At 36.7% G+C, this 124,541-nt stretch overlaps 5 protein-coding genes across 5 annotated transcripts; 1 reads left to right on the top strand and 4 right to left on the bottom strand.

Annotated features, from left to right (window-relative positions):
- Positions 1–1,842: 1,842 nt before the first annotated feature.
- Positions 1,843–4,983, bottom strand: LOC129245169 (WD and tetratricopeptide repeats protein 1). The gene is made up of 2 exons (XM_054883191.1): positions 3,737–4,983; positions 1,843–3,676 (listed from the first exon to the last, which is right to left on the bottom strand). Exons 1-2 carry the CDS (start codon positions 4,500–4,502, stop codon positions 2,394–2,396), a joined length of 2,049 nt encoding a protein of 682 aa, XP_054739166.1. The 5' UTR covers positions 4,503–4,983; the 3' UTR covers positions 1,843–2,393.
- A 10,953-nt stretch (positions 4,984–15,936) lies between these two features.
- LOC129246468 (sterol O-acyltransferase 1) lies at positions 15,937–36,405 on the bottom strand. Its single transcript, XM_054885322.1, has 4 exons — positions 36,158–36,405; positions 22,123–22,603; positions 21,914–22,062; positions 15,937–17,169 (listed from the first exon to the last, which is right to left on the bottom strand). The coding sequence occupies exons 1-4, from the start codon at positions 36,228–36,230 to the stop codon at positions 16,115–16,117; spliced, it is 1,758 nt and encodes a 585-aa protein (XP_054741297.1). The 5' UTR covers positions 36,231–36,405; the 3' UTR covers positions 15,937–16,114.
- Positions 36,406–42,372: 5,967 nt separating this feature from the next.
- LOC129244240 (E3 SUMO-protein ligase ZBED1-like) lies at positions 42,373–55,688 on the bottom strand. Its single transcript, XM_054881855.1, has 3 exons — positions 55,654–55,688; positions 54,344–55,583; positions 42,373–42,390 (listed from the first exon to the last, which is right to left on the bottom strand). Exons 1-3 carry the CDS (start codon positions 55,686–55,688, stop codon positions 42,373–42,375), a joined length of 1,293 nt encoding a protein of 430 aa, XP_054737830.1.
- Positions 55,689–64,791: 9,103 nt separating this feature from the next.
- On the top strand, positions 64,792–98,077 carry LOC129246467 (ATP-dependent translocase ABCB1). Its single transcript, XM_054885321.1, has 16 exons — positions 64,792–64,915; positions 64,977–65,201; positions 77,903–78,131; positions 81,866–82,134; positions 87,772–87,943; positions 88,012–88,332; positions 88,398–88,952; positions 89,014–89,184; positions 90,909–91,442; positions 91,511–91,672; positions 96,106–96,309; positions 96,370–96,471; positions 96,556–96,695; positions 96,789–97,350; positions 97,410–97,556; positions 97,617–98,077. The coding sequence occupies exons 2-16, from the start codon at positions 65,095–65,097 to the stop codon at positions 97,812–97,814; spliced, it is 3,873 nt and encodes a 1,290-aa protein (XP_054741296.1). The 5' UTR covers positions 64,792–64,915; positions 64,977–65,094; the 3' UTR covers positions 97,815–98,077.
- A 12,338-nt stretch (positions 98,078–110,415) lies between these two features.
- LOC129245151 (sterol O-acyltransferase 1-like) lies at positions 110,416–117,910 on the bottom strand. The gene is made up of 3 exons (XM_054883168.1): positions 117,534–117,910; positions 111,645–111,790; positions 110,416–111,575 (listed from the first exon to the last, which is right to left on the bottom strand). Exons 1-3 carry the CDS (start codon positions 117,803–117,805, stop codon positions 110,566–110,568), a joined length of 1,428 nt encoding a protein of 475 aa, XP_054739143.1. The 5' UTR covers positions 117,806–117,910; the 3' UTR covers positions 110,416–110,565.
- Between the last annotated feature and the right edge of the window lie 6,631 nt (positions 117,911–124,541).

The raw sequence follows: 124,541 nt of genomic DNA, 5'->3' as shown, positions 1-124,541 counted from the left end.
AATATGAATTGTCGTTGTTGTTGTAGCAGCATAAACATTCCCCATATATATATGGGGAATGCTGTTGAAATGACAGTCCTTGGCCGGATATAAATCCGAGTCGTTCCGATATCGTAGAACCGACTGTCGTGGGAACGATACGAATTGTCGTTTTCGGGTTCGAGGAAACATAATCAATAAAAGTGATTGCCATCCTGTCATTGTGCTCCGTCGGGTTCGACAGAGACCTTTCTGTGGGTCAGAGTCTGCTCACACCAGAGGTGAAGTTGTAGGTCTTTAGGTGCTCTACCCATTTATTCCGCTTGTGTTGGATTACCAGTTGTACGAGAAATTCAGATTCTTTATCCGAGCATCCCCTGCATCGGCCCAGCATAGGTGATCACGCTCGTTTGTTGCTTCAGCTATGAAATTAGGACAGATTTCTTTGGGAAGTAGGACTGAAGCGAGCCGCAACAGCAATCATCTTGCTGAATGCGCGTTCGCCTATACGCGCTCCAGTGGTAATGGGAAGAGCGGTGAGGGTGTCTTCGATCTGCTTTATTAAAGTAATATAGGAGCGGTGATTCGGGGAATTAAAATAAGTGAGTTTTTCGATCGAGACGATAATGGGCAAGTGGTCTGATGGAAGAGGTAGCATAAGTGGGTTTTGTTGTTATAGCAGCATAAACATGCTCCGGGCGGGGTTGTTCCGGTAACGTAGATCCAACTGTCGTGGGAGTGATAAAGTCGGTTATCTCTGAAATCCCTTCAAGTTAAACTGTCAAACTGGATTTCGTGTAACCGTTTCCAGTAACATTTTAGCAATGATATAGGGTGTCTCATTAAGAGTGCTTATTTTGGAATATTTTTCTTAAGTTCTGAAACGATTATTGGGATAAAAGAGTGTAGGCGTGGTAGTTCTGCTTGAACCAATTAGTAATTGGTTAATTATAGTATCAGTGGCATTGATCCTTTTGATAAAATTTTCGCCGATTCTAAGGCAGTCTGTTTTACAACCCGGATTAATAAGGGCTGCCGCTCCAGCAGCATTCCTCAAACATATATGTATATGGAAGGTGGTTACAACAAGAAAACCAATTACATTCCCAATGAGATTTCGTGTCAAAACACGTCATCCTTCTGGCAAATTTTTAACTGTTACTCCCAACTCTCAGCATACCCGTGACGTGTGATAATAGATCACTACGTGCGCCTGAGACGTCAAATTTTGAAATGAAGTAAAACTTCCAGTTTTTGGTCTGCCAGTACTTTTTCTAACCTTGACATGACCAGTTTCTTGGAATTTTTTCATCAATCTCTGAATTGTCGATTGATTCGGATAATTATTCCCACCAAAAAATTACATATTTTGCGATCATTTTCATTATAAGTTTCAATAATTTTCGCGCCTCGTTCTATCAAGTAAAATTGTACTTATATGTACAAGTACATCTGTCTCCTTGACAAATATTAAAGATGACATAAAATCCAGACAGCGTCTAGAAATTAATCGCCACTGACATCTAGGCATCACTTTCGAAAGACCCTTTATTTATATACAAAATCTACTTGCTAAAAAAAAATTACCTGCAGCACTTTGAAATCAAATCGGTCAATCACATTGTAGAGCAAAGTTCCAAGCAAATTTTTTTTTTTAATATAATTTCGGACGAAATGCTTCTTTTGACTTTAAATGAATAGTCATTGTGGAGCTCCCATCTCAGACTCTAAACAACGCAGGCCAATACTGTTGTATCAATTTACATCTAAAATTGTTTCAGAGCTTTTGCATAGTTAATCACGCCAAGTGGAAACATAGGTAGTAAGTAACCTCAATTTTTTAATAGATTTTTTTGGTTGGTGAGTTGTTTTTATTTTTATTTTGATTTTTATTTTACTAATTGATTAGCGAAATTTTGTGGTACGCTTACCCTACTGCTAAGAGTTTAAATATATTATAGTATATGTTTATGTATAAATTACAGCAACATTATATCTTCTGTAGACGACTAAGGCGTCGACAGTAGGAGCAAATTCATTAAACAGCTGTCAACCGAAAACATGTAATACATTATTTTAATTATAATAAAAATTTAAGAACTAGATATTCTTCAGTTTAAGTAAAAACTTCATGAGTCTAGAAAAATAAAATAAAATCTTTACAAAAAGTTCATCAAATTTTTTTTTTCAATTGATAAATAAAATATTCTGAAAATCCAAGTCTTTGAAGTAGTACAGCATCTTTAAATTGGACATTGCAATAGTGTAATGCGTACAATTAAATCTGGTCCCTGTCTGCTGCTAATGCATATTATTTTATAATTTTGTGTTGCTTTTTATTTTAGTTCTAATTGTGGCTGAGCTGTCTCTGTTGAGTCTCCAATCATCATTACAATATCAATTACTATCACATATTATCCATTAAGGCAAAAAGCATTCATGCCCGCGTTCATGTTGAATGGATCCATTTTCATTTTTTGCTGATTGTCTTCAACAGTCTTGTCGACGTATTCTACTAAATTAGGCCGTTCGTCCGGTGATGGAGCGATTGGTGACCATATTTTAATGTCATGATCGATGCCGCTGGTCGCGAGCAAACAAATCTCTGGATGCGGCTGTACGCAATTAACAATCGAACGGTCTGCCTTGTAGATTGCACGTATCTTTTCAGTGCTACGCTCCCAAATAAAAAAGCTTTCATTATCTGAACCAGCTACTATATATTCTCCGTCGTTGCCGAAATAGTTTGATTCTTTGATGTCCGTTGTCGTATTGCAATGACCCACAAACCGTTTGCTATAGTCTTTTGCTTTGCTCCGCCATTGATATTCAGCGTCGGATCGTTCTAAACAGTTAAAGTGTTGTTGTTCACTGCCATGCTGTTGCTGCTGCTGTTGTTGCAGTTGCTGAGATTGGGTCATTTGACGATTTTCTTTGATGTCTTTGTGAAGCATCATGATGCCATGATTATTCGCATAGCTGGGGAAGCGAGCGATCAGCTCTTTAAGGCACTCGTCCGCCTCCTGCGGTCTGCCGAGCACGAGAAGCGCACGTGCCAAGCGAAAGTGTGCCTTAATATAGGCTGGATCAAGACGCAATGCCTGATGACAATCACGCAATGCAGCATATACATCACCAAACCAAAGGCGACGCATGTATGCAGTAGCACGATTCAGATAGAGCACCGAACAGTTCGGAGCCATTTCGATTGCTTCCGAGTATTTTTCTACAGCGCGCAAATATTTTTCGTTTTCAAGAAAGTCATTCCCCATTTTCTTATAACGTTCAATATATTCTGGCAACTTGCGTCGATTACTAGACTGCGGGGTATCGCCAGGACTAATCGCACTTTGTAAGACACCCGCATTTTCTTCGGCACCTTGATTTTCAATACTACTACTAGGACTTGGGTTGTAATGTGGATGCATGCCAGCCATTTCTATGTCTGTCTCAGAAGTAGTCGGCGGCGGTTTGTATTCAGGCAAACTGAGGAACACCGGCTGCTCTGCATTCAGCAAGTCATATAGATATATATGCTCACCACCCATGTTTACTAACAACTCGGTGCCGGTCGAATTGAAGGTTAGGTACGTGATGGCACGAGAGTCATGCTCAATTAGTTTAGAATTATCTTTACTGATGTGGCCGGGGCAATAATATGTGACACAATCCTTAGGTACTGTGCCATCAATCGAATCTGTGAGGATTTTATGGTTTAAAATTGCATTAAATAAATGTATTTAAAAGCGAAACTTACCTCCTCCATTGACCAGTAATCCACTGCCTCCACTTATATGCGACGAAACTGGATGAAGCATGCGCCGATCATAGATGCGAGCATATGGATCATTCGCACCAACTGCCAACAATTCTGTACGACGTGGATTTACGGCCAGGCATTTGGCCTCCGCATTAGTATCTACATAAGTTGTAAGGTTTATCAAGCGTACCCGATTTTCTTCAGCGCCGCAACGATGCTGTTCACGGGTGTCTAACTGCAAGATGGCACCGTCCTCACCTGCTGACCAAAACACGAAAGGCGAGTCTGGCGCCGTTGCTAATCTTTTCACACGTGCGGCATGACAACTACAGCTCAGTATTGCTTCATTATGACGATTAACATCGAAAACATAAATGAATCTGTCTCCAGCTCCTGTCGCTATCAGTGCATCATTGTGTCGTGGTAAAAACTTAACAGAAAATATGTTTCCACAGTGTTTAGTTGGTATACTACGTATGCAACGCTTGCGAAAAGGATCCCAAAGCATTACGCAAAAATCATCAGAACCAGATGCTAATATTCGCCCATTGCTGCTCCATTCAATGCAATTAACGCAACCTTGGTGCCCGCGTAGTATAGTTTCCTGTTCGAGGCGATCAATGTACGCAGATGATACGTGTAGTCGCCGCTGCACATAGCGATCAATATTTCCATATTGACGATCTAGAATTAACTCAGTAGCGTTGGTGTGGCGTAAGTCGTCCAAGTCGTATTGGTAACGCGACCAGCGCGACCCAAACATTATCTTGTTTCTTCAATTGATTTCTTCCTTCTATTAGTTGCTTTGTTGAGTTTTTGTTTTGAAATTCAAAGTGTAATGTTAAGCAGCTGTTGTCTGGTATATCAGTGAGTTTTGTTTATTTAACTGTGATATTTAGCAGTGGAGTATATTAAATAATTTTTATTGCCACTTATTATCTCCAACAGTTGGTTATCACTTTTGGGTTTCGTTTACCTTATTATTTGCTTTTCTTACTTCTTTCCTTTTGTCCGAAAGGTTACTAATCAATGCAATTTATTCTCAAATTTATAATGCGATCGCTCGAGTTATTCTATCAAATCTAGAACTATAAACATTTGGGTTGTTTTTCCACAATTATGTAAATCATTTTTATTTCGGATTTTTTGACATTCCACGAGAAAATTGTAATTTAATTTGCCTAAACCCAAAATATTTCTTCCACTGCGACGTTCTTTTTGATTTATTTTGGTTTTATAACTGTAGTTGCCGGCTTGTTTTTAAATCTATATCCACAGGAGGTACCAGATGAATTTAATATTTTTCCTTTTCCTATGTTTACATCATATGTATGTGGCGTAGTTTATTAAAATTACAAATAAAGTTAAATTGAAGTCATTTCTTTGCAATGGAAATAACGGCGTTTGCCGAAATTACATTTTTTTTTAACATACATTTTAAACAGCTGGACTTAAGATTAATTAAATTAGAAGTCAAATTGATGTAAATATTTTTGCTGGGATAATAATGTTAGCTGGTTCATAATAAATTTGGATAAATATAAATAATGTGGAAGAAAAATTCCGAAAAAATTGACAAATTTATTTTATGGCACAATTGACAGTAGTGAGTAATTGGCGGAAATCAGAGAAAGGCAACTACTAAGGTTGCCAAGGATTAACGTAGCAATTCGTATACCAAATTAAAAACAAAAGATAAACTCGATTGCATTTCCTCAATAAGCCGTTAAATATTTATCTAACTCTAGAAAGCAGGTGGCAGCTCTAAATAAGGATGCAAAAGAAATGGTTTAAATCAGGTGTTTAGGTGAGCAAATTGTAAATATTGTAGTTTTCTAGAAAGGACAGAATATTTGATTCATTTTCGAGAAACAGATTTTAAGCACATCATTAAGATTAAGTTTTTAAGCACACCATTATTATCTTATGAACACGCCATGAGAGAAAAAACTTAGCTGCAGAAGAAGAGGTGAAGGATATAAACAGGCGATTGTGAATAGAAATTTGGAGGCACGAATTTTACTTTATAGAATGTTATTCGATTTCAACATCAGGCAAGAACAACTTTCTTAACGCTAAACGCTTTAAAATGTTCATGATGTGCGGAATGCAGAGGCAATTCACCGGCTCTCAGCGATTTTGAAGAAAAGAGCTGTTTGATTGACGTAGCGGTCTTGACAGCGGCTTGTTTACGAAAAAACTTAGATTGTGTTGATGATGCCCAAGTATTGGTACTAAATACTCGTATTAACCCAAGGCGAATTTATTAATCTACACTATGGAGCAAAAGTGAGCACAAAAAAGATATTTAAGAAGGTTCAGCAGAAATTTTAATACCGCATTTAAGTTTTTAGGATTATTTATTTTTTATATTACTATACTTAGGTGTAGGAACTTGATTACATTATACTTATAAACTTAACATTATATTCTATATTATTAATTAATAAAAAACAAAAAAGAACACGTGTTCAGTTTTGCACCCGCTTCGAAATTCAAATTTAAATATACATAGTTAAAATTTTAATAACTCGTTATTCCTCCTTTTGCCTTTATTGTTGCACTCACATGTTTCGGCATGCTTACTATTAAGTTTTGACACGTTTCTACCGGTATTTCTTCCCAACTTATCTGAACTCTTTCCCACAGTTCATGAATGCTATTTGGGGCCTCATCAAAGTTACCTAACCGTCGTTTCACTATAGACCACAAGTTTTCTATAGGATTGAGGTCAGGGCTTTGAGATGGCCACTCAATGGTCTCGTGATTCTGGGTTTTTAGAAAATTTCGCACGAGCTTTGAGGAATGCTTGGGGTCATTGTCCTGTTGGAAAAATACTTCATTTTTTGGAAATTCCATTTGACCCAAAGCTACCGGCATATTTTCGTACAGAATTTGATGATACACCTCTTTCGTCATGATTCCTCTAATAAGCTCTAACGGTCCTACTCCGAAATAGGAAAAACATCCCCAGACCATCAGTGATCCGCCACCATGTTTAACCGTTTCTATTACCTGATGACTCTGGGTGGCTCTTCCTGTGTCAGACCAAAAATATCGTATGCCATCTGAGTTAATCCGATTAATTTTGCATTCATCAGACCATATCACTCGTTTCCAGTCTTCTATAGTCCAATGCTGATGAGCTAAGGCAAATGACATTCGAGCCTTTCTGTTTTTGACAGAAACTTTTGGCTTTTTGTGGGCTTTTTGGCGGCAAAACATACAACTTTTTTTAGTGCCCGACGCGCGGTCCAAGCAGTAGCCTTATTTCCTATGCTTTCAGCAGCTTTTTTTGGTGTTTTGGTTTTTCCAGCCATTAAACTTCTGGCCATGTGCCTTGCATCTTGGTCAGATAGGATACGAGGGCGGCCATTTTTTGCACTTGGCCCTTTCAAATTTTTATTTTCTTTAATTTTCATCACCATAGCTTGAGATATCCGTAGCTCAGAAGCAATTTGTCTCGTTGATTTGCCTTCTACAATAAAATTAATTCTCCAGCTTTTACCACTTTTTCATTATTAATTTTTCGCATTTTTTACAAAATATAAATTTTACTTACAAAATGAACCTTAACGAATGAAAACCACAACGCAACAGAAAAATAAAGGAAGTAACGAATACAAATCTATCGAAATAAATAAACTTGTTATTGTTATTAACGGTTAACTTCCAAATCATAAGGGGAAATAGAGTGAGGGCAAATGTTATTACAATGTTGCTCTTAAATGCTCGCTGCTTGCAAATTCTTCTGTTATACTATAATTGTTGTTTTTGTTTCCTAGTATTTTGTAACACACTAATTCCAAAAAGGTGGTACCAGTTTTAATAAAAAACCATGCATAGCGCTGAAATTGATTATAATACAGCTGAATTGTAATTTTGTGATCACTTTTGCTCCATAGTGTATATATTATATTAATATGGAGAGCAAAATTTTGTCGTACCTTTTTTTAGTATTTATAGTCAGAGAAAAAAGTTGAAACATATAGCCATGGATAGCATATGTGGAGACGGTTTGCACAATGTATTATATTAAAATAGATACATAGTGAATAGGTGCAGGTAAAATTAATTACACCATTTTACCTGTATTATAATATATCATGCTATAATATGTATCATGATAATATATATTTGTATCATGATATAAACGTTTATGAAACAACTGGAGACTTATATATTGTGAATCAATACAGTAGGTTCTGTTTTTATGCGGTTTTGAAATAGTGCGGTTTTTTTTTAAATTACAAAATGCATGTCGACCTATCGGGAATTGTACATATAAACAAGATTCTAAACCAGCTAAGCAAAAACTCATCACAGATTCATGCGGTCTGTGGAACGTATCTATAGTTATAATATGGGACTAGTGCCCTTTTTTATGCGATTTTATTACATTATTTCAGATTTATGCGGTTTTAGCATTTGAAACGTATCTATAGTTTTACTATAGAACTAGTAGCTTTTTTTATGCTGTTTTTTTTTATGCTGTTTCTTGCGGAACGTATCTACCGCATAAAAACAGAACCTACTGTACTATTATAAATTTGATTCAGAAATTATGATGGTCATGGATTAATTAGTGATTGTTTTTTATTATGCTTTTTCAAACAAAATTAATTTTTTTTTCGTAATACCTGAAATTAAATGTTTCCAATTCATGAATAAAAAAAATTATGATATTTGAAATACACAAATATAGGATCGCTTAATGTAGGTGAAATGGGATATTTTTCACATTTAATTTTACTACATCTATTTACATACATATATCATGTAAAAAGTTTCAACATAAGCTATCCATTTATATATGTTTCAACTTTTTTCTATGACTATAAATACTAAAAACAGGTATGACTAAATTTTGCTCTCCGTATTTATATAACGTTGGATAACGTCGAAATTTCGACGTATGGGCGATCCTAGTAATAATAAATTATCATATAATAGATTCTCCTTGGATTCATCTACTCTAAAGCCATAGAAAAAAGTTGATGATTTCCTATAAAAACCTCAATGCTACTTATTCTAAAACATTTTTGTATTTGTGTAATAATTACTTATATATTAGAGTCATTAAAATGAAAGATTTGAAATCAAAAATAAAATATTTTTAATATGTTAAAATTTGCTTTAATTTCTTTGGTTGTTGCCCGTCGTGCTAGTTCGTAACTTTTTTGAAAGCTTGATGTAGTTATTTCCCAATAATGTATATTTTGGTTCTCCTGTCTTGGACCGTTCGAGAGTACCGTTACTTAAAAGAAAATCACAAGACAAAATAATTAAAAAGAGAGAAATGTTGAGAAATACAAAATTGTTCATAATTGTTTGCAAAATTTTGTACACAGTTTAAGGGAAATAATGTGTACTCGTATATTGCAAACCAAAATAATTTTTTGCGCATATTCGCACCGTTGCTTTTTATGATGATTTTTGTAGTGGCTACTCATTTCGAATTGGTTCAATTTTCGAAGCGTGATATGCAGCCGGAACCACAAATAAGCATTGGGTGGTGGGCATAGCAGTAAGGCAATATATACATATACCTATGTATGTATGTCATCTTTCATTTAGGTATTTTTTTAGATAAAGCCAATGTGGATAACATTTAACACCCACACCAACAAAAGGTGAAGGCGTGGTAGTATGTCGATCTTTACCGCATTTTAGATTTTTTTTTTTTTTTTTGTGAAATATGGCACAAGGTTGGCAATACAACCAGTAAACTCGTAAGAAATGTAGTGTTATTATGAACATAATTGCATTATAGTAGCAAAAATTTATTTTAAAAAGTTGACAAATGGTAAAGGGGCCCGAGAATTGGTTAATCTGGCCCTGGGTATATGGTGCCACATCTGAATCACTCAATCGGCGATAGTATTACCTAAGATAAGTGCACACGAGCGTATTTTAACGCTGCGCTACCGCTGCATCGCTGGTCAAGAGATCAAATGTTGCTAATGCACACTTATCAACTGTGATACTGCCTCAACGCGCGTCATATTTGCGTTCAATTTGTGTCGCTTGTTTACATATTAATTTAAAAAAAAAGTGAGATAATTCAATATGGTTTAATTCAAAAAATGTCCACTGACCTAAAAAATGCGAAAATTTATTTTTTAGAAGGGATTGCAGAAGGGACAGAATAAAAAAAAAATCTAGGGTCTGTCAGACTCACGCACGGTAGAAGTGAAACTTCTAAGTTGGTTGTTCCATGCATGGGAGCCCCGGTTTAGATCTCTCCCCCCTCTCTCGTGTTAAATTCAGGTTTTCATATTTCAGAAAAGCGTAAATATTACTCATAAATTTTTTATTATACATTGATAAAATATAGTTATAATTACAATGGAATCATAGGCACCTTTTCAACACATTTCTAGTATATACATACATCGATTGTATTCACAAATTATTCACATGACATCGCAAAATTTGCAGGATCACTCTCACAATGGTTATTTCCTAATATACTAATAATCGGCTTATGATAGCTAAAGTGGGAGATATATACATTTGCGCTCAAATTGTTGATGAATCGTGCGAAAACTGCGTCTATTGTTGTTCCCTGTCTAGTTGTACTAACATTTATATCGTTGACAATATCTAGATCAAAGACTTCTTTGAAAAATTTCAAAAGTTCCAACGATTCTTTGCTCGCGAAATTGACATTAAAATCTCCGGTAACGATCATTGGCAACTCATGGTAATTTTCATTTAACAGTCTTGAACCACCTTCCGTGTATGCCAAGAGTACATGGTGAATGAACCTTTTGATTTCCGTGATAGATTTTCCGGGAGAAATATAAATTGATACCATCAGAACTTTTTTGCCATTTCTCAGGGAACATTCTACTGCGCACAAATCACCCACGGATGACACATTAGTAGAAACAAACTCGGCATTGCGTGTATAAATATTACTATTTTTCGTTACAGCGTTGTGCAGTTTATCATTATTCTTATATATTCCTACTCCACCTGCTCTAATACCTGGTCTTTTGTATTGTACAATGCAATCAAAATTATCAATGTGAACTTGTTTTCCATTTTCAAGCCAAGTTTCAGACAGCATCAATATATTCGAACTCCTGAAAATATTACCACGCAAATCTCTCGCGTGTTTTTTAATACTCTGACAATTAAATGAGAATACAGTCATTTCTCCTTCCCGCATTTTTTTTTCACCAACACACACTGAATTTCCTCTAAATAGTTACGCAATAAAGAAAAATCAATAGCCGTAATACGTATATTCCTTCGATTTAGCGATATTGTAAAAAACTATTAAGAATATCGCTTCGTTCAGTGCGAATCACAGGTCAACGCAATATCCTAACCTCGCTTCACACTTACTGAACGGCTGATGCACGGCGTGGGTAGTTTGCTATAGAGAAAACGGGAGAGAAAGAAAGGCATTCGAGAGAGAAGGGGAGAGACGGCGTGTCTCGGTGGCTCCCTCACATCGTTCAGCGCTTGCGATGCGAGAGAGCGACAGAGAGAGCGAATAGGCGAGAGTGGGAAGGAGCAGCTGCTCCTTGGCCCCGCCCATTTGACGGATTTCGGTAACGCTCCGAACTTACCGTTTCACTCGCCTATTTTCAATCTGCCTTGGGGCCCCCGACGCGCCTAAAGAAGTTTCACTTCAAAAAGTATATATGTATATATATTTTATATTGATAAAAACATTTATTCTTGAAAGGTATTTTTATAACATTTCAAATATACATTTTATAAAAACAGAACACAATATTGTGATATCTTTTGATAATACTGCATCAACGAATGCATATAGGATAGGATTTTATTTGAAAATAAATATTATAACTTCTATATAAAGTGTACTTTCTAAAAGATTACACCACGTGACAACACTCAGAATTTTTGTTATTGTTTACGTAAAATTTCTCACTGCACATATGTATGTATGTGAAGAGCTTAGACTTCGTACGAGTTCGTATCAATTCATTTCAGGTAATTTAGTTCACTATACTAATCAAGTTTGCTGCTTAAGTCTTTGTCGCAAGTGCACGGGTTGATGCTTTTGTATGTATAAGTAAATACATACGAGTATATGCCAGTGCATAGAAAAGAATAATAATTAAAAGCACAGTTTGACTATAGAATAATGCATATAGAATAGTGTACATGCAGCTGTGATAATAATTTAACAATAACAATAATATTGATCATGGCTTGGCGTTAGCAGAGAAAGTGAGTATACAGTTTTTCTTATTTTGATCTATGAATAGTCTGCGTATGCAAAGTGTTTTTGTAAGGTTACAAAAAAATTATATAGTTATTATTTTCGAATTTTACTAATTGTTAATGCTAAACAATATTTTATAATATGTTGTATCAATTTATTTTGGTTAATCTTGCAAATATACCGAAAAAATATTTCAGTAAAATGTAACTTAAAATTATTTCAGTATTGCGGATGCATTTCTTTGGAGGTTGAAAATCAGTTCCAAAAGCTGCTCGAAAAGAGAAATTATTTCGTTATTTGACTAAAAAAGTAATTTTGGCCGAGCTTAGCAAAGACTGAAAAGTTACCCATATTAAAAGGAAGTCGACATTTGTGAAATATTTTCAGAAATTATATGGCAGATTAATTTTGTATTTTAATCAAAAAGGCTGATTGAAAGTTCTTCTGTAAAGTAAATTGCAAATGTTTGGACACGCTCTTCTTTCCAAAACGTATTCGTAGATCTAATACATGGGCTAAAAAGTCTCGGGCCTAACAAAGAAAACATTGTTTTTAGCTTTATTCACCAACGTAATTTCCATCACGAGCAGCGTAATCTTTCCAGCGCCGCTCCAATATTTCAATACCACTTTTGTGGAATGATTTATCTTTTGCCTCAAAACAGGTCTCAGTTTCGCGATAACTTCTCCATTCGAGCGATTTCGGTGGATGTGCCTTACGATGTCAGCTAACTCACGCAACTTCACTTTTCTATTATTCAAAACGATTTTGTGGATTTTTTTTATATTTCCTGGTGCTACTGCCTCATTTGGACGTCCATTGCGTTGTGAATCATCGGTGTCTCTACCATCATGTTTGAAGTCAGCAAACCATTGTTTTATTGTTGTTTCTGGTGGGGCGTAGTGCCCATAACACTTTTCAAGCCATTGCTTCGCTTGGACTCCCACCAAGAAGCAGTGTAAAATTAAAACACTAAATTATTTTTGATCCATTTTTTGAAAATAACAAAAGTAGCGTCACTCTTATTACAATGAACTATACATATATGTATATATATATATATATATATATATATATAATTGGCGCGTACACTCTTTTTGGGTGTTTGGCCGAGCTCCTCCTCCAATTTGTGGTGTGCGTCTTGATGTTGTTCCACAAATGGAGGGACCTACAGTTTCAAGCCGACTCCGAACGGGAGATATTTTTTTATGAGCAGCTTTTTCATGGCAGAAATACACTCGGAGGTTTGCCATTGCCTGCCGAGGTGCGACCGCTATTAGAAAAATGTTTTTCTTAATTTTGGTCTTTCACCGAGATTCGAACCTAAGTTCTCTCTCTGAATTCCAAATGGTAGTCACGCACCAACCCATTCGGCTACGGCGGCCGCTTCACAATAGACTACTGAATAGAGTAAGAGCTACCTTTTTAAGGTAAGACCCGGGACTTTTCAGCCCATGTGCTATATGCCATTAGTAGTTGAGAAAATACACTGGATTAAATGGATAAACAGCACAAATACCATTTTTAACCCCTAGTACAAATGCGGGGCACAAGAGGAGCCTGTCCCACGAACAAATTTTTATTAATTAGTTTAAACACTTAAAATAATTTTGTATGGCTAATTGGTATGGTTTTTTTGCTGTTACTTTTTTTACCAAGGTCTAACGCCATTGTCGTTCATTCAATCCAATATAAAGAAATTTTTCGCTATTTATATTATATAAAAGGTAATTTTTTAAATTGCTTATAGAAGCAAATTTAGAATGGAACCAAAGGAGGTTTGCAGCTGGAGATTTTTGGTGCCTATACACATATGTGCATACATATGTACTTACATTTGGTATAAAAAAACTCGTAATTTGATTTGCATTTATCTTTTAATTAGATTACGAACATGAATTTTGAGTTCATCGTGACGTTAAAATCCAAGTTGTGGCCCAAAGGAACTCGATGGTTTTAACGCATTTTGTTTGTATGATAATTTTAACAACTTTTGTTTAGTTGAAGTTATGTGACAATAACTGAAGACATTTTTAAAATTTAAGAAAAATTGGCGCATCCAACATTAATTAGATCCATCCCTCAAAATATTTTCGATTCAAGATATTTTATTTTCCAGCGTTTTTTAAATTGTTTATTAATTATTCTCCTTATTAAAAGTTTTTAAAGTATTTATTATTATTATTTTATTATTTCGACAGACATTTAAATTATGTAGCCTTAATTAATTGTTCAATAGAATTAGTTCTTAATTTACTACAGTTAAATAATCTAGCAATACACAGTTTTTAAAATGTAAAAAGGCACAGGTCGTTAAGGGGGGAGCCTGGTTTATAAGGTCAAAAAAATCATTTTTTTTTTTTCATTTTAAGCGATTCCTAATATATTTCAGAATATTCACGCAAAGTTACAGAGCCTAATTCTCAATATTTCCGTAGATACAAAGCCAAAGGTAGGCGAGCGTTAGGTAGTTACGCTGTGATCGGACAGCTATAGTACAAACTTTATCTTCTTTTCTCGACTTTTCATTTTTATGATTTCTTTGAATTGGCGTATATGAATGAAAAAAAAACTAATGAACCTTTTGAAATTAATCATAGCTTGTTCCCTTCAGTATTAAATTCTCTTCTATTTGAACTAAAAAAATAGATAAAAAAAATTTTTCAAGATTTTTATACCAAGTTGAAGAGAATTTTTTTTATAGAAAGGCGGCCGCCGTAGCCGAATGGGTTGGTGCGTGATTACCATTCGGAATTCACAGAGAGGTCGTTGGTTCGAATCTCGGTGAAAGCAAAATTAATAAAAACATTTTTCTAATAGCGGTCGCCCCTCGGCAGGCAACGGCAAACCTCCGAGTGTATTTCTGCCATGAAAAAGCTTCTCATAAAAATATCTGCCGTTCGGAGTGGGCTTGAAACTGTAGGTCCCTCCATTTGTGGAACAACAACAAGACGCACACCACATATAAGAGGAGTAGCTCGGCCAAACACCTAACAGAAGTGTACGCGCCAATTATTTATTTATTTTTTTATTTTTTTCTTTAAAACCTCCAAAAAGTGGAAATTTTGGAATTTCTCTCAGTTTTCTTAGTTCATCTAGAATAAAAAATCATGATAATTAGAAATCCATTTGAATTTTTTGCTTTAGATAATAATTACGAGCTGTATCTTGTACACCAGTTGGAAACTCCAGCGTTGCAGCGCTCTACTAATTTCTATGCATTTTTTTTAACTTATTTTTATCAGTACAAAAATTTTTTATACAATACTTTTTAAATGTTCATTAAAAGATAGAAAAAACTTTGCAGTGCTAAATTATTTTTTTCCTTAAAAAAAAAAAAATCGCAAAGAGATGCAATTTTTAGACATCCAAAACCAGGCTCCCCCTTAAGAGTTTTACCTGTCATAAAATTTAACCTCTCCATTCTCAACTTTCTATTTAAGATATGTTAAAGAGTAAAAACACTTAAGTAGAAAACATTGATTAGTATCTCTTCACAGAGCTCGATTACAAAGGGTCCTTCAAAAGACGCGCCTAGATGTTGTTTTAAAATAAAACATGTAAATATGTTTCAATTCTTTCAGTTTTCACTATTTTTGTTCAAAATACCGCTCTCAATAATTATATGGTATGTGAAAAATTGCATCATTTAAATGTCCACCATTACCACATCTACAGGTAAAATTCGTCGAACAGTCGATTCAAGAATGCCTACTTATGGAGAACGTCGATATGGTGATGTAGAAGGTTGTTCAGCAACACTGTGCGCTACTGCAGCAATATTCTCAACAGAACGAACCAGTTTTGGGAAGTTTTTTCACAAACCGACTTATTGTCGACTCATTCGGACGATTATTCCCACCAAAAGTATCACGAATTTTGCGATATGTTGTTTTCAAAGGTCGATTGTTTGCAATATAAGTTTTAATAATCTTAACGCTTTGTTCTATCGTGATAAATTGTGCATCTGCAACTTGACGAATGCCAAAGCTGAGAAGTACCGTTTAGGAATAATTCACTACCGACGTCTAGGCGCCTCTTTTGAAAGATCCTTTATATGCATAAGTAAATAGAGATATGATTAAATTGATACAAATACTAGTTTCTATTCCTACAGTTAAACCTCTAAAGCCATGCTTGTAAGTATAAAACGATTTATCGCGCTATTATTCGCTGTAACAAGTCCACACTGTCGGCACTAAATAGTCCGTCCAATTCTCATATGTCCTAGGACAATTTTGGCGCGCGTAATGTTCCATGCTGTATAATGAAAACAATAAGCCATTGCCGAAAATCAGTGTTCCCCATACCAAAAAATTGCCAAGTCTCTTGGAGGTTTTGCGAGTAATAAAAACCATACATATAGCGAGTACACCAAAGAAAAAAAACATGACTGGGAAGAAAAGTTTTAAGGCAAATCCAATTATATGTTCGTGCACTATGGCTGATGTATAGAAAACCATTAGCGTTGCAGGCAACTTGGAGCTTTTAAAAATGTAGTTGTAGGTGTCCTTGTAGATATACTCGTAGAGCCAATCATGTACAACAACATTCCAATTACGGAAGAAAGCGTCATAGTTCGGCGAGGTCCACCAGTCCTTGTAAAACATACGATCGCCGAAACGCAATAATTCAGAAGTAAAATTCAACCAAGAATGGAGAATGAGATAGAAACCGCATAAAAATATTATGTTGTTGATAAAAAACATGTTATGCAACTTGACAATTAGGGAGGCTGTGGTTAATTCGTCACGTCCAATATTCTCGAACTGAACCTTAATGTAACGCTCAAACAAGAAACTGTAGATGAATGCTATGCCAACGATTTCCATAAATCTCGCCAGTGCGAATTTCCAGCGGATGTGTGAAGTGCGCGGATAGCTGTCGCGGTAGATGAGTGTAGGTGCGAACAGAAAGTATAGATAGGAGCTGAATGCAGGTAAGCGTGTGGCAAGTGTTGATTGCTGTTTATTCTTGGTGCCCTCCAATTCATTTGAATTGCTGTCAACTTTCAGCTTTCCGGCAAGCACACGCGCAGCGTTCGTGCGTACAAAGGAATGCATCTTCATAAGCAGTCTAGTTGACTCGAGTAGTAGAATGGAAGAGGTTATGAATGTTAACTCCAGTTTTAGACAAAGCGCAGAGGCTACATAACCAAAGACCAGCTGAGAACTAATGTATGCTATTAGGCAGGAATGTGACCAGAAACTTTGTAGTGCAGCTGAAAGTGGATAAGAAATCGATATATGTCAGTAATTTAATTATAAATAATTAACAATAAGAAATATACAAGTGTTTTTAACAAATTTCAAGTTTCAATTTAACAAATCACAAGTCAAAAATCATACTTCGAGATAGTGCACTCTATGGTACACGAGGACGGTTCAATAAGTACCCGTGGTTGATGACAGAGGCCGTTCCTGAGGGAAATTGGTGTTAGCATCGTATGATGCCATCTATCAAACGACGAAAAAGACAAATTTCAGACTGATTGATAGTTAGTTTGTATTTGGCAGCTATTCGTGATTTTCGCTAAGATGGAAAAAGAGCATTATCGTTCGGTAATTCTTTTTGGATGGGAAAAATGCGAGGAGATAAAAGCAAAGTTGTATGCTGTCTATGGGGATGCTTGGCCGTCTATGACCACAGTTAAATATTGTTTTAACATCCGTTTTTGATGAGGAGCGACCACGACGCCCTGCAGATGTGTTTACTGAGGAAATCAATCCAAAAGTCCGCGACATGATTCTCGCTGATCGACGAACGAAAGTGCGCGAAGTAACAGAGGTCAAAGGTGTGTCGATCGGAACGGGAATTAATATTTTACATGATAAGTTGACGATGAAAAAATTGTCGGCCTGTTGGGTGCCGCGATTGCTCACGGCGGATAATAAGCGGATGCGGCTGTTAACTTCGAAGCAGTGTTTGGAGCAATTTAAGCGAGATCCTAAGGAATTTTTGCGTCGAGTTGTCACCGTTCATGAAACCTGGATTGATCATTACACAACAGAAACTAAGTAACAATCAAAACAATGGATTTATTCCGGTGAATCTACTCCAAAGAAGGTGAAGACAGTTCCATCGGCGGAAAAGGTCATGTCGTCGATATTTTGGGATGCGAACGGCGTCATCCTCATGGATTTTTTAGAAAAAGGAAAAAACGATCACTGGATAATACTACAGTTGGTTATTAGACCGCTTTCACAAAAAAATGAAGGAGACACGGCGGTATTTGGCGTAAACGGAGGTGGTGTTCCACCACGATTACGTACCAGAACATTCATCCGGAGTGGTCGCCGCCAAACTGCGTAAATTGCGTTATAAATTGCTGTCGCATCCCCCGTTTTCACAAGATCTGGCTCCCTGCGACTTTTTTTTGTTCCCTAACATGAAGAAATAGGCGCGGGAAAAAATTAGTTCAAACGAGGAAATCATTGCCGAGACAGAGGCGTATTTTGAAGAGTTCCTAACTTTTGGAGCGGTTAAAAAAATGGCCGAGGCGTTGGGAGAAGTGTATCATTGTAAAAGGGAACTATGTTGAAAAAAAAGAAATTTGAAAAAATTGTGTCTTTATTCTCTTATACGAGTACTTACTTACTTATACATAGTATTCCCCTCCTTAAATCAGTGACTGTATGTATGCATACGATGTAGTTAGTGGAATATGGGACAATACTACACACTCGATTCTTTCTGAAATCGACTTCGACGATTATACTCTTGTTGGTGCTCCTACTGAATCTAGTGACTAATTATATCTGCCACTCAGAAGCGGCACAGAGCTACAGACACATCCCATCGCAAAGCAACGGGAAAGCGTGCATATAGGTACATATTACTAAATTGGTAACAGCGACAAAACAGCTGATCTCTATTTTCTTTATGGGAAATTTAAAATAAGTAGGTTGGCGGCCGCCGTAGCCGAATGGGTTGGTGCGTGATTACCATTCAGAATTCACAGAGAGGTCGTTGGTTCGAATCTCGGTGAAAGCAAAATTAATATATTAAAAACATTTTTCTAATAGCGGTCGCCCCTCGGCAGGCAATGGCAAACCTCCGAGTGTATTTCTGCCATGAAAAAGCTCCTCATAAAAATATCTCCCGTTCGGAGTTGGCTTGAAACTGTAGGTCCCTCCATTTGTGGAACAACATCAAGACGCACACACACCATATAGGAGGAGTAGCTCGGCCAAACACCTAACAACCAATTATATATATATATATATATAGGTGTAACGAGAATTGATGGGGTTATTATAATCAATAGCCATTATTCAATTATTAAATTAAATCAAATGATTACTTATTAAAAGCTTGCTCACTTTTAATATTCGCGTTTTAACACTTCCTTACAAGATGGTGGATTAAGAAGGATGCAGAAAGTGGAAAAAATTAAATCCTCTTGGGCAAAAATGGTAAAAAAAAGTGTTTTTCGAAGTTTAGCCATTATACAGCTATCTTATTAATGAATTATTTCATAGAAGAAGCGGATATAATAATTTTAATAAGAAGAAGTCAATATAATAATTTTAAAGTTTATTTGAAGTCACATATTAAAAACGAATCGGCCTCCAGTCACCGTTGCTGCAGTTCCCGAAAGACAAATCGAAAGCATTGAAGGAATCTTTTGTGTTTTATGGGGTTAGGTGTAGACAGAATTGTGAAAAAAATTGGATTTTTTTTTGTGCATTTTCTTAAAGTATAGTATCTTAAAGATATTGTGTGAAAATTTGAAGTGAATCCGACAAATACTTTTCGAGTTATTAATCAGCTAACAAAGGGCGCTCGGGCGTTCCGGAGCGTTCGAGAGCAAGTAGCTGGATGCTGCACGTATGAAAGCGGCAGATAAGCGCGCTAACGGTAACACTCGAGAAGGTAGAATGCTACGTAGGCAACAGCAAATCGATATTTTGAAAGCTGCTATGACGGCAGAAGAACATTATGTAGTCCAGGAATAGATAAATAATTCGTGTAACTCTTTAAAAATCGATAGTAAAACTTTAAATGAGTTTTTCTCAAAACTATGTTTTTTGAACTGTGATCACTGTAACTTAAGGGGTTATACGCAGTTATGACTTTCAAAAAAATCGATTTTTTTTATTGCATTTTTGTAATGTACATATATTCAAAAGTATACGCACGAAATTTGAAGTAGATCTAAGCAATACTTTCGGAGTTATACCTAAATATGTAGAGATGCCTCGGCACGTTTTAAGGTAGGTATTGAAACTTTAAACGTGTTTTTTTCAAAACGGCATTTTTCAAGTCGGTGTACACGATACCTCGAAAACGGCTTGTTTGATCGGTCAACCGTTTTAACTCAATCTTTAAAGATACATTTAGTAATTAATCGTTCCTTTTGTAAATCTGATACTTATTTTCCATTTTATAATCAATTTACGGCCAAATTTTAACGTAAAAATCGAAATCATTTCTTTTAAAAGCTGCCATTTTGTGAAAATTCACTATTTTGATTAGCTGAACGATTAATTACTAGATAATCTAATATATTAACAGAATTTGTTTGGTTTTTTGATTTCAGATAATCCAATCCTGAGTTACGATGTACACCGTAAATCGTCTTTTTTTAAAGGAGGTTCCAGAAATCGCCTGCAGCGCGCTCTATAATCAACATTTTCATAAATAAAAAATTTTGTTACGTTCTTGAAGGATGCTTTTATAACCGCCAAAAATTTTCAAATTAAAATATTCTGAAGTTTCTTCAGGATAAATCCTTGACAACCTGTCTTTTATTTGCTTCATAACTGCGTATAACCCCTTAAAAGTCGAGATTTCAATAATATGTATACTGCTTTTGAAAAACATAAAAAACTCGTGCCTGATCGAAGGATTTTTTTAAACAATTAATTGTCGGTCTTTTTCTCGAAAATCTGAAAAATATTTCCTGAGGCCGCCATATTGTTAAATTTGAAAAAAAGCTTCGATAAGGCACAAGATTATCTATTAATAAAACTAATTTCTCTTGTCCGATTGATTTTAGATGAATCTCCAAGGACTTGTGATGATCACCGCAAGGGACTTCTGGAGAAACGGGCTCCACACAAACAGCGATAACTTTTACAATTATTAATTTCTTGCTTGAAATTTTGCTAAAGTCAAGTCGAAATATGATGTATCAATGCTATGTTTTTATTTTTGTAAAATAAAGCAGTTGACGAGCAAAAAAAAAAATTATTATTTTGGGCCTCTGACTACCCCTAACCCCTTATGCTTGTACTCCTTGGTTATTAACTAATTTGGCAATATGTATATAATATATTGTATAAACGAGTTTATAGGTACATGCATGGGGTTTGCTTTTGCAGTGATTTGAATTACACCGCCCGCCAATCCCGCTCAGAATATGCGAGAATGAACTTCTCGTTTGTGCACTCTTCAAAATAATCCATTCGGCTCCGGAAATTCCTCTTAGCTATATGACGCTCTGAGGTTTCTTTAAAAATTTCTTCAAGTTCTATTCCAATTCTATTTCTTTCTTGAATATAAAAAGGATGTGCATTTTCTATCACAATTTATATTTTGTATAACAACAGACCATCAACGAAAATAATTTAAGCCTGGAATGGAATAGAAAGAAAACAGTTGGTACTGTCGAAGCGACAAATGTTAAACAATGAATTGACTGCCTGTTAAATTTGTCGCCGGCATAAACATATGTATATAAACATATATACATATACCAGAAAACAAAAATGTGTTAAACGAGAAAATACATTTTAGCGCAATGTCGAGAAAATGACGCTTGGAGTTGTTAGTGCGAGTTTTCAAAGCATGAACGTTTTTTTTTACATTTCCATATGTGAAGTATTTTGTCTAATACCCTGCTGAAATTGAGTCAACTTAACATATTATATATGAATTACTTTCAAAAATAGTGCTCCGCACTGACCCTTTATATTTAACGTCTTTTTCACTTAGAGTCTACTGGACGGTTTTTTACTTACGTTGTCTTGCCAGTTTGACCCGCACATTAGCCCACATTTTGAAGGCATAGTAAAGCAGGAATACAACAGCATGTTCCAACAACCAGATTCCAAATACATATTGAATTTTCGCCAAACTTGACTTGAAGGTACCCAAACCAATGTACACTCTGTAAAAAAGCAAGAAATATTAATAAATCTTCAGCTCGTCTTATCATGAAAATACTGACCTTCCTTCTGTGAAATAATCGTATGAAATGCTATGTAAAAGTAAAATCAACAATACTGCGCCAAAAATGTGATAAATTGTGCGCATGTGGTCGACTTCCAGCAACGCCGTGAGATACGATTCGCGCACAACGAACACTTTTTCAGGCAGAGGTCGTGGTTGTTTTTTATGTTTGGCCGGCTGTTTGCTTTCTGCATTTGAGTCTTCCGTTGTGCTGGCGAGAATTGTTTTTGAATCAGTTGGGGCATGATTAGACCCTTCTGTGGCTAAGATGCGATTGCTCCACGTGCTACCGTTCTGTGGCTTGGCGAATGCTTTGAATTCGTTCAATTGAAGCTCATGTTTGCGCAGCTCTTGTACGACACCTTCAAACTCTTCATGTAAACGTTTTTTGAAATCTTCAAGCAAAACATTTTGCAAACTCTGTAATCGCTCGTTTAGGTAGTTGGGTTCGACGAAATTGTTATTCAAATTTGTGGGATCTGTAAAATGAGTAAAAGTTTGACATAAATAAATTGAGATGGAATATTTTTGTTTTTTTTGTATTGTATAAGATTTGTGAGATTTTATTATGCTTAGAATAGAAGGGGTTAAATTTTTATTTGGCATCTTTCACGTATCCATAAAGTAACAATTTTTCTATGGTTCAATTCGAATTGAAAAAAAATTTTAAAAACTACGTCAGTCCCTAGAATTGTGAAAAACATACATAATCGAAAGGTATTCAGCTATTGAATGGTCATAAATCTGAGTTTAAAAAGTTTTATTGAATACTTTATTTGCGCTCAGATTTGGTGAAATTTTTGCGGTGATTACGGATTTCGTTGGACCAAACTTGTCCAATTGGAATATTTCAACAAAAGTTTTACAGAGCTGAAAACCAAATATTACCTCTACTTCACACAAATATACCACAACTTTAGTCCCCATAATTTCGCTACGACCCTTTCGAATGCCATTACATTTTTCAGTTCTTCCATTCATATTTTTAAAATTCTCTGTCAACTTTGGAAATACTTTGCATACGTATTTATTAGGTGAGGCCTACACGTTTAACAAATATCACGACATTTGGAGCGATTTGCCACTTGAAAAAAAAAAATCTTGGACAGTTTTGTGTTTGGAGAAGTCAGTTGTGTGTTATGGTGTTCCAAAATTAAAAAGTCGGACTAGGCGGTCAAAAAATGTGTGGTGGTTATGGGATCACTTGAATGCATTAGCAAAGCGGTGATTTTACGGTTACCTTCTGGTAGGCTAATTCTCGAAAATGTTCATAATAAATTTTATACTTTATTTTATATGTATAATTTCTTCATTCTCCTTAATAATTATTTCTTAAGGGGTCCGGGTGGTCTAGAGCTCGAAAATGAATTGTTTTGTACAATAAAAAAATTGAAAAATGATATTTAAAATTTTAGGCGTTTAATTTAACTTATTTTACATACAAAAATTAAATTTTTTTTATTTTAAAAATGGTGCTGAAGTTCAACCACCCGAAAAATTGGACCTGGATGGTGTTGTCCATTTTGGCTTTTCTATTTATTTGAAACACAAAAACCGAAAAAATTATTAGTCAGTATGACTGTAGGAAAGGAAGGTGCACTGGCTACACTCAGCAGATGGGCTGCCAGTTGCGGTCTCAGAGTCAACTCTGACTAAACGGAGTTGATGCTATTCACCAGAAAATACAAGCCTCCACCTTTTAAGCTTCCTAGACTTAACAACCAGTGTCTTACTCGTTCATCGGAAGTCAAGTATCTTGGTGTAATACTTGACCCCAAGCTCCTCTGGAAGCTGCACATAGAAAATCGAGTTAAGAAGGCCAATATAGCCTTCTACGCCTGTAAATCTATGTTCGGCAAAAAATGGGGTCTCGAGCCACGTGTCGTACTTTGGATGTACAACTTAGTGGTTCTGCCAATTTTGACATACGGTTGCCTAGTTTGGTGGGTAGCTCTTCAGAAGGGCTACAACACCACTTAATTCCTGTGAATCTGCAGGTTAAATCCATTGCTGTTCAGAGTGCTATTAGGCTGAGGGAGATTGGCCTTTGGAGACAACTTCCTGTAGGACATAGTAGTATCTTGAAGCAGATCTCCCCTTCCTTCACTGTTACTCGCACCGACCTCTCCATCCGCAAACTGTGCTTTGAGGGTTGTGCTAGGGCTATCTTTCCGAGCAGGCAAGATTGGAAAGAGAGGAGAGTCGGTACGGATATAGATGCCTGTGTTTTCACTGACAGATCCAAAATGGAGTCTGGGGTGGGAGCGGGGGTTTACTCTAAATCAGCCAGCATTTCGGTCTCCTTTAAAGTGCCGGAAACAAGCAGCGTTTTTCAAGCAGAGGTCTTCGCGATCCTGCAGGCATGCAAAATGCTTCGGGATCGCTGTTGAGAGGGAGACATTAATATTTTTTCCGATAGCCAAGCTGCAATCAAGGCACTGTCTTCGCCGTATTGCAGCTTTCTTCTCGTGAACTCCTGTAAGGAGGAACTCAAATGCCTTGAACGTGCAGGAAACATTTCCCTCATCTAGGTTCCTGGGCACAGGAATATAGAGGGAAATGAAATTGCCAAGAAGCTTGCCAGGAAGGGGTCGGCAGAACCGGTTCCAGCTGTCCCCTTCTCAGACATTGGTATCCCCTTGGCCGTCGTTAAAGGGAAACTACACAATTTCTTTCTAAAAAAAGCGCAAGACAGATGGAGGTCTGTGTCATTGTGTGCTATTTCAAAAGCACTATGGCATCAATATGATAGAAACAAAACGTTTAAGGTGATGGAAATCCCCCGCCATTCAATTTCCAAGCTCATTGTGCTCACTGGTCACTGGGTGATCGGCGCTCATGCAGAGAAGCTTGGAATTCCGAACAACCCCTATTGGAGAAGCTGTGGCGATCCTGCACGGAAAGAGACCGGGAAACACTTTCTCTGCAAATGTCCGGCTCTGGCGGCTAGGCGCTTGAGATTCCTTAGCATGCCCTTTGGGGATGACTTGAAGAAATTCTCCAGCCTAGATTCCTTTTCTCTCCTCCGCTACATCAATAGCACAGGATGGCTGTAGACGGTTTTCTCTCCTCCCTAAATCCTTTCACAGGTAGTGGTCCACATTATGGTATCAAAACGGCACGTAAGTGCTACTTGTAGTGTACCTGGGGTACTCTTGCCATCTTACCTACTTACCTACCTATGACTGTAGCTATGTCCCGTACTAGAACAAAAAAATATAATATGACAAAATGGCACGGTTTTGGATTTGACACTCTAAAAATCGGGTTATTTTCAGTTTTTTAATAAAAAAAATACGAAATAATGGAAATAAAAATATGATTCAAGTACGAGCGAGAGCCATTGATGTTGTGAATAACATGTTAAAATTTCAGACGATTTGGTTGAATAGTTTTTTTTTGACAACACCAGGCCGAAAAAAAGTTGTTTCGCGATAACTGAGTTTAAAGTTTGAGGTACACGAGTGCGCGGGCCGCGGAAACCAGCAAGTGGGCAGTTGAAGCGGGACTAAAAGTAAATCCTGATAAGACGGACTTAGTACTGTTCACCAGGAAGTACAAGATTCCGAACTGGACCCATAGGTTAAAATATATACTAAGGTAATGTTGGAGTAGGAGTAATGTTGGATATCGAACTAACGTGGAAGCTCAATGTGGAAGAACGAATGAAGAAAGAACTCTATACCTTATACGCCTGCAGAAAAATGGTCGGTAAGACATCGGGCTTATCTCCACGACCAATACTGCACTATGGCATTCTAGTATGGTGGACAAGTTTGAACAAGAAGACATACGCTAAAAAATTGGAGAAAGTACAAAGAGTTGCAGAGCTGCAATGCGCACCACTCCTACAACAGCGCTGAACAGGATACTTGCCCCTCACCCAATAGACTTAATAGCAAAAAGTTCTGCGAAAAAATACGTCTGCGGTTTGGCTTTTGACATCAGTTCAAAAGCCTTATGGACGCAACCGAATATGCAGAGGCTTAAACGCTAGTTCAGACTACGTTATTCCTCAAGCTTATTGCAACAGGGAGCCTTAGGTAGGATTAGTAAAGGATGGAAGGCGGAAGGATCAACTTTCAACGCACTACACTTTTAACATAGTATACGCAGTCGGTTCCAAAACGAAGAGGGTGTTGGAGCTGTAGTGTTCTGTTCGGAACTTCAATTACCGGACTACTGCAGTGTGTTCCAAGTCGAGATCTACGCGGCAACGAAAGCAGCAGACTTAGCCATAGAGAACACTCCTCCGAACGCTCAAATAAACGTTTACATTGACCGGCAAGCAACCGTCAAGGCAATAGCAGCTGAAATGACCAACTCGCACTGCGTACGACAATGCCGGAACAGGATTGATGAGATAGGAACTGAGAAACAAGCCACAATCGACTGGGTTCCAGGTTCCAGGTTCTTCCAGTAGCTAGCACGCCGGTGTACAATCACTTTTCTGCAAACAACGACTCGATATAGATGCAGCAATAATTCAGGAAGCGAATTCAAGATAGGAAAGAACCAACCCATACAGGATCGCGAAAATCATGCTACGCGTGCACAATGTCAGGTCTACAAACTAACTTTTATCTCTTCCCAGGAAAGAGTGTAAACTTGTAGTGGGGATACTGACGGGACACTGTCTCACTCCATAGTCCATGCGGCCAAACTGAAGCTAGTGCAGAACGATACATGCACAATATGTATCGAAGTCAACGCGAGAGGAGCTCTCGAACACCTACTCTGCCAATGTCATACACTTAGCAAAACACGAATAAACTGCTTAGGTTCTACATCATTTTCAGCATTAGTAAATATGGCAGAATAAGATATTAGCAGCCTACTTAAATTATCCAACTAAGTCTAACCTAACCTAACCTAACATTTGCGAAACATTTCTGGATGATGCATGAATTGATGATGATGCAGATGTTGTTTCACGTGTTGAAATATTTGCATTCCTATTATGCTCATGTATGAAATTCCAAAATGAAGAAAAAAGTTGTTTATAATAGCGGCCGCCTCTCGGCGGAATGTTTGAAGTTCCCGGTGTATGTTTTTAAATGGGGGAAAACGGATTATCTACTAGTACATAGTATGTATGTACATATACTCGTATAAGTGCCGCAAGTCTGGTTTTTATGTTTTTTCTTTGTGCACAACGAGTAGAGATCACCCCTAATGTTGCTAAGCGACTGTTGGATGTGAATTAGCTGGTAGTACACTCCACCCACACACACATATAGTATGTGGAAGGAAGGAAAAGTGATGAATGCAAAACATCGTTTTTGTTTTACTTGAAAATTTGTAAAATTGTAAAATGTTACAAAATAAGGAATTGTCGGTTTGTTTTTCATAAAAAACTTCAAATTATCTGTTTTCGACAGTTTATTATGGATGTCGTTACACTTTGATGAGGTCGCTCATTGTCGAGTGCAAATTTATGTACATTTCATTAATTTAATTTACTTTTTGTACATACCTACATATGTATGTACAGTGCTGAGCAAAACGAAAACTTTTTCAAAATAAAATAAGGTTATGAAAATACAATTCGCTGTACCTCTCATTGTGAAATTAAAGGCTTGAATGAAAAAATGGTTGTATGTACCTATACTGGTATAATTGTAAATAGGCATATTACACCTTTACATATCTACTCGTATAAGAATCTATAAAGGTACTAATACAATAACATTTTATTGTTTTTGCTGGTGTTATCGCTATAAATCGTATTAAATTGACTTTTCTAATGCGCGCAACCCTTCTCTGAATACTTATCAAATTGCTGGTTGAACTTTAAAACAGTCAACGAGATTAGGAACTTAGGTGCCTTGTTTAGCAGCAAATTTACATTTTGCAATCACATAAACTAAAGTACGTATGGTGCAAAATACGTCAATTGCATCCATTTAAAAAAATTTGATGAAATTTGGTGAAGGTAGCATTAATTAGAGAAAATAAATGTGAGAAGAAATATTGAGTACACCTCCCCTTCCCTCAATTCCCTCTTTACACGATAGATCGTTCCCATAAAATTCGTGGAAACAATTTTCCATTCACTAAATATATTATAAAAAATAAATTATTAAACGGCGAGAGCAAAATCTAGTTTCAGAGACTTTTGCAGAGACTAATTTAAACGCTTTGTACATACGTCGAAAAATATCATCTCTGAGATTAAAGAAAAACTCATAAAATATTGAAAATCGTGTTAAAACAAAATAATTCATGTAAAAAAAGAATTTTTGTTTCTGTTTAACTCGAGTTAAATCAAATTCGTGTCAAAAGCGAATTAGGTGTAGTTGCGAGATACACAGCTCACAACAAATGATAGCACATTTTATACAAAAACTAGAAAAATTCTACAAACTTTCCATACCCGTTCCGTGGTTTTTGGTAACTGCATCCATATATGCAGGTTATTAGATTTTAGTATATTAAAGTCCAAGTTTGAACTAATTTTTTTCCTTGACGCTTTGCGCCTTTTCTCCATATAACACGAGCACGAAAGTTATTTTTGTACTATACTTTCATATAAAAATAATGAGCACTAAAAACAAGACGATGACAACAACCGATGAAGCGACGCTTGCAGTGTTTGAGAGAAAGATTCTGCGTAAGATTTTTGGACCCTTGCACGTTGGCAACGGCGAATATCGCAGGCGATGGAACGATGAGCTGTATGAGCTTTACGACGACATAGACATAGCGCAGCGAATAAAGATCCAGCGGCTACGTTGGCTGGGTCATGTCGTCAAAATGGATACAAACGCTCCGGCTTTAAAAGTATTCGATGCGGTACCAGCTGGTGGTAGCAGAGGAAGAGGAAGACCTCCTCTGCGTTGGAAAGATCAGGTGGAGAAGGACTTGGCTTCACTTGGTGTGCCCAATTGGCGCCGGAAAGAAACGACTGGCGCGCCTTGTTAAACTCGGCCAAAATCGCGTAAGCGGTTATCGCGCCAATTAAGAAGAAGAAAAACAAGAAAAGAAAAATAGTTAAACTGTGCTTCCGTTTTATTTTGAGTGATAGGTTCAAAATTTTGATTTTTTTATGTGATTTTTTGATGTTTGTTTATCGGTTTAAGAGGCACATACCAAATGTTTTCTGTACGATTGTACTTGTGTACCTTGTACCTTGTGAAAAAAAATTAAAAAATAAAAAATTGAAAAAACGTTTTGATAAAAAATTGCAAAAGATTGCAGGAATATGCGTAACCGGCGCTATAAGCAAAATTCCAATAGTGACAATAGAAAGACTTCTCGCCTGGCATCCAATGAAATTAGGAGGAAGAAACTCAGCCAAAAGATCTGCACTAAGACTGAGAATGACAGGACAATTCTCACAAAGTTTTCTTGGTCACAGTAACAAACAGGACATAAACGGAAGGTCAGACTACGTTATTCCACAGGTAAACTACGGCAAGAGGCTTGGTAGACTGGCAGAAAGGTTTAGAACCCGATATCCACGCGTACAATTTGTTTACAGCTGGATCCAAAATCGCGGAAGGAGTAGGAGCGGCTGTCTTTTGCCGCAGTTTGATCTCCAGACAGTCTTTTAGGCTTCTTGATCACTGCAGCATATTTCAAGCTGGATCTGTGCTGTGACCAAAGCAGCTGAATTAGTGTTGGAATTTACTTCCCTCGACACCCGCCCAAAGATTTTCATCGATAGTCAAGCTGCTATTAAAACAATAATGGCTGTAATTACTAGCTCGGAAAGCGTCTAATACTGTAGAGCTCTGCGAGAATGGACAGGCCACAATGTATTGGAACTAACTCGGAAGCCTTGGGTTGCTAAAATAACGCTACAAACTTGCAACACGAAAACAACCAACTTTATTTTATCACTCCCAAGGAAGGAATGTAAAATATTGGTTAGAGTACTGACGGGACATTGCCCCACTCTATATCACGCAGCTTAACTGGGAGTAGTCCAGAACGACGCATGTAACTTATGCAAAGAATAAAGGGCTACGTTAGAGCACCTCATTTGCCACGGTCCTGCTCTAAGCAGAACTCGCTACAACTGCCTGGGATCGGTATACTTTCCTTCTCTCAAGGATATTGCTGACAAAAGTTTTAACTGTTTATTAAAACTCGCAAAAACATGTATCACGAACTATGTTTAACACGAACTCAGCAACAATGGCGACTCTACGGACCCTGGTGGTCTATGTGAGATCTATTCAGATCAGTCAGATGTATCTAACCTAACCTTTGGTAAGAAAATGTTTTCTAACCTTCATTAAATTTTTTTTCAAATTTCGACATTATTAATTTTTTAGATTTACTTCTTAATTTCATAGTTTTTTGTACAATCAAGGCGATTCAGACTGTTATAGGTATGTATGTACATACATCGACAAACAATAACTTTATATTCTTATAATAACATAATTGGCAAGAAGAAACAAAAACTGAAATATAAGAGTACTTCCTGTAAACTTATTTAACATTAATATAATTATAAATTATTTGTCAAACTTCGCGGGATTAAAATTTCGCTCTAGTTATTTTTTTCATGAGTTGGCAGCACTGTTAATAACATCTGGGCCAACTTTCATGTGAATGTCATTATCAGTAATATATTTACGCTTGTGTTTACCAAACGACCAAGAGTGCATTTTTCGATTTTTACGATGTCTGATTTGATTGAGCAGAGAAGTGCCATCAAATTTTGTTTACGGAATGAAATTTCGGCTGCGGAAACGTTTAGCATGTTGCAGAAGGCATTTGGTGATTCGACCATGTCGCAGAAAAATGTTTATAAGTGGCACAAAGACTTCAAAGAGGGTCGAGAACGTGTTGATGACTTGGAGCGCTCCGGACGACCATCGACGCACATAGGGGTATTTGAACAATCTAAGGGGCCAAAAGTATTTTTTGGGTTTAATGTGTGCTAATGGATGTTTCTGAATAAAACCAACTAAAATAATGAACTTAAAACATTTATTGAATGAAATATAATATGAGAATGAAGAAAGATTTACAAGATCAAACATAAAAAAATATAAACAATTAAAAAAAGCATCCAATCAAATGGTATTATCTAGATTTTCTTCATCGCAACGTGAAGAAAATTCTAGGTTTGGATCGGCAGGCATGAGCATTTCCAATGTTTCTGGCAGAAATGATTGGGACTTTCTTCTTTTTATTTGCCTCCTAGAGCTCATTAAGGGGTCCGAGCTTAAAAGGAGGCGGTTAAAAATATCCCTGTTGCAATTTTCTCTAGTAAATTTTCGGGCAAAATTTAGCCGGTAAGAGCGGAAATGCTTATTTCGGGCTTCTGCAGCCTCTTCAGAGAGCTGGCCAATTGGTAACAAAGCACTCTTTATTATAACAGCTCCATGAATAAGTATTTTGTGCATTGTGGGTGTCATGGGACGCCACGGATAAAGATCCACATATAATCGAGCAGTTTCTGTTGCATAAATATCATATTTTTCAGGATTAATTTTATGACCACTAGAAATTGTTTCTAGAATAACTTTCAGTCTATATATTAATTCGTAGCTGATGCCTGTTATATCGGATGCTAATTGAGGATTGTCGAAAAATCTTCGGCTTGTGTTACCGTCATTGGTATTACCGAAATTCGCCTTTGGCATATCTATTAACAATCCCGTTTCTTGGCGAAACCTGTCCTGGATCTCTTGTTTTCTCTCTTTCTCGAGGTTTTTTTCAGTTTCTCTTTTTCTTGCTCTATATTTTTTACTGGCAACTTATAAGCCAAAGGGAGAATGCTCTCAAATATTCTTATCCTGGCATGTAATACCGAAAGGCCGAATTGAATAGCCTCGAAATTAACATCTATTGTTTTATCCAAATTGTTGAAATCCTTTGAGGTTGTGCCGTAAATGTAGCAACGACTGGTTGATGTGGTTCCTGTGGCAGCATTACAGACCTTTCCGTCAACCATTGTCATTAAAAATTCGTGTTTCCGACAAAATCGAGGAGAAGATGGTGTTGGATTTTCCCATATAGTCTTTTCCATGTTTTGGCCGCATACTAATTTTACAGGAACAAAGTAGCTTTGAAAAATGTTCGTATCTGAATCCGTATCATTTTCAATCTTTTGTTTGAACTGGGTCTGTTGGGACCCGTCGCAACCCCATTTACAAATTAATTTAAGGGTCTCACATTCTTGGACCTTCAATGTTGTTAGTACCTCTTCCAGGTAGTCCGATAATCGTCTAACGGTAAGGTCGACCAAAGGTTGCAATTCGGCTTCCGCACCTGTACTATTTACAGTGCAACATTCTGGTGGCGGATAACACTTCTTTTTTTCTTTTTGTAAAAGACTATAACAAGGAAAGAATTTCTTATTTGTTCTTCTTATTGTCTCGTATTGGTCTCGTGTTAGATCCGCATCGATGAACATTTGCATTGCTTCCTGGACAGATAAGGGGCAAATTTTATCTTTTGATGACTTTGTTCGATAATAGGCCTTTTTATATTTGGTTTCGCGAGTTGGCGAAGTAATGATTTCTTTTAGCACATTCGAAGCATCTCGTTTTCCTGACTTTCTTAATTCTACTTGCGCAGCATGCACGATAAGGTTTTGATCAAAATTAGAGCGCATTTCCTCAGTTTTTCTTCTTTTACTTCTTTCGCTCAGATCTCCAAAAGATTTACTCGGTCGTCCTGTTCGATTTGAAGGACTGTCAGCAACAACGGGAATGGCGAAGGTTCCGTTCAGCGAAGATTCATTACTTTTTAGGAATACCGCTTCTTTATAATGAGCTTTAGTCCATCGATTTTTAAATTCTGATTTGAAATGTGCAAAATTGCTTTTCAACGTCTCAATTTGATTGTCAGAGAATCCTTTAATAGACATAAACTGATTTTTCAAGAAATTTAGCCTTGCCTCTATGTTGGGTAAATTTTCATTGTTCATGAGGTCAAACAAGTACTTTCTAGTCACAATCCTCATTCGCGATGCTCCCATTGAACCTAACACAAATAAATATTTCGCTTAATCCCTTGTAATGGAAAATACCTTTTTCATAAAATTTTACCAACAACATTCAAAGCACTAAAATACCGTTTATCCGGACTTATCCGGATCAAATTCTTTGATGAATTGTCAAAACAAGGTACATACTAAACAATTACAATCGAATCTTAACCGGATCTATCTCGATAGTATTACTTATTGACTAACAAATATTATTTGAAGAAAAAAAAAATAGTTTGAGAAGGTGTGTACTTATAGGGTTGAAAAGTTAACTTTAATACTTGAAAATTATAAAGATTCTAATTGATTTCATTCATTACTAACCTGATGCTTCAGAATCCATAACTCTTTACTCCGCTGTTGAACACAAAAACATAAAATTTCACTTTTAAAGTTTGGGTTTTGCAAGAGTGCCGAGAACAGATAACGTACACGAGGTGATACGATCGAATTCCGACTGCCGTTATCGTATGTCAAATGTTTGTAGGGTGCGCGGGAGGGGCTGGCTTTTGTTCTCGGAAGGGTCAGGTACCTCAGGAAGCCATTTTTGTAAATGTATTTATTGTTTTGTTAAATGGACTTTTGACCCCGTAGATCTTTCAAATACCTGTATGTGCGACGTCAACAGATGACCAACACGTCAATAAAGTGAAGGAGTTAGTGCTCAAAAATCGTCGGTTGACTGTTAAAGACCTTACTGATATGATCGGAATATCATAAGGATCTGTGAAAACCGTTTTGAAAGACCATTTGGGCCTACGAAAAGTCAAATCTCGTTTGGTACCGAAAACTCTCAATTTCTTTTGAAAAAAAGTCGTCGCGTTGATGTGTGTGAAACAATGCTTTCAGACTATCAGGACAAGCTCAAAGGCGAGGCCAGACCGAAAAGAGCACGTCAAAGTCGTTCAAAAATAAAGGTCATGATGACAGTTTTTTTCGATTTTCGAGGTGTGGTGCACTATGAATTCCTTCCACCTGGCCAAACTGTTAATAAGGAATATTATTTGAGCGTTATGCGTCGTTTACGTGAAGCAATTCATCTAAAAAGACCAGAATTATGGGCCAACAACTCTTGGTTTTTGCATCACGATAATGCACCGTCTCACACTGCACTCGTTCTTCGCGACCATTTCGCCAAAAATTCCATGCATATCGTTCCGCAACCACCGTATTCGCCTGATTTGGCTTCGTGTGACTTCTGGCTATTCCCAAAACTCAAGAGACCACTCCGGGGAACCGTTTCGAGTCGATTGAGGAGATAAAAGCTGAATCGAAGAAGGTGCTGATGGCTATACCGGAAATGGACTATTTGGGATTGGAAAAATCGTTGGCATAAGTGTATTTCATCGAGAGAGAATTATTTTGAAGGGGATGAAACTGATTTACAAGAATAAATAACGATTTTTCATTTTACAACCAAATTCACCTTACTTTTTGCCCACAGTAGTAAATAATTAAAAAAAAAAAAAAATGTGCTGAAGTAAAAGCCAGGATTTTTTCATTTAAAATTAAAAAAAAAAAATTTTAAATATAAGTAATATAAATTTTATATATGATAATGATATACTCAATTTCATGGAAGAATTTGATTATACTTCTTTTAAATTATACTCAAATAAAAGCTGGGAATTTTCGCTTCAAAATGATATTTGAGTTTTTATGGGGAGACAAAATTCTTGATTGAATTTTGATCTCGAGCACACTCGATGCGGTGCAATCGATCAACGAACAAATCAACGTGATTTACAACACAACTTGGATTTTTCTAACAATTTGCACAACAAAAAAATCTAAATTGCGAACTCTTTAGCCGTTTTATAGTAGAGCATCTCACCGAATTAGAAACATATGCACGACTATGTGGCTTTTGGATTTGCGGTTGTCATAACTTTAAATTTCCTTACTTTATTTTCTTTGCTAGATCGCGTTTAGAAAATGCAAACTTTATAAAACATTTTTCTATAATATTTTGAAATTGGAATTACTGTGTTAACAGTATGCAATTATGCTTACTCATACTTTGCTTTGACTTGTCGCACACTTCACACATCAGAGTGACTGAGAGATAAGTCTGCTTTATTTAGTTATCTCCTGCAGAGCTCGGCGAGAGGCTAGCGCACGTTTAAAATTACGCTTGGAAGAGTCTACAGCACAAATGTCTTCCTCCAATTGCCAACTTCAAAATTAAAAAAAAAAATGCACATTAATGCCAAAACGTTCAAGAATCCGTCAATGATTAGTTTTATTGTTTGATAACTATTTCTCGCTGCGTTTCTCATTCATTGATTTCATATTTTTCGCTATTCAATAACCAGCATTATAATGAAACTTAATTTAGTGCTAGTTTAACATCACAAATAAAAGTTAAAACAATTTGTCTACTTTAATGTGAATGCGGGGGTCGAACATGAATCTTCTGCTGAAATGCCACGCTCGATCACACGACGTTACCGAAACGACCCGGATTTATATCCGGCACGGACTGCTATTCCAGCAGCATTTCCCAAGGATGTATGGTGACTGTTTATGCTGTACAACAACAATCACGATCACTTTGCTTTGCCTTAAGTTTTTAATACTCACTGCGTTTTAATTGCATTAATGAAAGTAACTAATTTTTTGGTTATCAAAAAAAAAAAATGCTTTAGCGTTACACAATACTGTATATGAATAAAGTTGAGTTTTCCGCGCTTTGTACCGCATTGTTCTCATTTAATTTTTATTAAATAAAAATACATCAAATTTTGTTTTTATTGAAGATTGTTAATATTCCACTTATCTTTAGTTTTATTGGATGATTTACGAACATAATTTAGCAGTTGCGAAACTTTTTTGTTCAACGTGGGGCTTGACTACCGATTCTGCTTCATTATATATTCACATACAAATATGATGCATGGTGATTTTGTTTTAATTATTTTTTTTTTTCACAAAAGTTTCACAAGCGTCAGTTTAAAAAGAATAACATACGACACAAAATATTTTAAGCGCCTTTCCCTATAACACCTTAATTCTTCCAATTGCATTACTTTCGATTTTTGTTCAAACTTAATTTTGTTTTACGAAAATTTGGTCTTACCTCTCTTTAATTGACCATTTGGTAGTGATTTAATTTGCTCACTTTCGGCACTTTTTATTTTTTCTTCCGCCATGTTTTTTTTGCAAATCACTTTTGCTTTCCTTTAAATTCGCATTCGAGCAACGGTGCGCGGGAGAAAGAAAGAATCAGATTTTTGTTGGTTTTTGATCGATTTCTTAATCTTTATATGTCACTGCTTCCTTCCCTGATGTTGAGTTGACGAATACTCTGCGCTTATTGAGTATTGTCAACGCTTCGGTTTAGTTTTATACGCCATGCAGTTGCTATAATATTTACAGGGAGTCGATAGCGATCGATGATTACCTAGTGAATACTATTGTAGTGGTTGTTTATTACATTCACTTCTTCTCAGTTCGTTGTTAGTGTTTGTGTGCTTCACTCTTTTTACCTCCTTCTCTTCTACAATGAAATATGCATACGCATATATGTTTGTACGAGTATGGGACTTTTTGGACTTTTATGATGTCGGGCGCAGATGATTAGCCAAGTGCAAGTACAATAGTTTGTGTGGAGCGTCATAAAATCAGCTTAACAGGAGTGCAAAATAATCAAACGCCTTCGGTACGCACTATTTGTACTTGCACTAGAGTGAGTGCGGTCAAGAGCACTGATGTAGACACATACACACATACATACATACGTAAGTACAATATGTTTTGAGCGGCTGATCGTGCTCTTTCTACCGATGCCCATCAGATGAATTAAATTTTAACGATTGATGGAGAAACTTAAAACTATAAACGGTTGAACATTGAATACATTAGGATCGTTGAGAAGAAAATTTTGAGAATTATGGAGTTTGGAGTTAGAAATTTTGTATTTCAAAATTGTATATACAATTGCATATACAATTAAAAATTTCGTTTCGGAATTCTGTGTAGAATTCTGCTGTACAATTCTCTGTTGTTGAACTTCTTCAAAGAGCGTTGTGATGAACTTCAAATATAACCGCTGGTCTTTTCAGTTTTTGTTTTGTTTATAAATTAATGTTTTTTTTGGCGGTAAACTAGATTATCCTTACGCTTTAATAAAGCTTTTCAATGTTAGGTGACCTTTATGAAAAGGTTTTCCGTGTGACAGAAATTCTAACGGATGTTTGTTATTGCCTGCCAAAGAGTGAACTCTATTAGTAAAAACTGTCATTTGCTGTACACTTTTTACGCTGACTTTTTATGCGCGTTTTTTAAGTGGCTTTTTTAAACTTCTGCCAATTATCATTTGTGTGAGGCTTTTCTTTGTTTTTAATCAATGTAGGATTTAACAAAATCTTCAATTATTCTAATATTTTTCCATCCGATGTGAAAGTTTTGTTAATAAAAATGAGAAATGCAATTTAAAAAAATTATTATTCAACCGCTTCAGACATTTACAGCAATTTCAATTAAGCAAGGGACAGAAAAAGAGATGGCTCTGGAGAGATTTTTATAGATCACGACCTGAATGGTGAACGCTTTGTTATATTTCCACGTGAATTAACAAAAAAGAAAAAAAGGAATGTTACCGCCAACAACAAAATGTCTCAAGCTGTCAACTTTATCGTTTTCTCTGCATGTTTTAAACTGCTTTAATAGCCCCAAAATATTTAGTTTTCATACTTTTATTTTGTGGCCGATTTAACAATAAGACAACAAAATAAATTATTGCTATTTTTATTATTTGTCTATACCTCAATTAGAAGTTATTTTCGGGAATTCTTGGTGCCTTGGTTGTAATGCATAAAATAAAAAAATAAAAATCTTACAAGTTTTGAGATATGGCACTTTGAGTTCCACGGGCATGTAAATACCCAAGAGGTAGTAGCGGGTTAATATAGATTATAAATGGTTGTTTCAAGTGAATCCAATACTGAACTTCCAGCACAATAAAAAGTCGTAAAACATTGGCTAATCTATTAATGCTAGTATAAGAGTGTCCGCGCCTCAATGTTGCTGAGTTGTATGTTACTATTAACTTTTAAGTGCACATGTACTTGGCTAACCGATAATCATTTACATACACACATATTTAAGTGCATTTGCGAGTACAAAAAAAAATAGATACTGGCTGAACTGTGAGATTATGAAAAGTACAACTTTATATGTATGTACGTATATTTAAAAGTTTTTATACTTATGAAAACGTGATAGAATAGAAAAAAAGTATTGCATAAATACATCTGTTGGATTGAGGTTCAATGGAATATGTACTAGAACAAACCCTGCAGGAAAATTGAAGTCTGCTTTGTTTAGATAGCTGAGGTAAATCCACACATTTGGTTAAATGCATTTATTTACAGAGGCAGCACTGAGCCAAACGCAACGTGGAAAGTGCAAAAAGCAAAAAAAAATATCTAAACTATCTGTCAAAAGAAGTTTTTCGAATAACGGCCACCACTGGGCATGCTGTGACAAGCCACTGAGTACATTTTTCACACGAAGAATTTTCTCACAAAAGACATCAGTTCAACATCAGAAATTGAAGAAGAAATTCGTTCTAAAATGTCACGAAGGATATATGCGTTAGGAATGCCATGAGTATTAATATCCAGATTTCGGAATATTTGTAATGTTATCTATCTATCTTTTACAAAAAAAAAAAAAAAAAAAAAATCAAAACGGCACCGTTTTTTTTTATACAATATAAAGTAGAAGTATTTTAACAAGGGATGATAAAATAAGCTGTGCTGAAAATTTAAGAAAAAAAGACTTCGAATATTAATTCATTCATCATAGCAAGATTTACGCCTTAACAACGCTTACAATTTGTATTACGAAAATCGACGCTCTGTGAAAAGTATTCATTGCGCGCTTAGGTTAACTTATGGTGTTCAGTGATGAGGCTCATTTTCACGAGCCCATTCACGAACAGCCATTACATCCATTGAAAGCAACCGTTTCGTGCGGCCTATGGCTAGAGGAAGCATCGGCCTATATTTCTTCAAAGACGAGGCTGGCGCCAATGTAACAGTGAATGGTGAACGCTATCGCACCATAATAAGCGACTTTTTGATGCCGGAAATTGAAGCTCGTGATCTCCACAGCATTTGGTTCCAACAAGACGTAGCTACTTGCCGTACAGCCCTTGAACAATGAATTTATTGCGTCGTCGTTTCGCAATTTATCTCTCGCCTCGGACCAGTGGATTGGTCTTGGTGGATCGTGTGATACCACCCTTTGAAAATTGTATTTATGTGGTATGTAAAGTCTAAATACTTTGTGGACAAAACAACTTCGATTGAGGTATGGGAAGCCAACATTACTAAAGTTATTCACGAGATACCGAGCGAAGTCCTCCAGCGAGTAAATAAAAATTGGTGTTTACGGATGTCCGCATAACGGCGCAGTTGCGGCCAAAAATAATAAAGATTGCCCAATAAATTTGAATTTTCGTTTTTTTATTTTAATTTAAAATCCAATACCTCTAAATTGATCGCTTTTTACATTTTTGTTTAATAAATTTAACGTATTAGAATAAATTTAGGTTTAGGGAGATAGGACTGCTGAAAATGCAAAGTATATATAATATATTTTCAAATAATTGTGTGAATGAGGTACGATACAGATTAGGTTAGGTTAGGTTGTAATAGTTGCCCAGAAAGTGGACCCACTTGGACGAAAGAAATTTGGTTTATCCTCTGTGATACCATTGATAGAGATAACTTTTTAACTTTTATAACATTAATAAGTTTAACATCATTTATTAACATTAAAAACAAAATTTTCTTCATGGGACTACGCCCGCTTACAAATAATTTTTAATTATTTACACAAGAACCAGAACATCCAATTCCTATGTAATTTCGGTCACTGATCCCGAAAATTCCTCTAATTTTTATAGTTTTGAATAAAATAAAAAAGAAAAACCTTAAATTTCTAATACCTGGAGAACCAGGTAATCGTTCAAAATTAATTATAACACATGGGTCGAAACTCGTTTTGTTTTTGTTAAAAATTAGCTTTATTCAGCAACGTAATTTCCATCAATAACAACGCACTCATTCCAGCGCCACTCTAAAATTTAAATACTACTTTTGTAGCACGATTTATCTTTTGCCTCAAAATAGGGCTCAGTTTCAGCGATTACCTCTTCATTCGAGTGAAATTTCTTACCGGCGAGCATTTTTTTAGGTCTGCGAACAACCAGTAGTCGCTGGGAGCAAAATCTGGCAAATACGGTGGATGTGGGAGCAATTCGAAGTTCAATTCACGTAGTTTTGCGATTGCTCAGAATCATCAACACGTTCTTGTTTTTGGTCAACAGTGAGCAAACGCAGCACCCACTTTGAACAGAGCTATCTCATTATTGCTCATGCAATATAAAGCTAACACCTTCTTTAGATATCCTAACGATGTCAGTTAACTCACGCAACTTCACTTTTCGATCATTCAAAACGATTTTGTGGATTTTTTTGATGTTTTGTGCTGCTACCGCCTCATTTGGACGTCCACTGCGTTGTGCATCATCGGTGTCTCTACGATCACGTTTGAAGTCAGCAAACCATTGTTTTATTGTTTTTTCTGATGGAGCGGAATCCTCATAACACTTTTCAAGTCATTGCTTTGCTTGAACGGTATTTCTTCCCATCAAGAAGCAGTGTAAAAGTAAAACACAAAATTGGTTTTGATCCATTGTTTTGAAAATAACAAAACTAACGTCACTCTTAGCAGAAAAACTCACGAACTAATAAATAGAATCTAATGCAATTTTAACAGTTATCTTTTTAAGGCTAGTACTGAAAAAAAGGAGAATGCAATAAAACTAGTGCCATCTATGTGTTAGGTTCCGGACTTTCCAGCCCATGTGTTATAATATAATATATCAAATTAAAGGCAATTAAATTTGCTATCTCTCGCATATGTTTGATTTTTAATGTAATATTTCATTTTGAAAGCCTTCAATATACTTTATTTACAAAAAAATTATAGAAATAAAGGTTGTCAAAAAAGTCTTGCGGTATTTTTATTGAATTTTCAATTGTTCATAAAATTGGTTATAATAATGCGATTTAAGTCAAATATGCGCCGTTTTGTTCGATGACGAGTTCCCAACGAGATGCCAACTTCATAATGCCCCTCTTATAGAAGCTCGCTTCCCTATTGTCAAAAAACTCGGAGAGCCAATTTTCACAGGACTCTCTTGTGGACAACTTCCGACTACCAAGCTCGTTCGCCATGGACAGAAATAGGTGGTAATCACTTGGTGCGAGATCCGGACTATACGGTGGATGCAAAAGAACCTCCCATACGAGCTCCCGGAGCTTCTGGCGCGTCACCAAAGATGTGTGTGGCCTGGCGTTGTCCTGATGGAAGACAATTCGGCCTCTGTTGATCAAAGATGGCCTCTTCTGCATGAGTGCTGCATTCAAGCGGTCCAGTTGTTGGCAGTACAGGTCCGAATTGAGCGTTTGGCCATAGGGGAGCAGCTCATAGTGGATGATTCCCTGCCAATCCCACCAAACACACAGAAGAACCTTCCTGGCCGTCAATCCAGGCTTGGCCACCGTCTGGGCAGCTTCACCGCTTTTCGACCACGACCGTTTGCGCTTCACGTTGTCGTAAGTGACCCACTTTTCATCGCCAGTCACCATCCGCTTCAAAGACGGATCGATTTTGTTGCGATTCAGAAGCGATTCGCATGCATCCATACGGGCAAAAATGTTTTTTTGCGTCAAGTCGTGTGGCACCCATACATCGAGCTTCTTTTTGAATCCAAGCTTCTTCAAATGGTTTATAACGGTTTGATGACTCATGCCCAGCTCTTGGCCGATGCTACGACTGCTACTGTGCCGGTCTCTTTCGATCAATTCAGCGATTTTATCGCAATTTTTGACGACAGGCCTTCCGGGCCGTGGCACATCTTCGATCACCTCTGCACCAGAACGAAAACGTTGAAACCATCGTTGTGCGGTGGAAATGGAAACTGTATCGGGTCCATAAACTGCACAAATTTTATTGGCAGCATGAGATGCATTTTTGCCTTTATCGTAGTAGTACTGTAAAATATGCCGTATTTTCTCTTTATTTTGCTCCATGTTTGCGACGCTATAACTCACGAACGACTAGAAGCAAACAACAATTAATCAAACACGTGTTAGCACGTGAAAAGAGCTTTCCAAAAAGCTCTAGCGTGAACCGATGCGACGAATACAACTAGAACTACGCGCTTGCAAAGACAAGCTTGCGGAAATACCGCAAGACTTTTTTGACAACCTTAATTTATACTGGTTTTTGGCACTATAGAAATATACAATTTTATAATTAAATTAATTTGGATTTTTTTCAAAAAGATTTTATTATAAATTCTACAATTTAACTTCAAAAAATAATATATTATTCCGGAATTAATACCGAGATTTTCGGAACCCCAAAATTCAGAGGTACAGAGATCCCGGAATTTATATCTCTATTTGACATCTGCTAAGGGGTGATCTCTATTAGAAAAAAGTTTCATAATTTGAGATTTAATGTCCGCAATGGGATTAATTAATGTGGGTTTTTTTAATACGTTTTTGTTCTAAATTCTAAACTTAAACATAAAAAACTAATTTGGTACCCCGAAATTCAGAGGTACCGGGTTCCCGGAATTTATATCGCTATTAGAAAAAAAGTCAAATTTTGATGTCAATTTGATTGTCAGAGCCACCAACAGGTAATCACACACAAAACTGTTCGGCTACGGCGACCTAACCGCAATACAGAATATTGGGCTATTCTCAACTTTTCGCGCGCGCTTTCAAAGAGTTGATATAGGTACGTAAATAAAATTATTTCAAAAAGTGGGAACGAATGTTAATTGCAAATAAGTACAAATTTAATAAAACAACTGTTATTTTATATTTTGAACTTACAAATAATATAATAAATACACAATTTTCTCGTTAGGAGACACTTCGTCTTGTTGGCGTTCACCTCCACATCCCCCAATGAAAACTTTCACAAACACACAAACGAGAGCTAAGGATAATTTCACTGCCATTGAAGATATGCAGGACCTTGTGGAGTCTACTACTGTATTAGAGCGCGAATTCGGCCGCTAAGGACTGGCGCTGACTTAGTTTACGATCGATACAAGACACAAAAGACCATGAGGTCGAAGTGCAAACCTCACAATAAGTCTAGTTCACAATCCTCTAGCAAAAAACGTGCTTATAACTTCACAACGTAAGGTCGATGCCGCCGAATAAGAAATCATTCAAAGTTTTAAAGCCCGGTGATTTCCTGTAAGAATATGAGCAATGACCAGGCCACGAATATCCAGAGTATGTTTTAATTATGAGAACACTTTTCAACTAGAATTGGGTCGTTCCGTTCCGAGTTTGTTCACTTAACCCGGCCTATTAACTGAACTGCTGAACTAATTCTTTGATTTCCGTTCTGTTATTTCTTTTCTTCTATGATGTTCTTTTCGTTCTTCATGTTCATGAATATCATTCGATGTACAGAGACTTGGTTAAGAGTGCTGTCAGGATATTGCTTTTCATACCTAGCAAAATGATTAATTGCTAAAATTATTACTAATAACACTGACATTTATTAAAAAAAAATGTTTTGTAACTTTGTTTTTTATTCTATCAGTAGGTACTTTTGGGTGCTTTCAGATTGGGGGACGTACTATCGACCTATCGGGGAGATATGCAGCTACTTCATGGCCGAGGAACGAGTGGATGCTTGGGGTTCTAGGGAAAAAACACGCCACCATTAACATCGCGGAATGGAGATGCCAAATCATGCAGCGGTGGCAAAGCCGACGGGACATTGAATCGAGTGGCAGATGGACGGCGAAGCTGTTCCCTACAATATGGTAGGTAAATGGGTTCAAAGGAACTTCGGCGCAGTACAACAAAGCGAAGCCTCACAGACAGAGATATAAGATGACGAGCCTGTGGTATGAATCTGGCTACAAGCATTGCGGACCCAGACGTCGGTGAATAGTTGTTGTTGGAGTGGTTGAATATTTCCACTGAAATAATCCTAATTAGTGACCAGCACCGTTTTACTACCACTGTCTCGTGTGATGATGTCTTTTTTTTTCCAAGTCAGATCCATTTCGTGAGGTCCAAGTATAACAGGATGTCTGAGATTTCCTTAATTAGCTGTAAGAACGGCTTACCGAAGGAGCGGAGTCGGGCCCTAGCTAGCCCTGGACATTCACATAAGTAGTGGAAAAGTCTTTCCTTCACCCCTTCCGCTTGACAGCTTCTGCAGATGGGATTGAAGTTGAATTGAGGTTGAGTCTGGCTGCATGCTCCCCTACTTTCCAATGACCTGTAAGGGTTGCAGTGATGCGTGAGATGTTAGGTCGAGAACATCCTAATAAGTGATTCGCCCTTTGGATTTTGTGTGACGGCCATGTGTTTTTTGTTGTAATACATGTAGTTAAGGCAGGCAATGGCAAACCTCCGAGTGTATTTCTGCCATGAAAAAGCTCCTCATAAAAATATCTGCCGTTCGGAGTCGGCTTGAAACTGTAGGTCCCTCCATTTGTGGAACAACATCAAAACGCACACCACAAATAGGAGGAGGAGCTCGGCCAAACACCTAATAGAAGTGTACGCGCCAATTATTTATTTATTTTTTTTTATGTAGTTAGTTGCTTCCATCTTCTTTCGGCTAAAGCATGATAGTGTGAAGCAATGTATGCTTTTATTGTGTTCAGTGGTGTCGAACCTTTTCTTGCTAGCTCATCCGCTATCTCATTACCCCGCATGCTCCTATGACTGGGAACCCATATCAGAGTAATTTCAAGCCAATGATTAAGCAGTTCCAGCTCCTATCTACACTGTAAGACTAGTTTGGATGAAATGGAGTTGGAGTCGAATGCCTTTATAGCTGATTGACTGTCTGAGAAGATAGCTACTCTTGCACCATCTTCCTTGTAGAGTTTTAGTGATTTGCATGCTTCTCTGATCGCTAAAAGTTCTGCCTGGAACACGCTGGGATAGTCAGGCAGACGAATTAATAGGCTGAGTGGCTCCGAATGGAAGTCAGCTCCCACACCACAGTTCATCTTAGAACCGTCGGTATAGATTTCGATATCATCTCTTCCAACCACCTTCCCATTGCTGCATTCGGGTTTCGTCAAGTCTTTCTTGAAGTTAAGGTCTGGGACTGTGTAGTCCGATCTGTTTTTGAGCAGCGAGGGCCCCTGTAGGAGGATCTTACTGTGTCCGTACGTCCTTGCTGTCCAGCTTCCTATGTCTCTGCGCTGCAAGTAGCGATTGTTTTAATGTCTAGATCTAATGGTAGCAGATGAGTTAGTACATTGAGCGCTTCAGTAAGACTGGTGCTAAGCGCTCCTGTAGTTAAGATACTCGCTGTTCTTTGTATCTTGTTCAGCTTGGTTTTGTTGTATTTTTATTTTTCTGTTGCAGGCAACCAAGCTAGTGCCGCATAGTTAGTTTTTGGCCTTACAATGGCTGTGTAGGACCAATTGGATAGTTTTGGTTGGAGACCACATTTTTTTACCTAACATTCTCTTACACGTGTAAAGTGCTACGAGTATATTCACTTTCTTTACCCTGTACTCTAATAAATAGGAGTGGTCAATTTCATCGACGTCGTTCGGTGCCATCTCGAAGTAATGCAGAAAGGGAGTCAGTCTATAAGAGGAGAAAGGATTGTTTTAGTGGTCACTCTACTCGGCGCAGTAGACGACGGTCGCTGTAAGTACGAAGGTATTTTGAACCCTACCTCACCCACCACCAAAAAAAAATAAAATGTATAAGGGAGAATGGGGAGTTGTGAGACGGGTTTTGTTTTTGGACCCGTATTACTCAAAATCTTAATATTCTGCATATGTCAACGATGGAATCTTTAGTCAATGAATACTGGAAGCTATTGGTATGGCCTATTTAACAAAACTACAATTTTCCTTAAAATCAAAATTGTATATAATAATATAAAATATAATATATTACAAAATACAAAAATGTGGGGAGTTGTGAGACACCATGGTTTAAATTAATAAAAATGACTTATTTTAGTTGTTAGTTCTTTATTAAGATGAAAAATGATTTATCTATATCATATGCCCGACCAACAGATCGCATTGCCTTTTTCAAAATTTCCTTGATTGCAACCAATAATATATTTGCATCGATCGTTGTTTTACTTGACTCACTCACATACCTATGACGCGGCATGATAAATCAGAAATCTACGAAAAAGCGGAAAAACAATAAAAACTCAAATTTAACCAAAAATTTCATGATATATATACAAACAATGCATGAATATTTCGAGGTACTTATGAAAGATGAGTTAAAACGTCGAAAAAAACGGTGTCTCACAACTCCCCAAATCGGTTTTTTTATAAATGGCTGCGTATCATAAACACATCGAACGTTCATGTAAATCGAATGTGTAAATTCAAAGCTAATAGGACAATTAATAATTTGTATATATAATATTAACATTTGCAATTTGCTTCAACAACTGATCGAATGTATAGCAAAACAAATGATGAAAAAAACTTACCGAGAAATTCCAAAACACAGTAACTGGAGAGACTCGTCGAATGCATGTAAATATGACCAATGCTAGCTGAAAAGTGAGATCGCATCGAGAACACTTGTTGACACTTAAAATTGAATGTAAACAAAAGGTAACAATGTCTCACAACTCCCCATTTTCCCCTACTTGTTACGGCCTTTGCTTAATTCTGCCTTTGCACCTCTTTCGTAGAAAAGATGTCAAGCAACAATGGCGATGAGTAAAGTTGCTTTGTGGATCCCATTATATAGTGGCAGGTGTAAGCCAATAAACTTAAAATCATAAACTGCAGGAGAACTATATTTATTTTTTCATTATTTATTTACTGCACAGATTAATGAATTAAACCTAAACAATAGGATTTAAGCATGAACGACAATGGCGATCGGCAAAGCAGGGGAACTATTTCCTCGCTCTCAATGGTTTTTGCTGTTATTAATGGGATAATTGATTGCCATTTTCATCTAGAATTCATAAATTTTCAAATCTCACAACGCCGACTACGGAATAGTGAACTGTTTTTCTTGAAAAAAGTTAGAAGCAAATATGCTATAAATTTTCCCATTTATAGAGCTTAAGAGTACTGAATTTCTTTTAAAATTCTTTTTCTTTTGATTTATTTTCGTATAAATTTATATTATGTATAAACGAGTTTTACAGTTAATCTGAATCAGATCCCTGCATTCAATCTGTAAAAATAGTTTACTTCGAAATCACGGTGGAATAATTTTAAGGTTACATTAATTCTCGTAGTTTAACTACAGAATTGTCAATAGTCTCTAAGTGAAAATAAGGCTTAAATAAATAAGTAAATTCATAGAAGGTGACTCCGATGGATATTTACATGTATTTTGTTTTTGCAATTTGGTGATTTGAATGTCGAATTCTCCATAGGAATGGAAACAAACAAACAAAGCAACAATAAAGAAAGAGAGTACTTTTACATTCAACCCCCAAATTGCAAGAAAAAATCAAATTAGCTGCTATATCGAAGTCATCTCGCGTAGATTCGCTTTGCGAAGTTACTTTGAAAATTTCGAACAGCAAAAGCGCCCCTAAATAACTAATGGAGTACCCGGGGGTTTTGACCTCGGATCTCATAGGGACTGAATGAATTGCCATGTAACCAACAGGATTTTCTTTTGTATACTCTAAATTGTAACTTATATTGTGCAATTAATTTTTTCATTGTTTAAACAAAAAAAATATGAAAAATTAATATATTGGAGCATAATATTTAGTTGAAAATAATTTTTTTTTAGTTCTACGTTAAATTTTACTTAAATAGATAAAGACAAACATCTTCCCAACGTTCCATTTTATTTGAAGGGTCGAAGAGACCTTGAGCAGGTAGTCAAACTTGAAGAGGGGAACGGCAGCTGCGGCGTACTATTAATTTGTTCTGCCTAGTTCAGTTATAAGTGACACGTGTTGAGTGAATGTTGTGAATACGTAATAGTGAAGGCTGAATATGAAGGAATTACAGTATAAAATGGATCCAGCAGAGTTCGAAAAATATACAACAGGATATTTCACATCTAGGCGATCAGATATTTTTTTTCTGGTATTGCAAGTGATCAGACTATTGAGCAGACTTTAATGAAAGGAATGAGCGTCGTCCTTTTAAACGAGGTGCCACTGAAAGTGTAGTTTATAAATGGATCAGAGGAGTTATTTATAGTAAAGATATTATTGAAAGCGTAGAAAATTTTTGTGACCTATCTTTCAATAAAAGTCATCAACACAGTGATTCTACAGATGCTAGAATAGAAAGGGATGGTATCGATGTAAAAAGATTGGTAGGCTTTTTCAAAGAACACAGTCCTTTCCTGATACAGATGCAATTATGTCAATTGCCACTGGAATTACCGGTGATAAAAGTATAAATTGTTACAATGCTTTTGAAGAAGGTTTGAAAGTTATGAAGAAAATCGAAGGGAAAAATGTACGCGAATTGAAGTTATTAAGGAAAGATAAAATAAATTCTCTATTGGCTAAAAATAATAAAATAAAAATGCATGACAATGTTATTCCCGTTGATCCATTGTTGCTGTTTCAACGTATTTGTGTGTTGAAAAAAACAGATGATGAACTAAAAACTAATATGAATTATGAACTGGCACCATATCCAGTTGCTCTGTTTGAAGATGGCCAACTGTGAAACACAAAAAAATCAACTTTCTACGAATTATTCCCAGAAATTCAGATTAATTTGAAAAGCTTAGAAAATATTCATTATGTTATTGATGTTGTTATATCGTTGCAAATGGCAATTAAATGAAACATTCAAAATGATATGCGAACATTACGTAAAATATTTGAGGAATAATTATAATAACGCATACGTGGTATTTGATGGATATAAGAAGGACGGTATTCAATCTGCTGAAAGGAATCGTCGCGCACTAAAAAATATAAGTACAGATATTGAATTTGATGAAAATATGCCGTTCAAAATCGCTCAAGATAAATTTCTAACGAATAAAAAAAATAAATCTCGCCTAATCGAAATGTTAAGAATAAAATTAGCTCATAACAATATTTTTACATGCCAAGCGAAAAGCGATGCAGATGAATTAATTGTTGATACAGCAATTAGTTTAGAATCTCAAAATATTGTTGTAATTTCTGAAGACATTGACGTCTTGGTTGTGTTAACGGCATTGGCGCCTACTGATATATTATATACATATATTAAATATATTTTTTAAAACCATCCTGAGGCAAAGTTAACCAACAAATATTTTCATCGAAAAGTTTAGAAAAATCTCTACCAGCATGCAAAGAACATGTTCTATTTTTACATGCTTTCACGGGCTGTGATACTACTTCTGCGTTTTACAAAAATGAAGTTTATCAAAAATTTTGAGAAGCGGAATGATCTACATGACTCAGCAGCAGTATTTAAAAATGTACATGAAGATGCAAATAATATATTTCAAGCTGGTATTACATGTATTTTGGGACTGTATGGTGCTTCGGCAAAAATGACAGATTTGAATACATTCAAGTTCAATTCTTTCATCAAAGCAACTGCCAAAGACGCAAGTGTTCTTTTATCTTCGTTACCTCCCACATCTGATGCAGCATTTGAACACTTAAAACGGGTTTACCTACAAATCCAGTTGTGGTTAGGGAATGATTTAATCATCGAAAATTGGGGATGGAACTATTCAAATAATACCTATAATCCAATATTTACGAATCAATTACCTGCTCCGGAAAATTTATTAAAAATGTTACTTTGCAATTGCAAAAAAGGATGTGGAGCTGCATGCGGATGCCGAAAAAGTGGATTATACTGCAGTGTAGCATGCCTACAGTGCAACGACGGCAGCTGTCTAAATGTAGCGCCTATGATTAACATCAGTGGAATTGAAGATGATATTTGAAAAAATGTAAATTTTTCAATAGACAAATTTTTTTGTTATAATTTTTTTCTTTTAAATAGTCATAATTTTTTGTTTTTAATAATTAATTCGATTTTACTTTTATGCTATAATAACAGAAAACAATTTTTTTTTTGTATGCTAATTATTTAAATAAACAAATAGTTTACATAATATTTTTTTTAACATTTAATTATCCATAATCTATTTATTTTTTCAGTTGCTTCCACTTCTGTTACAAAAAAAATAAATTCTACAACGTTATTTGCATTATAGCACATAAGTTATTGCAATCATAAATTTTTACTATTATATTTAAAAATCAAATGCACAACTTTTAAATAGGTAGAGATTATTATTTATGTTATTCACAACACATTTTCGCAAAGATAATTTAATTTCATCTAGTCCCTAAGACATCCTAGGTTTTAATGTTTTTAACGTTCCAGACGCTCCACTAAACTAAATCCGCAGGAGTCGACGGAATGCCGGATGTAGCACATGAATGGCGGCAAGCAGCTGGTAAGGTACCATATATCACCTCCTATGGAATATGCCAAGCATACTCATACTTGTTTATACGCAGAATATATATGTATGTATACATGTGTGTATATAGGGTGTTTATCGTATGTTGACTAATTTGGTAGTATTTACGTAAAAATTTTAGCACTTTAAGCAAGTCACTCACTTGTCAATCGCGTCGAAAGCAAATGTAGCGTATTTTACAGTTGCCGCCTGTAAGTATGCTTGCTAATTAAATAAGGTGAGTATTTTTTTAACAATACAATACAAGTACATACATACACACACAAGTGCACAATTCTATATACTCCATATTTAGACTATTTCTAAACGCTTTCGGTCCGAATATAGGGGTTAAAGAAATCATTTAAAAATAAACCATTTCTAATAATATAATTCAAAATATTTAATTTTGTATTATACTAACAAGGATTGTTTATTGTTTCGGACATTTAATGTAACATGTAGAATAAAGAGAGAGAGAGAGAGAGAGAGAGAGGGGTAAAGTTCGTGTGATTTGAACGTGTTTTTGGTCGCTCCACCAGAGTGAATAAATTTTATGCTTTCCATTTCAATTCAACCGGGCTATTCGGGTCAGGTTCTTCAATTTCGATGTAACTCAAATATGTTGCTCTCTGGTCAAAATAATAAAACACGTATTTTTGTGATCGCCCGAAAAAAATTTGTGTCAAGATTTATCGGCAATTTTGTTTTTCGGCTCAAAATCGTTTTTTTTTAATTATATAAGAAACTTTTTTGTTTAAATGCTCATAACTTAGTCAAAAATGAACGCACTTTTTGTTTTTTGCAAAATAAAAAATTTTCAACTACTTTTTTGCAAATGTCGCTAGTGTAAGTAATGGCGATCATTTTGAACCCAAAATTATTAAAATCGGTTCATTTTTGACTAAGTTATGAGCTTTTAAAAAATTTTACTTATAGCAGGTGGCGCTAAAGTAATCCTCCTATCAGAAAATGCTATACATTTTGCGATTGGCCCCTAATGTCAGTTCTGTTTTGACATTTGTGTAGTAAACACATGCGAAATACACGTTAATAAACAATGTTATGCTACACTGCTCCAGAACGCGGAATATTGCTGACTATTTATTTGACCAATAATCGGTCGGTGACTTTGGCACAACGTGAATTTCGTCGCAGATTTCCTCGCCGTCCAACGCCTACTGGTGAAACACTGCGACGTTTAGCCGCTCACCTCGAAGAGACTGGCACAACACGAGATGCTGCCAGGCGTAGCAGACCCCGGAGTAGCCGTTCTGCAGATAATATTGCTGCTGTAGCCGAGGATGTCATGGAAGCGCCGTCGACATCGACCAGACGACGTGCCACGCAAATGGGTATCAGTCGAAGGTCTTTACAGCGAATTTTGGTACAAGATTTGAAGATGTTTCCGTACAAAGTCCAGACGGTGCATCAGCTGTTAGCTGCTGACCGCCAATCGCGTCTAACATACGTTCAAGCCATCCTTAATCACCACCAAGAGGTAGATGATTTTTCATCAAAAATAATCATGAGTGATGAGACCCATTTCCATCTTAGCGGGTACGTAAATAAGCAAAATTTACGCTTCTGGGGCACTGAAAATCCGCGTGTAACCCACGAAGAGCCATTACCACCGCTCAAAATCACAGTATGGTGTGATGTTTTCGCTGAAGGAGTCATCGGACCTTTTTTCTTCGAAGACGTCGCGGGCCAAACGGTTACTGTGAATGGTGAGCGCTACAGAGCAATGATCAACGAGTTCTTTTTGCCGCAACTTGATGAATTGGGATTGGAAAACATGTGGTTCCAACAGGACGGTGCAAAGGCACACACTGCACGTGCCACAACCGATATGCTGAAGGATGCATTTCCCGGGCGCCTAATCTCCCGTTTTCTCCCGTCTTGGCGATTTGCACTGGCCAGCATGATCGCCTGATTTGACCGCTTCAGACTTCTTTTTATGGGGCTTTTTGAAGTCGCGGGTTTATGTCAACAAGCCTCAGACTCTTGCAGCTCTTAAAGACTATATCCGTCAAGAATGTGAGGACCTATTGCCGGAAGTTTTGGCCAAAGTGGAAAATGCCATAAAAAGGGCTCAAATGGCAATCAACTGTGGCGGCGGCCATTTACATGACATCATATTCTCGACTTGATGTAAAAAAAATTAAAAAACCAAATAAAAATAATCCACAAGAAGAATCAAAGTTTTTCATTTTTTTTTTAATTACAGCCAAAAAACATCGCTAGGTTACTTTTGCGCCACCTTGTACAATATCTACTTACAAAGAAAATTAATAAAATAATCAACAAAAAATTGCTTGGGTATGAAAGAAGGTGCAATGTCTGTTGAATACGGCGGGTGAGGCCAGATTTTCCAATTCAGTCGTTCTAAATATTTCTGAACCGATTTAGCAACGTGTGGCCTGGCGTTGTCATACAGCAAAATGAATTTGTCATGTCTACCGTCTCATTCCGGCCGCTTTTCTTTGAGAATTTCATTCAAACGCATTAGCTGCAGTCGGTAACCATCGCCGTATTCTGCCCTTCTCGTGCTTTTAATGGCTGCCTCCACATTCTATCCGATCCGTCATAGAATATCACATCATCTCGGTAGCCATCTGGTTGAGCTACATGGGTATGGGCGAAAGATAACCGCTTTTCAAAATGGCAGAGAGCAAAAGTTTCTTTCGAGCAACTCTGAAGTGTAATTGGTCTTTTGCAAAACTTGGCGGACTGTTTCATGAGAAACTCCGCCCCACACACATCTCTAAACTCACTCGCAAGATTTCTTGTCGTAATCTGCGGTTGCGGCTATTTATCTCAATAAAATACGTTCGGTGCGGCCAGATATTTTCCGTTGCCCCCACTTGCATATTTTAGCTCCAGCTTATTTTCATTTTTTGCACTATTTATTGTGTTATAAAAATGTTTTGCCGGATTAAATAAATCATTTCTGATAACTGTTGTACATTTTCCCTATAATATAATTATAATAGATCGACTGAGTCACTTCACACGTTGTCCGTTTTCGAGATATTTTTACGTTCTTTATAATTTATAAACGGTTTGGTATTTTGATCCACAAATCACTCTTACAATTACATATTTTATAACTGATTGATGACTAGGGACACGATATCGAATGTAAAGTATCGATCATGTACTCATGAGTAGTATCAAAAGAAAAGCATCGTACTCATTAAAATATCGGAACTTAAGTATCGATATTGCAAGGTATCGAGTATTTATTTATTTGCGCCAAATCTATTTTTTAACATTATTTTTAAATATCCCACTCCTCCTCCGTGCAATCCGTTCAGAGGGCACAGATGACGCAGGAATTCCCAAATACTTCTTTGCCATGTTGTATAGTTTTGGATATACCACTTTCATGTCATCCCATTGTTTTAAAGGGTCGATAGAGAGCGGCGAAACCTGGGCAGAAAGGTACCGACTTAATTCGTCATTATTTGTAACGTTCATTGCAGAACATGATTTTTTATGCAGCTTCTCTGTGTGCGCCAACTTCTTATAGTGACTCCAAAAATCGTATGCTGATTCTATGGAATAATCACTTTCATTTTCACTCGAGTGAACACTTGAACTGGATGTTATATATTGTCTTAGTAACTTAATTGATTTCGCACAAGCTAACTTGTCTTTAAAAGGGATATTTTTGAATCTCGGATCCAGTAAACAAGAAATTGAAAGTAAGTGTAATAGTTTTCTGCAATGCATTCGAATCGGCGTTCTATTTGTTTAATCATTTCTTTTTTTACCGCATGTAGTACTGTCATATCATCGTAGTCCTCACCTACAGGCACATATACATCATTAATCTGCGCCTTCAGGCAATTCACAATCGGTATAATTTTGCTTATAGTCACATATCGTTCACCCGACAGCACTTTGGTAACATATTCTAGTGGTTTCAAAATACTCATCAATGTTTTAATATTTTGAATTTCTAAAGCTGAGAGTGTGGGCGGTGCTTTAACATTCAACATTAAGACTTGATATACTATAGGCGTTAGCTCAATAAATCTCTGGAGCATATAATAAACGGAATTCCACCGTGTCTTTACATCCAAAATCAGTTTAAGAGGTTGAGAGCGAGCTTGCTTTTCTCGTAACACATCGCTGGCAATTACACTGCTCTTGAAGTATTTTACAATGTCACGCACTTTGCTTATTAATAAATTGAAGTCATTAACTGACATTGCAGATTCAGCGATGAGATTTAGTGTATGGGCAAAGCAAGGCAAGTGATGGTTTTTCCCAAGAAAAATTGTTGTAGCTGCTGTTATGTTCGCGCCGTTGTCTGTCACTATCGCAGATATTTTTTCTGTATTGATGTGCATGCTTGTACAAATTTCATTCAATTTTGCAGCTATGTATTCACCAGTATGCCTTTCATCTAGAGCAACGGTGGCTATGCAACGAGACATAAGACTATCATTATGCAAAAAATTAGCAGTAACTCCTAAATAACTGGTAACAGTCATCATCTCGGTCCAAACATCACATATTAGTGCCACGTGAGCTACATTTTCAAATGTGCTTTGAATTTTAGAATGCATTATAGTATAAAAATCATCCAATTGAGCTTTTAGCGTATCAACGCTTGGAATTTTAAATGATGGGCAGGCTTTCTTCATCAATTTGTTAAATCTACGCCCTTTTACGATATCAAATGGTCTTTTGTCGACGCAAATAAAGTAAAGCAACAACTTGCAGAGTTTTGAATGATCTTTTCCGCCATCCGAATAAGAAAATTTGCGTTCTATTGATTGTGTAATGGACAGTTGCCTTTTTTTTTTTAGGTGACTCACATATATATTATTTTCCGCATAGATGCCATTTTCGGCATCAAGTGGTGTATGAGCTTTTACAAATTTTTCCAAAGCAGATTTTTTTGATAAAATTGTTGATGGTTGCGGCTCAGTTTCATGGCTTGATGGACTCAGCAGATCAAGATCTCTTGATAAAGTGGTTTGTTGTTTTCCAGAGTCTGTTGCACTAAAAAAATATTAAACATAACATAATTTGTTTTGTGCACATATGTACCATGAGGCAACAATATACATACATCGCATCGGGGTGGCTCTTTATATGCTTATGCATGTTTGAGGTGTTTCTTGATGATTTGATAGTTTTGGGTAGATAGTCAAGGAGGGAGGGAGATAAGTATCAGAGAAAGAGATAGGAAAGAATAGAGACAGAGATAGAGATAGTTAGTCCTGTGAGAATTTTCCAGATTCTTTGGCAAATCTGTAAATATCCTCCAGTTTTAGAGAACGAATATTACTCATTCCCATGACATCGGAACCCAATACTCGTAGTCGTGCTCTAGCAAAGGCAGGACACTCACAGAGAAAGTGCTCAGTGCTATCCGCCTCCTCCAAGCATGACAGGCATACCGGGTCCTCGATGATTCCAATGGTGATCATATGCTGACCATCAACCGAATATCTTTCCTTCTAAGTTTTAGTAGAAAGTTTGACAGTTTTCTGTTCGGACTTGTCACAAAACACTTTGCAGTTCTGCAGCGTTCTAGATCGCTCTTTATGCAGATTGCCTACATAATCGTTGATCCAATTCTTGATTCCTGCGGGACTGATTCCGATAATTGGCTCTGGCCCCTGTGGGGGCACCGCTGATCCCCAATTGGCCAATTCGTCGGCAATTTCGTTTCCTTGAACACCGGAGTGTCCCGGAACCCATATAAGTACAAGCCTGTTTTGTCTTGCGACAGAATTAAGCTTCTTCTTACATTCTTGAACAATCTTTGAAGTTTGCTTTGCGTTCTCCAGGGCGTTCAATGCAGCCTGACTGTCACTGAAGACTCCAATATGTTTCCCGCTCCATCTCCTCTCGATTACCCATTCGGCTACTTTCAGGATAGCAAAAACTTCTTATTACTATCGTTTAAGTACCATCCGGCTCCAGACCCAATTTCAGTCTTGGACCCATCGGTAAAGAAAATATCCGTCAAATCTCCCTGCATGCATTCTGGATTGCTCCATTGCTCACGCAATGGAAATCTGACATCAAATTTCCTTCCGAATGAAACTGTGGGTATCAGGTCATCTTTAGGTGCCAAAAACAGTGGATACTGCTCCGACAGCAACTTAAAGATTTCTCTGTGTCCCGAAGTTCCATCTTCGTGCCAGAAAGCATATTTATGGAGTCTACACATTGCTTTTATTGCTTCCTGTTATACAGGGTTGGCCATATTAAACTGACCCATTGAGTAACCCTATAACTTTTTACTGTAATTTGAAATCTAAGGTTTACGTCAACAAGCCAAAGACACTAGGCGCACTTAAGGCCAATATCCGACGGGAAATAGCCGCCATATCGGCCGAGACGCTGGCCAAAACTATGGAAAACGCCGAAAAACGGGCACATTACGCTATACGAGCTAAGGGCGACCACTTGCGCGATATCATATTCAAAAAGTGATGTAAACGAATCTCCTTGAACTAAATTAAATGTTTTTCACAATGAAACACAAAAAAATGTTTCTTTTTCCATATTTTTTTTAATAACCACATGGGTCAGTTTAAGATGGCCAACCCTGTACATATCCAAATACGTGCTAAGGGCGACCACTTGCGCGATATCATATTCAAAAAGTGATGTAAACGAATCTCCTTGAACTAAATTAAATGTTTTTCACAATGAAACACAAAAAAATGTTTCTTTTTCCATATTTTTTTAATAATCACATGGGTCAGTTTAAGATGGCCAACCCTGTATCTTAAGATCCAGGGGGAGCAAATCAAGCATAGCATTTAGGGCATCACCAGAGGTTGTACTCATGGCACCCGTGATGCATAAACATACACTTCTTTGCAGCCTGTAAAGTTCCCGGATTGTGGACTTAACCATCCTCCGTCGCCACCATACCACAGAAGCGTAAGTGATGATGGGTCTGATAAGTGCCGTGTATATCCATAGGACCACAGCAGGTTTCAGACCCCAAGTTTTGCCAAAGGCTCTACGGCATTGCTGAAAAATCTTCAATGCAATATCTTTAATACTTACTTTAACTTTAAATCAAATTTACTTAAATGATCATTCACTTTTTTCCTGTCGTTTATGAAGTGGCGTCGCAAATTGAGTGGCGTGGTTTGCGTACTTCCGCGGAATTTGTTTACTCGATACCGCTCCAGAGATACTTGTTAAGTACAAATATCGAAACAAAAGTATCAAGTATAAAATATCGGTATTAATAACGAATATACTCGATACCAATAAGTATCGATATTTTTTTCGTGTCCCTATTGATGACTAACGCGTGTGTAACAACTCAGTGAGATAACGGTATGCCAGATCATAGATCATATTAGCAAGCGATGCCCTAAATTGATTTGAGAGAGAAGCATTTGTTTTATTTTTGCTTGCTTTGCAGATGCAAAAAGTTGACCGTACAGAGTTGTGGTAACTACAGTGAAGGACTTAAGTCTGTATACAGCAGCATATTTTCTTATTTCCCAGAAGGTATACAATAATTGAAAAACCTATTGGTGTATTTTTTTTCAGAATTCAGATTTATTTATGAATTTACAAAAATTAAATTATTTCACATAATAAAAAAATAAAAAAAAAACGAAGAAGCGGTTAGACGAAACTCTATTAGCTTTAAAAACAAAACAATATCAGGCGACGTCACATTGCTCCAACTAGTTGCGTAAGCTCTTCTCTCTAAAAGCTCCCCAAAATGCTCTATCGGACTTAAGTACGGTTTTTTCGGCGATGTATTTAGTTGACTGGGTGCGTAATATTAGATCCTTTGCCTAGGTCATTAGGGCTTAGGGTCATTGTCTTGTTGGAAACCTTGTCCAAGGCCTAACCTTCTACGAGTACTAATGTCTTCAAATGTTGTTCCAAAAATGCTTTTATATTGTATTTACTTATATATCGGTCCATAGTACTTTGAATGAAGGTCATCTTTCCAACGCCAAATGCAGCTCTAGTTCCCCAAACCATTGCGCTGCCACCGCGGTGCTTAACAGTATGTATCAAATTTTTCGTTCCACATTCGCATTTCTTCTTCTCCATATTTTAGCCCGGCCATCACTTCCATTCGTCAGTAAATAAAACTTTTGGCCAGAAATCCGTTCCCTTGCCAATATGTGGCCGTGCAAACTCAAGCCGAAGGCGACGGTTTTTCTGAAATTAGAGGCTTCCTGAGACGTTGCGTCTTGCTGAAATATCTGCTATTATTAGGATATCTCTTAATAGTTCTTGGATGAACACTTTTTCCGGATGTCTCGACAATTGGACCAATTTTGGAGCACTAATTCTCGGATTTTGGTCGATTTCCCTTAAATGGGAGCTAACGTCTCTTCTGGAAAGCTTCTTTGGGCGGTCGGGTACCTTTTTATTTTCAAACGAATTCTTAAACGAATGAATTATCATATACATACATACATATATATGTATGTAATAGCAACAACTGCCATTTTCGGATAACGGTACTTTACATCTACTTTTTTAATGTTTGCTTTGCTTGAGTGAACCAAAGCAGTAGAATCTGTGTAGACTTTTGAGATAACGATTTTTTGGTGTTTGTTATACAGCAAGTGAAATAATTTAATTTTCGAAAATTTATAACTGATTATAAAATCAACTTGATAAACTGATTATAAAAGCAGTTGTTTGAGTTAACTCTATCGCGTGATAAAAACGTGAAACCTGAAAAAACGTCAAATAATCGGTGGCGTTGAATTTGCTAGACTCCCTTGTGATTGATCTACGGCCACCACCAATGCATATTTAATAAATATTAATAAAAAAGCAGAACTGGGATGCGCTTGAAAGTAGTGAAGAATAGAATGCCACTTTATTTGTGTAAGTATGTATGTATGTAAAATTATCTTATAATTATTAATATGTCCCTCTTATAAAAATGACTCTGCTATGAGTTTTTGTTCAAACCACGCAATGGCTAATAAACTTCGATACCAATTGAACATTGTTTTACTGTTTTTTATCATTTCCATCCTATGTGTAATTTTTTTATCTTTGAAGCCAGCAAAAAAAGTTAAAAATCACCAATTCAGAATGACCAGCAGAATCGAATCGGTCGTTTGTACATACATACATATCCGCCTTTCACCCGCCAAGCTTAGTGTGCAAGCGATAGTTGGAATGTGTGAGAGATATGTGTGTATCTCCAAAAACATGAGACACACGTCACTCTTATTGATGGGTTGTGATTTAAAATTTTGCAAACTCAGCGTGATTGCAGGCATGGAAGTAAAAACGACGCACAGCTTATTTCTAAAAAACTGCGCGTATTTCCAAATTTCGCAGAAAAAAATTCCGTTTTCAAATAGTGTTGTTCCATTTCCACTGGTCGAGAATTTTAACCGAACGTTAATTGTTCTAGCAGGGGAGGGAGATCCTTCAGCTATGCGGTGACGTGTGCGACACTCTTCAGAATTTAAACAATTGTTTACATGATTCAACATGTTTGGTGGAGGATTTTAATATTGCATATGTATGTACATACATACGAGGGCGGATCAAAAAGTCCGTGACTTTTTGTATTTCTGACCTCTTTACTGAAAAAGAAATACTGCTCCTGTCAACAGGCATCTGTCAGTTGACTCCTGTCAAAATTTGAACGTGCTGCGTCAGTTAGTTTGTGTTTTACAGCTACCTTCATCAGACTAGATACCCAGTAATTTGGGGAGAAAATGGGGAAAAAACTGAATTTCGTGGGCTTATTAAGCCGATTCACCTTTAGAAACCCACTGTTTCGACTGTTGTTTGGTCTCTGGTGTGTGGTGATGGATCCATGTTTCGTCCACGGTTACAAAACAGCGCAAAAACTCCTCCATATTGCGATTAAACAACGCCAAACCTTCCTGTGAAGTTGTTACACGATTGCGTTTGTGGTCGACTGTGAATTACTGGGTAGTCTGATAAAGGTAGCTGTAAAACACAAACTAACTGACGCAGCACGTTCAAATTTTGACAGGAGTCAACTGACAGACGCCTGTTGACAGGAGCAGTATTTCTTTTTCAGTAAAGAGGTCAGAAATACAAAAAGTCACGGACTTATTGACCCGCCCTCATACTTCTGTGGGCAAAAAGTAAGGTGAATTTGGTTGTAAAATGAAAAATCTTTATTCTTCAATTTCATCCCCTTCAAAATAATCCCCTCTCGATGAAATACACTTATGCCAACGATTTTTCCAATCCCCGAAACATGCCAAATAGTCCATTTCGGGTATAGCCATCAGCACCTTCTTCGATTCAGCTTTTATCTCCTCAATCGACTCGAAACGCGTTCCCCGGAGTGGTCTCTTGAGTTTTGGGAATAGCCAGAAGTCACTCGGAGCCAAATCAGGCGAATACGGTGGTTGTGGAACGATATGCGTGGAACTTTTAGCGAAATGGTCACGAAGAACGAGTGCAGTGTGAGACGGTGCATTATCGTGATGCAAACACCAAGAGTTGTTGGCCCATAATTCTGGTCTTTTTAGACGAATTGCTTCACGTAAACGACGCATAACGCTCAAATAATATTCCTTATTAACAGTTTGGCTAGGTGGAAGGAATTCATAGTGCACCACACCACGAAAATCGAAAAAAACTGTCATCATGACCTTTATTTTTGAACGACTTTGACGTGCTCTTTTCGGTCTGGCCTCGCCTTTAGCACGATATTCGCTTGATTGGTCAGTTGTTTCAGGGTCGTAAGCATAAATCCAAGTCTCATCTCCCGTAATGATGCATTTGAGCTTGTACTGATAGTCTGAAAGTATTGTTTCACACACATCAATGCGACGACCTTTTTCCAAGAAATTGAGAGTTTTCGGTACCAAACGAGATTTGACTTTTCGTGGGCCCAAATGGTCTTTCAAAATGATTTTCACAGATCTTTCTGATATTCTGATCATATCAGTAAGGTCTTTAACAGTCAACCGACGATATTTGAGCACTAACTCCTTCACTTTATTGACGTGTTGGTCATCTGTTGACGTCGATGGTCGTCCGGAGCGCTCCAAGTCATCAACACGTTCTCGACCCTCTTTGAAGTCTTTGTACCACTTATAAACATTTTCCTGCGACATGGTCGAATCACCAAATGCCTTCTGCATGCTAAATGTTTCCGCAGCCGAAATTTCATTCCGCAAACAAAATTTGATGGCACTTCTTTGTTCAATCAAATCAGACATTGTAAAAATCGAAAAATGCACTCTTGGGCGTTTGGTAAACACAAGCGTAAATATATTACTGATAATGACATTCATATGAAAGTTGGCCCAGATGTTATTAACAGTGCTGCCAACTCATGAAAAAAATAACTAGAGCGAAATTTTAATCCCGCGAACTTTGACAAATAAGTTCATCTTACTTTTTGCCCACAGTAGTATGCATGTATGTAAAGAAAAATAAGTGGTGTGTCTATAAAACTCGGGAGCTGGCTATGTATTCCAGTGGTCATAGTGGAATTGAAGGCCATCATAAAGAAAAATTAGATACTCTCATGACACCAGAAGTATACAGAACCGCTCCCAATGATGTAATGAACGCGAATCTGAATATGTCTTTCGTAGATATTTCCTATGCAATGTGCGGCAAGTGATGTACAATGACCACAAGTACTAACAGAGTTCGAGGGTAAACTGGAAGTGACGACGTATTATACTGAAAAATCAAAATCTACCGAACGCAATGGACTACCATACATATGTCAGCGCACACCTTCAAAAAGAGGTAAATACAAGTACAACAATAATATCCAGTAGGAAATCATAGACCGAAAGAAATCTGGGATCCGACTACCTTATTAAATTATACGCCGATTACGCCGCAGGGTGGTATCCTTTTGCCCCTACTTTGGCTAGTTGCTATTGACGAAGTTCTGATAATGCTAAATAAGGGTGGGGTTAAGGTAATAGCATACGCCAATGACTTGGTTCTGATAGAATTGGGACCGTTTCTCTCAGCCATGGCTGAGATTTTGGAAAGGTCACTGGCTGTTTTCAGTCGCTGGGCTGCCACCTGTGGTTTTCGAGTCAACTCTGACAAAACGGAGCTGGTGCTATTTACCAGAAAATATAAACCTCCACCCTTTCGACTTCCCAAATTAAACAACCACGTTCTCCCGCTCTCACCGGAGGTTAGGTATTAGTAGTTGGAGTGATACTTGACTCCAAACTCCGGAAGCTACACATTGAAAATCGGGTAAAGAAGGCCAGTATAGCCTTCTACTCCTGCAAATCTATGTTCGGTAAAAAATGGGGACTCAAGCCACAGGTCGTGCTGTGGATGTACAACGCAGTGGTTTTTGACCAATTTTAACGTATGGGTGCATAGTTTGGTGGGAAGCTCTTCGGAAGGGCTATATAACACTAAACTTAGGAGAGTGCAAAGGACTGCATACATTGGCATCACCGGAGCATATAAAACTTGCCTCAGTGCTGCCCTGAATGCCCTTTTGCACTTACTTCCCATCGACTTTTCCGTCATGTCCGTTGCAGCTCAATGTGCAATCAGTTTAATGGAGATTGGCCTCTGGCGGCAATCTCTCAAGGGACATGGTAGCATTTTCGGACAGTTAACATCATATTTCTCCGAACTTCGAATAGATCTTTCTATTCGCAAACTGGAGTTTGACGGTTGTGCTAGGGCAATCTTTCCAAATAGGCAGGATTGGATCGAGGGGAAAATCTGCACCGAAGCTTGCACCTCTGTCTTCACTGACGGTTCTAAGATGGAATCAGGAGTCCGAGCAGGGGTTTTCTCCAAATCAGCCAATTTATCTATCTCCTTTAAACTGCCGAACACTGCTGGTGTTTTTCAAGCAGAAGTCTTTGCGATCCTGCAGGCATGCAAAATGCTTAGGGAACGCGGGAGCGAGGGAGATATTAACATTTTCTCCGGTAGTCAAGCCGCTATTAAGGCTTTGACGACGCCATGGTGCAGAACGAAATTATTTAACTCCTGTAAGGAGGAGATGAAATCTCTTGGGTGTGCAGGTAACATTTCTCTGATCACGGCTCCTGGACATAGAAACATAGAGGGAAGTGAAATTGCTGATGAGTTTGCGAGAAAAGGTTCTGAATTGGCCTCAGAGACCTCCTACCCGGTCATCGGCATCCCCCTGTCAGTTGTTAAAGGGGAACTGCACAAATTATTTCTCAGAAAGCGCAGAAAAGATGGAGCTCCATTTCTTCATCTGCTATTTCGAAAACCCTTTGGCCCCAATACGATATACGAAGGACTCAGAAAGTCCTCGCCATTCAATTTCCAAACTAGTAGCTGTGTTAACCAGTCACTGGACGATCGGCACACACGCGGAAAAGCTAGGGTTACCATTTAATTCCATTCATTGCAGAAGCTGTGGGGACATTTCAGAGAAAGAGACTGTAGAATATTTTCTCTGAAAATGTCCGGGTTTGGCAGCTAAACGACTAAGGACACTGGGCGCTCCTTTCTTCGACAGCCTGAGGCAGTGCGCCAACCTAAATCCAATCAATCTCCTCCATTATATCAACAGCTCTGGCTGGCTGTAGATATCTGCCTGTTGGAGGTCTCATAATGGTATCATAACGGCGCTCTGGTGCTACTTGAGGAGTGCCAGACCGGCATTTCAACCATTTCACCTACCTACTCCAAACTGGGGAGCAAAGTTGGTGGAGGCGTCTACTCGGAACAACAATTTTCATCTGTCAAATGCTATATAAAAGCTATCGACAGCTTAAGATCAATTGCTGTTGTAATAAAAATATTATATATTCATACATGCATAATTAAGTATTCAGTCATTCATACCCTTCATTTGATACAGATACAAGTTTTTTGTCTTCTACAATAGTTTGCGGAAATCGAAAAATAGAGTATGCAGATATTTTATTTTATTTTATTTCGCAACATAAAATATACAAAAGTGTCCACTAATTGCATTGTAAAGCAATCGCTGCGCGCTGGTGGTCGCGAAGTAGAGGCCGTAAAGCCGAAGTGCGCCTGGTAGTGGGAGAAACATCATTATCATAGCATCACAGATCGGAAGCTTAGCAGGTATCATTTGTAAGCTGACGCTTAAAATCTGTATTCCCAAAAGCTCAAAGACAAAAAAAAAAATTAGCAGAGAATAGAACACCCTAATGTAAAGGCCATTTCACAATGTAAATATGTAACTTTATATTTTCAAAAATTTCAATACACAACATGCAGTGGGATCTTCCTTGTACATCAAAACGATTTATCAATTTATTACTAATAAATTGTGTGTTCGCCAATTAATTGAGCTGATTGCACAACGGGCTGGGTACTACACACTAAACCCCGTGATAAGTTATCTGTGAATACTTAAGCGTTGGCTAGTAATAAATATGGCATTTTGTTATTAACTATTGATATTTCAATATTAACCATTTGTTCTAGCCCAAATAATTCAGTCGGGAAAGTAACGTGAAAGCATTTGGACGACACCAGCATAAAGAGTCATTCGCATCTACTTGCTTAGAAGGGTTTCGGCAGCCGTTAATAACGTCCATTCACTATGACCGTTGCCAACGGGGTAGACAAGGACGAAAAGTCCTATTACAACAATAACTTGATAATGGCAGAATCCTTTCCGGAAAACGAAAAAAAGGCAAAGGCTAAAATGTAAGTTCGACGTTGCAGTGATTCATCGATAACTTTATTTGTAGTTCCATAAGTCGCGAAATAAATATTCGACATATTCGTAGGCGTTTGATACTCGTATTTTTAAGTGCGGTGATAACAATTGTTTATGAGGGCGCCGCTGAGTCAAGTGTGAAAAAGCAGGTGTGAATCAAAAATGTATATATGTAGACTATAGACGTAAGCACATATATGTAGATATGCATATGCGAACGTTTAAAATTATTTTGGTTTTGCAAATCATCGTGATTTTCACATCGATACATCAGTGCGTATTTAGTGGATTTAAATATTTACATATTTACGTGTGCGAAACCAAAACAAATCGTGAGCTTCGCGCTAAAATATGTACATGCACACATACATATGTATGTATGTATGCAAGTGTATGTGTCAAAAAGGGTTAACTCTGTGTTTACAAAGTGCATACATAATAACAGGACTTTTTGAAAACGTATTTTTCTAGTGAGCCAGCATTTATTTGTGGCTAAATGGTAGATCCCTCAATGATTTGCGAGTATTTGATGGCATTTCAATGAATACAAGCAGAGTTATTGCGTTTTAGGTGACAATTAGCGGGTTTCTGTGGATTATCCAGCTCAGTATCACAATCAATTCACACAGGAACAATATGAATCTTGTTTATGGGATACGAAACTTCTATTTTGGTAGTACGAAGAAAGAACAAACATATGCAACTACAGACTTGAACTCAATCGTTTAAATAATTATATGTGGATGTATTCTACGCAATATTCGTAGTTTGTGAACATTACAGTGTTGAAGATGAAACATCTGTAAATAAGACTAAGAAACTCAATACTTAAAATAACTCTAGAAAAGGATATTTCAACCGAAATTCGGCGTTTTTCAAGAGTTCATCAATTCAAATGTGACTGAATTAAAAAAAATACCAGTCTAACGGTTAGACGCGATAGAAGTGAAACCTTCCGTAAAACAAACTGAGAGAGAATGAGACGAAGGCAGCATTAGGAGCGGGATAATTATAGGTTCATTATAATATTGCTATAAAGTTCATATTTTATTCATCCTCAATGTTTTCAATTTCAACAAATGATATGAGTGGCTTATGATAGTTAAAATATGATACAAATGCTTTGGTTTCGATATTGTCAACATATCTTTGAAATACCTTGTCAATTGTTGTTTTTTTCTGTCGATATTCACGACACTTTTTTGCATTATTTTTCGGCATAATTGCGGTAAACATTTAAAAATGAAAATATTTTCGAATATAAAAATAAGGACGCAATACAGCACACGCGGTTGCTATTATGAGCGTCGTAGCGCGTATATTACACAGACGTACTAACATACACACAAACATTCGTAGGACGCTTGGCTTGAATTTTTTATACATATGTATGTATGCTATACTATGGCTTAGCCTATGTACGTACATACATATTTGTGTTCTGAACTTCCAGCAAAACAATGCTTATTAATATACACATATGCATCTACATACAACCGCACACCCAGGCCACTCACTTTATTCCTGTAAATGCGTATGTCGTCCAAAGCTAAAATTCTATGCCTAGCGACTACAAGAACAAAATGCATTAATAGGCGCAGGCGTAGCGGCCATCATCCTAGTTGCCATAGCGCTGAACAGTCGCGGCGGCGCCGAACAGTTTCAACTATTGTACTGTGCAACAAAAAGTCATCATCAAAAAATTGATTTATAAATTCGAGCTCATAGTTCTAAGAGCAAGTACTTTCATTCATAAAACGAGCCGCCCATATGCTAATTTTCTCGACAATTCGAAAATAGTCAATATTGGAATATTTCGCGTAGAATTATTTGCCAATATTCAATTTTTGTCAAGTCGAGTGCCCGCGGCTCCGTAAATATGTTTGCACCCATATATGTATGTAAATATATGTTTCTAAATGCTCGACAACCGCAGCTGCCTGTTCAAGGTTACTGTACATTAGGCCGGGTCGATTTGTGGGAAGGCAAAAAAATCGCCCATTGCTCTGTGAAAATCATATTCTAGGGATCAGAATAAGAAATTTTGCCGAAGGAACCATACCTCTAAAACGATTTCTGATGTCCCCCAATATGGGTCGAACTTTTTAGTTTCTTTTCTATAACTCACATTCATTCATTTACATATGTTCTGACTAAATAAATTTCTTAAGAGAAAAAATAGATAATATTATAAATAAAGAAAAAACATAGCCATTTAGCTGATTTTTTCATGTAAAGGCCAAAAATGGTGATATTTTGAAATTGGGGGACATCAGAATTCGTTTTAGAGGTAAAGTTTCTTATTTTGACCCCTAGAATACGATTTTCATAGAGCAATGAGCGATTTTTAAATCGACCCGCCTTACTGTACATGCAATGCTGTGCCTATGAATGCGCGCTGGATTTCTTGAGAAATTTTACCGTATGTTTTGCTGTGGCGAGGCACATATGTACATACACACACCATATATACATATATCCGCATATATACATACATATATAAATTCACAAATTTAAATTTGCTTATGCCATCCTTCTGTGTGCCTGGTATATAAGCATTTTCTATACATACATATATATACGTATATCTTTTTTCTTCTTCTTTTTGGTGTCGCTTTTTCGTTTCACTTTTTCTCAAATCACTCCCAACGATTCTAAAGAAGTTTTCACTTAAAAAAAAAATAAATCTTTTGGTGAATTTCATTCAATATGTAATTTATATATGAAATAAAAACTTTTCTAATTTACTTCATATTTATATATATTTAGCTTCATGTTTCTGTTTACTCGTACATTCATTTGCCAGTCCTACCAACTACAGAAGGCTGTGGTGCCAAACTAATCACGAAAAGCAAAACGAGCAGAACGGATCATAAATTTAACCAGACCTCCATCAAAATCACATTGTTGTAGTTGTATTTTCGTGCAAAATTTTTATCCGCTTCACGCTCATTGGCTATTGGAACACAGTTAATATACTATATTTCTGTGCGCATTAGATATGTAACGGATATCCGGTCGCTATCTAAGTTACTATCTGGATCATGAATTATTATCCGGTATCTGGCCATGCGGATGGCGTCTAAAAATTATTTTAGCTATAAAAATCTTTGCTAGGTAACTAACAATAGCTAGCGACTAGGTTAGGCCAGGTTAGAATGGTTGCCCAGAGAGTAGGCATACTTGGATGAAGGAATGAAGGAAGTAAGGTGAAGGACCCGATAGGACGAAAGAAGAGAGAGACGGTTTTTATTTGAAAAAATAACAAAAATTCTGTTGTAAATATCGAGCACTATTTTTATGTCATATAACTGCGCCTTGGCAATTCATAGCGGACTAAGACCTGTTAAATGGTCTTGCGTATGTAACCCCTTCTACGATGTACGATCCAATTCGCTATGCAGTGCAAACATTTCTGCTATTAGATCATTATCTATCATTTCTTCGCCATTGCTTTGCTTATTTGTCTCAGGGCACTTTCCTTTCAAGCTATTCCGACAAAGTCAGCCGCCTTTCTGGCATTGGCGAGCTCGTACTACAGGTAGTAAGCTCCTTAAGCGACGTAGATGTGTCTTTATTTTTACTATTATATATGTAGGTAAAATGCTGAAATTATATGTATGTTTGGATCTTAAATGTCTGCTCATAGCAGGCGCACTAGAGGAGGACAAAAGTTTATTATATAGACCAAAATTAATTCAGACGCAAATAACAAATAACCTAAGATTTACCCATGATGGAAAGAGTTTTATTTAACTTTACTTTTTCTTAACATCTGGTCGCATTTCCCACGATGGCAGTGTTGTTGGTGTTCTTCTGCTTTCAGCAGTCAAATCTCTCTCTCGCTACTGCAGCGTTGCCTAGCTTTGGATATAAAAACGCACTAAAATGCCCACTTAAAGAAAATAAAGCACCAAATTTTTATTGAATTACTGAAAGAACTTTGTATGCGTGACAAATTGTCTTTAAAATGTGCGTTTTTTTTTAATAAATGTGTTATGGATATGTACAAATTAATTTATGATTTTTTTTGTTAAAATAAACTCTTTTGTTAAGGGAACGACTTATTTGCTATATTTCAAGTTATGTAATAAAATAAGGTACTCTTTTTGTAAAAATGTCGTTATGGGTTTTTCGGTATTTTCTGGTATTCTTTTGCTTATTTTTACTATAAATACACCTCTTAATGCCCTATGCCCCACTAAGAATCGATGACCGGCAGAAACGATTACACATCTATGGTTTTATTTCGCATTCAGCAAATTCAAACGCTTTTTAAAATGTGTAAGAAGGTTTTCAATCTTAAGAAGAATTGAGAGAAGAAGATTTAATATTCTTGCATAACCTTAAATGGAGCCAAAAATTAAATTTGCAGTTTCAAATTATCAGTTTTTATAAGAGTCAACAAATTTTCATTAGCACTAAAATGTTTTCATAGTGACCTTTTTTGAATTTGTTTAATAATATAGTTCTTTTTTAACTTACAGTTTGCGTAACTTTGAATTAAAATAAAAGAAACAAACATCAATCTTAAAAATTTTCCCATTTTGGATATAAAAAAATAAACATAACTCGGCAAACGTGACGTCACGCACTCTTGATGGGCGCAATCTTGTTTCTATCATTCTTGAGATTAACCTTCCTGCCGTTTTCTTTTTGCCTATTTTCACCTCAAATTTCGAAGTATTTCCACACTGGCGATTTTTTTCTCATTGACGACATGGCTAACTCTTTTCGTACCAATTGAGAAACGAGTAATAAATCAGCTGTTTTAACTTGTTGATGTTCAGAGCTGCTAGATTGAAGTACTTAACGCTTTTACTAAGATTTGCAACAATTTTGGGGGAAAATTAAATGTGCAACAAAAATGTGAAAACATATTTTTACCTTTACTTTTGAACAACATACGACCTGCAGCGCTCTATTCACATAATTTATTCTGTCCAATAATAAATATATATTATTATATTATATTTCGATGATAGCGAGACAATAGACTTGTTATTTGGTCATGTGGCAAATCAGCTCGCCGGATATCCGATATCAGACCAAATCACTATCTGTTGCAACTCTAATCTACGAAATTATGATCGAGCAAAACTGTAAATTTATGTATTAGTTGAAAAGTAGGTAAGGTGAATTTTACCAGGGATGAAAGATAACCAGGCTTGGCCACCAGCTATGTCTAATCGCTGAGAGTCGGTGTTCGGTCTGATCTTGGCCACACCTCTAAAAATCTTCTCATCATGAATATTTGAGCACGAAACAGGTGACTGATGCTTGATCGCATAAAATTGGTGATGCAGGGAATACTCCAGAATACTTTCATCTACGTACCATACTCGTATATATTTTTAAATGGTTTCTTTTATTGGAGAGAGTAAACTTTGTGTGGAATACAATTTCATTCAAATAACTTCTACGGCTGGTTTTGTAGTAGCCCATTGTGCCAGCCCAATTTTCCACAACATTTGTCGCGAGTTTCGACAATTATGCGATAAATTTAATTAAAATAAATACAAAAATAATCGTTCCAACTATTGACTTGGCTTTGGATAATTAGTTTACTATTTATTTTTAACGGTGCCCCACTAAAACTAGCCATGAAATCGGCTGATTATCCTACCTATATCAACTTTTTGAAGCAGAAACCAACCGACTTTGTAAACTTCTAAGTCTAATAAATTAGATTTCTAACACATCAGATACATTCTTTTAGTTGTCAAAGCCAAAAAAGTTGATAGTTCAAAACCTAAGCACCCGATATACTACCCTGTATATGCACAATTGTTACGTTTCTCTTTTTGGAGTTTTATGCCGACTCAAACGACAAATGTCTTTTATGAAAAATTTTTTCCCTATCAGAAATGCACCAAATGGCTTGTCGTTGAATGTCGAGCGGTGAGCGTCGATACAAATACTTTTTTTACAATATGAGCCCATTCGGCTAAGCGGTCAAGGTACTTCAATCGCCAATATTTTGCACTTTTGTTTAGCAATAATAGATATTAAATTTTTGAAAAAAGTCGTACCTTTGCAATCACCTTAAAAATTTTATCAGCAATATTCTGTATTTTTTATTGCTAGAAAGTCATGCTCCTTTACCTTCTTTTTATCATAAAAATACAGTTGAAATCTAAAATTTATAATACTTGCCTGCTTTAACAGCTCATAAAATTTTATCAATACTTAGTCTATTTATACATGTCATGATAGGTATTATGGCAAGGCGCTTCCCAATCTTTTGGCAGTAATGTGTGTTTCTAAAGTAAATATTTGTTTCTAACTTGAAATGACTAGAAATTTATGCAAAACGTACAAAAAGCAAAGGCAAATATGTAAGCATTTTTTCGGGCAATTTTTTATTTATAAAACGGTTTAATACAAGGCGCACTCATTAAAAATGGGGGCACTAGACCAATAACAATGTTTTGTACGTTTGTTCGGCACGGCAAAGTAGAATGCAAACAATGAATTTGCCTCTGTAGTGACAGCCACATGGACACGGCGAAAGAAAAAACAAATCAGCTGATTCAGCAAACCACCTTTAATAGATTCGCCTTGGTCTAATGTTATGTAATTATAGATACAAATCTTGATAAGAATGCTTCAATTCGAAATACTAAAAGTAGGCTCCTCCCAAAGAGGCTGTTTGAAATAACTTCTCGAATATCAAAAAAAGTTTACCTAGATTCTATTAAAAAAAGTTTTTTTACCATGATTATAGCTTTACATTCATTGCAGATGATGTTCTTTCACATATTATATTGCAAAAAAAAGATTATCGAAAATAGTTAAGATGTGTCAAAATTCATGCAGTTTGAAATTTTACATATACACCCCGTTGCTTAATTATAAACGCACAATAATCTTATTTATATTTCTGATTATGTTTTACAAAAAATATTTTCACACGTACTGTTTGCAAAAGCAACAAAAACAACATCACTTGTATTATAATACATTGACATATGCATTAATCCCCTATAAATCCACCAAATTAATCTACCCGTTCACATATGGCAGATTACCTGCAAAATTGACAATCAGCTGTTAATACTGCTTTGAGAGGTTTTTCTTCATAGAAATTATTTTGGTGGAATAATTCGGTGTTTTTGGTTTCTTTAACTATTATTAACGATATGAAGAAAATACAAGAAGAAAGAATAGCTAATTTAATTGTGCAATTGGCTGCTAAGAATAAACAGTTGGAGGAAATCCGTATGCGACGTTTACTGAGGTTGCAAAAATTATGGCAGCAAAACGCATGCGAAATTCGATATTACATTTTATGATAAGTAATAAGAGAACAAAACGTTTACGGACAAAACCTTTTTTCTGTAAAATGAATCCGTAATTAATAATACAGGGTGGCTGATGAAAGCCGCTACCAAAAAAAATTGAATAACTTTTTTTCTTTTTAAGTTATCTGTTCCATTTTTGTTTTAATTTGCAGATTGATCTTTAAAATTTATTAAAATGGATAACTGGGACACGCAAACAAGAATTTGGATAGTCCGCCGCTATCACGCACTGGAGTCCGTAGTTTTGGTACAGAGAGAGTACAGGCGGATGTTTGGCGGCGATCCCCCGATCAAATGGGCCATAATGAGACTGGTGAATAATTTTTCTGAGCAAGGAACAGTCGCAAGAAGGCCTTATCATCGAAACCCACCAGTTCGGACGGAGGAAACGATGCTGCTGTAGCTGCAGCTATACAAATCAATCCAAGGGTTTCAACAAGAAGCTTATCTGCTCAACTTGGTGTCAGCCGACAGTCTTTGCAAACAATAATGCACAAAGATTTAGACTTATTTCCCTACAAAATTCAAATGGTTAACAAACTGAATGCAGCAGACTTGCCGATTCGCTTGGAATTTTGCCAGAAGATCCTGCAAATGGTGGAAGAAGACCAAAACATGTTAAATTGCCTTTTCATGTCTGATGAGGCCCATTTCGATTTAAACGGCAATGTGAACAAACAAAATTGTCGAATATGGAGTACTTCTACCCACAGATACTCCACGAGACGAAATTGCATCCTCTTCGCGTGACAGTGTGGTGTGCGGTTTCTTCACGCTGTATTGTCGGGCCTTATTTTTTTGAAGAAAATGGTCACACCGTTACGGTTACTGGAGACCGTTATTTGAAAATGCTGAAAGAATTTTTCTATCCAGAACTACGCCGAAAGAGAATTCCTTTCAACTCTGTGTGGTTTCAACAAGATGGGGCAACGTCTCACATAGCCCAGACTGTTATGACAGAGTTGCGACGAAAATTGCCCAATAAACTGATTTCAAGAAACTCCGAATTTCGTTGGGCCCCCAGGTCGCCTGGCCTTACTGCACCTGACTTTTTCTTGTGGGGTTTATGTAAACAAGAAGTTTATAAAACAAAGCCAACAAATTTGGATGAACTAAAACAATCCATTCGGGCAACAATTGCGGCTATTCCTGTCGCAACTCTCAAAGCAGCAATGAACAACTTTTTACTAAGATGCCGCACTTGTGTCAACGAGCATGGGGGGCATTTAAATTCAATTATTTTTAAAACTAGTTAAACTACATTTAATAAAATTTAATGACCTTCAACTTGAAAAAAAAAATAAATGAAGTTCTTAATGTAGCAAAATTCATCAGCCACCCTGTATTTAACAAAAATTTTATTAGAATTATGTTTCCAGACCTGTTTTCTTTGCCGGCATCTATTTCAAATAGTTTTTATTTCGATGTTTCTCCTTACATTCGTAATAATAATTATCGATAACACAGAAAGCACAGGGTAGTATGTCAAAAAGTGTCGTTACTATCTGGGATTATTTTATGAACTCAGATTTTGAGAGAGAAATTTTGTTTGGGAAATCGCGCTTCTTAATTACCGATTTTGAGTTAAGCGCGAAAATGTAGATAATGTACTTATACCTATGTGAACGTATTATTAGGAAAGAAGAGAGAAGACAAATATAACTGTTGCGAAATTATAAATGCACATTGGATATTCTTTTAAATTATTTTTTATTTGCTATCCTATTCGGCATTGTATCAAAGAATTTTTGCAATAGTTGCGTGTTAAGGAAGTCCCATGAATAAAAAATCGCATCTTTCCTATTTTCCGCTTATTTTGCTCACAAACTGCTCGAACTAATGCACCCCACGTCCTCCATGATTTTGAAATCTAGAGAAATTGCAGACCACTCAAGAAAGGGGATACACTGTAGGGCAAATCAATTCAAAGTGCAGCGAGATGAACGACAGGCCGCATTATTTTGCTGGAAAACAAGATTTTTGCCAGAATTCACATTGAGAAATGACAGCAATTTATTCGAAAGTAAGCTTATGGTGTATTTCTGGCATGAAAAAGCTCCTTATAAAAAATCTCTGCCATTCGAAGATGGCTTGAAACTGTAGGTCCCTCCATTTGTGGCACAACATCAAGACTTACGCGACAAATAGGAGGAGGAGCTCGGCCAAACACCCAAAAAAGGTGTAAGCGCCAATTACATATACATATATAAGAATATATCGCACCCTAAATACAAAAGGGTCACAACTCAAAATGTCCCTTCTGCTCAAATATGAACGAGACGTTATCAATAAAACGGTCCGCGGATGACATATGGCAAAAATAAATTTTTTGTTTTTTGGTAGGACTGTTATAAGCTTACATGGCAAATTTCAGCGTGATATGTCACATAGTTTGTTTTCTGTGCTACTGTAAACAAGTCAAGCTCGAGTGTGGAAAATTTTGAGTTGTGACCCTTTTGTATTTAGGGTGCGATATGTATACATATATATAAGCCTATGCACTCTTCGGAATGCATGCGTGTTGATGGAAAGTGGATATTCATATTTCCAAACGTACTCATAACTCCCCACACCATCAGAGAGGTAAAATTTGGAAAACTCATACACTGTTGAAAAGTTGTTTTCTCTCTTCTTGCCTAATACAAATGATGTGGTTTTTGTTACTTTTTACGTGAATTTGTTTCTCTTAACACATACTTGCGCAAACAGTGCATGTAAAAATATTTTCTCTATGATACAATAAAAATATGAGTAAAATGATTGTGCGCTTATAATTATGCAACAGGTTGTATACCTGGTGTTTTTTAATCATCACATAATTTAATGTTCTATACCAACTTTAAGCAGCTTTTCCTTACTGATTATTGAAAAATATGCGCACCAAAGTTTTACAACATCTCAATTACTGTTCGCGCTAACGCATACCTGTAGGTAACATACATAGTTTTTCAACAAGGAATTGGTTTTTCAAAAGGACTTTAAGAACTTTGTTGTTTTGGTTTATATGCATTAGACGCTTTGGTAATTGTTACAATGAATTAAACTAAAAGAATCCACTATAAAAATGGGGGATCAGCAAAAGTTAAATATCGTAAAATTCGTTATATTTTCGGTCAACACAATCATTTTTCTGAGACCACTAAATAGAATAGAATGATAGCAGAAAATCGCCGAACATGCAAACACTTGCCTTATTTATGCCTTTCTCAAACAAACTAGACATTTTATATTACTAAAACCCTTTGACCGAAAGTTCTCGGAACAACCGCCAGGTGACGCTCTGCATCAACTGATTTGAGTTCTGTTTAGGTTGTCATATCTGGGATTAACATTCCTATCAAAATTGTATCGCCAATGCTTGATATATTTCTGTTTGATCGAGTCAAAAACCACTACCGAGAACGCGTTTTAACAGCCGAAAGAAAGTAATGGAAAAATGGAAGACGACTCTGATGGCTATATCGAAAATAGAGTTCAAGAAATGTTTCGAGAGCTGAACCAAACGCTGCCATAAAGGCGTTGCAGTTGATGGGACGTACTTTGAAGCCGATAATATGACTTTTGAGGAATAAACTTATATTTTGAATTTTCTGAATATATTCCGGGAACTTTTTGACCAAGGTGGTAGTACTTGGTAAGATCAAATTTAATATATGCAGCAGTTTGATAGAAACTTAATATTTCGAGAATGTTTGATTACCGCACGATCACTCGGTTTTCCTAAACGTCTGAAGTGACAGACAGAAAAACGAATTGGTCGTACTCACGTGGTGCGAACCAGTGCAGCCATTAAAGCCGTTCGTAGAAATCCTCTTGGAAAGCAGAAAATCATGTCCAGGGCAATATTAACTGGTGATCTTTTGACAAGAAGAAAATAATTAAACTTGACAGATGCAAGCCGCTTCTTCGGCGGCACGCGGTCAACCGCCATGAAAATATTATTTTCACAGATGAGAAAATGTTCACTGTTGAACCAGTTTTTAATAAGCAAAACGACAAAATCTATGCTAAAATTTCAAAGACGCAAAAAATTGTTTCAAGGGTTCAGCGTGGCCACCAACCAGCCGCCGTAATGGCGTTACATCTCTTCACTTCTGCGAAAAAGGGGTTAAGACCGTGGCAAAAGTGTACCAGGAGGATGTCTTAGAAGACATGGTGAAGCAGTTGAGCAGTACTCTCTTCAACGGAGAGCGTTGGATCTTCCAGCAAGATTCCGCTCCAGCCCATATGGCAAAAACCACCCAGCAGTAGCAGCTCAAAAGCAATAGTACTGCGTTCATAGCCCCAGAATATTGACCGTCTAGAAGTCCAGATCTCAACCCATTGGATTACTGTTTGTGGTCAGAATTGGAGAACATGGACTGTCGAAGACCTCACAGAAATTTGGAGGATCTCAAACAATCTTTGCTTCGAGCAGCGACGTCTATAGCTGAATGGCCTAATCGTTTGAAGGCTTATTTATGTAAAAGCAAATGGTGACCATTTCGAATGAAAATTAAAATTTTTTTAAATATTTACATGATTAAATAAAACTCAGTATAAGTACATACAAGAGTGTGGCGCAACGCTTATTTCCCCTGAATTTGTAATACTCGTGTTTATTTTTATATTTAATACATTAAATCAGTGCTGTCCAGAATGAAAAATGTGAGTTTATAAGTGAGAACGAGAGAATGGGAGCAGCCCAGTAATAAATTTAAACCAAAATAAATAAATATTGGATTGGAGTAGAAAATTTTTGTGGGAGGAATCGAAATGCCTTTGATATTACATCTATAGCCTCCTTTGAACGACTTGTAACATAAAAGGCATTGCAAGTCGCCAAAGGCATTTTCTAGCATAAAAAAGTTCTCACAGGGCATTGTATTGCATACACTCAGCGTCACAGACAAACGTGGTGTTTATTCGTTGCTAGTTTGCTAACGACTGAACGATGGAGAGTAAGAATACGTGTGATCAATTGATGTATGGGATGGACAGCACTGCATTAAATTTACTTCACAAGTTACTGCAATATGCCATCTGTAGCATTTTTGAAAATTACTTTTATATAGAAAATGGGTGTGATTATTGTGCGATTAATCCATTTTCAAAACCATCTATCTTAGATCAGGGGAGGCGTGTGCACCAAGTTTTGTTGCGATATCTTAAATTTTACTTGCGCCGATTTTTATAATTTTCGTGCTTGAATAAAACTGCTTTAGTATAGACGATAAAATGTCGAAAAGCGCAGGTCTGCCTAATGCAACCACTTTAATCGCTTTTCAATTTGTACAAGTATAGTCACTACTCAAATTATCTTCGGTTTATTGAAACTCAATTACATTCAGTTACCTATTTTGCTAGTTTGTATATTTATTGCTTTTACTATTATACTTGAATAGGCAAATCTCTAATGGTGACGGACAAGAAGTTCCGACGAGCAAAAAGGAGAAAAAATCAAAAAAAGGAGATGACGACAAAAAAGATGTCGAGGAGCCGGTTGCATTTTTCAAAATGTTTCGATATGCGACGATGAAGGACCGATTATTATATGCCTTGGGAATTATATGCGCCATAGCGACCGGTCTGACAACGCCTGCCAATAGCTTGATCTTTGGTAATTTAGCAAATGTAAGTAAAAAATATTTTCTTTTTTGGAGGTTCCTCACGTACTCAAGTACTCGTCTGAAATAAATATATTTGTATGTTTACAAATATCTTTTTTTTGCTTATCTTACTTATACCTGCGGACAAATTTAAAATTTCAGTCTAGCTATCTTATCTTTCTCTAAAATTTCTAAGCTTTTAATTGCCATACATATGCATACATATACACATATGTGTGCCCATAAGGGTGCACTAATAGAATTTACAATGAGGCTACTAATAACTACTTCAGGATGGACGTCAACCAAATTTCTATAAGCCAAAGTGGCTCTAGACCCAAAATAATTATAGATGTACTTAAACATTGCTTGGAGACTGAATGAAAAAAAAAATACCAGTCTAACGGTTAGACGCGGTAGAAGTGAAACCTTCCGTAAAACAAACTGAGAGAGAATGAGACGAAAGCAGCATTAGGAGCGGGATAATTATAGGTTCATTATAATATTGCTATAAAGTTCATATTTTATTTTCTTCATTTTATTATTATTCATCCTCAATGTTTTCAATTTCAACAAATGATACGAGTGGCTTATCATAGCTAAATAAAATATGATACAAATGCTTTGGTTTCGATATTGTCAACATATCTTTGAAATGCCGCGTCAATTGTTGTTTTTTTTCTGTCGATATTCACGACACTTTTCTGCATTATTTTTCGACATAATTGCGGTAAATATTTAAAAATGAAAATATTTACGAATATAAAAATACGGACGCAATACATCACACGCGGTTGCTATTATGAGCGTCGTAACGTGTATATTACACAGACGTACTAACATACACACAAACATTCGTAGGACGCTTGGTCTAAGCAAGTATTAGGTAGTGTAGTATAGGTATACATAATGCCTTCTCGCTCACCGTGGCTCCGTAATACGCAGGCGCGCACACATACGTACTAGCATACATATAAACATGCATACGTATGACGCTTGAACTAAACACCAAAGCAAGTAATAGGCAGTGTAGTATACATACTACAATACTCACTATACGAGCGTAGCTCAGCAGTACGCAGCCACACACATATACGTATATCAACATTTAACGCTTCGTAGTGTCGCTTTTTCGTTTCATCGAGTCTCAAATCCCTCCCAACGATTCTAAAGAAGTTTTCACTTCAATAAACTTTTTAAGAGCTTCTCTTTAAAAATAGCATTTCAGTGTTTGAACACAAAATCAAAGTGGTAGTATCATCAGTTTTTTATGAGCGTCTCGCAAAACCCTACTCAACAAATTTCCAACTTTTGATGCTATTTGAAGTCGATTATGTGTTTGTTATTCCTTGGAATACGTAGCTAAAAATTTTCCTTTCCATTTCATCTCAGTTCCCAGGGAAAGTATCAAATCTGAAGCCACGATTTTCTGACAAACTAAACTGCTCACTCAGACTTTTATTAGTGTTTGGGTGAAACAGCTAAGATTTTTTGATGCAGCTGGGCTTCCTCTTGTACTGGAATTCAAGGGGCATCTCTCATAAAGCTCCAACCGCACTCTTCGAGCTTAGCGGGCTTCCATCTTCCTCGGTAATGCCTTTTGAATGCAGCGACATCTTGATAAAGCGCTCTCCGTGCTCCTCACTAACTAAAACTATATTTTCATTATAAAAACTAAAACGTGATTGAAGAAAATGCAAATGTTGCATTTCACTTTATAATAACAGTCCAACAACACTTTTATTTATTTGCGAATTTATTTGCGTTAGCAGATTTTTTGTTATCAATTTTTTGTGACGAATGAAAGATGAATTTTCACTTAGCTTTTTAATATCTAAACTTACGAAAACGACCTCTTCGAAATTTGACTCACTAAGCTATTAACATTTTTGCGTGAAATAAGCAAAACCATTTGCAGGTATGCGTTTTAAAAAATGAGGATTCCTACAATTTGTTGCCGGATCATGATTGGGGATTTATTATTGAATGATACAACGGCATTCCATTGTGGAAAATACTGTGACACGTCGATACTCAAAGGCTTGTAAACAATTAATGAATTAATGATTGAAATGAAGCATCACATACGTTCATAATGGGTAATCAATTTAGAGTTATCAGATTTTTAATTGAAATAAAACAGCTAAAATGCAAATTCATTCGGCCATCTTTATAATTTTTTTGTAGAACCATTCATGACATTTACTTTTTAAAGATAATCCCTTTCAAATGTTGGCAGCAACTGCACTGTAATTCGGCACCAATTTCGAATTACTCGCTGATGGACTTCGGTCGGTATCTCGTGAGTAAATTTAGTAATGTTGGCTTCCAATACCTCAATCGAAGCTTGGTTTATCTAGACTTTGCATACCCTCACAAATAAAAGTGCAAAGGTGTGATATCACACGATCTTGGTGGTCAATCCTCTGATTCGAGACGAGAGATAAATTGCTCACCGAAACGACGATGCAGTAAATCCATTGTTCCGCGGGATGTATGCTAAGTTGCACCGTCTTGTTGGAACCAAATATTGTGGAGAGCACGGGCTTCAATTTCCGGCATCAAAAAGTCACTGTTACATTGGCGCCAGTGTCGTCTTTGAAAAAATAGGGCCGATGATTCCTCCAGCCCATAGTTCACCCCAAACGGTTGTTTTCAATGGATGTAATGGCTCTTCTTGAATGGCTCTTCAGTCCAAATGCGGCAATTTTACTTCTTGATGTAGCCATTAAGCCCAAAATGGGTCTCATCGCTGTACACCATGAGTTGGCCTGTGCGCGCGATGAACATACCTTCGATTTTTGTAATACAATTGTACAATTTGTAAACGTTGCTGTGGAGTAAGTATTTCCATGTTGAAATGTCAATGAAAACTGAAAAAAATTACGTATTTAGTTTGACAGTAGTCCCGCGTAATCTGTCAAAAAACCCTATTGGAAGAAGTACCTCCAATCTGATCACGCTTTATAACCGGTCTGTGACTGTAAGACTGGTAATTTTCATAAGGCAGTAGCAGTAGCAGTTTTTAAACCTCGGTAGCCCCAAGTAAAATTTTCTGCTGAAAATTTCTGAACAAATTTTAACCCTCTAGCTCCCCTTTTAACTAATTTTCATGTAGGTTCCTTGTAAGTTCAAAAAGATCTACCAAGAAGGAGTTAGGGGGCTAATATGTCTGTCAAAAAGATGCAAAATTTATTTTAGGTTTCTGAAAATAGTAACGGCATTTCAAATTCAATTATATCTTATTTGTAACCCACAATAAAGAAATTGTGATAGAGTGGAATTAAATCCCCTTGAGGTTTGACTGCTATCCATGGACTGCAATTGGTTTGGGTGAAGCTGCACCACTGTGTTATCTAATAAATAGTTTTATTAATCAACAACGCAATTCAATTGCACAATTAAGCGCAAATAATCTGGCATTGTTGAATTTTCAGATTACCTTGCCAACACAACAACAAAGTCTATACTATATTTGCCATCCCAATTTGCAAACGCCATGATGCCAATTCATTTGTAGTCAATTGTAAACTGCAATAGTATTTATGCATGGCTGTGTCTGTAGACTTCTTGGCCTGGTTTAAAGAAATTTAAATATACCTGAATTCAAAATACACCAGTGAGCTTTGCATATGAATTGATCATCTTTTCAGAGTTGCCTTATGACATAGCGCGATCCGGTATTTTTTTATATTCGGTTTTTCTAAGCTACCAAATTTAAATATGAAAATAAAGGTGAACCTTATTTTGCATTTTTAGTCAATGATCGATTATGGCACTCCAGTAAATGGCACAACCAGCTCGGCAGTGGATTCTCTTTTGGATGCAGTGGAAACATTTGCTTTTCAAAATAGTATGATTGGCATTGTGATGCTTGTGTGCAGTTATATATCGATAACGACCTTCAATTATGCCGCTCAAGCACAAATTGTGCGCATTCGCGGAAAATTCCTGAGGTCGGTGTTACATCAGGATATGTCATGGTACGATTTCAACCAGAGTGGAGAAGTGGCTAGCAGAATGAACGAGTAAGTCAAATTCCTTTTTTAATTGACTTATACTTAATATATGTATGTATGATAATTTTACTTATTCCTTGGAGTACAAAAAATTGGATGTTACGGTTAATATTATTTTAAGACATCCCGCGTTTATAAAAAAATGTAAAAAATCGGAGAAAATATTTTGCCTTTACGTTAACCTGACTTTTGCTGAATAGATAACACTGTGCGACAGTGATTTTATACTTTTATGGAGACCTAGTACAACTTGTAGGTATAGTAAAACGAAGAAAAATGGTATAGGAGATTTTTCCAATACACCCCCAAAATCTAGTTTTATGGCCATAAAACCGTTTGATGTGAAGAATCACTCCTAACTTCGCCAATTTCCATCCGATTTTGAATTTGTTTTTTTAGTTCGAAAGAACAAAACAAGCCTTTTTGACAGTGTGTTGACAATTTTTCTGAAGTGACAACTGACGAGACTGTAGGCGGAAGTATTTGGAATTTTTTTATTTTTTCTCTATTTTTTCAACTTTAACATAATTTTTACGATATTATCCGATATTGAGGATTTTTTTTAGTACACTACTGTTATAGTAAATTTAATTTTGCGTCGAATGAGCTATATTTGACTGTAATTAAATTAAAATTAATAGAGTTGTGTGAGTTTTAAGATTTTTTTTTTTTTACTAATTTGGTATGTAGGTATAACTTTCGCTAAATGGGAATAAGGACGTGTTTTGATGCGTTATTATAGATACGTAATATTTATTGGAGTATATATGTACTGTACTGCATACAACAGAACTGGTTAGAACTTACGAAAATATCTGACATATTATAGCACATTTTTTTTTCAATAGAAATATGGAAAAGCTCCCAAGTGTACCAAAGTTCACACTGTACATTGATTAACAAAAGATGTTTGTTATTATAATTTAACCTTATTAAAACGTCAAAGTTTTATTGTTTGTTTCATTGAAATTCAAGAGATATAAATCGAAACGTTGCCAGAAAAGTCGAATTTCTCAATATTCTCCGATGATGTGGCATCATCAGCCTTATCATAAACCAGATGATTGTTATTTTTATAAAACGGACGGAAACGGTCATCATTATAAAGCTCGAAAGCACATAAAGTATGCTGATGTTAAACTGTTAAGAACCCCGTAGTCTTGGACGATATGATTGACTCAACTGCAGGAACTGAAGGAAGTTCAACTCATTGCTGATGAAGTTCAACTCATTGCAATCTGAAACGCTCGCTTCTCGATTTAAACAATGGAATTCAGTTGATGACGACTTCAGATGAATGATGATGACCGAATTTCTTACAGAGACGTATTCCAAACTGATGAAGAGAATGACAAATGTACCGTACCATACTAAACTCCAATGGGCCGTTTCCAATGCATTTTTAAGTTTGGAACCAGTTCCGTTCTGTACTGCACCGTACCATACCATACAGTGCTGCACTGCACAATACTCCAATAAATATTATGTGTTTATAATGACACTTGTTATCATTTTCATGCTTCGATGCCTACATACCAAATTAGTAAAAAAAAAAAAATAAAATCTTAAAACTCACACAACTCTATTAATTTTAATTTAATTACAGTCAAATAAAGCTCATTCGACGCAAAATTAAATTTACTATAACAGTAGTGTACTAAAAAAAATCTTCAATATCGGCTAATATCGTAAAAATTATGTTAAAGTTGAAAAAATAGAGAAAAAATAAAAAAAATTCCAAATACTTCCGCCTACAGTCTCGTCAGTTGTCATTTCAGAAAAATTGTCAACACACTATCAAAAAGGCTTATTTTTGTTCTTTCGAACTAAAAAAACAAATTCGAAATCGGATGGAAATTGGCGAAGTCAGGAGTGATTCTTCACATCAACCTACTGAAAAACGGTTTTATGGCCATAAAATGAGATTTTGGGGGTGTATTGGTAATTTCTCCTATACCATTTTGTTTAGTTTTTCTATAGCCACAAGTTGTGCTAGGTCTCCATAAAAGTATGTTTAATTTTTTTTTTTTTTGTCACACAGTGTAATTTGCTGGAATATTAACACGAAATTTTATAAGTATAAACCGAAACAACTAAGATAAGACTTGCACCGTTTCCACTTTCGCAGACGTAAAGTTTTAACAGCAAACTCATTCCCGCCTCAAAATATGTAGCAACTGGCATTTTTATTTCATTTGCCGAGCAGACCACTGCTTCTCTCAAGGGCTTATGAAATGGTAAATTTGAGGCGTGTTCTTCGTGCATACTACAGTCATGCATTGCCGCGCACCGCAGCATTAAGCTCTTCCCATAAGAGCGACTCGTTCAAAGAGTTCTCGAGTCATAAGACTTAATAAATTTATCAAAATGTGTATAGCCGTGCCACACTGATTGAGATAACGAACGCTATAAGAAATAAAGTTCAAAAAAGTAAACCCGTAAACAAGCTCAAATAACACTCACTCACAACATTCCTCGGTCTTCCTAATCTAATAACAGTGTAAAATTAATTTATCAAAGCCATTAAGTCGGCTAGGTAATGTAGTCGGCGTACACTTTTCGAAAGCGATATTTCATTTACATAAATGCTCCAAATGCATGAATTTCAATAAAAAGTTTGATTGCCCTTTCGTGAACAAATTTAACGCAGCCTACGAAGATTACAGATTTCGGATGGCTAACATGTTGCTCATTAGCTATGTTTCTACGACTGTCTCCATACCGGGCATCCCATTCATGGACTCCGTCACGAGAATAACAATCTTTATCTTAAGTTTGGATCATCAATTGAAGCATTGCTGTAAAAATTTTGTCCGTTTTTATCGGGCTACTTTTAAAATGGAGTACACTCGGTGGACACAAAGGGTGCTTACGGTGCTATATGTCCGTCTATCATCCTGAACTATTTGGTAATTCCAACAGCTACTGTAGGAAGCCTGTGCCGAAACAGTTTATAATTTTGTCATCAATCATACTAGAAGTGCTGAATTGATTCCATATCTTCTTCGTCTCTAGAATTCTTGCAGAAATCGCTATGCAGGGTGCCGAGCCTGGTGTTTGAATAATCTTTAGTTATATGCCCCATTAATATTTCTATGAGGAACCTTATATTCGTTTTTAAGAACCTTAATAACTTTTCAGTATGCTTGTACTCACTTACCAAGCCCTGTCTCACACCCTTCCTTTGCGTCCACGTCTACCTTTGAAAAATTATGTCGCTGGGATAAAGTATAGATTGACGCTGTGCCATCAAAAAGTTCGTAGGAATCTTGACAAAGTTTACCAAGTTTGAAATCTAGAAAAGAGTTAAACACAGAAAAAGTTCTATGCAAGAGTACTGTGAATAGTGTAGTCGTTTTCGAAGCAATAGCTTGTGTGCGACTTTCTTTTTTGGAAGTTCCATCTTAAGAAAAATATATATATATATATACTTGGCGCGTACACCCTTTTTGGGTGTTTGGCCGAGCTCCTCCTCCTATTTGTGGTGTGCGTCTTGATGTTGTTCCACAAATGGAGGGACCTACAGTTTCAAGCCGACTCCGAACGGCAGATATTTTTTATGAGGAGCTTTTTCATGGCAGAAATACACTCGGAGGTTTGCCATTGCCTGCCGAGGGGCGACCGCTATTAGAAAAATGTTTTTCTTAATTTTGCTGTTTCACCGAGATTCGAACCGACGTTCTCTCTGTGAATTCCGAATGGTAATCACGCACCAACCCATTCGGCTACGGCGGCCGAAATACTACTTTTTTATTTAATTTTTCGAAAAAAAACTGCCTTAAAAAAATTCAATAAAACGGTGGACCTAATCATGTTCGGAAACTTTAGAGCAGTTGGAAACCGTAATAATTGGACTAAAATTCTGCGAAGTGTCTTAAAGTTGGAATAGCGGAACATTTGATTCGAATTACCTATATGTTATTTAGCGAATTGTGAAGCGGTGGCAATATCGGCCAATTTTTCTTTGAAAATGCTGCAGGAGATGCCATTTCGGTCAAAGATAAGGACTACAGAGGCATGATAAAAGGTTACCGGATTGGTAGCCGGAAATTGAAGACATTGACGTGGCCTGTCTTTGTTTAATCAGTCGCGCCCTGTTCGGTAATCGTATCAACAGCCGTCTCGGCAATGTCAATTGGTCACTTCGGAGATACGATTTGCCGACCTTAGACTTTTGTGGGATGCCGCCAAGAATCGATGATATGTGTAAGGCGCGATTCAGGCGCTTAACGCGAATACAGCCTAAGCCGTTCGTGAGATAGAGCCATAAACCGTCAATAAGATCTTCGAAAAGTAGCTTAGCAGGACGCGCTACTGCGAGACATCAATAATAGGAATGTTTTCACTTTCGAATACACCATTAATACAAGGTGAAGCCCAAAATAAACAAGACTGAGCTAAAATAAGTAGAAACGACAGGAGCTTTGTTCTGATAACTTCAAGTTTATTTATTCAAAATAGTCCCGTCTGGCCTCGATACACTGTTTTACTAAAAGCTAAAAGCTTTTCGAAAGAGTTTTTCAGCTCATTGACCGGAATGTTTTTCAGGATGTCGGTACAAGCCTTTTGGATGGCCTCTACGGACGCAAAACGTTTTCCTTTCATAGCTAAATCAAATTTTCCAAGTAGGTAGAAGTCACAGGGAGTCATATTAGGCGAATACGGTGAGTGATTTTTGCTTAAAATGTGATTTCTAGTCAAAAAATCAGTCACAGGAGTGGATCGATGAGATGGTGCATTATCTTGCAATAAGCGCCAGCTTCCTCCCTCGAGGTTTCAAGGCGAATTCAACGAATGCAATGCAACAAACGTTTTAAAACGCCAAAATAGAAGATTGCATTGACGGTTTGGCCCGTTGGCTTGAACTCCTTGTGGACAATTCCCTTGGAATCGTAAAATCAAATGAGCATCGACTTGATTTTTGACTTCTCCAAACGCGATTTTTTGTGTGGTGGCTCGTCTGGGGCCTTCCATTCGGACTTTGACGCTTAGTTTCAGGTTCATGTTGGAAACACTACGTTTCATCACCAGTTACAATGTTTCAAAGGAAGTTCTCGTTTTTTCTCGCTTCTTTAATGAGGTCTTTCGAATGTTGAATTTTGAAGATTTTGGAGATATTCAACTCCGAGCCCATGAATTTCAACGATGATTTTGGTTAATTTTTGGTAAATTTACGAATAATTTCATGAAGTTTTCGGTGATTACTGATTTTGGACCGCCCGTATGTTCATTGTCATTTATGTCCCCACAACCATCTGCGAAACGTGTAAACCACTCATGAACTCTGGCACGGGATAGACGATCAACATCATAAACTTTTTCCATCAATTTAAATGTTTCGGTAAACGTTTTACCGATTTTAAAATAAAATTTGATATTAGCTCTTTGTTCGAAACTCATTTTTGTACCGATGACTCAAACATCTCAAACATACTGGCACTTTAGGCGCAATAACTTTGCTTTCATTGAACCGAATGTCACCAAACGTTTACTGGAAGTCAGCTAGGGATGTACCTTGTAACGCAGTAACTCACCTTGAATACGGAAACCATTATTTTTTTTCATTATCTTGAATTTTTAAAATGAAACCATTATACATATTATATATGTATGCTTACATGCAATTATCAAAATCTTTATTTGCAGAGATTTGTCCAAAATGGAGGATGGTATAGCCGAAAAGGACGTTATGTTCTTGAACTATATTGTGGCCTTTATTGGTTCCCTAGTGCTGGCTTTTTACAAAGGTTGGCTACTGGCGTTAGTCTGTCTTAGCAGTCTACCGGTTACTTTCATAGCACTGGGCGTTGTTTCGATCGTACGTACCAAAGATTTATACGGAAAATGCATATACGAATATTAATTTGTTTTTTTTTTTTTTGCTAGGCGACTTCAAAGCTGTCGAAAAAGGAACTGAATGTTTATGCTAAAGCTGGAAATATTGCAGAAGAAGCATTGAGCGGCATTCGAACTGTGAAAACTTTTGAGGGCGAATACAAGGAAATCTGCGCCTATAAATCGCAAATTGTTGACGCTCGGAAAGTAAACATCAAGCGAAATATGTTTTCTGGCATCGGATTCGGGCTCCTCTGGTTTTTCATCTACGCTTCCTACGCCTTAGCTTTCTGGTTTGGTGTTGGTTTAGTCTTAAAGAACTACGCTGGAGAAGAAGCTTACAGCAATTACACTCCTGGTAATATGATTACGGTATGTCAAATAAATAACTTGCCTTCTTCGGAACTCTTACTAATTTAAAATATATATTGCTGTAGATATTTTTCTCAATCATGATGGGTTCCATGAATATTGGCTTAGCCGCGCCGTATATCGAAGCTTTTGGCATTGCAAAAGGTGCATGCGCCAAAGTATTCAAAATCATCGAACAAGTACCGACAATCAATCCAATCGAGCCGAAAGGCAGGAATTTGAACCAACCTTTGGTACATATCGAACTACGCGACGTTAGTTTCAAATATCCATCACGCGAGGAGGTGCTAGTTCTTAATAAATTAAATTTGAAAATACATCGTGGCCAAACGATAGCGTTAGTTGGTTCATCGGGTTGTGGTAAATCAACGATTATCCAACTTGTGCAGCGTTTCTATGATCCACAAGAAGGCAGCGTATATTTCAATGACACCGATTTGAAGGACATAAACATTACTTCGTTGAGGGAGTGTATAGGTGTCGTCGGTCAAGAACCAGTACTATTTGGCACTAGCATATTTGAAAATATTCGTTATGGCAGAGAGGATGCTACAAAAGAGATGGTCATTGCGGCTGCCATCGCGGCAAATGCTCATATTTTCATAAATAAATTGCCAAAAGTAAGAACAGTTTTTGATATCTGCGTAAAACTTTCATTAAAAACGCACTCCTCCCTTTCAGGGACTTGATACATTAGTTGGTGAACGTGGCGCTCAACTGTCGGGTGGACAGAAACAACGTATCGCTATTGCACGTGCGCTCGTGAGAGATCCCGAAATACTGCTATTGGACGAGGCAACCTCTGCATTGGATACAGCCAGCGAAGCGAAAGTACAGGCGGCTCTTGAAAAGGTAATTTCATTAAGTTGTTTATATTCTTCTATACAAAAATCCATTGCTGTTGGTCTCGAATTTACTTTAATAGTTGATGCTGTGGTTCTTGTTTGCACCAAGACTTCAGTTCAGACATCTAATATTTTTGCAAAGGCGGACAACATCTTGAAGACCGCTATTTCTAACGTTTTTCATGTGCACTTCAGCGTGCGCTAGCTCGTATGGATATAAAATAATGTTGATCAAGATCTTTAAAAGATTATCGACCAAAATTTGGTACTTTTATTCTCACGCGTATAACCTTTATATTTATTTGAGGATTTCTTAAATTTTTTCTAGATATCTTAGTTTTGAGAAATGTCCTAAAAAATGTTCAACATCCATTTTGTACAATATATTATACAATAGTTCGAAGAATTTCATATTTTTGTGAAAAGCAACTATTTTTAAAGTCTTTAAAATATTTAGTTTTAATGAAAATTAATGCATAAACTAAACGTAGACTACTAATTATCATACTTTTAATGTGATACATAATTTATTTTGATCGGCTTACGGATTCTCTATATATTAGAAATATTTATGATATATCTTCTTTTTTCTTTAATCCGAAACCGTTACTTGGCAGTATCTCGAAGACTGCATAAAAGGAAAAAGAGGTTGTCTGTAAAGTCGGTTTACTGACGATAGTTTAACGTGATAACGTCATAAGAAAATACTGATTGAATGGTTGCATTTTTCAAAAGAAAATTTTAATTTTATTTGTTTGATAGATATTTTGTATGGATATAGAGAATGAGTTAACATTAACATAATATACTTTAACATAACATAACATAACATAACATAACATAACATAACATAACATAACATAACATAACATAACATAACATAACATAACATAACATAACATAACATAACATAACATAACATAACATAACATAACATAACATAACATAACATAACATAACATAACATAACATAACATAACATAACATAACATAACATAACATAACATAACATAACATAACATAACATAACATAACATAACATAACATAACATAACATAACATAACATAACATAACATAACATAACATAACATAACATAATATAACATATCATAACATAACATAACATGCTGTTCAAGCAAGGTAACGACGCATGAGCAAGATAACGACGCATATTTTGGTGCGTGCAGCCGGCTACATAGAATTATAAGACGTTATCACGTAAAAAAATAATAATAACATTAAAACAACAGGTATTATTAAGAAACTTGGTTTTATTTTAAATTCTTCAAGTAAATCAAATTAATAATAATCAATAAGAAGGCATATGCAAATACAAATACGTGAATTTATATTATATATGTACATGTGCGCATATACATACACATATACGCTCACTTAAGTAGGAGAGAGCAAGATGTCGAACGTTGCCGTTCGTTTGCTTTGTTTGCTTTGTCGTTCGTTCCGCGCTTTCGCTTGCAGTTCATTCAAGGTAACACTAATGAGCAAGGTAACGACAAATGAGCAAGGTAACGACACGTCAAAAAATTAATCTGAATTTTCAGACTCAATGACCGATTTTACATGGGAATTAGATGGTCCGGTTCTTGGGTGAAAAATATTATTAATTCTTCCTAAGCAGTGTAATCATTCAAGTTCAGCACATTCGACTCTGCAATTTTAAAAATTCTTACTTTTACATCAAAATTGTGTTCTATGTTGCTCTTTTCCAGGCGAGCAAAGGCCGTACAACAATTATTGTTGCGCATCGCTTGTCGACCATTCGACGTGCTGATCGTATTGTAGTAATCAATAAGGGCGAAGTAGTCGAAAGTGGCACACATTCTGAATTGATGGAACTGAAGTCTCACTATTTTAACTTGGTTACAACTCAACTGGGAGACGAGCCTTTGACTGACGACGCTCAAAATGCTGAAAAGTCTCAAAATTTCTTCGGCTCGAAAGACGAAGATGAGGAACTTATTGACATTAAATATGAGGAGGAAGCTTTAGTTGATGAAGATGAAGAGAGTTCGCTGTGGCCTATTTTAAAGAAGAATAAACCGGAATGGCCACAACTTTTGTGTGGGATGATTTCTTCGGTTATTATGGGCTTTGCTATGCCTATTTTCGCTGTGCTTTTTGGAGGAATACTTGAAGTATTGGCCGCTAAAGATGATCCACAATATGTACGTGACAACACCAATCAATATAGTATATATTTTATGGTAACTGGTATCATCGTTGGTTTTGCCACTTTCCTTCAGGTAATTAAAACTTTCCCTACAAGTTTGTAATGTTAATAAATTCCCAATTACACAATAATTCTACGCAGATATACATGTTCGGTATTGCGGGTGAGAAGCTTACGGAACGTTTAAGAGGTTTGATGTTTGAGGCGATCCTGAAGCAAGAAGTCGCTTGGTTCGACGATAAAGCCAACAGTACGGGAAGTCTTTGCGCGAGGCTTTCTGGTGACTCAGCTGCTGTTCAAGGTGTAAGTACTCATCCACGATTTGTAGTCTAAAATGGCAATTTTTACCTCCTAAACGTTAAAAATATGTTAATGTAAACGCAATTCCAAATATCAGTGTTAGGCAATGTTGTTTTTTTAATTTTCATCAACTAAGGCGAATCTATTAAAGGTGGTATCGGTAAATCAGCCGATTTGTTTTTTTCTTTCGCCACCTATGTATGTGGCTGTCAGCCCAGAATGACACAAGGCGAATTCATTCTTTGTTTTCTACTTTGCCAATACTTTTCTTTGAAAATCAAACGTACAAACCACTCTTGTTGGTCTAGTGCGCCCAACTTTAATGAATGCGCCTTGTCATCAAGCATGGAAAATTAAATAGAAAACTAAAATAGACTGTCATTCGCACCGTCGAATGAGACCACACTGCCACAAAAATATCTGACTGAAGTTGATCGACTTCAAATTATGGTGTTCTATAGCTTGAAAATATACCCCTGCTTAAAATATTCGCACCAGCTCTAGGGCTCGACCAGTATTGTCCGTCTCTCGGCAGAAATTAGTAAATGAAAAGATCTGCCATCAATAAAATCCTTAAGATTTGTAGTATGCGAAGATAATTAAGAAAATATCGAGCTTGATATCACAGAAAAATAGAGTTTCCTAATAAGAGTGGGTCGAAAAAGAATAAAACAAACTGTACGTGAGGTGTTAGCAACACTTTTTTTTTTTAGAAAGGTCCAGTTATGCCATTGCGTATAGAATATGACACCTTTTAAATGCCCACCGCGGCTTTGCACATTAACTCGGACCCAAGAGATGCAATTTTAAACGACTTTGCTTTATAGATTCATGAATTTGAGCAACGTTGTTTTTGAGCGCATCTGTCTATTGCGTTTTATTGCCATAGATATGCGATTTCAGAGAACCATTCAAGAAAAAGTCGAGTATGATCAAGTCGTACGATCTTGGTGGCCAATCACGTCATCTTCGCGAGGGGTAAGCCAACCCTCAAATTGTTCACTCACAATAGGATTTTATCCTTTGCGTCTAACCCGAATTGGTTCTGGTAACGTAGAACCGACTGCCGTGTGAACCTCATTTTGACCGTTGTTTTTGTTGTTGTTGTTGAAGCAATTCATTAGGTCTTCCCGTTTGGATGTGAAGCTTTAGGACTACTGTACTGTCCACGATAAAGACTTTTCGAAAGATTTTTGGGGCTTTTGTAGAGAAATTCCGGCGCTTCAAATGATCAGTATAGGTACATATAATATGTACTTTACGGTCTAATCAAAATAAGTGTATACATAATTTTTCAGTGAAAAAAAAAAAATGTATTACAGGTGTCGCTCGAGTTATACGATTAATTGGTTTCGTGTATCTCGCAACTGTGTAAGTGGAGACTCAAATTTAGACTCAACATGTTTAGTGGAAAATAAAATGTTTTATTCTTTTAATCTTAACACTAAATGTTTGAGAGTTTTATAAAAAAAAAATTATTACGTAATATCAAAAAACTCTTTGGGTCCTTAATCTAATTACTCGCTGTCGTTGGTGTTGGTGGTGGTGGTCTAAAAATGATGTTATTATTAATATTCCTTAGTTCTGCTACAAATATTTCTCTACGGGCTATACAGGGATCTCTTTCAGCGCAATAAATAGGCCTGCAACTCTTTCGCCATATTTAAACCATGCTCTGCATCAGTCATTGAAAGTTTCTCAGTAGATGCATCCTCATAACTTTCCTCCTCTTTGACGGTCACTAGATTTGACTTTCAAAGGAAAGATTTTCTTCATCCAAAGTGTTTTCAAATAATATTAGGAGGTTGAATTAGTTTTAAAGGTGACACACAGATGGCGCTATTTATCACTTTATCGCGTTGGCAATACAGAATATATATTCATGACAAAGCCTCATCCCTAGGCTTTGTTTATCAGTATCTGTCATTTCGCTGAAGTATAAACAACGCAGTGTTTTCGTGCTCCGAGTATGTCAACTTTCGTGCCGTCGAAACGCAATTTGCGGGAAGCTTTGCTTTTCTACATCAATTTGAAAAAAAATACAGCACAAGCCCGTGAATTGCTGCAGGAGGCCTACCCAGACCATACTCCGTCGATTTCAACATGTGAGTACTGGTTTCGACGGTTCAAAAGTGGTGATTTTCACACCGAAGACAAGGAGCGTCCTGGCCAGCCCAAAAAGTTCGAGGACGCGGAATTGGGGGAATTGGTAAACGAGGACTCGTGCCAAACCCAAGAAGAGCTTGCTGAATCATTGGGCGTTGATAAGTCAACCGTTTGCAAGCGTCTAAAAGCGATGGGAATGATCCAAAAGCAAGGACATTGGGTCCCGTACGAGTTGAAGCTGCGCGACGTCGAACGGCGATTTTTTACGTGCGAATTGCTGATCGAGCGACAAAATCGGAAGGGTTTTTTGCATCGGGTGGTGACTGGCGACGAAAAATGGATCCACTACGATAACCCAAAACGCAAAAAATCATGGGGTTTGCCCGGCCACGTATCAACGTCGACGGCCAAGCAGAATATTCACGGCAAGAAAATCATGCTCTGCATTTGGTGGGATCAGGTCGGCGTCGTATATTTTGAGCTGCTCCAACCGGGCGAAACAATCACGGGGGATCGTTACCGACTGCAATTGATGCTTTTAAGCCGGGCATTGAAAGAAAAACGGCCGGAAACGGTAAAAAGGCACGACAAGGTTATTTTGCAACATGGCAACGCTCGGCCGCATGTCAAAAAATACCTTGGAACGCTTGGCTGGGAAGTGTTACCCCACCCGCCGTATAGTCCAGACATAGCTCCCTCCGATTATCATTTGTTCCGGCATATGAGTCTCGATTTGGCGGACCAGCGGTTCTCCTCGTACGAGGTTACCAAAATATGGGTTGAGTCATGGATAGCCAAGCAGCGGCCAGAATTTTGGAGAAACGGCATCCGGAAATTGCCCGAAAGATGGGCGAAAGTTGTAGCTAGCGATGGCCAATACTTCGAATAAAATATTTTGTACCGTTTTTTCACAATAAAGCCCCAAATCTTCGAAAAAAACCTTTAAAACTAATTCAACCTCCCAATACTATAGTTCATTTATGTCTTCACTAGACATATCGTCGAATGAGCAACATTTATAATATGGTCACATTCAATTTCTTTATGTGGAACGTAATCATCTTCGCACACCACGATAGGAAAAAAAAATTTCCAGCATGCACTAAGAGCTGAAGATTTCAGATCTTTATATATTTTCCTAAATAGAATGAAAAGATATGCGTATATAGTATGACTTAAAAGTTGGTATGACTCGATCCAGCTTAATTATATTAATATATGATAAATAGTTATTGTTTTGTCCTTTTTATGGAAATTGGTCAAAAAACGTGTAACTTGAGGGAATGTCGCTATCTTTTCCGTGTGACTCGAAAATCGTGTAACTCAAGTACCGTTTATTTCGGGAGGTACCTGTATTATCACTAATCAGAAGCTTTAAAAAGTAAATATATAATTATATATAAATACTATTAAGGTGATTTCCATGTTCAGCTGATTTCAAAGTGTCCACGAAGACAGAAGATCAATCGTTTTATGAAATTCTAAGCTATGGGCCGCAGCTCCCCTATGAAGTTCTCGAAGCAACACTTCCTTCAGGGACTTTTAACTTTTGTGCCGTATTGCACAGACCCGGGCCTCCAAAATCGACCATAAACTGAAATTCATCGTACTCAGATCCGCAGAGTAGGGTGGCGTCTTGAGACGCTATTTGAAAAATGAGTTTTCTACCACTCTCGTGTTTTTTTCTTTGCTATGCGAACTGGCACCAAATCCTGTTGAAACGTCCAATGTTCTTCGCTAAAGTGCTGTTGAGATCAGGAAAGAACAGAAATTTCTAAAATATTCCGGCGGTAAACTTCTTAATTTTTACTCCTCGTACTCCAAAGATCAGATATGTCTTGCCGCAAATGCCACCGCACTTTCTTACAGATTGTGAGATTTGGTTAGTACTTGAGTTAGTTTGACCACGTGAACGTGTAGGTCAAGACCCGTGTGCAAATTAATCCCAATGAGAACTAAGTGATTCCCAATTCTAATGAATGACGATTAATTAACTGATTCGTTTTATTTTGACATGAGCCATTCACGACTGCTATTTTTTCGTACCTCGACTGGTGCGTGTCTGGCTGGCATAGGAAAATTCAATAGTAAATATGAATAACTCGTACAGCTTGACTGGTGTAACAATTATTGCGTTGGAAATGTGGACTAAGCGCCTGTAAAGTTGCGACCCTGTCTCAGAATTTCGGTAAAGGCTGGTACTTACCGAAGGCAGTGTAGTCAAGAAAAGTTCGTTAAATTTGTTTACAAAAACATAGAAAATATGTTATGAACATAATAAAAAAAGAGATTGAACTGAAAGAATTGAAATAAAAACTTGAATTTTGCAGGCAACTGGGCAACGTATTGGAACTATTGTACAATCACTGGCCACTATCGGGCTAGGTATTGGCTTATCTATGTACTATGAATGGAGTTTAGGCTTGTTGGCATTGGCATTCGCACCATTCATTCTAATTGCGTCGTATTTGCAGCGCAAAGTTATGGCTCAGGAAAATATGGGCACTGCTAAAACTATGGAAAATTGCACAAAGGTGAGCAATAGACATTTTTTTAAAAAAGAAATACATAGTTTGACTGATTTTTCTTCACAGCTTGCCGTTGAGGTCGTCTCCAATATACGCACAGTAGCGTCATTAGGCAGAGAGGAGATGTTTTACCGACAATACATGGAAATGCTTTACCCCGCAATGGCTGTAAGTTCCGCACATTTCCATTCCTCCACATTTCTAGTAAGTTTTTACTAAAACAATTAATCCAAAAAATTAAAATACTTGCAGAAAGCTAAGAAGAATACGCACTTCCGTGGCTTAGTGTATGGATTGGCTAGATCTCTTATGTTCTTTGCTTATGCGGCTTGTATGTACTATGGAGGTTGGTGCGTGGTAAACAGGGGCATGGAATTCGGTAATGTTTTTAAGTAAGTGACCGTAACCGAATTTTAACTTCTATTCTACAAATGGCATAAATTAAATATACACAACCATACATACAAAAATTTACAAATTTACAGGGTTTCACAAGCCTTGATCATGGGCACAGCCTCAATTGCCAATGCATTAGCCTTTGCTCCCAATTTCCAGAAGGGCATTACGGCAGCTAAGAAAATATTTTTACTGCTAAGTCGCGAACCGAAAATTCTTGATAAACCGGGTGTGTCGAGAGACCCATGGCACGCAGAAGGCAAAGTTGACTTCACTGATGTCACGTTTAGCTATCCTACACGTAAAGAAATTCCGGTATTAAGAGGCATAATACTGAATGTAATGGAGGGGAGAAAAGTGGCTTTAGTGGGTTCATCTGGATGTGGAAAGTCCACATGCATTCAGTTGTTGCAACGCTTCTATGATGTCGATGCCGGTTCAGTGGGCATCGATGATGTCGATTTACGAAATGTGTCCCTCTCCAATCTACGCCGTCAGCTCGGTATTGTCTCTCAGGAACCCATTTTGTTCGACAGATCTATTAGGGAGAATATTGAATATGGCGATAATAAGCGGGAGGTCTCCGAACAGGAGATAATCGCTGCAGCCAAAAAAGCGAATATACACAATTTTGTATCGGCACTGCCATTGGTAAGACTCTTAATATATAATATAATATATATAGTATTTTTACATATTGCAAATTGCAGGGCTATGAGACGCGTATGGGTGAGAAAGGCGCACAATTGTCTGGTGGTCAAAAGCAGCGAATCGCCATCGCTCGTGCAATGGTGAGAAATCCGAAAATTTTGCTACTTGACGAAGCCACATCTGCTCTTGATGCTGAGAGTGAAAAGGTAATAAACTTTCAATGTACAAATGCATGCATCGTATCTAATTTTGTGAAAAAATTTCAGGTTGTTCAAGATGCTCTCGACGCAGCTAGTGAAGGAAGAACAACCATCAGCATTGCTCATAGATTGTCCACAATTGTCGACTCTGATGTGATATTCGTGCTCGACAATGGGCAAGTTGCTGAAAGCGGTTCACATAAGGAGCTGCTGAAGCTGCGTGGCATCTATTATACGCTGTGGAGATTGCAAACCGGTGGTTAATGATAATGTTACGGTTAATGATAGTATTAGTTGTGTTCCAATGCTCAATGATCGGGGTCCGGAAAAAAAATTTTGCACGAAAATACAACAATAACGATGTGCTCCTGATGGAGATCCAGTTCAAATTATGATAACTTTTGTTCGTTTTGCTTTACGTCATTGGTAGCACTGACAAGTGAATGTATACAGAAACATGAATTAAATTAGAAAAGCTTTCGCTTGAGAGATAAATTAGAGGCTGAATAAAGCAAAATAGAATACAAGGTCACGCCTTCCGAATTTGTTGTGTCATCAGGCTTTATGAATAAACAATCAAAAGGAGGAGAGAAAGAGTAGGCGAAATCAATAGAAGCTACTTAACATAAGAAATTATACGCACACAGACACACTTTCTTGTCTCGGCGTCCACCCTATAAAAACGCGAAAAAACTGCATTTGGAGGCTTTATTTTTGTTTGTGCTTTCACAATTTAACACGCGGCACTTACTTGTCATTAGTTTGTTTAGTTTAAATATCACAAATCACAATATTATCAAGCCATTTAGTGAATTTTCACAAGCATGCAAGTTCTCTTCCTTTTGTTTGTTTTGCATCGGAAACGAGCGGACGTCAGACTTGTCAAAATTGCGAAAAATCAAGTAGCTGTTTGGGAAAGACTTCACCTTCAGTATTCAACTTGCCTTGGTGCTGAATGCGGTTTTTTGCAAACAATTTGAATGCTACGCTATTAAGCAACTTAATCATATCTGTATTAATATGCTCTTGAAGAGCGCCAATTTTCGGTTGAAATATCGGGTTCTTGAAAAAGTGTTTTAGTGACCTGTAACTAACTTCTATTAGTGTTACATCTTCAAGACTGTCATCTTTCAAATAGCAAAGTGTGTATTTTCTGTCAAATGAATGCATTTTTGACAAAAATTCTTGTGGAACAATTTTTTATATATTTGCTTCTTCGTACTACCAAAACAGAAGTTTAGCATCAGTGCTTCTAAGACCCATAAAAATTATCCGGATCATTCCTGTGGGAATTTATCGAGACACTGAGCTGGATAATCCAAGAAAACACGTTAATTAAGTAAAAATATATGTGAATATACATGAATCAATATGTTAAGCCAAGTGGGAATATTCTACGCTAATTTGGTGTATGAAATGTCATAGGAAATTTCTTGTAAGAAAACACTCAACTCGCTAACTTTGCATTAGATGATTTCTTACACTGATTTTTCTATGTTGTTTCGTAGCTAAAACAAAGCGTGCATTAGGCTTAACATAAGCACAGCACAACATAGCACATATCTACATACATACATATGCACAACATATGCAGGTACATATGTGCACTTGCATGCTAGAACAAAGTAGTATTAATATTTGTATATGTAGTATTAAGCAAGCGGAAGCAGTGGTCCATCCCGGACTGTCATGTTAAAAAAGAAGAAGTATCAAAATTTTATTGTAAAAAAGCAAATGGGGGGTACATAGTTCGCCAGCTTCTAAGTGTTCAAAATTATGTATTAAAATAAAATTCCGATTCAGGGTTTGATTAGTCAATCACAATACATCAAACCCTGAAATACATTATCAGTGCCATGAGCTATTAATTAGCACGAGTAAATACACCAAGGAGGGTAACGACATAACATGTGCGTGTGCATATTAGGACATATGTACACATAGTATTACGATATTTCAAAAAGGTAGTTTCAATAAAGTGTTTACAAATTTCTGTACGACAATTTGAAACAAATCGTTTAATTAAAATTTTTAGGTTATTTTAGTTGGCTTTAAAAAAAGGATACACATTTTTAGAATGTAATGAACGCGTAATAAAGCGTTTTTCAGTAAGAGCGCTTCAACTATAAAACACAAACGGTTTGACTTTTTTAACTAATTTTTTTTTTATTATCGAGTTTGAACATATACATTTAAGTATGAAATTTGATTTCTTTTGCATAACCACCGCGTGCACGTGTTACGAAGTCCAATCGTTGAACCCAATTTTCGACCACTCTTTTGCATAAATCGGCCGAAATTCCAGCAATTTCGCGTTCAATATTGGCTCTGAGCTCACAAATCGTCGCCGGCTTGTTACTGTAGACCAATGACTTCCCATAACCCCAAAGAAAATAATCTAGAGGCGTCAAATCACACGAGCGCGGCGGCTATTTGACCGATCCATTTCTGGAAATAATGCGCTCATCGAACTTACTCTTCAACAAATCAATTGTAGCGTGTGTTGTGTGGCTTGTGGCCCCGTCCTGTTGAAACCACATGTCGTCTAAGTCCATACCATTCAATTGCGGCCAAAAATAATCGTTTATCATGTCGCGGTATCGATTTCCATTCACAGTAACGTGGCGATCGTTCTCGTCAACGAAAAAATATGGGCCAATTACGCCGCCGGCATGTAAACCGCACCAAACAGTGATTTTTTCGGGATGCAACGGTGTCTCATGAATCACGTGTGGATTGCTTTCTGCCCAGTAACGCATACTTTGCTTGTTGACAAAGCCATTGAGCCAAAAGTGAGATGGCTTGTTAAATGGACCGTAAAATGGCCGTAATGCTCTTAAAGTAGCAGCAACAGAACGATTATTTTCATAAAAAATTTGAACGATTTGCAATCGTTGCTCAAGTGTGTAGCGTTCCATGATGAAATGTATACTAATGAAGTTTACAAATGACAAGCGAAAAATAAAAAATATTGCGTCGTTCGCCCTCCCTGTCGGAAAAAAGTTGAAGCGCACCTATTGAAAAACGCGCTACTTCGTTATGTTAGCGAGAAACGCAGGCAAAAATTACAACAGTAGAGTTGATGAAACAAATGCTGTACTAACCCTGCAGGAAATTATACTACACTACCTAATACTTGCTTAGACCAAGCGTCCTACGAATGTTTGTGTGTATGTTAGTACGTCTGTGTAATATACACGTTACGACGCTCATAATAGCAACCGCGTGTGCTGTATTACGTCCGTATTTATATATTTCTAAATATTTTCATTTTTAAATATTTACCGCAATTGCAGGCGGTGTTGCAATATACCACAATCATAATGACGGTGCTCGTATTGTAACTCCACAGATAGATCTGAATGCTCAGCAACTAGAATCACTGTCTGTTCAGCTCTCTAAAGTGGGAGAAATATGTGCATGCGAAACCAGATTGTGGCAGTTTATATTTCACCGAATCAATCAATAAATAGCATCACGGAATTCATTCACGAAAATTTAATAAAGTATACACCAGAAGAATCGCGGATACTTAGAAAACATTACGATAAAGTTCCAATGATTTTAAGTGGCGATTTTAACGTAAATTTTGCATTGGACACAGCGGTTCCTTTAATTGACTTTCTCAATACAACATTCAATTTAAAAATGTGTAACAATCGCACTGAATCGACAACACGATCAAAAACAACAATTGACGCGGTATTTCAAAGACATGTTGACAACATCGAAACCAAAGCATTTGTATCATATTTTAGCTTTCATAAGCCACTCGTATCATTTGTTGAAATTGAAAACATTGAGGATGAATAATAATAAAATGAAGAAAATAAAATATGAACTTTATAGCAATATTATAATGAACCTATAATTATCCCGCTTCTAATGCTGCTTTCGTCTCATTCTCTCTCAGTTTGTTTTACGGAAGGTTTCACTTCTATCTCGTCTAACCGTTAGACTGGTATGTTTTTTGTGTTCAAAATTAGCAGTACCACTTTTGTAGAACGATTTGTCTTTTGCTTTTTGCTTAGGACTCAGTTTCAGAGATAACCTCTTCATTCGAGCGAAATTTCTTACTGGTCTTCGAACAGCCAGTAGCAACTCCAAGTTCAATTCATGTAGTTTTGCCATTGTTTTGATTGACTTGTGACACGGTGCGTTATCTTGAAAATGAGCAAACGCGGCACCTAGATACTTTAAACATAACTTTCCTGTTAACTCACACAAATTCACGTTTCGATCAAATCGATAATTTCAAAACGATTTTGTGGATTTTTTTGATGTTTTCGAGTGTTACCGTCTCATTTGGACGTTTACTGCGTTGTGCATCATCGGTGTCTGTACAACTACGTTTAAAGTCAGCACACCATTGTTTTATTGTTGTTTCTGATGAAGTGGAGTCCCCATAACACCTTTCAAGCCATTGCTTCTTAGCACAATAACTAACGAACTAATAAATATAATATCATGAAATTTAAATAACTGTTTGAATATTGTTTGAATTTTTCGAGAAGTATTGAATTGTAAAGGGTCTTTCAAAAGTGACTCCTAGATGTTAATGGGGAATTCCTAGACAGTACCATTTTTCATGTTTTCTTTGAAATTTTTCAAGTAGACGGATATAATACAAATTTTTCACGATAGAATAACGCGTTAAAACTATTGAAGCACATACCGCAAAATTCGTGATTTTTTGGGGCGAAATAATCATCCGAATGAGTCGACAATTCAAATGTTCGTGAAAAATTCCAAAAAAACCTGGTTCTGTCGAGGATGGAAAAACGACTGGCAGATCAAAACTGGCTAAGGTAAACGTTAAGCTTCCAAAATCGGACGGTCCATCCATCATAAAAAGACGAGTTAGTTAGTTAGTTAGTAAAATACTCAAAAAAGCCTAGTCTTACTTAGTCTTGCCATATTCAGTTTAGTACAAGTTGCTAACGAATAACGAGATTGACAATCGGTAAATACCTACGTGGAAATGACAACGCTGCAAAAATGGCGATGACATGAACTAATGAATATATTGTATCGAAGGATTTTTTTACTCAGTTGGTAGTGGTAAACATGCTGAAACAATTTTTTAGACGTGTGCTATTTAGCCTTCCGTTATTCGACTCTCAGCGAAATTCACAGAATCATCTAATGGGCTGACGTCACTTCGGGTATGTATACAAAAAACTGAGATTGTGTTGGTGATATGCGAAAAAAATCAACCAATGACACTGTGTTGCCGTCTGAACAACGACTGATTGGACGAGTGTGAAATGATCGTGCGGAATTCGACAGCTGAATCCCCCGTGACGTGACAGCCGAAGTTTCCTTCCCAATTCTTCTTTTTTATTGACCTAACCGTGTAAATCTATCACCCTTGGTGGTATCCACGATGGAGAGAATCTGAAAGGTGTGGCTAACATAAGATCGTCAACCGGCTTTCAGCGGTTTTGAGAGAACCAGTTGATTTCGTGTCGTTTGACAGCGGTTTGTTTGCGACAAAGCTTAAATTGTATGGCTGATAAACGAAAAATAGTACATACATGGATTATCGTTCTACAGGGGGCGCAAAATTAATCATTACGTTAATAAAATTTGTTTTTGAGTGATTAATTTTGCGCCACCATGTACTTATCAAAGTTAACTTGCAGATTAAAGCGAAACGCTACTCAATATTTTGATAAGCTGGCTTCAATAACGTAGAACAATCCAGGCGTCTCAAAAGGCATGGGGAATTTCGAAATAGAAAGGAACTATGGGACAATTCCGCTTTCTCGCTGAGCTCTCTAGGTCCGATGCAAAGTAGACGTTAATGGAATAAAGTCCGTAATGAAAGCTTTTCCTGTTTATTTCGCCCGTGTGCTATTTAACCAAATAAAGAGTGGTTAAGTTTCAAGAGCCGGTGTTGATTTTGAATAAAATACAATTTTTTTAAGAAATTATTGTCATTTCTCTTTATTATGATAATATTGGTATGCCCCAATTACGTATGGAACAAAATATTGGCCAAATGGCCGCCGCGGCCACGGCGGCACACCTCCATCCGATGATCCAAATTTTCCATGACGCTGAGGCATAATTGAGGTTCTATGCCGTTAATGTGCCGAATTATCTCATCCTTTAGCTCTTGAACTGTTGCTGGCTTATCGACGTACACCTTTTCCTTCAAATAACCTCAAAAAAAAAAAAAGTCCAACGGTGTCAAATCACATGATCTTGGTGGCCAATTGACATCGCCGCGACGTGAGATTATTCGCCCATCAAATTTCTCGCGCAAAAGAGCCATTGTTTCGATAGCTGTGTGACAAGTGGCACCGTCCTGTTGAAACCACATATCGTCCATATCCATATCTTCCAATTCGGGCCATAAAAAGTTCGTTATCATCTCACGATAGCGAACACTATTCACAGGCCGGTCAGGCAGCCTCATTTTGGAAAAAATACGGCCCAATGATGCCGCCGGCCCATAAACCGCACCAAACAGTCACTCTTTGTTGGTGCATTGGTTTTTCGGCAATCAGTCTTGGATTATCATTCGCCCAAATGCGGCAATTCGGCCTATTGACGAATCCACTGAGGTGAAAATGTGTCTCATCACTGAAGATGATTTTCTTCAAAAATTGGTCATTCACTGTTGCCATTTCCTGCCTCCTGAAATTGAAAAATGTCAAATGAAATGCAGAAAAAAACTTGACGTTTAGGTGTGGTTCACACTCAATATCGGCCCTTGAAATTTAACCACCCTTTAAAAGTATAAATTGATACATTGTCACTGTTGAGTTTCAGCTTCAGTCATAACTGTTTTGATCCAATTGGTGCAAAGTTCATATTCCGAAATTAAAAACACCTCCCTCAAAGCTACCGAAATAGAGTATTGAAATTCAATTCCTGTGACCTCCTGTTAACTCGCATGTTCAAAACCGCTCGGGCGTAGCACGTTGTTAGCATTGCCGATTAAGATGAAGATGTACGACATTCCAGTGTTTCCTTTATGTTGTCAAGCTCGTACCTAAACGCAGTTCAATCAACCGAAAGTTGGATATAAATCTGAAGGAAAATTTAGTTAATATATCTCACAAAACTATCCAATAAAGAAAACAGCTTTTCACTAATCCGCGTAACAACCGTCGCCACACTACAACTTTAATCAAAATTACCAGTGCCGTTAATCCGGGTTAACGCCGCCGTCTATTGCGGAATTTATTTCTGATTATTTAATACGGATACTTCTTGTTTAGAATAATTTTGCTTTGAAGTTAAGTTTAATAAAATCTCTAAATTTGTTGAGAAAGATTTTTCATTTTCAAAAGCTCTCTTACTGAAATTTTTGAATATTTATTTAAAATATGTATAATAGTTTAATTGTACTTTGTAGAGTTGTATTTATTTTACATATATTTATTGTAAAATAAATATCATGCAACTCTAGTATTTTGTAGGGTTGTGCTTATTTCAAAGCTTATCGTAAACGGTAAGAAAAAAGCCGGAAGCGCCGATTACCAAGACCGCGCAGGCTTTTTATAGGCAAAGGCAATCCTGTTATAAAATTCAAATTTAGAAGTTGGAAAAGCCATATAAGAAAAACTTTAAATTAAATCTTAACAAGTAGAAGGTATTGCCATATAGAAATAAATACATTAATAATTTATAAAATATAATATAAGTATGCCACAACTTCCTTTTTTAATGCCTTAAACCTTAAAATATGTGCACTTAGCCTATGAGATTCTCATTCATTCGCTTAATAAATAAATAATTAAAGTATTAGAATTGTCAAATTTGGATGAACGCGCTTGTGAATTTGGTGTTCCAACTGCAAATACAGGGGAATGTGTTCTTTCACCCCTCAATGACAACCACCACAAATTCTGCGAAAGCATTCGTTTCGCCAAACACATTCACCTCGCAACTCAGAACACTACTCTTATACACCAAACAATATGAAAAAATACCCTGCCTTTTAATGTGCCTACTTTCATTTTTATTTATTGTTTTTATATTAGTATTTATAGGCAGACGGTCACACAAAACGCATTTTAATTAGCACGACTGGAGTTTGTACCAAAGAATGAACAGTTTTTTTACACGTTTACAGTTTTTGAATTACGTACTTCTAAAGGTGTCCAGTATAACTTTTGGTGCATGTGCACTTGGAACACGTTGTTTTAATTATTCTACATACATATTTAAATATTATACTTTACGTGCATTTATTATTTTTTAGTAGTAGTAAATTTCTTGAATTAATTGTTATTTTGCTTTTGTTTCCCGTACAGCTGATTTTAAAGGCTCGAAATTCAAACAAAGTCGAATCTTTATAACTTTGTTTATGCATACATACCTATATGTGCTATGTCTATTAATTTCGCTTATTCAGAAAGAACCCGGCCGGGCGTCGTAATACATATGTATATGCGGCCGCCGTAGCCGAATGGGTTGGTGCATGACTACCATTCGGAATTCAGAGAGAGAACGTCGGTTCGAATCTCGGTGAAAGATCAGAATTAAGAAACAGTTTTTTCTATTAGCGGTCGCCCCTCGGCAGGCAATGGCAAACCTCCGAGTGTATTTCTGCCATGAAAAAGCTCCTCATAAAAATATCTGCCGTTCGGAGTCGGCTTGAAGGAATTACAGTTCACTTTTTTCCTCCTTGATTGGCGCGACAGCCGCTTAAGCGATTTTGGTCGAGTTGAACAAAGCGCGCCAGTCGTTTCATCTTCATGTTAATCAGCGTCCGTTAGACAACCAATTGAAGCCAAGATCTTCACCACCAGCAAGTATCGCATCAAAAGTTTCAGAGCTGAAGTCTTTGCGTCCATTCGGACCACATGGCCTAGCCTGCGGAGCCGCTGGATCTTTTGCGCTGCACTATGTCTATGCCGCCGTAAAGCTCATACAGTTCAGCGTCCTATAAAATAAATAAATATAAATAATTGGCGCGTACACTTCTGTTAGGTGTTTGGCCGAGCTCCTCCTCCTATTTGTGGTGTGCGTCTTGGTGTTGTTCCACAAATGGAGGGACCTACAGTTTCAAGCCGACTCCGAACGGCAGATATTTTTATGAGGAGATTTTTCATGGCAGAAATACACTCGGAGGTTTGCCATTACCTGCCGAGGGGCGACCGCTATTAGAAAAATGTTTTTTTTTTTTTTTTTTTTTTTTTTTTTTTTTTATTAATTTTGCTTTCACCGAGATTCGAACCAACGACCTCTCAGTGAATTCCGAATGGTGATCACGCACCAACCCATTCGGCTACGGCGGCCGCCTTCAGCGTCCTATAGTCAGCATAAAAAAGTCCAAAAACCTTACACAAACGTCCAGAAATCTTGACACTCCTAAGTTCGCCGGATGTTGTTTTCGTACAAGCTTCTACAATAGGATAAATACAATGAGAGATAAATAAAATGTGATTTTTGTTCGTGCAGATAGGACTTTACTACACAATTGTCCTCTTAGTCCAAGGAAGAGCTTGTTGTTAAGAGAGAGCGATTCTCCGTTGGTTTTCAAGACTGATATTTTTTTCAGTGTTAATGCTGGTTCCCAAATAAACAAAGTCTCTTACTATTTCAATAGAGCATTCAACAGTGCATTTAACAGGCTTTTAAGCTTCACTCGCTTTGCTTCTTTATACAGTTTAGAAAAGGTAGACCTAATGGCGCGATTGAACGATGATATGTACGTTAATTTTCTCTAAGAGCGTACAAAAGTTCACTTACCTTTTCAAATTATTATATAGGGGTTTCCAATAAGAGGTGTTATTCTATCAGGTTTTATTATATTCAATACTATCCAATTCCGGCCATAAAAAATCCTTAATCATCTCTCGAAAGCGCAATCCATTCACCGTAACTGTTGCTCCAGTTTCATTTTCGAAAAACTAAGGTCCAATGACTCCGTCGAACCATAAACCGCACCAAACAGTCACACGTTGACGATAGATAGGCTTTTCAACAATAACTCTTGGATTTTCTGAGCCCCAGATCCGACAATTTTGCTTGTTGACGAAGCCACCGAGGTGGAAATGGGCCTCATCACTCAAGACGATTTTTCGATGGAATTCTGGATCATTTTCATTCATTTCCAGGCCCCAATCTGCAAAGGCACGACGTTGTTGTTGACCGGCCGGCTTGAGTTCTTGTGTAAACTGGACTTCATAAGCCTTAAGACCCAAATCTTTATGCAAAATACGGTGTAATGACGTTTGTGGAATGCGTAATTCCAAAGAACGACGAGGAATGGACAAACCTTGGTTTTCTTCAACACTTTCGGCTACAACAGCAATATTTTCGGCTGTTCTTGAGCGACATGCACGGGTTTTATTCTTCACTTCACTAACTTGTCCCAACAGCTCGCATTTTTTCACCAATTTTTGTATTGCAGTCCGACAAGGTGCTTCACGATGACCCAAAAATGTTCGAGTTTTACGAACCGTCTCTGCCAAATTTTCACCATTTTTACAGTGAATTTTAATAATTTTAATGCGTTGTTTAAGCGTTCCATTTTTATGAATGGCGCAGTTTCTACTTGTCCATTATCAAAGAATGACAGCTTTAAAAATGACATATACCGAAATAGCGGGCTATTTAAAATAAGACCTGTTATTGGAAAACCCTTTAGTAATTTTTTCATGAGGGCTTCCTTTGTCTACCGTTGCTTAAGTTAGGTTAAAATAGCAGCTGTTGAAGCTAACGACGTACTTAAATCAAATATGAAGTCCAGTTGTGATAGCACTGTTTGCCTAAATATGTATTTACTATTGAACCATTCAGTATTTTTGATGAATCTCACACGTTTCCTTAAGGCAGTATTAGACACCTAGTATAGTATATGTCTGACTTATATTATATTAAACTAAAGTTGAAGATTGAAGAGTTCTAGCAAAATAAATTTCCTCCAATTTCGAACTATCGAGTATAAGTTCACAGGACTCAGTTTTTTCATATATTTACTAATGCTTTATTAAAATTTACTAAACAAAATTCAATAAACTCAGGGTTGTTAAATTGCTTTTAATTAAACATGAATTAAAATAAAATAATATAATGATTAATAGAAAGAAATGCGTGTAGGGTAGTACATGAGAATGAGAGAGAGAAAGAATATATATCTATATAAATTCATAATATTTGCAGAGAATACAAATACAAAAAACAACATTTACAAATCACGGAGAAGGGTCGTCCGGTGTAGATAAACGCCGGACACAAACCGTGGCAACAACGAGCACTACTCCGAGAATTTCACCCGCACAAACGCAGCGTATCCAGGACCGCAGCTACGGTACCAATTACCGCAAGGCAATACCAATAAATTCGACGCCGGAAGGATAGCACTTTATAGTACGCACAAGCACTAGCCAGGAAACGGAAATAAGCGACAAAAAGTAGGCACCAAAAATATATTTCCTACAAGTTTGCACTAACAAACAAGCGCCAAAAAGTAGACAGTGTTATTTCTCACTAGAAATTAGCAACCACAAGGAAAAACTCAGGAAAAACAGCCTAAAGTGTATCTAAGATATATATAAGGTATATCTCTCTCTCTCCTTTTCTTCTAATATACCTAATATCTTTTTTCTCTCTCGCGGAACGAAAATACCCAAAACGTTGCATGGCCTTGAAATTTTACTCCCCATTCTCGCTCGTCCATCGACGCCTAAGAAGTTTCAAAGCTTAGCGCCCGATAAACCTTTTTGTTTGATATCAACTTGAGTTGCTTTTGATATGGAATTTTGGTGGTAGTGGCGTCTGACACTGCGCAGATCCAGCACGAAAATGCTATTTTGATACCCCAACTTGTTGAACCGTTGCTTTTTAATAGTGCAACCATCTTGATTTGACTACGAATCTGCCTATGTCTATTTTCTTTTCTGCAATTTCTTTACTTAAATATTGAGAATTCGCTCAGTATTCTATGTCGTAGAGTGCCCAGACTTGGGAAATTGGGCTAAGTTTTTAGTTATTTTGCAGGTATCCTTGTTAGTCCATCTCTCGACGGTCTGCTGCTGGAATAGCCAGGAAATCTGCCTTTTGCGCACTCTTTGGGCATTCTATTTCTACTGTTACGGATTCGTTATAGGACGCCCCCTGTCTTGCAAGTTCATCAGCTTTCTCATTTCCTGCTATGTTCATATGGTCAGGTAACCATTTAGAGTGAAGTCTCTCGTGCGCGCTAATGCATTAAGTTCTTCTTTGCATTTTCCGACGATTTTTGAATTGGTTATAGGTGACTTTAGAGCTAAGATGGCTGGCTGCCTTACTAACTGAGAAAATACATACTTCCAATAGTTGTTGTGGGTGGTTTCTAATTATCCTACAAGCTTCCCTTATCACGAGAACTTCTGTTTGAAAGATACTATTCCAGTTCCCCGGGCGAAAAGACTTGGAAGTTTCGAATATACACCGGCGTCGACGCCACAGTCCATCTTGGATCCGTCAGTGTACATGCAGTTATATTAATTATTTTATATGGAAGGGCTTTCTCCAATCTCCAACAATAATTCTCAACTCTCAACTTAAAGGACACTTTTTTAAAGTGGAGGTTTTCTTTGAAATCAAGTTCAGAATTTAGTAATTCACCACTTGATCTCTCTCTCTCTCTCTAATTGTATCAAATAAAATATTTTATTTTATTTTGTAATGTAATGAATTTTTTTTATTTTATTCAGTACAATAAATTATTTTGATTAAAAATGAATTACCTAAACTTAAAAAAAAAAGATAAAAACTAATTTCATTTTCGAGCAAACTTAAGAAAAAAAAAAAAGTTAACAGACGAGTAGACTACGGTCCGAACCAAAATACCTGCCACTTTTTAATTAAATATATACATTTTTTTAACTAACATTTTTGTATGGAAAATAAAATTGCAAGAAAAATATATGTAAATGCTGCTAAAAAGTTGCCAGTGACTCCTCAAATATTCCTCATCTTCAGCATAGGTTTGAGAAAATGGTTAATATAAAATGCTAAAGAAAGCCGAAACTCAACTTGAGATCTAAGGGCTTTTCAAACGTAATTGTTAGTTGTGATTTTTCAAGCAAATCCATATGTGTGGTATTAATATGTCTACCAAATTTTCACTATACATCTTTGGACAATTCAGTTTCGCATAATACTCCATACTGTAGAGAGATACCTGCAGCGTCATGCCAAATACAATGAATACCCACAAAGTAACATTTCCCAGTCTACCATCGAACGGCACACACATTAGTACATAACCGAGAACTCCAAAACAAATATAATTTATTGGCAAAAATAATTGAAGCGCTAAACTAAACATTACTTCATGCATTATAGCGGAAATTGTGATGACAGTAAATGAGCAGACAAATCGGTTGGAACTGACATATGTGTAGATATCTTTATAAATGTATTCGTACAGCCATTCTTGTACTAAACAATTCCACCTAATAAAATAAACGCGATAGTTGGTGGCGGTCCACCAATTTGAGTAGAACCTGCGATCGCTGAAGTGAAGTAACTCCGCAAAAAAGTTTTGAATTGAATGCAATATCATAACCATAAACAGAACGAGAATCAGTGCACAGGGCAGCATCATTCCATAGAAATCTTCAACTATTTGTGCCCATTTTGGTGCTGTGGTTCCGAAGTCCTTGTAATAGTATTCTATGTATCGCTCATAGATGAAGATAAAAAGAAATGAGATAATGAAAATTTCTGAAACTCGAGCCAACAGAAACGTCCATCGTATTGGCACTGTGCTGCGGGGATAGGAGTCACGATAGATTAAAGTTGGCGCGAACAAGAAGAAAGCGTAATGACCAATACTTGGTATATTCGTAGAATTGTTGGTGGGTGATTGCGAGTTGCACGATTGTCCAATTGTTGTGCGTACAAATGCGTGAATTTTCATCAGGATCCGAACGGTTTCTATTAGTATGAAGGTAGCAGAGGCGAATGGTAGTCGGTAGAAAAGACAGCATAGGGCGCAAAGATAAAATCCCAGTAGCAGAGCTATGATGTAGAATAGTAGGAATAAAGCATTTAAACACCACCCGAATATGCCTGTAAATTGAAAATAATTTGAAAATGTTGATCACCTTATTTTTGGGTATTATCTGCGATTTTAGTTACCTTTGTGGACGAAAGAGTTTATCTTCGTCCAGAGCCGAACACCGAGATATACCAACAATGCAATTAAATTTATTAAGAACCAACAACCACAAGCATACTGTAATCCTCCAAAGCCTGCTTTTATAGTAAACCAACCGAGATAAATCCTGCAATGGAAAAAATGTATTTGTTTAAATATTGCAAAATTGATTGCGCATATATCAATTTTTTATTGCATTTACACGAACTTTTGTATTTATCTACATGATTTTAGAGTTTGTAAAACATTAATTCGGGGAAAAAGAAATCCAATATTTTCTCGATTAGTCGATTCCGTTCAGGCATGTTTGATGTTAAAGATGCACCTCGCACAGACAGGCGATAAAACCGCAGATTAATAGAAGTTAGTAGTCGTCGCCCAGGAGCTAAAAATCGACCATAAAATAGTTTTAAACCATTTTGCGTAAAATAAAAAAATAAACTAATGGATTTCTTTTCCCCAAACTAATAAATGTATATTTAATAGGCCACAATTCGAGAATTCACGAAAAGCGCCCTTTCTGTTTTCGTCATATATAGGGTTTTTTAATAGGTGCGCTTCAACTTTTTTCCGATAGGGAGGGCGAACGACGCAATATTTTTTATTTTTCGCTTGTCATTTGTAAACTTCATTACTATACATTTCATCATGGAACGCTACACACTTGAGCAATGATTGCAAATCGTGCAATTTTTTTATGAAAATAATCGTTCTGTTGCTGCTACTTTAAGAGCATTACGGCCATTTTACGGTTCATTTAACAAGCCGTCCCGTTTTGGGGTTATGTGAAGTCATTGGTCTACAGTAATAAGCCGGCAACGATTTGTGAGCTCAGAGCCAATATTGAACGCGAAATTGCTGGAATTTCGGCCGATTTATGCAAAAGAGTGGTCGAAAATTGGGTTCAACGATTGGACTTCGTAAAACGTGCACGCGGTGGTCATGCAAAAGAAATCAAATTTCATACTTAAATGTACATGTTCAAACTCGATAATACAAAAAAAAGCGCTCTTACTGAAAAACCCTATACTTAAATTTATTCACATTTTCACACTTTCGAAGTTACATTTTTGTTAATCAAAAATTAGAGTGTAAAAATGCATTTGTTAATTTATTGTTATTGAAATTTTTAGGGGAAATGTAAGAGCGGTATGAGGGTCGTGTCAAATGTCCATGCAAAGTCAGAGAGATAGCACTTATGGCGCGTATCGAGGTTATGTGTGGCTTATAGCATCTCTTGGAAGAACACACACTAAGTTTCAGCCAGATCGGCATATTTTTTTGTGTGGCATTCGTTTGAATCGAGGAAGTCCAGTGATTTTTCTTTTCCATCACGACAACGCACTAGCTATCGCATCAACAGTTATGGTCGGAAAATTATTGGAAATAGGATTCCAAGTCGTTTCACAGCCACCCTATTCTCCAATTAGAATAAATGGCTGGCGAAAACAGATTTTATTCGAACGGGGAAGTGATTGCAGAAGCGAATGGCTATTTTTCAGACTTGGACAGATCCTATTATTCGGAAGGGATCAACAATCTAGAACAGCGTTAGTGGAAGTGTACAAGCCAAAAAGGAGACAATGTCGAAAAATAAAAAAATTATTTAAGTGGTTCTTATTTTTGGCCGGACTTTTCAAACCACTTTCGTAAACGGTGGCCGCCGCAGCCGAATGGCTTATTGCGTGATTACCCTAGGTCGTACTCTAGTTCAAAACCCGCTGTGGACCTTAAACACCAAATGATGGCAAACATTATTTTCTTTTTTTTTCGGTCTCAGCTTCGTCTTCGGTCAGAAAATTTCCGTTCGGTTTTGGCCAAAAAAGGACCGAACTTTAGTTGAACATTTCTTTACATTATTTTATTCGAAAATCGTGTAAAATTTTAGTTTTCAGTGCTGTAAGTTAGTTCTACTCGAATACCGGTAGACGGTGCCGCTGGTAAGGTGAAAATGAAAATGCCAATAGATATTGTTTTCACATTACGATATAAAATTTTTGAACTATGAGTATTAAATTATGAATCCATGTACAAAAGTTAAGTATTTTTGCAAACGTGAGTACATATTATCTGCGTTCTTTTGCCTATTTATTAATAAAAATACTGGGTTTAAAAGAATCATAGCTTCTTTACAACTTGTTTACCCTTTAAAATGGTCGATTCGGCTTCGGCTGATATTGGCCGAAATTCGGTTGGGTTCGGTTCAGCCTTAAAATCAATATTCGGTCACTCTCTAATTTTTTCTAATAGCCCCTCAGCAAGTAATGGCAAACCTTCAAGTGTAAAATATTTCTGCAATAAAAAAAGCCCTTCATAAAACAATCATCTGTTGTTTGGAGTCGGCTTAAAACTGTAGGTCCCTCCATTTGGGAAAGAACATCAACACGCCCCTCACAAATCGGAGGTGGAGATCGGCTAAGCACCCAACAAGGGTGTAAGAAAAGTATATATGTATATGGTAAAAATACTTTGTTTTTGGATCATTAGTTGCTTGCAATTTAGTTGTTTTTCCATCAAAATGAGGACTGTTAGTCAGCACGATAAATCCGGTAAATGAACTTATTTGCAGAATGCGCATCTCAAATATTGCGTTTATCAAGTAGTCTCTCTTTCCAAAGAAGGGCTGACCGCTATTGCATATCTCTGTTTTTTGCGAAAAGTTGTTAACACTGGTCTACTAGTGATCCCACGGCCTCCATTACCCTGCCGGGAATACCAACAGGAATGTGGATGCAGTAGCCGCGGGTGTCTATACATCAACTTGCCAACAATCTCAACAGCTTATTATATCATGGTTTTGCTTAAAATTTTCGAATTACTCGTTTAGAAGGTCAACCGGCTTCGTTAGCAGTTTGGGCATTATAAAAGTTTGAATAGAGCTGTAAACCTATTTTTTCCGATCTGTGGATTGTCGAAAAATTATTGCTTTATAGAGAGTGGCCGAGTGCTTTATAGAGAGAAAAAACATTAAAAACACGAAAAACTTTTTGATCACTTTTTTTTTGAAAATAACAACATTAGCGTCACTATTTGCATAAAAACTCACGAACTAATGACTAGAATATCATGACATTTTAACAGCTGTCTTTCTAAGGTTAGTACTAACTGAAAAAGGGGTGAATGCAATAAAACTAGTGCCATCTATGTGCTAGGCCCGGGAATTTTCAGTCCATGTGATACAATATATATCCTTTTTCGTAAAAATCCGCAGTAGTCGAATGTGTTGGTGTCTACTATCATCCGGAGAACGTAGGTTCGAATCTACGTGAAACACCAAAATTAAGAAACAGTTTTTGAAGTGAAAACTTCTTTAGAATCGTTGGGTGTGATTTGAGAAAAAGTGAAACGAAAAAAGCGACACTCTTGGCTACGAAGCGTTATATTATATGTTGATATAAACGTAGCGACGAACTAAATAACTTTTAGGCCAGCGCCGACAGCATGGCGCGGTAGCCGAACGACTAGCAATGTGAGCTTCCGATCCAAAATCCTTGGTTCGAATCACAAGAAAAAAATTTTTTTTATACAGCTATTTTATTTTATTTTATGATATGTTTATGAGGAGCTTTTTTCATGGCAGAAATACACTCGGTGTTTTACCATTGCCTGCTGAGGGGTGAGCGCTATTAGAAAAATAGTTTTCCTTAATTTTGGTGTTTTCACCGAGATTCGAACTGACGTTCTCTCTGTGAATTCTGAATAGTAGTCACGCACCAACCCATTCGGCTACGGCGTTTGTTTAATTTTACTGATGCAAAAATGAGGGAAAATATTTGAATAAAGCTTGCTTACTGTTTACACATTTTCCAAAGGTGACGGAGAACCAAAAAAAAAAGTCGATTTTCAAACAAATACGAGTGCATACGTGTAATTGTGTTAGAGTTTCGGTCACGCCCCAGCAAAACCTGCGTGCATATGTGTTTGTAACATTCAAAAAATGTAATTGTGTTAGAGTTTCGGTCACGCAGGTTTTGCTGGGGACGCTCATAATAGCAATTGCGTGTGTATTTTTATATTCGTAAATATTTTCATTTTTAAATATTTACCGCAATTATGCCGAAAAATAATGCAGAAAAGTGTCGTGAATATCGACAGAAAAAAAAATCAATAAATAGCATCACGGAATTCATTCACGAAAATTTAATAAAGTATACACCAGAAGTATCGCGGATACTTAGAAAAGATTACATTAAAGTTCCAATGATTTTAAGTGGCGATTTTAACGTAAATTTTGCATTGGACACAGCGGTTCCTTCAATTGACTTTCTCAATACAACATTCAATTTAAAAATGTGTAACAATCGCACTGAATCGACAACACGATCAAAAACAACCATTGACGCGGTATTTCAAAGACATGTTGACAACATCGAAACCAAAGCATTTGTATCATATTTTAGCTATCATAAGCCACTCGTATCATTTGTTGAAATTGAAAACATTGAGGATGAATAATAATAAAATGAAGAAAATAAAATATGAACTTTATAGCAATATTATTATATAATGAACCTATAATTATCCCGCCCCTAATGCTGCTTTCGTCTCATTCTCTCTCAGTTTGTTTTACGGAAGGTTTCACTTCTATCGCGTCTAACCGTTAGACTGGTATTTTTTTTCTGATATCGGTCGCCCCTCGGCAGCCAATGGCAAACCTTCGAGTATATTTCTGATCTGAAAAAGCGTCTCATGCAAAAATATCTGCCGTTTGGAGTCCGCTTAAAACTGTGGGACCCTCCACTTGTGGAACAACATCAAGACGCACAACACAAATAGGAGGAGGAGCTCAGCCAAACACTCAAAAAGCGTATAAGCGCCAATTATAAATATATGTTTTACGACGGTGATGATTATTGCTTAGGTACATAAACTTTTCAAGGATATATGTTTTTTGTTTTTTGTGGAAAGCGTGAAATCAAATTTGCTTATGTACTGAATTTGAAGGCATGGGCTTGGACTGTCCTTGGACTAGGCCGCCGTTCTGGCACGTCATTGAATAAACAATTACAAATAGTTTTATATAATTAATACTTTGGCCAAAAAACGTTATTCGTCCAAGCAAAAATATGTATATTTCTTTTGTAGACGAAAACGAAATCTGGCAATGTTGCTTGCTTGTTCTCAAAACTAACTCACTCCAGCTGAGAAAGAAATTTTTATACAAACTGTGCCCAGTTTTGTCCAACGATAGCGATGTGCTGCGGGTTAGTGTCATATTAGAAAATTTCTTTATGAGGCCAAAAAGTGCGAAACAGGTTTTTACTTAAAAATTCATTACTCAAAAACAACTCATTTTAGCTACTGGGCATTCAGCTTAATTGAAGTTTGAGGTGTCCACTTGATTTGGAAAAAGTTTTAAAAAAAAAAATACATTTTTTTCTTTATTGCTAAATAAAAAATGTTCAACTACCTTTTTGCAATTGTTTCTACATGAAGTCGCTCGTGTAAGTAATGACGATCATTTTGAACCCAGAATTATTAAAATCGGTTCATTTTTGACTAAGTTATGGGCATTTAAAAAAAAAAATTTTCTTATATAATTAAAAAAAATCGAGTTTGAGCCGAAAAACAAAATTGCCGATAACTCTTGAAAAAAATTTTTTTCGGGCGAACAAAAAATACGTGTCTCATTATTTTGACCAGAGAGCAACATACGAGTATTTGAGTTACATCGAAATCGAAGAACATGACCCGAATAGCCCGGTTGAATTGAAATGGAAAGCATCAGAGCCTTACGATCACAATGTGCTTTGACCATTTTACAAAGTCACTCCTAGGAATTGAACGGCTCAGAGTTTCAGGAGTCCCAAAAACACTTATAGTGCATATGAATTACTAATTAGTTGGATGCAAGCAGGAACTTTACTTACCTTCCGTATTTGAAGTAATCGTCGCAAATGTAATATGTAATCAGAAAGAATGTCGCCACTCCAAAAATATTATATAACGTTTTTATATGTTCATTTTTATAAAGATCCGTTAAATATGAATCGCACGGTTTGAATACTTTTTCACGTAGACTCTCTGATTGAATTGGAGCAGACGCATTGTTATCTTTGGCAGCCGTATTCTCAACTTTAAAATCACATTTTTTAATGTCTATCACTGTTTCCCCGTTGGACGGACTCTCTTCAGAAACCATTGTGGGTTGTCTCCAGTAATCAATATTAAAATTCAAAATAAAAATCTCATATGTACGTATTAGCTGCGATCAAAACTATACTAAATTATCATGAAAGCGTTTAGATTAACAAAACTCTAGTAAATAACTGATTTGCTAGACGCAAATTTAAAACTTTACAGCTAAGAAAAATGTTTAAAGTTGCAAACGTAGGCATGCGCACGCACTTAAATTATTGTGTTAGAACAGACATTTAAGTAATTATAAATAGTTGTATTATAACAGCTTTAAATTGACCTTAATACTGAGCATTTGTATATACGTACAGGGTGATTCACCAAGAGTGCAGATTTTCTTTTATAAATAAAATAAAACAATATTTGTTGAAGGGATTTTTTTTTATTTTATTATGTTAGATTTTTAGGCTATGCTGCTTATGCGCCAAATACGATAACCATTAAATGTCAAAAAGGACTACTCTGGCAACACAGAATGCAAATAAAGGGTGTTTTTTTAGAGGTTAGGTTTTCAAGATGAAATAAAACGTATATAATTTAATGTTATGGCCAAGAATTTAGCTTTATTATAAAGATAAGGGTTTGCCATTATGTTTTAAAAATGATTTCGGGCAAGTGGCCGCCGCGGCTGGCTCGAATAAACTCCAGCCGAGAGGCCCAATTTTCGACCACTTTTTGCAGCAATTGGGGCCGTATGTCAGCAATAACGCGCCGAATATTCTCTTCCAAGACGTCAATCGTCTCGGGCTTATCTGCGTAGACAAGCGACTTCACATAGCCCCACAAGAAATAGTCCAGAGGTGTTATATCGCACGATCTTGGAGGCCACGCCACAGGTCCACTGCGCGAGATAAGGCGCTCACCAAAAGTTTCCTTCAATTAATCGATTGTTGCGTTGGGTGTATGGCATGCAGCGCCGTCTTGTTGGAACCAAAGGTCGTCCACATCAACATCGTCCAATTCAGGCACGAAAAAGTCATTAATCATGGCTCTATAGCGCTCTCCATTGACTGTAACATTATGGCCGGCTTCATTTTTAAAGAAATATGGACCAATGATTCCCTCTGCCCATAGAGCACACCAAACAGTGACTTTTTGAGGATGTAACGGCGTCTCAGCAATGGCTTGTGGATTATGTTCACTCCAAATGCGACAATTTTGCTTATTGACATACCCATTCAACCAAAAGTGGGCTTCATCGCTGAACAAATTTTTCTTGTGAAAATCGGGATCGGTGGCTATCTCGTTTTGGGCCCAAATTTGCACGATTTGCAAACGTTGTTCAGGTGTAAGTCTATTCATTATGAAATGGCAAACCAAACTGAGCATAAATCAAGTGACAGCTGTCAAAAATACCATCTACGAAAAAAGTAGTGCCAACTTGAAAACCTAACCTCTAAAAAAACACCCTTTATTTAAATTTTCTATGACTTTTTGCCAAAGTTTGCGCTGCATTGGAACACCTTGGGCTTATTGGCATAGATTACAATTCTCTCACGTAGCTCAAGAGAGAAAAGTGCATTAGTATCAAGTCTCAAAATCTCGGCGGCCATTCGAACTCGTTATTTCGAGAAATATCGTGTGAATTTCGTTCGCAATAGCGCTATTGTTTCATGCGCTATGTTTCAAGTGGCTTCATCCTGTTGAAAGCACATATCCATCTAAGTCCATTCCATCTAATTCAGGACATAACAAGTTTTATTATAAACGATAACATTCACCATTGGCCATAACAGCGTGGCCGGCATCATTTTCAATAAAGTGCGGCCCTGTGAACCGCCAGCCAAAAACCAATCAAAACAGTGACTCGTTGTATATAGATGCGTTGTTTTTTATTGAATCACATTTGCATTTTTGTACCCCAATAAATAAATAGCCTTTACGCTAGATCAACTTAAAAGAGAAATTAAATTAAATTAGTAAGTAATGGAAATCGCCATAGCGGAATTTGAAGGTGCGTGATTACAATTCGGTAGTGCTTGGGGTCGAAATCCGCTGAGTACACTAAACACTAAAGTCATGAAATAGCCCTCGCCCCTCGGCAGGCAACGGCAAATCCATGAAAGTATTTCTGCCATGGAAAAGCTCTCCATAAAAATGTTGAAGTAAAAAAAAAAATTATTAATAATAATTTTTCGAAAATCCATGAGTGGTGCTATTTTTTTATATATGTACATGTTTATGTGCACAAAGGTATTATAATTTGTTTTCGACTTACAGCGCACGCTCGATAACGTGAACTAATTCAAACCAAGGCAGTTCACGCTAACAAAAGTGTTCACGTTTTGGAATGTCCAAAAAGACTAAGTAAATATATTTTTTCAGATTTAAATTCAGATGTTATTCTTGTTTTCGTTACATATTAATTGAAAGTTAAGTCATACGATGGTTTTATTTAAAAAAACCAGTCATCTTTTTTTGTATCTTCTGTTTTGTTTGAAGTACAGCTTTCTCCCTTAACCGTCTTAGCACACTCATATCAGTTTGATCGACGTCTTCATGGCCAGCCCATATTAACGCCTTGTTGGAAATTTCAACTGCTTCAGTCGGCTTAATTTTCTCCAGTTGCTCTGATAGGCTGTCATCAACGGATTCGTCCTCTTGTTGATGATCGTCATCTGCATTGCCCTCCTCGATATCTTCGTTCCATTCATGAATGGCTGGTAACGTGAATTCAATCTGAAATTTTAAATAAAAAAAGTTTTTCCAACAACTCACATACATATCATTGACCATATCTGCGAACGAACATCAGGATTTAAACTACTAAGGAGATCGACGGTGTTGCTCAACAAGGTGCGAAGTTCAGCTTCCCATTTTTCTTTTAAAACCGCCAACGGAACATTATCTTCAGGGTCATTATTGTTTACTGCAAAATTTAAAATAATGTTCCAGCACTTAGCTAATGTTGCTTCACCAACACGAAACCAAGCCACATCCAAAAGATTTAAAGCTGTTTTTAAGTTAATTTTTTCCAACGACTTGAGCAAATCAGACTTCGCCGCTGCTTTTGAAGCTAGAGGCTTGATTCTGTGAGTGATTTTTATTGCATTCTGATCCATCGGTGGAATGAGGGGAGTAACGTTTGGTGGCATAAACATTGCCGAAATTTGCCCATTCTCCGTTGTCAGTTCAGCTTCTTTTGGGTGAGAAGGTACGTTGTCGATTAGGAGGAGAGCTGGTAAGGCTTTCTCCTTTAGAAACGATGTAACCTTAAAAAACAAGCAGTTAACCTTAAAAATCAGGCAAAACTTAAAAGAAATATTCACCTGTGTAACAAATGACTCATGAAACCATTGCTTGAAAATAGCCGACGTCATCCAGGCGGATTTCGAGCTCTTATAGTCGGTGGGGCACTGAAAGTTTTTAAAGCAGCGTGGACTCTTCGCCTTTCCAATTACCAAAAGCTTAAGCTTGTGGAATCCAGTGGCGTTTGAACAGCATAAACACGTGATTCGCTGCTTCTCGGACTTTACCTCTGGTGCTCTCTTCTCCAAACTTGACGCGTACGTTTTCTCTGGCAAAAGTCTCCAGAATAACGCCGACCCATCAGCATTACTCCAATTCAACCATTTTAGCTTTAAGTTTTTCTTTAAACGGATCCACTAGCGAAGTCAGTTTTTCGCCTGATATTTTAAGAAGACGAATACCGTACCTCTTCTTGAATCCTTGGAGCCATCCATCACTAGCGAAGACGTTTACTTCATTTTCTTTAAATTTTGCATGCCGTGTTTTTGCCTTTTCTTTCAACATTACAGCACTTACTGGCCAGTTTTTATCTCGCTTTCAGATAAACCAACGATAAAGAGCTCTCTCCATTTTGGGCAACTTTGAAGAATGCAGTGTTTTTCTATTTCCAGGTCCACAATACGTGTTATTTACGCATTTTAAAGTCACTTGCTTTTTCGCTTTAATGTTACAAATGGTTGATTTAGCAACATTTATTTCTTTGCTAAAATCAAGACAGATGAGCCTTTTTTAAAAAGCCGAGAATTTTAGCCTTTTGATTTAATGTCAAGCACACTTTAGAACTCATTTTCAACAGAAAACATAAGACGAAACACTCTTTGCAAAACCAAAACCGCGACTGAAATATATTACTCCTTACATGCAATTACGAATAAAATGCCTACCTTATAATTAGGGGATTCCCCAATTTCAGAATTATTTGAGATCAATGTAAACTACATTGAAATAATTGTAATGTTTATTGTTCATGTTATAAAGTTTTTTGGGTTTGTTCACGTTTTAGAGTAGTCAATGCACAAAAATATCTGTTCACGTTTGGGTGTTCACGCTTTAGAGCGTTCACGTTATCGAGCGTGCGCTGTATTTCAACAATGCTACAGAACTTATGCGAATAATTTCATTTAAGATCCTATAAGGTTAATATTCAAGATGCATATTAGCACTGGATTTGCAAAATTAGGTATGGGTTTTTAGTTAAAAAGTTAGTTACTTATTTTACCTATGTACATAATTTTGATAAAATCTGTTGAATTTATGGGTTAAGTTATTATTTCATTATGTCAATACTATTACGATATACTCGTACAAGTCCAATGCATTATGGAAACTGCAGGTGAGCTCGAATATTACGTGCGGTCCAACGATCAAAACACTAATTATTTATTGCAAAATGACAAAATAACAAAAACAAAAAAACAGACTTGAGCAAACATGCTTGACCTAATTACATACATGCATACATGTGTAGTTGTTTTACAATGAGAGCAAACCGTATGATATCGTGATGTACGATGCGATGCTGAACTTTGCAGAGAAATACTTATAGATCTTAGTACATACATACATATGTATTTACATACTATATAACGGCTTAAACGTTTAATAACACTTTAAATAAAACGATAAATAAATTTTATTACGGAAAAGCACATTTTTCACTTATTTATAAGTGTAATGTAGTAAATTATTAAAAAAAACATAGTTCTTACATAAGGACAAGTAAAGAGCACCGCCGACTGAGAGAAATCGAGAATTTAATGAAAATACATATGAATGTATGTATGTAACTCATTCTGCAGTGCAATACAGAATTATAAGATGTAAAAGTGAAGAAATTTAATGATCGCGAAAAACGCATGATTTTAAACGCATGCCAGCCGTAGAACTTAATAAAATGTTAAAGAAAAATTTTAATAAAGGGGTTTATGCAGTTTATGAAGCATTTCGAAATGTGTTAATAAAATTTAATTGCGTGAAAGATGCCTTTTTATCAGACCGAAAAACCAGAGCTTCCGCATGAAATTTGCCACTGAACATTAGTTATATGTATGTGTGCATGTATGCATGTGGGTGTAGACTTCTGGAAATCGATGGAATATAGTACATACACTGCATCAAAAAATTTTAAATGCATTACCTGCTTCAGTATAGAAAGTATGACATCGGTTGAATTAAGTAGAGGAGAATGCGGAGTTGTGAGACGGGTTTTGTTTTTGGACCCGTATTACTCAAAATCTTAATATCCTGCATATGTCAACGATGGAATCTTTAGTCAATGAATACTGGAAGCTATTGGTATGGCCTATTTAACAAAACTACAATTTTCCTTAAAATTAAAATTGTAAGTATACAATAATTTAAATATAATGCAAAATACAAAAATGTGGGGAGTTGTGAGGCACCATGGTTTAAATCAATAAAAATGACTTATTTTAGTTGTTAGTTCTTTATTAAGATGAAAAATAAAAAAGAAAAGACAATTGTTATAAAAAAGTGTATAAAAAATGCAATGCCATCAATCTGATGATTCGCAGTGAGAACATGTATAATAACCAGTTCGTAAATTGGCACACTTTAGGTGCACAGCTCGATCGCATACATTGCAATGAATGGAATCTACGAAAAAGCGGAAAAACAATAAAAACTCGAATTTAACCAAAAATTTCATGATATATATATAAACAATGCATGAATATTGCGGGGTACTTATGAAAGATGCGTTAAAACGTCGAAAAAAACGGTGTCTCACAACTCCCCAAATCGTTTTTTTATTAAATGGCCGCATAGTCATAAACACATCGAACGTTCATGCCCAAGTGAATGTGTAAATTCAAAGCTAATAGGACAATTAATAATTTGTATATATTAACATTTGCAATTTGCTTCAACAACTGATCGAATGTATCGCAAAACAAATGATGAAAAAAACTTACCGAGAAATTCCAAAACACAGTAACTGGAGAGACTCGTCGAATGCGTGTAAATATGACCAATGCTAGCTGAAAAGTGAGATCGCAACGAGAACACTTGTTGACAATGTAAACAAATGAATAATGCCGAAAGGTAACAATGTCTCACAACTCCCTGTGTCTCACAACTCCCCATTTTCCCCTAATACAAACAAAAATACTTTTTCACAATTAATATTCATTCTTTAATGATGAAACAGCAATTCAACATCTTTGACGTTTTCTAACAGTTTTCTTTTCAATTTGAGTACACCTTGTCTCATGTTCAAATGAAGCTCAACATAGCTACATATTCCGCAAAAATCATACAATGCATGTTTCGGTGAATAAGTGTACACTTACTCGAAGTTTCTACCGTTGTTATTCAGTGCATTTTTTTACTTTACATTAATAAACTCCCCTGGAGAGTCAGACAACTAAAACGCAATCCAGAGTGCCGGTTCGTATATAAAAATTGATTGTAAGATTGAAAACCGAACAAAAGAGTTACGGTAAAATATCAGCAATTGTTGACAGACCACG

This window comes from Anastrepha obliqua, chromosome 4, assembly GCF_027943255.1.
Source record: "Anastrepha obliqua isolate idAnaObli1 chromosome 4, idAnaObli1_1.0, whole genome shotgun sequence".
In the NCBI taxonomy this organism is placed as follows: domain Eukaryota; kingdom Metazoa; phylum Arthropoda; class Insecta; order Diptera; family Tephritidae; genus Anastrepha; species Anastrepha obliqua.
The sequence above is the reverse complement of the archived record's forward strand: the minus strand, read 5'-3'. Positions and strand labels throughout refer to the sequence as shown.

What these genes read in the sequence shown, in the direction of transcription:
- LOC129245169 (XM_054883191.1), bottom strand. Translation starts at nt 4,502, where the DNA reads ATGTTTGGGTCGCGCTGGTCGCGTTACCAATACGACTTGGACGACTTA. An exon ending in ATTACTGGTCAATGGAGGAG is followed by an intron (nt 3,677 to 3,736) that starts GTAAGTTTCGCT and finishes AAATCCTCACAG; the next exon opens with ATTCGATTGATGGCACAGTA.
- LOC129246468 (XM_054885322.1), bottom strand. Translation starts at nt 36,230, where the DNA reads ATGGCGGAAGAAAAAATAAAAAGTGCCGAAAGTGAGCAAATTAAATCA. An exon ending in AAATGGTCAATTAAAGAGAG is followed by an intron (nt 22,604 to 36,157) that starts GTAAGACCAAAT and finishes CTCATTTTACAG; the next exon opens with ATCCCACAAATTTGAATAAC. An exon ending in GGTCAAACTGGCAAGACAAC is followed by an intron (nt 17,170 to 21,913) that starts GTAAGTAAAAAA and finishes ATCCACTTTCAG; the next exon opens with CTGCACTACAAAGTTTCTGG.
- LOC129244240 (XM_054881855.1), bottom strand. Translation starts at nt 55,688, where the DNA reads ATGCATAAGCATATAAAGAGCCACCCCGATGCGAT. An exon ending in AAGAGCCACCCCGATGCGAT is followed by an intron (nt 55,584 to 55,653) that starts GTATGTATATTG and finishes ATATTTTTTTAG; the next exon opens with TGCAACAGACTCTGGAAAAC.
- LOC129246467 (XM_054885321.1), top strand. Translation starts at nt 65,095, where the DNA reads ATGACCGTTGCCAACGGGGTAGACAAGGACGAAAAGTCCTATTACAAC. An exon ending in TACAGGCGGCTCTTGAAAAG is followed by an intron (nt 89,185 to 90,908) that starts GTAATTTCATTA and finishes GCTCTTTTCCAG; the next exon opens with GCGAGCAAAGGCCGTACAAC. An exon ending in TGCTTTACCCCGCAATGGCT is followed by an intron (nt 96,472 to 96,555) that starts GTAAGTTCCGCA and finishes AAATACTTGCAG; the next exon opens with AAAGCTAAGAAGAATACGCA.
- LOC129245151 (XM_054883168.1), bottom strand. Translation starts at nt 117,805, where the DNA reads ATGGTTTCTGAAGAGAGTCCGTCCAACGGGGAAACAGTGATAGACATT. An exon ending in GATTACTTCAAATACGGAAG is followed by an intron (nt 111,791 to 117,533) that starts GTAAGTAAAGTT and finishes TTTCCATTGCAG; the next exon opens with GATTTATCTCGGTTGGTTTA. An exon ending in AAACTCTTTCGTCCACAAAG is followed by an intron (nt 111,576 to 111,644) that starts GTAACTAAAATC and finishes TTCAATTTACAG; the next exon opens with GCATATTCGGGTGGTGTTTA.